Source organism: Equus przewalskii, chromosome 19 (assembly GCF_037783145.1).
Source record: "Equus przewalskii isolate Varuska chromosome 19, EquPr2, whole genome shotgun sequence".
Lineage (NCBI taxonomy): Eukaryota > Metazoa > Chordata > Mammalia > Perissodactyla > Equidae > Equus > Equus przewalskii.
This window is the reverse complement of record NC_091849.1, coordinates 27,354,935-27,476,070: the sequence shown is the minus strand read 5'-3', so window position 1 is coordinate 27,476,070 and position 121,136 is coordinate 27,354,935. Positions and strand designations below refer to the sequence as shown.

At 40.9% G+C, this 121,136-nt stretch overlaps 7 protein-coding genes and 1 long non-coding RNA gene across 22 annotated transcripts; 1 reads left to right on the top strand and 7 right to left on the bottom strand.

Moving 5' to 3' along the window:
* Positions 1-3,370: 3,370 nt before the first annotated feature.
* On the bottom strand, positions 3,371-9,709 carry LOC139077184 (zinc finger protein 892-like; the record flags this gene model as incomplete). Its single annotated transcript, XM_070583898.1, is given in 2 exon segments — positions 3,371-9,199; positions 9,202-9,709. Coding segments are annotated over 2 exon segments (906 nt in total), but the record flags the coding sequence as incomplete, so codon positions are not given.
* LOC139077433 (zinc finger protein 24-like) lies at positions 3,371-14,959 on the bottom strand. The gene is made up of 3 exons (XM_070585347.1): positions 13,989-14,959; positions 13,042-13,189; positions 3,371-10,239 (listed from the first exon to the last, which is right to left on the bottom strand). Exons 1-2 carry the CDS (start codon positions 14,400-14,402, stop codon positions 13,100-13,102), a joined length of 504 nt encoding a protein of 167 aa, XP_070441448.1. The 5' UTR covers positions 14,403-14,959; the 3' UTR covers positions 3,371-10,239; positions 13,042-13,099.
* A 3,755-nt stretch (positions 14,960-18,714) lies between these two features.
* On the bottom strand, positions 18,715-26,374 carry LOC103566011 (zinc finger and SCAN domain-containing protein 23-like). Of its 2 annotated transcripts, none has more exons than XM_070585291.1 (5): positions 25,848-26,374; positions 24,401-24,881; positions 24,003-24,132; positions 20,940-21,027; positions 18,715-19,110 (listed from the first exon to the last, which is right to left on the bottom strand). In XM_070585291.1, the coding sequence occupies exons 2-5, from the start codon at positions 24,800-24,802 to the stop codon at positions 19,047-19,049; spliced, it is 684 nt and encodes a 227-aa protein (XP_070441392.1). In that variant the 5' UTR covers positions 24,803-24,881; positions 25,848-26,374; the 3' UTR covers positions 18,715-19,046. The 2 variants fall into 2 exon arrangements, with proteins under 2 accessions (XP_070441392.1, XP_008540448.2); XM_008542226.2 differs by having other exon boundaries at positions 20,863-21,027; positions 25,848-26,370.
* An 8,439-nt stretch (positions 26,375-34,813) lies between these two features.
* On the bottom strand, positions 34,814-53,469 carry LOC139077432 (zinc finger protein with KRAB and SCAN domains 8-like). Of its 8 annotated transcripts, none has more exons than XM_070585277.1 (7): positions 52,870-53,469; positions 52,516-52,652; positions 51,870-52,014; positions 50,549-50,697; positions 46,659-47,753; positions 44,950-45,063; positions 34,814-36,493 (listed from the first exon to the last, which is right to left on the bottom strand). In XM_070585277.1, exon 5 carries the CDS (start codon positions 47,693-47,695, stop codon positions 46,871-46,873), a length of 825 nt encoding a protein of 274 aa, XP_070441378.1. In that variant the 5' UTR covers positions 47,696-47,753; positions 50,549-50,697; positions 51,870-52,014; positions 52,516-52,652; positions 52,870-53,469; the 3' UTR covers positions 34,814-36,493; positions 44,950-45,063; positions 46,659-46,870. The 8 variants fall into 8 exon arrangements, with proteins under 8 accessions (XP_070441378.1, XP_070441380.1, XP_070441377.1 ...); XM_070585279.1 differs by lacking the exon at positions 52,516-52,652 and having other exon boundaries at positions 52,870-53,030; positions 53,235-53,469; XM_070585276.1 differs by lacking the exon at positions 52,516-52,652 and having other exon boundaries at positions 52,835-53,469.
* A 2,908-nt stretch (positions 53,470-56,377) lies between these two features.
* ZKSCAN8 (zinc finger with KRAB and SCAN domains 8) lies at positions 56,378-82,162 on the bottom strand. 2 transcript variants are annotated; one of them, XM_070585139.1, is made up of 6 exons: positions 81,246-82,162; positions 66,476-66,988; positions 65,399-65,540; positions 63,508-63,596; positions 63,072-63,195; positions 56,378-62,400 (listed from the first exon to the last, which is right to left on the bottom strand). In XM_070585139.1, exons 2-6 carry the CDS (start codon positions 66,890-66,892, stop codon positions 61,439-61,441), a joined length of 1,734 nt encoding a protein of 577 aa, XP_070441240.1. In that variant the 5' UTR covers positions 66,893-66,988; positions 81,246-82,162; the 3' UTR covers positions 56,378-61,438. The 2 variants fall into 2 exon arrangements, with proteins under 2 accessions (XP_070441240.1, XP_070441239.1); XM_070585138.1 differs by lacking the exon at positions 81,246-82,162 and adding an exon at positions 73,196-73,550.
* Positions 73,429-103,256, top strand: LOC103541584 (uncharacterized). Of its 2 annotated transcripts, XR_011529969.1 has the most exons (5): positions 73,482-73,751; positions 80,992-81,164; positions 81,664-82,397; positions 100,730-100,848; positions 102,635-103,256. It is a non-coding gene; the product is annotated as an uncharacterized lncRNA (long non-coding RNA). The 2 variants fall into 2 exon arrangements; XR_011529968.1 differs by having other exon boundaries at positions 73,429-73,751; positions 80,992-82,397.
* ZSCAN16 (zinc finger and SCAN domain containing 16) lies at positions 88,162-110,979 on the bottom strand. Of its 4 annotated transcripts, XM_070585254.1 has the most exons (5): positions 97,185-97,204; positions 96,145-96,639; positions 95,037-95,175; positions 94,572-94,623; positions 88,162-88,814 (listed from the first exon to the last, which is right to left on the bottom strand). In XM_070585254.1, the coding sequence occupies exons 2-5, from the start codon at positions 96,529-96,531 to the stop codon at positions 88,811-88,813; spliced, it is 582 nt and encodes a 193-aa protein (XP_070441355.1). In that variant the 5' UTR covers positions 96,532-96,639; positions 97,185-97,204; the 3' UTR covers positions 88,162-88,810. The 4 variants fall into 4 exon arrangements, with proteins under 4 accessions (XP_070441355.1, XP_070441354.1, XP_008506647.1 ...); XM_070585253.1 differs by lacking the exons at positions 94,572-94,623; positions 97,185-97,204 and adding an exon at positions 110,895-110,979 and having other exon boundaries at positions 96,145-96,563; XM_008508425.2 differs by lacking the exon at positions 94,572-94,623 and having other exon boundaries at positions 96,145-97,101; positions 97,185-97,254.
* Positions 102,151-114,287, bottom strand: LOC103541583 (zinc finger and SCAN domain-containing protein 31-like). 2 transcript variants are annotated; one of them, XM_070585184.1, is made up of 4 exons: positions 114,059-114,287; positions 111,174-111,633; positions 110,895-111,042; positions 102,151-103,602 (listed from the first exon to the last, which is right to left on the bottom strand). In XM_070585184.1, exons 2-4 carry the CDS (start codon positions 111,570-111,572, stop codon positions 102,674-102,676), a joined length of 1,476 nt encoding a protein of 491 aa, XP_070441285.1. In that variant the 5' UTR covers positions 111,573-111,633; positions 114,059-114,287; the 3' UTR covers positions 102,151-102,673. The 2 variants fall into 2 exon arrangements, with proteins under 2 accessions (XP_070441285.1, XP_070441284.1); XM_070585183.1 differs by lacking the exon at positions 114,059-114,287 and adding an exon at positions 113,609-113,890.
* Between the last annotated feature and the right edge of the window lie 6,849 nt (positions 114,288-121,136).

Here is a 121,136-nt window from a genome sequence, read left to right as displayed (position 1 = left end):
TAGGTGACTGTTTTCTTGAAGGATGTTACTGATTAAGTTCAAATTAAATAAGGATAAAAGGGCCAGCCCGGTGGCGCAGAGGTTAAGTGCGCACGTTATGCTTCTGGGCGGCCCGGAGTCAGCTAGTTCGGATCCCGGGTGCGGACATTGGCACTGCTGGGCACACCATGCTGTGGTAGGCGTCCCACAGACGGACTAGAGGAGAGGAGGATGGGCCGTGAGGACGGGCACGGGTGTTAGCTCAGGGCCAGTCTTCCTCAGCAAAAAAGGATTGCCAGCAGTTAGTTCAGGGCAGTTAGTTCCTCAAAAATAAATAAATAAATAGGGATAAAATTCGTATTTAACACTGATCCTTAGAAGGAAAATTATCTTGCTCACCGTGTAAGCAAAACTCTGCCCTACCAACATTGTGCAATGGAATTATGTTTCTGATTCTTTATTTTAAGACCACTGTAAGAAAATTAACACACTGATGAAAATAAAATAGGATAAATCAAAGAAATCTGAAGAAGCTACTTTTTCCCCTACTAGACATCCCCAGTAAATAAGCAGTGAATGTATTTTAAAATTCTCTCTCTTACATATTGAAGTCTTTATGGATAAAATGGTATAATGCCTGGATTTTGCTTTAAAATACAGGACGAAAAAGGTTGGGATACATATAAAATGAGATTGGTAAAAATATTGCTAATTCTTGCAGTTGGGTGATGGATACATGAGACTACATCATATCAATTTATTTACTTTTTGTACGTTTAAAGATTTCCATAATAAAAAGTTACAAAATGTTTCACTTATCTTCATTGCATAAATATGCCAGAGGTTATGGTCAAGGATAGTATAAGGAGGTAAGCAAAGACATATGTAATAACTCTGCTGACAAGAAAAGCTGAGGGAGAGGTTCAATACCCTATTTGCAGGAAATTCCTTATCGGTAACTAAAGGCATGAGATAGAACTACGAAACTGGGAAACATCGCGGTCCATGGGTTCACAGCTGCGTGGGAAGTGCCCACCCGCCCACTGGCCCCAAGCCTTTACCCCTTGACCGAGAACTTGAACACTCCTCGTCAGCGACGTCCGCACACTCGAAGCTTTAACTTTATTCCCCGGAAAGCGCAGACGGTGGAGTACAGGTTGGAGACGGGGGCGGGGGGGAGGGGGGCGCGGGGCGGAGGGTAGCTCTCTGTAGGTTTACATAATTCCTGGTTTCTGTTTTCTAAAATCTTTCACAGCAGGGTAGTAATAATAACGGCAGACACCTACATAGCGCGGACTCTGCCGAGCTCTCTCCAAAGCGCTTTACACGCACGATTCGTGGCACCTCAGACCGGCGCTTGTAAGGTGGGCGCTCTCACCTTTCCTCCAGCCCAGGCGCACACCTCAAAGAGCGGCCGAGCTGTGGTTTAAAAGGGATAATCTGCGTCCACGGTCCATGCTCTTAACTACCACGCAGCATTTCAAACGCGGAAATTTCCGAGTATTTTTCCCTAAAGTTCAATGGAGACGCAATCGAGTTTGATTGAGTGGTTTGTTTTAGGCTTGAGGGGGAAGGTGGAGGGCGAAACCTGTGGTGTCGAAAGACAAAACGAAAGAGAGCTCCGCGAAGACCAGAAGCCACTCTTAGGACCCAATTTTCCAAACACCAACCCAAAAGCCATGAAACAAAATCTGCTCGGTGCGCAGGTGAAGGCCTCTCTCGATTTTTCTGGTGGCTGTCAAAGGTTCGGTTCTCTGGATGGGGAAGCTGTGGTTGTACCCAGCTCTATAAAGTGCTAGCGGTGTCTCTCTTCTTCCCCTAGTCACAATCTCTGCGTCCATTCAAATGAGCTGCCTAGAGCTGAACCTTTCTCACCTGAGGGAGAATCTTAGCGAATGTTTCAAAACTGCCCCTGTTTGCAGCCGCTAGGGAGCTGGGGACCAGGTCCGCTCCACCCTTTCCTAGAGAATTATGTGTCCCCAGACGCACGGAACAGAAAGTCCAGGAGGATAACTGGTGGTATGTTGGGGATTTCGGTGGTGGAGACATGCCTGACGCCTTTCTCGACCCCGCTGAGATGCGCACTTGGGTTTCTGAGACGGTCAGTCTATGGTGTGAGATCCCAGGAAAGCTGCCCAATCCTCCCTTTTGCTGCATACCCCTCCTATTCTTTCTGTAGGTAAACTGTTAATAGAGGAACTTAGAATTTCGAAACATTCAAATCTAGGTTTTGGGAGGTGAGGGTGTGGGGTGGGAGACCTTAGGGTGGACAGTGACCAGGCAGAGGTTTTCCCATGTTAAGATCTGGATCCTAGGAGGGCCATAATTTTCACCCACCCAAGTACCTTTCTGACATTCTCAAGACCACACTAGACAATTGGCTCTCCTCTTCTGTTTCTGGGAGACCAGATACAGGAAAAATCTGGTGGAGAGCTAGTGGCTGCCACGTTGTCTTACCCTGGAATGCAAACTAGCCGGATGCAGGAGGAGCTTCCTAGAAATTGGTCCAGTGTTGGAACATTCCCTGGGTGCTGATTGGACCTTGAGATTAAGACCCCCATCTCTCTGCCAAGTGAGGCCAGCTTGGTAGTTGCAGGAATTGCTTTTCCAGACTTGCTAATGAATCAAAGCTCACTTGCTGTTTTGCCTTTTGTTCTTTATTTTTGAAAAAGTTGTTTTCTATTTTAAAAGAAATTACATTCCTAAAATTCTACCTTTAACATTACTTTTTCTTTGCTGAGGAAGATTTGCCCTGCGCTAACATTGTGCCAATCCTCCTCGATTTTTTTGCATGTGGGACACGTCCACAGTGCAGCTGGTGAGTGGAGTACATCTGCACCCCGATTCAAATTGCTGCCAAAGGGGAGCGCGTGGAACTTTAACCACTCAGCCCCAGGGCCAGACCCTAACATTACTTTTAAGAGAGTACAAACCCTCATATCTCTAAAGTTAAAGAATAGAATCCCAAGATATCCTCTTTCCATTTTCTGGAAGTGATAGTTGTCCTTGTTGAGGGACTTCGGATTATAAGATTTTACTGACTGTGGGTCAGGCTGTGCCTTATCAAGGGCTTGTGTAGGTTGATAACCCAGTGCTGAAGGCTAGAGACCGGCATTTCTAATGAGATAAAAATACCTTATATGAAATTACATTAGGGGCTGTCTGAGTGGCTAAGTGGTTAGGTTCACGCTCTGCTTTGGTGGCCCAGGGTTTTGCTGGTTCAAATCCTGGGCATGGACATGGCGCTGCTCATCAGGCCATGCTGGGGCAGTGTCCCACATGCCTCAGCTGGAGGGACCCACAACTAAAGATACAGAACTATGTACCGGGGAGCTTTAGGAGAAACAGGAAAAATCTTGGGGGGAAAAAAAAAAGAAATTACATTAAACTGATGCTGCTCCATTCATTTTATTCAGCGTTTGAAGACAATTCTCAGAGAAATGTCTGCTTCCCAATGAATTATGGGAAAAACAGGCCAAACACTCTCTTTCTCCTTCCCCAGAGGATGCTTCAGTGACTGATCTTCAGACATTTTACACTATTTTTGTCTTTCCCAATTTTATTCAAAATGTCCTTCTTCCTTTGGGGCTTGCATTCAGGTCTTTCAGACTGTGGATGGCAATTCCTCTTTAAAGGCAGAAACTAACTTACCTTTTCCTCACTTCCAGAGTTCTGACAAAGCAATTGCTCAGTTGTAGATATTCTTAAGTGTTAATTTCTCCTAACTGGCTTGAGATAAGCAGGTGATTAAACGAGAACACAAGCTGGTCCATCAAAGAAAAGTGACCTGACCATCCAAGTTGCATTAGAGGTTAATGATTCTCTCAATTAACATTACCCACTCTTAACATCATATTCAACAGTGAAAAGCTGAAAACTTTTACTTTAAGATCAGGAATAAGACAAGGATGTCTACTCTTGCCACTTTTATTCAACATGGTATTAAAACTCCTAGCCAGAGCAACTAGGCAAGAAAAAGAAATAATAGGCATCCAAATTGGAAAAGAAGAAGTAAAAACTGTCACTATAGGCAGATGACATGATATTGTATATAGACAACCCTAAAGACTCCACCAAAACCTGTCAGAACTAATAAACAAATTTTGTAAAGTTGCAGGATACAAAATCAATATACAAACCAGTTGCATTTCTCTGCACTAATGACCGATTATCAGAAAGAGAAATTAACAATCCCATTTACAACTGAATCAAAAAGATCAAAATACCTAGGAATAAATCTGCCCAAGGAGGTGAAGGACCTATACACTGAAAATGAAAAGACACTGATGAAACTGAAAAAGACACAAATAAATGGAAAGATATTCTGTGCTTGTGGATTGTAAGAATTAATATTGTTAAAAGGACCATACAACCCAGAGCAATCTACAGATTGAATGCAATTCCTATCAAATTCCAATAGCATTTTTCAAAGAAATAGAACAAACAACCCCAAAATTTGTATGGACCACAAAAGACCTCAAATAGCCAAAGCAATCTTGACAAAGAAGAATGAAGCTGGAGGCATCATGCTTCCTGATTTCAATCTGTATTACAAAGCTATAGTAATCAAAACAGTATGGCATAAAAACAGACATATATTAATAGACAGAAGTTCCCAAATAAACCCATGCATATATGGTCAATTAATTTACGACAAAGGAGCCAAGAATATACAATGGGGAAAAGACAGTCTCTTCAGTAAATCGTGTTGGGAAAACTGGACAGCCACATGCAAAAGAATGACACTTGGACCACTATCTTACACCATATACAAAAATTAACTCAAAATGGATTAAAGACTTGAATCTAAGACCTGAAACCATAAAACTCCTAGAAGAAAACATAGGGGGTAAGCTCCGTAACATTGGTCTTGGCAATGATTTTTCTGATTTGATACCAAAAGCAAAGGCAACAAAAGCAAAAAATAAACAAGTGGGACTACATCAAACTACAAAGTTTCTGCACAGTAAAGGAAACTCAACAAAATGAAAAGGCAACCTACCAAATGAGAGAAAATATTTTCAAATCACATATCTGATTACAAGTTAATATTCAAAATACATAAAGCACTCATACAACTCAATAGCAAACAAAACCCAATCTGATTAAAAGATAGGCAGAGGATCTGAATACACATTTTTCCAAAGACAACATACAGATGGCCAATAGGTACATAAAAAGTTGCTCAACATCACTAATCATTGGGGAAATGAAATTAAAACCACAATGAGATATCACCTCACACCTGTTTGAATGGCTATCACTAAAAAGACAAGAAATAACAAGTGTTGACTAGGATGTGGAAAAAAGGGAATCCTTGTGCCCTGTTGGCGGGAATGTAAATTGGTGCAGCCACTATGGAAAACAGTATGGAGGTTTCTTAAAAAAGTAAAAACAGAACTACCATATGATCCAGCAATTCCACTTCTGGGTATTTATCCAAAGAGAATGAAAACATTAACTTGAAAAGATGTCTTCACCCCCATGGTCATTGCAACATTATTTACAACAGCCAAGACCTGGAAGCAACCTAAATGTCCATTGATGGCTGAATGGATAAAGAAAATTTAGTGTTTGTGTGTGTGTGTATATATATATATATATATATACACACACACAATGAAATATCATTCTGCCATAAAAAAGAAGGAAATCTTGCCATTTGCAACAACACTGATGGACCTTGAGGGCCTTATGCTGTGAAATAGGTCAACCAGAGAAAGACAAATACTGTATGATCTCACTTAAATGTGGACTCTAAAACAACAACAAACTGAACTCAGATACAGAGAACAGATTGGCAGTTGTGAGATGGGGGGATATATAGATATATTGAGATATATTGACATATTATATTAGCTTCAGGTGTACAACATGATATGGTATTTGTATATACTGCAAAATGATCACAATAAATCCAGTTAGTACCATCACCACATACAGTTATAAATTTTTTTCTTTTGATGAGAACATTTAAGATCTACTCTCTTAGCAACTCTCAAATATACCATACAGTATTAACTGTAGTCACCATGCTGTACATTACATCCTCATGACTTATTTATTTTACAACTGGAAGTTTGTACTTTTTGACTACTTCACCCACTTGGCCCTCTCTTGGAAAGAAGAAATCTGAAGAGAAAAACCTTTCTTAAATGTGAACCACTCTCTGGGTTTGTTTTCGTTGGAGGTATTGCTTTTATTTTCAACCTTTACTTAGAAAAATTTGTAAGAACAGTATTATAAACACATATACCTTTCACCCAGATTCACCTATTATTAATGCTTGCCAGTTTTGTTTTCTCCTCCACATATATTTTACTACTGCTACTATTATTTGCAAAACCGCTAAACCACTTGAAAGTGTGTTGCAGTACCATGATCCTTCACCCCTAAATATTTCAGCACATATCTTCCAAACACAAGGACATCCTTTTTGTGACCACGGTACAGTTATTGACTCAGGAAATTGAGCACTGATGCAATACTATTAATTGAATGTATAGACCATGTTTAAATTATGCCAATTGTCCCAATAATGTCCTTTATATAAATCTTATTCCAATCTAGGATCCAACCTAGGCTCACACATTGAATTTAGTTGTATTTCTTTGATCTCCTTTAATCTAAAATAATTCCTCACTCTTTGTTTGCTTTTCATAATGTTGCTATTTTTGAGGAGCATAGGCCAGTTGTTCTATTGAACTACTCCCCGCCCCCCTCCCCAAATCTGGGTTTGTCTGAGGTTTCCTCATGATTAGATTCAGGTTCTGTATTTTTGCCAGGAATACCACAGAAGTGATGGTGTGTCCTTCTCAGTGAAGCAATCCTATCAGGAGCCATACGATATCAATGTTCGTTCCACAACTAGTTATGTTGTTTGATTACCTGGTTAGGGTGTTGTCTACCAGATTTCTCCACAGCAAAGGTATCATTTCCCCTGGGTTATGTTTTGAAGTTAGACCTATAGTTCTTAGGCAGGATGGTCAGGAAGTACTTAATCACCAGCAGCTCCAGGATCAGCTCCTTGATGCGTGTCTCTGGCCTCAGCCACTGATAATTCAGAGCTGCTCAAGGCCCAGGAATCTCCTCTCCTTCATGCAATATTTATAGAGCAACTAACACATGTCAGGTACTGACTGAAGAGCTGAGATATATCAGTACATAAAATCAAGATTCCTGCTCTTGACCATTCTTAGCTAAAGTAGCAGGGCTCCCTCTGCTGGGTCTCATCAGTGACTCCCCTGGGGCATAAGACTAACAGGTAACATAGAGAAAACTAACAAAGACAGACTTTGTAAAGGATCAAACCCAGTTTACCTTCCCACATAGTTTTATAATGTTTGTATTACTGTCCAGGATTATTCTCAAATCATGGTTAACAAAAAATGATGTATTTCTTGGAGAGAAATGTGTAGAGTGTAGGTGGGTTGAAATCCAATTCAAAATAACAGCTTTTATCAAGCAAGGACAATGATACTAAGTAAAGAGATACATTCAAAATCATTATATGCAAATCAAAATGGATCCCTAAAAACATGTACAAGTAACCCACAGGAAGGCAGGAAAAAGAAATCAGAGAAGCAAAACACAGAGAACAAACAAATAAAAGATAGACTTAAGCCTTAAAATACCAATAATTACTTTAAATGGAAATTGTCTAACTGCACCAGTTAAAAGACAAAGATTGGCAGTGTGAACTAAAAAACATCACTCAAGTATATGCTGTCTACAAGAAACTTCAAATTTAACGATATAAGATTGAAAGTATAAGGATGGAAAAAGATACATCATGCAAACATCAGTCACAGGAAAGGAGGAGCAGGGTCTATTCTTTCGCTGGCTGTCTAGATTTAAGAAAGTGCTGAAGAAAATGTTAATAACGAAGATTAAACTTAAAAGTGTGTCACATCTATAGCTGTTACATCGTGGATAGGACAAAAAAGTGAGGAAATATTCTTCTAGTATTTGAAAACTATTATCAGCTTTAGCAAAGATGTCCCTCACGTCATTGACTGAGGACACAGGTAGTGCTGAAGCTGAAAGAGCTTTCAGTTGCGTAAATATAATTTGTAGGTGAAAATGCTAGAATGAAAGGATTGGTTTTCCCTCCTCCCTTTCGTTCTTCTCCTTTGTCAGCTCAAGGAGCTGTGTTCACAATGAGAAACCTAAGCCCTGCGCTTTAGCTATGATGGCCCCACTAGATTCTGAGCTACTGGAGGCCAAAACCTCTATGCCCTCCACATTACTTAGAATATAACCCACCCTTTATTTACCAGGATATGCTAATTATGGGGTGGGGATCAGAAAGCTTCTGCAGGCCACCCACTTGTGGTCAGAGGCTTGGTTAAGCAGGGAGGGAAACAGAGACAACTCACCTCACACATTCTAAGCTCTTAGATATTCCACCGTCCTCGACTGGTTCTCAGAGAAGTAATTTCAACATCAGGCCATGCTAAAGCTAGTTAGAAATCAAAACATTCTGCAAAAAACAAAACACAAAACTTGAATTCAGTAGAAAAATATATTTTTTTACAGCTGCCCTTGTGTACTTTTTCATTGCATTAACCGACACTTCATTGCCTTTAATAAAGCTAATTACAGGCAAATTCCTTGTTGATGTTTATTTTTCTAAATTTGAAACTTTTCCAGCATTTATGACCTTTATAAAAACTTTTCAATGTGGCATCTCTGATGTTCTTTAAATAACGAAATTCAAGAAACATTTTATCTCAGCAAAAACAAAATCTTGGGTTTTACTTGAAGTTATCACCAAACACCTGGGCAAGGTGTCCAGTTGTAGTAGATTCTCTGGTGCTTAATCAGGGCTGAGCTTCCACTGCACGTTCCACCCCATCCGCTCTACTGCCAGGGCTTAGCACAATGTGGCCTTTCTGATGTTGGATCAGTGTGGTTCTCTGCCTATAGGCCTTCCCACACTCTTCAGAGTGATAGGGTTTTTCCTCAGAGTGGTCTCTCTTATGCTTATTGAGATCTGACTTCCAGCTGAAGGCTCGTCCACATTCAGAACGCTGAAAAGCTTTTTCTCCTGTGTGGATTCTGAGATGGTGACTAAGACCTGTCCTTCGACTGAAGGCTTCACAGCACTTGTCACATTTATAGGACTTCTCCCCGGTGTGACTTCTCTGATGTATGATAAGGGTTGAGCTCACGCTAAAGGTTTTTCCACACTCGGCACATTCATAGGGCTTTTCCCCGAGTGGATTCTGTGATGTATTATGAGTTCTGAGCTCCGGCTAAAGGCTCGTCCACATACAGGACATTCAGAAGTTTTCTCTCCAGTGTGGATTCTCTGGTGTTGGTTAAGTCCTGCATACCGAGTGAATGCTTTTCCACACACTTTACATTCATATGGTTTTTCTTCACTGTGAATTCGCTGATGCTCAATAAGATGTGAACACTGCCTAAAGGCCTTCCCACACTCATTGCACTCATAAGGTTTCTCTTTGTTGTGGAATCGCTGATGTTCAACGAGGTCTGAGTTGTGGTGGAAGGCTTTCCCACAGTCCAGACATTCAAAAGGTTTCCCTTCAGTGTGGAGACTTTGATGCTTTGTAAGAACTGACCTCCGACTAAAACATCGGCCAGATTTACTACATTGATGGGGCTTTTCTCCAGTGTGGATTTTCAGATGTTGGAAGAGGCCTGCCTTCTTTTTTTTTTTAAAAGATTTTATTTTTTCCTTTTTCTCCCCAAAGCCCCCCAGTACATAGTTGTATATTCTTCATTGTGGCTCCTTCTAGTTGTGGCATGTGGAACGCTGCCTCAGCGTGGTTTGATGAACAGTGCCATGTCTGCGCCCAGGATTCGAACCAACGAAACATGGGGCCGCCTGGACGCCTGCCTTCTGACTGAAGCATTTGCTACACTCTTTACATTGATAGGGCTTTTCCTTGCTGTGAAGCCCCTGATGCTGGGTAAGTTCTGCACGTCTGATAAAGGCCTTTCCACATTCTGTGCGTGAGTACAGTTTCTCCCCAGTGTGGGTCCTCCTATGCATCTGAAGGCCTCTGACAGACATGAAGGTCTTCCTACATTCATCACATTTCTATCTTTTCTCACCTGTGGCATCCCCATCTTGCATTTCTAAACTTCCAGTAGGCCCACCATCTCCTCTGTATTTGGTGGGCCGAGACATAGTTTCATGATGTCCATCAGACCCCTCCCTACGTGGTTCTGTTTCTTCACAAAGTTCCTGCTTTGTGTCTAATGTCATGTTCTCAGTCCTCACACCACCATCTGAAAGAACAGACCATACAATTTGAGGGGAAAATACAACTCAAAAATAATTTAAAAGACAGCTGGAAAGGCTAATTTTTATTTTAGGGTAATTTTAAGAGAGGATAGTATATCTTCTCTTTATTTAGTGTTAGGGGTTCAGAGAAACGTCAGTTAAGGTAGAAGGAATGGTAGTAACAGAGGTGTGGAACTGAGAAAGAATAAAGCATGGCGAGTTATCAATAGAGTACTAAAGTTGACAGGATGTCACTTCTGCGATTACATAATATTCTAAGTTCCATCTCACTAATGGACTCTCTACGGACACCTTCCTTGCTGGCTTGCTGACTGTGATGAAGAAAGCCACAGAATGAAGCCTATGTGGCAAGGAACCAAAGGTGGCCTCTGGCTAGCATCCAGCAAAGAACTGAGGCCCTCTGTCTAACACCTTGTAAAGAACTGAGTCCTGCTAACATCCATATGAGCCTGGAAGTGAATCCTTCCCCAGTTACAACTCAGATGAGACCCCAGCCCTGGAGCTTTGATTGCAACCTTGTGAGAGACCCTGAAGTAGAGGGCTCCGCTAAGCCAACCCAGACTCCTGATCCACAGAAACTATGAGATAATAAATGTGTGTGGTTTTAAGCCACTAATTTTGTGATAATTTGTTAAGCAGCAATTGATAAAGCATATACCACTAGTACAAAAATACAAAGCTTCTTAACTGTATAAACTACTACAATTAAAAAGAGAAGATGAGGGAAAACAAACCACACATTGAAAAGCTTCAATATGAACTCATGTTTTTTAGGAAAAAAATGTACATCTAGCTCTGCCAATGAAATGTCCTAGAAGCAGTGTTACCCTAGTGATAAAAAACACCCCTAGCACCCAGACTTTATTCTTCATTAAAAGGAACCAAGGTTCAGAAATGCTTGATACCAGATCTGGGGTATAAGGAAGGTACAAGGGGAGCCCAGAACAATTTATTTTGTTCAAAAAGAAAGCATTGCCTAAAACAAATATAATGTTATGTTGATTATACCTCGCTAAAAATAATTTATTTTTAAAAAAGAGAAAACATTCAAAATTAAAAGGGTCATGGCAATCAAGAGATATGAGTAACACTGAAGACATCCACACAAGCCAAAGATGTGCCAATCTGAGCATTCAAAAGAGTAATAACGGTGGTGGTTTGAGACACATCGATTCAACGAAAATTCCTAAAAAGTTAATGATACTACACAAAGTCCTAAAATCTCATGACGCCATTTGAGGTGCCTATTAAATCACTCTTTGAATTTGAAAATTGCTAAATAAAGGGGAAAAAGTGAGCATCACTCATGACTGCCTAGTAGGAAGTGACCAAATAGACATATCTGATGAGGGAAAGCTTCATGATAAAGAATACCAGTTAATAACATATAAGGAATGACAATTATAAAATCATTCTGCAGCCCTTAATAAAATGGTTGACCCATATAAGGATTATCAAATATTTTGTATTTTATTGATAGGAAACTGGCCATTCACAAAGTACCAAAGTGATACCATATAGTTAGTTACAAGGAGAAAAAACAGCCGTTCAATTGAGGGATCCCACTGTTACCATTCTAAGCCGGTGATTTCATAGTGGGTCAGCCAGTATTAACGTCTCCTATTACCTAATATTAATTCTAGCCAAAAATGTTTAACTTGAATCCTTCAAGCCTTTAGATCTAAATTCCAGTTTATAGGAAATACAGGGTATATGGGCAGCAAAGTAAATGATACAATGAGGAAGCAACCAGAAAACTCCAGAGGATGGGAAACTGGCCTGGGCTGGTCAAAACGTCTGGGCTATGGGGAAAAATGGGTGAGGAGGACTGTTCTAAAGTAAAAAAGAATTAAGAGGCATAACAACCAGACGTAGAATGTGGGCCTAGAGTCTATCCTGGTTTGGACAAATCAGCTTTAAAGACATATTGGGAAAAATGGGTCAATTTGAATTTGGATTGAGTTTAGATAACATTAAAATGTATTGATGGGGAATAGGAAAGATTATCAACAGAACAAAACAGGTTATAAAACAGCATATAGAGCATGAACTCTTTTTGGTAAAAGGTGTGTATACACGTACATATACGTATATAAATACATATGCACATAAAAAAGATATACATAAATAAAATAAAAAGTCATCAGTCGTAATCTCTGGGTGATAGAATATCATGCTTTATCTTCTTATTTTGTGACTGTATCTTCTAACTTCCTACAATGCATATATAATTCTTTGGTAACAATAAAAGGTAACTTTAAAAAAAAAATCAATACAATTTTACAGTATTAATATTCTACAGGGTCTACTGAAGAATGTATGCATCAAAATACTTAAGAATAGGGGCCAGCCCTGTGTCCGAGTGGTTAAGTTCACGTGCTCCGCTTGGGCGGCCCAGGGTTTCCCTGGTTCGGATCCTGCGTGCGGACATGGCACCACTCATTAGGCCATCCTGAGGCGGCGTCCCACATGCCACAACTACAAGGACCCACAACTAAAATATGTAACTATGTACTGGAGGAATTGGGGAGAAAAAAAAACACTTGAAAATAATATTTGCTACTAAACTATATGCAGAAAATTCAGCTATGGATATTTAAAACTGACCATACTACTGACGCTATGCTGAGATGACTTATCACCTTTTAATCATTATTAGCTAGAATGTTACCTTTGTCATGACCTTTAATAACCCTCATCACAAGAAATTAACATGTCAAACTCCACAAAAAAACCAACTCAAAGTTCATTTCAGTCCAAATTCCCTAGAGAAATTCTTGCCTCACCTCTTTCCTCTGATGGTTGGGGCTCAGGTCCTTTGCTCTTGAGCTGGATCGCTCGGAGTTAAACCCAGGTGTATGAAGATTCTTCATCTAGTGTCTGAAGGGTCATTGTTTGCAAAAGGATTTTCTGTTCCAGAGCACAAGCTGAAACCTGGAGACAAGCAGAACTCAATAAGCCTGCAAGGATATCATGAATTTAACAGGGACTAAACCTCAGGGAGAAGTCCACAAGAAATATCCCCCAAGACTAGGAAGAAGTAGAGAGAAACCAGAGCCTCATTTACTTGCTGGGGCACTTAGAAGCAGCCAGAAAGGTAAGCAAAACAAAGTTTGATCAGATCTTGTTTCTGTCACTTCACTTACTAGCCATGTTTCCTTGACCAAGTTACACAACCTGTCTGAACTTAGTTTCCATGTGTGATAATGACCTACTTCTTAGTTGCTGTAAATGTTGAGTGACCTGTAAAACAAGGAGCACAATGCTCATGGAATGCCTTCAGTAACTTTTTTTTTTTAAAGATTGGCACCTGAGCTAACATCTGTTGCCAATCCTTTTTTTCTTCTTCTTCTCCCCAAAGCCCCGCTATATACATAGTTGTATATTACAGTTGTAGGTTCTTCCAGACCTGCCATGTGGGATGCCACCTCAGCATGGCCTGATGAGCGGTGCATAGGTCCGTGCCCAAGATCCGAAGCAGTGGAACTCTGGGCCACCAGAGTGGAGAGTGAGAACTTAACCAAGTGGCCACGGGCCCGGCCCCTGCCTTCAGTATCTTTACTCACCATCCCTGAATCTACTGGTTCCCACCCCTCCCCTCCTTAGAGCGCTAGCTTAGCAAGAAGCTCTGTTCCCTGCTGAATGCTGGGCTTTCCCATTGTTCTCTGAGCCTCCACACTTCAGAAAGCTTTACTTTCAGCTTTCCCACAACCATATCAGACTACTCTCCTACATGTACATTTCTCTTTCTTTCCAGATCCTCCAGCATGGTCACTGCCTCCTCCCCACTCTCTGGATGATGCTCCTGCACCCAGGCCTGGAGCTCCTCAGGCAAGATGGACAGGAACTGCTCCAGCACCAGCAACTCCAGGATCTGCTCCTTGGTCTGTGTCTCTGGCCTAAGCCATTGATGGCAGAGGTCCCGGAGCCTGCTCAGGGCCAGACGGGATCCAGGGGAATCCTGGTAGCAGAACTGTCTGAACTGCTTCCTGAAGATCTCCCAGCCAGGGAGCTGGTTCTCTGGAAAGCTGAGACCCTGATTCCTGGGGTGGTCATCCTCCAACTTCACCTTCCCCATCACAGGCCCCTGCTGACCCCATGGGGCTTTGAACAGCAGGCTGGCAGGCTTTCTTGTGTCTACAGCCATCCGACCTGGCTTCTGCTAGAGTTTCAACTGGAGGCTTCTGAGGGCACCCTGGGGAATAAGAATTAAGGGATAAGAGGATAAATGGGAAATACCGTGCAGAACCCACACAAGAAAGAAGACCTGTAACTAGTGTAACCAATTTTATTCATTCATTTAATCCACGGATACTTACTAGAGACCTACCTTGTAGAAACTGTTCTAAGTGTTTGAAATACATTAGTCAACAAAGCAAAGATCCCTGCCATCATGGAGCGTCCATTCCAGATGGGGTAATCAATAAACACAATAAATATAAAAAGTATCTAGTATGTTAGATGGTGGTAAGTAAAAATACCTTATGGAGTTGGGGAGGGGGAACACGAGCTTAATGGAAGGGTTTAAGCTTCCCTGACTTGGGTTTAATGGAAGACTCCGCCAAATCCGACATTAAGTACGGGTATGTGGTACCTAGCCTAAAGCAAAGCTTTCAAGACTTATCTGTTGGCACAGAGTTTTCCCATACTTGAATACATACGACCCAATTTGGGGGAGATAAAAAAGTCACGAATCACAGTCCGTAGAGCATTCACCTGTTTTCATGTTAATTTGGCAAAACTGAGAGAGAAATCCCATTCAGAGTCACACAGCGCCAGCGGCCCGGGTTCCGTCCGAGCTTCGGAAGGAGGGCTCCCAACCCGGGTAAACGGTCCCGTCTGGTGGCCTTGCAGCCGGCCCTTCCCAAGCATCCGAGAGAGACGCCTGCCCCCAGGCACGCAGACCCGTGCCACTCAGGATGCCGAGCGTCCCCCAGCCTGACCCGGGGCCGGTGCTGGCTCCCCGACGCGGCTCAGCACGTCAGGAGCTTCGCAGGACCCCGACTCCCGGACTGCGAAAGTCGAAGCCGAGACCTAGGCGAGAAAGACCCACGGGGTCGCAGACCAGCGGCCGCAGGAACCAGCCGCTCAGGCGCGCGCCCAGCATCCGGCGCCTCCCGGAGACCACGCCCCCGAGCGCGCGGCCGCGCCCCGCCTCCGCCCACGTGCCTGGCGCCTGCGGGTAACCCTGCCGGCAGTTACGCTGCGATTTAAATTCGAGCAGTTTGGAACGAAAGGCCATGGAAGCAGCAACCCAGCTGATGGATAAGCTAAAGTCGGTTCCTGGATCTCTGCAGTTAACAAAAAGGTCTCGGACTCTCGCGTCTTGCAAACTCGGCAGGATCTCTTAACTGAAAATCTAGTGGAAGAATTCTTGATGATAAAGACAAAAACTGATTGCTCTTTTCCATAAGGGGGGCTCCCGTGAGGCAGGCCGTTCGCGGTCAGCATCACTAACCTGTTTGTCTCTTCTCTGCCCTTTTCCTGGGCGCTGTCGTCTCCTCTGCCCTGCGTCCGGAACCCTCTCCCTTTAAGGAAGGAACACTATAGCTAGACTTTGGGATGTCGTCAGTGTAACTTCTCTCAGATTGTTTGCTTGTAATGTTTCAAATAGTGCAAGAAAGGCTTGTTTTCCCCTCCCCTCTTTAACCCTTTCCACCATAAGTTTAGAGGGCTTTAACGAGAGAAGGTTAGGTCTTCAGGTTTCTATTTCCTTTGTTTATTGAGCCCAATGCTTCCACTATATTCTAAGCTTTAAGTGTCAGAAGCAAGGATCTTGTATACTCTCTGGTAAATTATTGTAAAATTTTTTTTTCTTTTTACAATTGGAAGTGTGTTTTCATATGTTTGTTTAACCTCTCAGACCTCTCTTTTCTCTAGGTCCCACCTAATGAAATTCCATTATTTAGCCTGGAGAATGCTAACCAGCTAATTAACAAATGGCAGAGATAAAGGCATTTCCTGTATTAGATATTGCCGCAATAACGCTGTGTAACAAACCACAGTAAATTTCATGGGCTTCCAAGTATTTTTTCTCTTGCTCACAGATCTGCTGCTGATCTAGGATGGATCAGGATAGGCTGGGTAGTCTGTGGTAAGGCTTCAGGTAGACAGGGCTTGACTCTGGGCTACAAGGTAGGCTCTTTTCTGCCCTGCTTGTGTTCTGAGCACCAAGATAAAGCCACAGCATCAACTTAGGGCAAACTTCTCTTGGTGGAGCACAAGATCCAAGGTGTATCAGTCAAGGTTTGATCAGAGAAGCAGAACCACTAGGCGATAAATATGGTAAAGGGTTTATTACAGGGATTTGGCCTTACACTACTCCGGGAGTTGGTTAAACAGTCTGTGAGCCTCTTTTGATGTGTGTGGTCCTGGAGTCTGAAGTCAACAGAGTAGGCAGTCAGGAGGGGAAGATGGATGTGAAGTGGGAGAAACAAGGACAAGCTGCAAGCTAGAAGACATATCAGTCTCTCATCACATCCAGTTCTCCAACTTTGATAATGGGGGTGTCTGCCAGGAAAATTTGGGGCTCTTGATGGAATTAAACAACTGCCTGGCCCATGAATCAGAGAAACTGAAGCTGGAAGATGCGGCAGATGAAGCAGTAGATAGACAGTGTAAGCTGTAACGATGCTTCATGTCCTGCACTGACCTCCTGAGCCTAAAGGAATACGGCAACTGCTTCGTTTCTGCCTTCCAAATCTCCAATGTCTCTTGTGACCCAGACTAATAAAGAGCTATGCAAGGAAAAGAATTCGTGGGAATATAGTTCTGGCTTAGCTAAGATGACACAATATAAATCTAAGCACATTTAAGGCCTTTGCTTATTTCACTAACATTCCATTGGCCAAAGCAAGGTCCATGCCCACTCCCACATCAACCAACCGGGAACTATACTCTTCCCACAGTGGAAGCAAGGAAATGAATATTTGCTGCCCAGTAATCCAAACTATCATTTCCTTTCCTCTTTAGCTAATGAAAAGCAGATATTATTCTGAAGCACAAGGCTAGTTTTAGGAGGATTCATAGGTGTGTCAGCCAAATTCTCTTGTCCAGCATTGAGACCTGTAGGAAGCTATGAGGGGAGGAAGCAGTTCCTGGAACCCAGAGATAAGATATGGCTACTTGACAGACTTAGGAGAGGAATACAGCCAACCTAAAGCAACCTTGGAGGGAGGCAGCTAGAGGAAGACCTGCCTTGACCTCACTCTCTTCCCACTCTCCAATTTCCTGGACCTCCTGTTGGCTGTGGGTCTGTTTCTATGGGGGCTGGTAGTGGTGGAAGGGAAAGGGATAAAAACTTTTAGAGACTGAGTCTGAGGTGCCAGCAGGACATCCTAGTGGACATTTCCACCAGAAATGATACAATAACTGATACAATACCAAAATCCTATTTATCCTTAAAGTCCCACAAATGCCCACCTTCTTTATATACTTTCCCAATTCTCCCAGGCAGAATTGTTTCTTGATTTGTGTTCATCTGTCTTTCTTAATAGATTATAAATTCATCAAGTTTGAATCCATGTTTTATTTACATTTTGTATATACCTTTAAAATGCATGACATATGAATGCCATAACCATTCTTTAAACACATAATATCTTCAGAAATGTGTACTAGCCAAGTCACTATGGAGAGAGCTCTAAGGTTAGGAAAGCCCACAAAGGTCAAATTATTGACATTTACGATATGTTTTTACTATTTTTAAACTAAATCAAGAAATATCCGATTTTTTAAATTTCCTCTTTTTTTACATGTTTTTTACAAACAACCTATCAAAAAGGTCAAGGATGACTTCCCCTTGTTTCTGTTTAGTTTTCTCTGCCATTAAATAAAACGCTCTTCTAAAGTAGTCATTCTTGAGATAAGCAAATTCAAATGTCTCTAGGGCGCAGATAGATAATGAAGCTGGAGGGTGGAGACTGGAATGAACTGGAGAGCGCATCTACAGAGGTCTGGCCCAGTGACACCAGATCTTAATTTTTCAAAATAATATGGAAATCCAGATTTTTACATAAAGTGTCTACATTTTTTAAGTTGGCAACTAATTCAATTCTTAAAAACAATGAATGAGCTACACAAAAGTCTGCCAAATGTAGCTGATCCTTAGGATGCCAGTTTTCATCTCTGGCATAGTTCCCACTTTCAGAAAAGCTCAGCGTATCAACACACCTCTTGGGAGAGTTCATCCAGTTGGTTGAAAATTCCTCAAATGTACAAGTTTTCAAATGTACAAGTATTCTGTGAAAGTCTATATTTTAAATTTCAAGCTACCTAACTTCAGGGAGATTTAATGTTCTATCCACTTTTCTCTTATTTTTGTCATAGATGTTTCTTGACTGTTCCCTCTGGCCTGTAGACTTCAACCGCACCAGTACTTCTTACCTGAGCCTTGAAACAAGGCAAAACAAAATAAGTGCTTTGACGGCAGTAGAGGTGAACAATTAGCACCTCCAGAGTTTTCATGGTTGATATTTATTTGTACTATTCCCATAAAAATATGAATATAGTGAAATACCCAACTTTTATAAACTTTCTAATTTCTCAAGTCCTCCTAATAGTGAAAAGCATATTTTATTCAAAGTCAAAAGAGAAGACAACAGTAAAGTTTCTTAGACTGTCTAGTCCAAAGACTGAAAAGATAAACGAAAACATAATGAGGACACAAGCATCCAGATGACTACTGTGGTCAGTGAGGGAGCTGAGCTTGAAGTATCTAGGGGTTTTTAGCATGAGAAAGGCAGAAGGGTGAAGCATTACAGATGTACCTGATGTCTCTTTAGTCTCACTATCAATATGTGATCAAGTCCACCTGGAGCGCTGGATGGTCAAAGGTATTTCTGGGTTTTTTTTCCCTAGAGGTAAACAGGAGGAGAGATGTTTATCACTGAGATTTCAAAAGAAAAAGAGGACATATGAATAAAGAGTAGCGTTGAGGATAACCATATACGTGATAACTTTCCTAAAAACTATGCTTCTTCCATAAGTTGACAGCGTGAGCAGTAAGGCCTAAAATTTCATGTTCTGCCCTGACATCTTTGAGCCTCACAGGGATCCAAAGGCTCAACCATGAGTTCCTCTGCTCTTGTCAGATATGCCTCCCACCCAGCGGGAAAACGACCCTCACCTGGCTAGCTCCCCATCAGCTGGACTAGCTGCACTCCTGGCCCTCAACCTTACAGGTCTGACCTCCTTGCCTGCCCAGGAAATTATTCAAACAAACCAATTACATCCTCCTGAGGAAACTAGGGATCACCTCATCATCTCATTACTAAAAAGCCTGAATCTCAAAACCCCTATTTATTCACTGTGCTCCTGAGTGGCCCTATGTGGTGTGCTGTCCTCCTCCCCTGGCTGTGAGTATAAGTGACTAATAAACTGTTGTCAATCCCATGTGTCCGGTGTTGAGTGTCATGTGTTCGGCCATCCTCAGAATCCTAGGGTAGGACTCCCTCCCTCACCAATAGGGTGAAAGGGAGGTGAACAAACAGCAAGCTGCGTCACTGAGCAGTCATTTTTAAACTTAACTTACCAGCTTACCCCTCATATAATTTTTAAAATAGCATCACTTTTCCCACTCATTCTGATAAGTTCTCCTTTGCGTAGTATGCACAGTAATAGTCTCAGTGGGCCTCTGTTCAAAATCTGAGAGAAACTGTATCATCTGGATATTCAGGGTTTTTGACGACAGTCATTTCAAAAAGCAAAAGTGTGAAGGACCACAAAGGAGAAGGATCAAAAGAAAGGAGAAGAAATAGCAGCATCTACAGCTGAGTCAGGCCAATACGTGAGCAGTTTGCTCCACTGACAATGGACTGGAAGCTCCAGTTCCCAGCTCCTTTCAATCTGATGTTTGAGATCACTCTCCTAGTTTGACAACCTAGAATAACAATGGGAACGGAGATGCCACATCCCTGATTTCTTGAATTTGCTACACAGTGATAGGGTCTGTATTCAGCATAGCTTTCTAAAGAGTTCAGTAGTGCCTGATTTATGATTAACGGCCTTACAATTAGAATAGAGACACAGACTCCTGCCCTCTGTGGATTATCTGATGACGAACAAGGCTTGACCACTGAATGAAGGCTCGTCCACATTCCTCACACTGATGGGGCTTCTCCCCAGTGTGGATCCTCAGGTGCTGAGTAAGCCTGGTGCTCCCTCAGAAAGCTTTCCCTCATTCCTTACATGTATAGGGTTTCTCTCTAGTGTGACTTCTCTGATGTTCCATGAGTCCTGACCTCTGACTAAAGGCCCTCTCACACTGATTACATTTGAAGGGTTTCTCTCCAGTGTGGATTCTCAGATGTCCAATAAGGTGAGAACTTTGACTAAAGGATTTACCACACTCTTTACACCCATAGGGCCTCTTACCAGTATGGATCCTCTGATGAAGAACCAGGCCTGTGTTTTGACTGAAGGCTTTCCCACATTCATTATACTGATAATGTTTATTTTATTATGAATTTCTTGGTGTGAAAGAAGGGCTGCTTTATCACTGACAGCTTTTCCACACTGATTACATTTATAAGGTTTCTCCCCAGTGTGAATTGTCCAGTGCCCGATAAGCCCTGAGCTCTGAGCAAAGCCCTTCCCACACTCCTTACATTTGTGTTGTTTTCCTCTTGTAGGGTTGACCTTTTGCTGTTCTGATTTACTCTCATATTGAAAAGTTTCTCCACACCTTGTATACTGGGACACATCCAAGGAATTCCTTTCTGCAGAAATCTGCTTTGGAGCCAACTCACCAGCCATGTTCCTGGTCTCACCTGCTGTGAGAGAGCATGGCAGTTATTTAAATGTCACATGTCCCACATGAGGTCTTGATGACAGATTAGTAATAATAATTAATAACATTACTGAATGCTTTACTAATATCAGGGGTTGTGCTAAATAATTAAGAACTATCACCCTAATGGTTTTTGCCTATGAGTCATAGAGAACAAAAATAAATAAATAAAAGGATTTGGGCCCCCGCCCAGATCTAAAAACTCAGAATGGCAGGAAAGAAATGAAAACTTCCCAGGAGTCTTCAAGGGTCCCCAATTAACATATCTTCCAGTATTCATCCCTTGTGTAGTCCATTCCCCTCCCACAGAGTATCTAGGCTGGCCTATGACTTGCTTTATCGAACAGAATGTGTTGGAAGTGATGCTGTGTCAGTTCAAGGACTAAGACTTTTAAAAGGTGCTTTTGTGCTTTTAAGATCCCTGAGTTATCCTGTAAGACGTCTGGTTACCCTGCTAGAAAGATTATAGAGGGAGTGAGAGAATGAGAACTGGATGCCCATCCATCTCAGAGTCTCACTAAGCCTAGTTTTCCAGCCCTCTCTTGCTAAGGTATGAGACATGTGAGTAAAGCATCTTGAGCATCATAGGCCAGGCAAGCCCCCAGATAGCTACAGCTCAAACTGATATCATGTGCAGCAGCAGAACCACCCTGCTTATTCTAGTCAACCCACAGAACTGTGAGAGATAATATCATGGTTGTTCCTTTCAGCCACTAAGTTTTGGGGTGGTTTGTTACAATAGAAATAGAGAGATAAAACACCAAGTGATCAGCCAGATTTTGGTGATGCTCACAGCAACACTGTGAGCTGGGTAACAGATATGGAACCTGGAAGTTAGAAATTAAATAACTGGCCTGTGATCACATGGCTAGTAGGTGGTAAAGCCTGGCCTGGAACCCATCTATTTGAATCCAAAGCCTGTCCTCTTTATTTTTACTAAAAAAGATATAGATACTCATGGTAAGAATTTCAACAGTACAAAAGGTATAAAAGCAAAAAAGTCCAAATTCACCTTTCTCCATCACCCTGTATCCTCCTGTTCCTTTCCCAGAGGTAATCGCTGTAGCTTTGTTGCCCATGTAATGAATCTCCTGCTTCAATCCAGTGGCTGTCAACCTCTGACTGTATTTATCAGGAATTTTTTTCTCCCAATATTTTCACACAAGTGATAAAAGATTTTTAACATAAAGACACCCACTGAAGCATTGTTTATAATAAAAAAAATACTGGAAACAGCCTAAATGTACATCAGTAGGAGACTAGTTAATTAATTACAATATACGGATACAACAGAAAACTAAACACCTATCAAAAAGAATGAAGTAACTCTATTGATAAGAATAATATTATTTAGGGGCCGGCCCGGTGGCGCAGTGGTTAAGTTCACATGTTCCGATTCTCGGCAGCCCGGGGTTTGTCCGTTCAGATCTCAGGTGTGGACATGGCGCCACTTGGCAAGCCATGCTGAGGTAGGCATCCCATGTATAAACTAGAGGAAGATGGGCATGAATGTTAGCTCAGGGCCAGTCTTCCTCAGGAAAAAGAGGAGGGTTGGAAGTGGTTAGCTCAGGGCTAATCTTCCTCAAAGAAAAAAAGAAGAAGAATATTATTTCTTCCTTTTGTATGTAGGCCACAAACACCCACTGCAACTGAACAAAGGAACTAAGACTGTGGTATCCAGTGATTTAACTAGAATTTAAGTTGCATGAGGGTAGAGACTTTGACTATCTTGTTCACCACTGTATTCCCAGTGCTTAGATTACTACTGGACACATAGTTGATGCTCAATAAATATTTGTTGCATGAATGAATAATGTCCTGAATATTATCATTAGGTAAAAAAAGCAAAATGCAAAGTGTATGTATAGTATGTGTGCTAAAATGTACCAAGGATTTGTTTTAATCACATATAGTAAGACAGGCAGACATGGAAATGACTATCAAGAAGAAGTTCTTTATATTCACAGATACCTAAGAACAGGAGGCATGACATGCCATGAAGGGCCATGTGAGAAAGCACAAGGCCCATCAGGAGGCAGAAGGGCAAGAGGGGAGAGCATAGTCTAGAGCCTTTATTGGAGTTTTCCCAGGCAGGGAAGAGCAAGACAAGGTAGGTATGCTGAGTAAGCTTAGGATTGGATAGTTTGAATAATTCTGTCAGGCTCTGGGCTATAGAGATGGTCCCTAGCTGTCCAGTACCTGGCCCTAGGGTGATTGAGGGCAGGGGGAATACTGGCATGGTGTGTGAGAGTTTGATAAAGGAGATGGTTAGGGGAGTGGGCTCTGGACTGGTTGGTTTGTATATGAAAGGTGTACTCCCAGGGGAGCCCTCTGCTATCTCTAGGAGTTAGCTAGCCCTGGGAAGCGCAGTCTCTCCAGGATCAAGGTTCCAAATGCCAGAGCATCAAGAATATAGAAAACAAGAAAATATGGTCAATACAGTATGATACCATTTGCCCTAAAAAGGGAAGAGGGACTTCAGTATGTACAGAAAAGTTCTAGAAATATATATTAGAGTATGTTAACAGTGGTTAACTCGGGAATGGCACTTTTATTTTCATTTTAAAACTTTCTATACTACTTGAATTTTTAAATGTAAGCTACCATTATTGTCCCATAATAATAGCACTTTTAATAACTAGTTAAAAAAATATAATACCAGGGCCCATTGCAGTAAATCCATGGTAGATCTGGGCACCTGTATTTTTAAAACAGCTCCCTGTGACTTTTCAGTCAGAGTTGTTAAACCACTATCATAACAGAATTTAAAAAAATATCAGAAATCCCAATTCAAAATTAAGTCAACTCTGGATATGCTCACTTTGTAAATAACCTTTTGGTGTTAAATTTAGTCTGCTATCCCCAGATAGCACTTTTCTCGCCAGAAATACTGCTTTCTAGCAGACACTGCAGACTCTGTTTCCGAAAGACCACAAGGACTCACGTGTTAAGGCCCACCATTCTCTTGCAGAGGACTATGCTTCCAAGGATCACACTTTAGTTGGACAGTCAGTGACTGATCGGCAAGGCTTACAGGTCCTATTGCCTTCCACAGCACTTCTTGTTTGTAGTGTGCATTGGCTTGTACCTAAGGACACACAAGTAGAGCTGGGTTTATGAAAGGATCAGAAATATGGCATGAGCTAAAACGTCAAAAGAAAATTTCCTATGGGCACAGGAAGCAGAATGAAGAAATCAACTCACAAAAGAAATAAGCAGCGTAGCTTCAAAGAAAAAACAGAAAGACAATACTTCAGCTCAACAAATAATGGTCATAAAATCCTCTTGCTTACACTCTCTTTGCTGGCAGACCCTTGGTGCTCTCATAAAGGAACAATGGATTACCCTTTTCCCACCTGTTGTCCTTTATCTCCAAGTGCTGTCTCCAGATTCTCCAGCACAGTCACCACATCATCTCCGCTCCGGTGATGATATCCCCACACCCTGGCCTGGAGCTCCGTGGGCAGGATGATCAGGAGCTGCTCCTTGGTGTGCATCTCAGGCTGTAGCCACTTTCGGCAGAGCTTCCGAAGCTGGTTCAGAGCCTCTCGAGGTCCAGGGGCCTCCTGGTAACAGAAGTGTCTGAAGTGCTGGTGGACAAGTTCCTGATAAGGGTCCACATTCCCTGGAAGTCCAGTCTTCTGTTCCCAAGCATGGTCCTCCTCTTCCTCCACTCTCACTATACTCAGACCCGCCTCCTCCTCTGGAGTGTGGACTACAGGAGTCAAGGTTGCATCTTCTCTCAACTTGGTGGACATCTTGCATTCACTGGCTGGGGATAGGATTCACTTGTCTTATATCCCAGGAGTCTTGAAGAATCTTAGGATCAGAGCACTCCTGTGGGAGGAGAACCCACTACTGAAACAGCAAAATAACCAGAGCAGTCAAGAACCTGTATTACCGGTAATGAAGACTCAGCACCATGGTGATAATATTCCTAAGTAGTGTAGTAGCAATGTGGTAACATCCACAGCAAGTAAGGATCATTGAGAAAGTGGACTTGGCTGCCAATATATAGAAAATGCTACATAAATAGCAGCATTAGAACTTCTGTTGCTGTGGAAAATAAGGCCACACCCTCAGGATTTAAAAACTTTTGAGTTTTTAAGAACTGCATTACAGGAAGAAAGAAGAGAAAAGCACATGAGCCAGAGGCTGGGGGCCACCATAGCCCACTTTCCAAGGCTTTCTTTTACGTATATGCATAACCTAGCACCCCTTCACAGAACTCCTTCAGCAGGACAGGATGGGTTTTGGGGCACTCCAGTAGAGAAAAAGAAGGCTTCATGATCCTTAGCAAGGTAAGGGAAGGCAGATCTTGTCACCTTAGTAAACTTACTATGATAACATACACATCAGCAGTCATAGAATTCTCCAGTGAAACCTTTATGACTTTTAAAGGAATCATACTATTTATCCAGGGGATAATACACTAAAGATCCATAAAGTGGTCATTGTGTTCATTCAGGGAGTAAAGTATTAAGCACCTGTCATTTGAGACATTTCCCGCCCCCCCCCCCATTGTTGTGTAGTGCTGTCGTGACAGGAAAGAACTAGAATTGTCAAGCAAAATCCGAGTCTAGTTTATTTTATACTATGACAAAATAACAGTGATAAATCCAAAACGAAGAGAGGGCCAAATCATCACTGCAGCTCGTTATCAATCATTGCGTGCACGTGTTGGGGGGAGGATAGGACACCCAAGCCGCAGAGACCCTTCCCTCCCCACCCCAACTCTGCCGGGACAGACAACAGAGATGGCGCGTTACGCAGCCTGCCTGGGAAGAAGCCCGAACCGCTCACCCGGAGCTCTGGGGATGGCTGGTGTTCCCTGAAGACGACCTCTGGTGGTAATAACAAAGTGAAAAGCTGAAGCCACCATGGCCTGGAGTCAAGCACGAGCCCACGACGCGCAGAGCCAAAGACCCCTGGACCCTGAGTTACTTCCTGTGTCCGCCTAGGAATCCGGAGGCTCGGTCCTCTCTATGATCCTCGGTACTACGGCCCTGGCTTTGTTTTCCCCTCTGGGTGCATCCAGGGCAGGCAGAGCACCTCGTGCTGTGGCGTTTGGTTCTTTATTCCTCTCTCTGCCTCTACGTTCCCTTGAGGAACTCTGAGCCTCTCCGTAAAGTTGAATTCACCCCCCAGCTTGCTAAGACTCACAGTGCTCTAGGCATTAGCTCTGAGCCCTTTGTGTAGTGTATTTATTGTTGATGAGTGGAACCTCTTTTTACATTCTAGATATGAGCTCTTTGTTATATGAACACCGAATATGATGGGTGTTCCCTTTTCACTCTCTTAATGATGTCTTTTGCTGTAGTAGCTTTTTTTTTTTTTTTTACTAGTAGACCTAATTTTTTAAGAGCAGTTTTAGGCTTACCAAAAAAAGTGGAAAAAACTCCCACACGTTGTAATTGGAATCAGAATCACAGTGTCTTTCAACAAACTGGTACAATTCATCTAAATTATCAAATTTGTGGGCATAGAGTTGTTTGTAATATTCCTTTATTATCCTTTTAATGTCTATGGAGTCCATAGTGATGGCCCTCTTTGATTTCTGATACTAGTGAAATAGGTAAAGAGTTAGCCATTGATGATTAGGTAGCTAGGAACTAAAGGTTTTTTCCCTTTTTGCAATTACTGATTACAGCTTTTAGCTGTTTAACCCATCCATTTTTAACTGTGCTGTTTAGGCACTATGCTATCTGACTCCCACTGGGTTCCTATAGATAAGATCTCTGGCACCTGGGTCACCATGGTAATGGGTGTTTGAGCTGTTTCTCAGGAATCACAACCCCTTTATCCACTCCAGGCTGGTTGAGACTGCCAACTCATCAAGTGGATCCATGCAAATGTCCCACAGGCAACCTTTTGACCTCAAGAAGTTAAAAACTCTACCCACAGATCATGCTTACATGCCATTTTGGGAGCCTGTGTCCTCTGAAGTGGCATGGCGTCTGACTATGCTTGGGCACTTCATCAATTACCTCACCTCTCCTCACCTCCAATCACCTATCTCCACGTTTCAGACCACCTTGCCTCCCAATCCCGTAAATATCCCCGAGTCCCTATTTTTGGGGAAGGAGATTTGAGACTCACACTCCCGCTTCCCCACATGGCTGCCTTGTGATTAAACTCTCTCTCTCTGCAATCCTGTCATCTCAGTGTTTGGCTTTCTGGGGGTGAGGCAAAAACAGCCTGGCACCGTAACTCTAGTAATTTGTGTCTTCTCTTTTTTTTCCTAGTTAACCTGGCTCGAGGTTTATCAATTTTACTGATCTTTTCAAAGAAGCAGCTTTTGGTGTCATTGAGTTTATTGGATTCTTGTTTTCAATTTCATTGCCTTCTGCTCTAATTTTTATTAGTTCTTTTCTTTTGCTTACTTTGGATTTCATTTGCTCTTCGTTTGCTGGTTTCCTAAGGTGGAGGCTTACATTACTGATTTGAGATCTTTTTCTTTTCTAATGTATTCATTCAATGCTATAAATTTCCCTCTAAGCAATGTTTTTGCTGCATCCTACAAATTTTGATGTTTTCATTTAGTTCAAAGCATTTAAAAATTTCTTGAGATTTCCTTGACCCTTGTGTTATTTAGAAGTATGTTGTTTAATCTCTAAATATTTTGGGAGTTTCCAGCTATCTTTCTGTTACTAATTTCTGGTTTAAATCCATTGTGGTCTGGAAGCATATTTAGTATGATTTCTATTTTAAATTTGTTAAGGTATGTTTTATGGCCCAGAATGTGGTTTATCTTGGTGAATGTTCCATAGGAGCTTGAGAGATACGTGTATTCTGCTGTTGTTGGATGAAATATTCTATAGATATCAACTACAACCAGCTGATTGATGGTGTTATTGAGTTCAACTATGTCTTTACTGGTTTTCTGCCAGCTGGACTGTCAATTACCAATACAGGGATGTTAAGGTCTCCAACTCCAGTAGTGCGTTATCTATTTCTCCTTGCAGTTCTATCAGTTTTTGCCTCATGTTTTTTGACACTCTCGTTAGGTGCATACGCATCAAAGATTGTTAAGTGTTCTTGACTTCCTTATCATTATGTAAAGCCCCTCTTCATCCCTGATAGTTTTTCTTGCTCTGAAGCTGACTTTGCCTGAAATTCATTAGTTACTCCAGCTTTCTTTTGATGAATGTTAGCATGAAACATCTTTCTATATCTCCTTCCTTTTAATCTATGTCTTTAAAGAGGGCTTCTTGTAGAGAACATACAGTTCAGTCTTGTTTTTGTTTGTTTGTTTTAATTCATTCTAACAGTCTCTGTCTTTTAATTGGTATATTTAGACCACTGATGTTTAAAGTGATTATTGATACAACTGGATTAATGCCTACCATATTTTCATTACTATTTTCTATTCATGGCTCTTGTTGTTTGTTTGTATTTTTATCTTCCACTCTTTTTCTTTCTTTTTGTGGTTTTAATTGAGCATTTTATATGATTACATTCCTCCTCTCTTAGCATATTAATTATGTTTTTTCTTTTTTCAGGTCTCACAGTTCTTGGACATTCTGTTCTATCCTTTTCTTTTTTTCACCTTGCATTTCAGTTTTGGAAGTTTCTGTTGACATTTCTTGAAGCTCATTGGTTCTATCTTTGGCCTTGTCCAGTCTACCGATGAGCCCATGAAAAGCATTCTTCATTTCTGTCAAAGTGTTTTTGATTTCTATCATTTCCTTTTCATTATTTCTTAGAGTTTCCATCTCGCTGCTTACATTACCAGTCTGTTCTTGCATGTTGTCCACTTTTCCCATTAGAGCCCTTAGCATATTAACTATAGTTATTTTAAAGTTCCAGTCTGCTAATTCCAACATCTCTGCCATATCTGAGTCTGGTTTTGATTATTGCTCTGCCTCTTCTAACTGTGGCTTTTGTCTTTTAATATGCCTTGTAATTTTCTTTTTTGAAAGCCAGATATACTATACTGGGTACAAGGAACTGAGGTAAATAGGCCTTTAGTGTGGGGTTTTATGTTTTTGTAGGTTAGAATTAGGCTGTATTTATTATTTGCTGTAGCTGTAGGTGTCAGAGGCTAAAATTTGCACTGGTGTCCTTGTTTCTGTCTTACCCTTTTGAGTTTCCTTATAGACTTCTTAAATAGCTCTAAGATGTGTAATTCTTCCAGTTATGTTCCCCTCTTGTTATAGAGGATCCCTGTTGATGTGGTGGTAAGGTATGGGGAGAGGAGAAGTGTTCTACAGTCCTATGTCTTGGTTTCAGTCTTTCAGTGAGCCCGTAGCCTTGGACTGTGACCTTCACAAGTTCTTAGTTTTTATTCTTCTTTCACTCCTTAGGTGAGAGAGGAAGTCTAGAGAAGGCTGGACTTGGTATTTCTATTCCCCCACATGAAAGGATAAGAGGGGACTAGAATTGAGTGTTTCCTTCCCCTTTGTGAAATGAATAGATTTTAATATTTTTTATTGAGATATAAATCACTTGCCATAAAATTCACCCTTTTAAAGTGTAATAGTCAGTGTTTTTTTTGTATCTTTAGAAATTTGTACTATCATCACCATTATCTAATTCTAGAACATTTTATCAGCCCAAAATAAAGAATAAAACACCATTAGCAGTCACTTCCCATTCCCCTAGTCCTTGCGAACCACTAATCCATTTTCTGTCTCAATGGATTTGCCTATTTTGGACATTTCATAAAAATGGAATCATACACTGTATGGCCTTTTTTGTCTGGCTTCTTTCACTTAAAATGTTTTCAAGGTCCATCCATGTTATAGCAAATATAAATACTCCATTCCTTTTTATGGCTGAATAATATTCCATTGTAAGATTATATCACATTTTATTTATTCTTTCATCCATTGATGGAAATTTGGATTGTTTCCACATTTTGGCTATTGTGAATAGTACTGCTATGACTGTTTATGTACAAGTTTTTATTTGAATGCCTGTTTTCAACTTTTTTTGATATACACAGGAGCGGCATTGCTGGATTTTATGGCAACTCTATGTTTACGTTTTTGAGGAACTGCCAAACTGTTTTCCAAAGTGGCTATGCCATTTTATATTCCCACCAGCAAAGTAGGAGGGCTCCAAATTCTCCATATCCTTGTTAACGCTTGCTACTTTCTGATTTTTTGATTATAGCCATCTTAGTGTGTTTGACATGGTATCTCATGGTTTTGATTTGCATTTTCCTAATGTAAAATGATGCTGAACATCTTTTCTTGCGCTTATTGTCCATTTGTTTATCTTCTTGGAAGAAATGTCTATTCAAATTCTTTGCCCATTTTTTTTTTTTTTAAAGATTTTATTTTTTCCTTTTTCTCCCCAAAGCCCCCCGGTACATAGTTGTATATTCTTCATTGTGGGTCCTTCTAGTTGTGGCATGTGGGACGCTGCCTCAGCGTGGTTTGATGAGCAGTGCCATGTCCGTGCCCAGGATTTGAACCAACGAAACACTGGGCCGCCTGCAGCGGAGCGCACAGACTTAACCACTCGGCCACGGGGCCAGCCCCTCTTTGCCCATTTTTTAAAAATTTTATCTTTTTCTCCCCAAAGCCCCTGGTACATAGTTGTGTATTTCTAGTTGTGGGTCCTTCCAGTTGTGGCATGTGGAATGCCACCTCAGCATGGCTTGATGAACGGTGCCATGTCCGCGCCCAGGATTCGAACCAGTGAAACCCTAGGCTGCAGGAGCGGAGCACACAAACTTAACCACTTGGCCACGGGGCCGGCCCCTGCCCATTTTTAAGTTGGGTTGTTTGTCTTTTTGTTGCTGAGTTGTTATTCTGGATGCTAGACCCTTATCAGATACATGATTTGCAAATATTTTCTCCCATTCCATGGGAGAAAATTTCACTTTGTTGATGGTGTTCTTTGAAGCACAAAAGTTTTTAATTTGGATGAAGTTCAATTTCTCTATGTTTAATTTGGTTTCTTGAGCTTCTAATATTATCTAAGAAATCATTGCCCACTCCAAGGTCACAAATATTTACACCCGTTTTCTCCCAAATGTTTTAAAATTCAACTCTTACCCTTAGGTCTTTGATCCACTTTGAGTTAGTTTTTTCCTATGGTGTTAGGTAGGGGTTCAAATTCATTCTTTTGCATATAGCTACCCAGTTGTCCCAGGACCATTTCTTGAAAAGACTACCTTCCCCCATTGAATCATCTTGACACCTTGTCAAAAAACGATTGACTGTCGGGGCTAGCCTTGTGGCGCAGAGGTTAAGTTAGCACATTCTGCTTCGGTGGCTTGGGGTTTGCCAGTTTGGATCCTGAGTGCAGACCTACGGCCACCTATCAAGCCATGCTGTGGCAGGTGTCCCACACATAAAGTAGAGAAAGATGGGCACAGATGTCAGCTCAGGGCCAGTCTTCCTCAGCAAAAAGAGGAGGACTGGCAGCAGATGTTAGCTCAGGGCTAATCTTCCTAAAAAATAAATAAATAAAAAACAATTGACTATAAATGTGTAAGTTAATTTCTAGACATTCATTTCTATTTCACTGAGCCACATGTTTATCTTTATGCCAGCACTATAGTTGTGATTACTGAAGCCTTGTAGTGTTAAAAAAGAATATTCAATGATGCTTGTTAAAGGTGGTAAGGCAGATTGTATTCAGGACCACTGCAATGGGATTTTACAGTGGTGGAGGAAGATTGGGCTCAACTTGGAATAGCAAGGGCAAGTGGGAATTTATAGCCAGGAAGCAGGGTGGGGGCCAGTGGAAGGAAAATTACTATGAGGAAACAGAGAGAAGGAGGGTTCTGGCTAAACTGACCTATCAGGATTCTTGCTGAAGACAGGCCAGGGTGATCAGACATCACTTGGGAGATGATGAAGGATGAGAAACCTGATCAGGTGTTGAGAGTGATCAGACATTGAGGGTGGGAGGTTCTGGTTACACTGACTTTGCAGAGTTCTTGCTAAAGCTAGATTTGTCAAGCAAGTGCACAGATGTGCCTAGGAGAATGTTCAGGAGGCTGACTAAAATTTGCCCAAGCAAAGAATCTTTTTCAGTAGGAAGTTTTGAAATCAAGAAGTGTGATTCCTCTGACTTTTTTCTTATTTTTCAAGATTGCTATGGCTAATCTTGGTCTCTTACATTTCCATATGAAATTTTAAGATCAGTTTTTCAATTTTTGGGGAACAAAAAGGCAGCTGGAATTTTGAAGGAGATTGAACTGAACCTTTACATCAATTTGGGAATATTGCAATCTTAACAATATTAAATCTTGCAATCCATTCACATGAGATGTGTTACCATTTATTTAGGCATTCCCCAATTTCTCTTAGCAATGTTTTGTAGTTTTTAGTTGTAAGGGTAAATATAAACCTAAAAATAAAATATTTAATATTTCCCAGTGCAAAAAAGAGATCCACCCCCCCTTATCTTAGAGCATTTTATTTAGAAAACTTGTAGAATTGTAAAATCTTTCTCTGTCTCTTAGAGGGATGTAAATCATTTTAAAAGCTAAATAAGACTCTCCTAGTTTAACACCCAGGAATGTTTTTCTTAATGGCCTGGGCTCCACCTCTTTGAAATGTAAACATTAGGAAGACAGCACCCCTATCTCATTTCCCTTTCCAAACCCTCACCCTTCCCCACTTGGTGGTAGTTAACTAGATGCCTGGCTCCACATTATAAGTACTTGCTTGTTATAAACATGAGAAGTTTTCTTTTTCATTTGGATAAAGGCAATTAGCTAACACGGATGACCACTCAATTGTCAAATAAAGGCTTGTCAAATAAAGACAAGCCTGGAGAGTGGGATCTTCCAGGGAACCATCAGACAGGTCAAATAATGACAATTTGGGAATGGTGCTTTGAAGGCACTCCAACACTGTTGTGTCCCTCCGGTGGCTGCAGGGTTGCTGGTTTTCATCATGATTGCAGGCTGTAGGTTTTCAGGCTACTGTGGAGCTGAGTGCGGAGAGCGAGGAATGGAAATAGCACAAGTTAAAACACCACAAAGCTCACTATTCTTACTGAGATTTAGTCATTTTTTTCTTGAATAAACATGCGCTGGATTACTGTAAGCTTTTTCTTAATTTCCACAGTTCACAAAAAGTTGATTCTGACATTTTGCCAGTATTCTTGTTGGTTTTATGAAGATTTTCAGAGGTACTAACTCCACCATTTCCACTGATATCACTCACATGATCTGGAAAAATGAAGACTCAAATTATGCATACCAGGAATGAAGAAGAGGAATCAGTACTAATTCTACACATATTGAAAAGATAATACATGGATATTATGAAAACTAGCATGGCAATAAATTTGACAACTTAGGTTAAATGGAAACATTCTTTGAAAGACAAAAACTACCAAGGCTCCTTCAAGAAGAAATAAATTACTTTTGTAAAAAATTAAAGTAATAAAGAGTAAAAATCAAGGAAATAGGAAACAAAAAATAGACAATACAAAAAAGTGAACACTAGTTCTTTAAGAAGATCTATAAAGTGGATAAAGTTGCAAATAGAATTAAGGTTGCTAATCAGCTGACCTTAATAGAGGTAGATTATCTTGTATTATTTGTATGAGCCCAGTATAATCACAAGGGTCCTTAACAGTGGAAGAGGGAGGCCAAAGAAGATGTTGGATATGATGTGAGGACTCAACCTGATGCTGGCTTGAAGATGGAGACATGGGGCCAAAAGCCAAGGAATATATGTGACCCCTAGAAGCTGTAAAAGGCCAGGAAATAAATTCTCTCCGTGAGCTCCACAAAAGGCACGCAACCACGCTGACAGCTCGATTTCAGCCCTGTGAGACTCATTTTGGATTTTTGACTCCCAGAACTGTAAGACAATAAATTTGTGTTCTTTTAAGCTTCTAAGTTCATGATAATCCGTTACCGCAGCAAAAGGAAACTAACATAGCTAAGTATTCCTCAATACTGAGGTAGACTCCTCCTGAGTACTTTACCCAATGCTTTGTGAATTAGAGCATTTTTCAGTCTTGTTGGCAGGATCAGGTACTATTCTCAGTCTTGTGTAATGCTGTGTACTGTTTCCTTTAATTCTTTTGGGTGGTTCTTTCTCTGAGCCAGGGTAGTTTCTTCATGTGATGCCCTGATACTTACTCCTGAAGACTGGAGAGGGACTCTACAGTCTCTGGGGTTCTCCGTACAGCACTTTCTATCATTCTGCCCTGTGAACTATAGCCACCTTGGTCTTTTCAGACTCTCAACTGTATCCTCATCTCAGACAATCTGCCAGTTCCACCTAGGTTCCCTCTCCCTGTGTAACAGTCAAAATCCCCTCATGGCAGTAAGCTGGGGCAATTACAGTATTCATTTCACTTGTTTCCTGCTTTCAGGGATTGCTATCCTACATCACTTGATTTCTAATGTCTTAAAAATGGTTATTCATTAATTTTGTCCAGGTTTTTAGCTTTTATATGGTGGGAGAGAAAATTCAGTCTTTGTTATTCCATCTTTGTCAGAAGTACAATTCAATATATTTTCTAGTTTCCATTGTGATTTCTTTGAGCCTGGATTATTTAGAAGGTCATTCATTGACCAGGTCTAGGAAGGGGGCAGATCTTATGGTAAACTATTACAGGTCCCTTTTCAGCCTGAACTGATACCAACCCATGAACAGAACTCCTCAGTCATTCAACAAGCATGTTGGAGGGTCTTCTCTGTGTCAGTCACTATTCTATATGTTAGACACACAAAGGTAAACAAAGTAAATACGGTCTGTTGTTCAATATACCACAAGTTCACTAGGCCTACTCACATTTCTCTCTTTTCTTTTTTTTACAAACGGACAGAAAATTCTGTGAAATGGCTTACCAAACGTAGATATTTATTTGCAGCCTTTCCCAGATCTACTAACACTATAAAAAGTAAAAGCGAGTAAATCTCACAGAAGTGGTATACTTGTTGGGTCCCAGGAATCAATGTGAAAATTATTCTTAGAAAAAACTACTTTAATTAGCATCATGAATTCCAAACAAAAACCAATAAATGTAATAAATAATGTTTGGATTATCCAAGGTTTGATTAGTTATAAAGGCTTCCCCCTACTCTCTACCTTCACTACAGAAAATGAAAAACCATGCCAAAGAGAGTTAAACGTCCATAGACATCTGGATCTGTTTTAATTCAACTTTGCCCAGGAAGTGACAAGACAAAGTCTCTTTCTAATAAAATGTGTCCTTAGTTCCATAAAATAATACCAGTTAAAGTGATTATATGCAATTGGGTTTTTTCTTAATGGTGATGCTTGATATTGAAAAAGTCCTATACTACCTCTACCACACATCTGACTATTGAGGTTCATTTTTGTTGTGCATCCTCTGATGTTTGGTAAGAGAGTTGTTCATCAAAAGGTTTTCCCACACGTGTCCCAGTCATAAGACTTCTCTCATAAGACTCTCTGATGTTTGATAAGATCTGAACTTTGACTGAAAGCTTCCCCACAGTGGTCACACATACACAGTTTTGTTCCAGTGTGGATTTTCTGATGTATAAGATTGAGCATTTAGTGAAGGCCTTCCTATGTTTTTACATTTATGGGGTTTCTTTCCAGTGTGGGTTTTTTGGTAATTACTAAGTGCTGGCTTCCAAATGAAGGTCTTGCCCCACTCACCACATTCACAATGGTACTTTTCAGCATGGGTTCTTTGGTTGGTGACCAGAGTTGAAACACAATGAACCCTTTACTATACTCTTCACACCCTTGGGTCTTCTTCAGTGCAGATTCTCTAATGTTTAACAAAGCTATCACAGAACTTCAATGCTTTGCCACATTCATGACATAGATAAGGCTCCTGTCCAAAATGAATTTGCTTATGTTTAATGAGACTTGAGCTCACATACAGTCTTCTGATACTGAAGATATCCACAAGGATTCTCTGATGTCTGACAAGATCATTCCAGTACCTGAAGATTTTGCCACATTCTTTACTCTCACGGGAGTCTTCTCCAGGATGGCTCCTCTGTTGTTTAATGGGACTTAGGTATACACTGAAGGTCTTTCCAGGCTCGATACTCATTGGGCTTTCCTCCAGGTTGGATATGCTGGTGTTTATTTAGGGCTGCTGGTGGGTCAGGGTTTGTTTTATAAGGGAGGGATATTTTTGGAACAATGACTTTTCCACTCACTTTACATTGGGGGGCTGCTGCTTTTATTACAGTTGAAATTGAAAATCATGTGCAAGCTGAATGAAGTATTTCCCACTCCCAGAGCACTGACAGGACTGAACTTCAGGGCGAATTTTCCCAGGTGTCTTAGGTCTCTCCCTCAGAGTGATCCTCTCCTTGGCTTGAGGCAATATAGGTTGTGCTTCATCAAAGCAGCTCCTCCCTCACTTGGGCAAACTATTCAGAAGCCCGTGGACTTGTCCAGTGTGGAGCCCCTGAGGAATGTTCCCATTTAGTCCTTAAGGCATCATCCTCTGTGCTGGACTTCTGGAAAACTCTGCTTTGACATGGACTCCTTGTTTAAGGTCTGAATCACCATCTGAAAGAACAAGTTGATTATGCAATTAGCATCTTCTCCCCAGGGGCAGAAAGAGGGAGTCCAAGTATGAGAGTAGCCTACAGAAACTACCTAAAACACAGTTTTTTATATATAAAAGGTCTAAGAAAGAATATATACTTGCTTTTCATTAATTTCTGCTCTTATCTTTAGCATTTTCTTCCTTCTGCTTTTTTGGGTTTATTTTCCTGTTCTTAGTTTTATGTTCTTAAAATTAACATTTAGAGCATCATTTTTTTCCAGCTTTGCTTCTTTTCTAAACATAGTCTATACTTTTTTCTTTTTTTTTTTTTTTTTTAAGATTTTATTTTTTCCTTTTTCTCCCCAAAGCCCCCCCGGTACATAGTTGTGTATTCTTCGTTGTGGGTTCCTCTAGTTGTGGCATGTGGGACGCTGCCTCAGCGTGGTCTGACAAGCAGTGCCATGTCCGCGCCCAGGATTCGAACTGACGAAACACTGGGCCGCCTGCAGCGGAGCGCACGAACTTAACCACTCGGCCACGGGGCCAGCCCCCATAGTCTATACTTTTAAATGAAATAACTTACCTACGGAGCCTGAAAAAGTACCTGGAACAGAATAGGTCTCAAAAAATAGAAGCTACTACTATTATTAGTATTATCACTAATGTGCAGCAGGAGAAGTAAAAGAGGAGGAAGGCACTGAGGAGGAGACTTGATATTTCTTCAAGATCTCCTGTGAGTGTAACAACACATAAAACAGCAGATTAAATAAGAGGGTCATCACATCAACAAGGCATTTTACTATCTATTTGGAGAAATTATAAAAATCTCAAAGCTAGAAGGGATATCAGAGAATATCTGGCCTGTTTCTCTTGTTTTTAAGGATGTAGAAACAGGCCCAGCTAGGTGGCATTGACCTAGGTAACATGGATACTTAGAGGTAAAGACAGGCTGAGACCAAGGGCTCTTGAATCATACCTTTAAAGTTTCTATCAGCATAATACACTGGCTCTTAAAGCCTACTGTGGTGCATAAACAACCTTCGGATTACAACTTTCATAATACAGCACAGTGGTTAAGAGAACAGGTTGTTGTGTTAGACTTCTGGTTTCAATTCCTGAATCTAACATTTCCTAGCTGTGTGATCTTGGGCAAGTTATTTAATGTCTCTGTTCCTCAATTTCTTCAGCTATAAAATGGGAGTATAGTAGTATGTATCTCATATCATTATTTTTTATTGAGAAAAAAAATATATATAAGGCACTCATAAAAAGCCCTGGCATAGAAAGCATTCCATAAATATTGGCTATCATGGTAGATACACTATATCAATGGTAGATTATACTAATTTTTTTAGTCATTCACTGTATTTTTTGGTAAGAATTATTTTTCCCCACCCTATAGATGATAGTAAGCTTGGTCATTTGACTTGTGTTGGCTAATGAAATGTAAGTGGAAATGCCATATGCTCCTCTCCAGTAGATGCTTTAAAAGTCATCATGTGTTACTACCATTGTTTTTCTTTTACCATAACAGGAGCATATTCAAGGTAGGCATACTCCTCTAGCCTGTATCCTAGAATGGAAAGAATGTGCTGTTGAGCTGAAACTGATCCATAACTGACATGCAACATAAACAAGAATAAATCTTGTACTGTAAGCCACTGAGAGTTTGGGTGGGGGGAGGGGGCTGTTGTTTACATAATAAAAAGCTAGTTGATCGTAATTAGCCTAAAATGACTTCTACAATCTCACACCATTTCAGTGCACTAGGGGCTGCAGAGAATCCATAAGGAATCATACATAATCCCTGCAATCAAAGAACTTGTAATCAAATAAGCAGGATGAGAGGCAAACAAATACAAAGCAAAATGTCAGGTAAGTGTCCTAAGAAAGAAACAACGTGCTATGGGAGGTGGAAGAAGGGAAAAATTGGAAGTGGTAATGGGGAACAGAAGTATATTTGTACATTTGTTTAGCAGATATCAAATGGAGCTCAACCTAAGACTTTTTAATAAATTGGGGAGTCACCAAGTGAGACTTGTTCTAAACATCTTTCAGTCTAATGTGGTCTCTTTTAAGCTTTTTGATAAAGAATTTTGGAATCCCAACTCAGCACCCAAACTGATTGAGAAGATCCAATATTTCTCTCCTGAGGAATAATTGCTTTACTTATACATTCCTCTACTATTCGTGCCCATGCTAGAATGGGTTGGCCTTATGTCTGGGCAAGAATAAAGTTCCGCTACCTATTCATCCATCCACCCCCTAAATCATTACAAAAAGGACCAAAGGTGGCTACATAGAATAGGTGATCATAGGTTCCTGTCAGAGAATTCAGTCAAGAATCTCAACCCAATACTTACCTAATGCTTGCTTAAGGCATTTGAAATTTGAGAGAAGCTACTTGATAATCATTTAACTTTCTATACATTTAGATTCTCTAAGTCTAACCCTTTTATAATTAAGCATGATTATCATATAAAGCAAAACCCTGAATACTGTCTTAGCCACATGCAGAAATGCTTCACTGAGTTAGAAACTTCATGGGAGAATGAACTAAAACTACACTCAACAGCATGGAATGATCTCACAAACATAATGTTGAAAGAAATAAGCCAGGTACCAAAGAGTACAATGTGTATGAAGTTCAAAAACAGGCAAAACTCATCCATGGTATTTAGGAGTCATAACAATGGTGGCCTTTGGAGAAGTAAGAATGGGACAGAGCATAGGCATAAAAGGAGTGTTCTAGAATGCTGGGAATATTCTTTCTTGAGCTGGGTATGGGTTACTCAGGCATGTTCACTTAGTTTAAACTCAAAACTGCTTATAATTTCTGCACTCACAAATACTTATGATTTGTGCACTTTTTATAATTTAATAATAAACTACACAAAAAAGATTTTATGAAATTGTTTCAAGGGTTCACTATGATGCATTTTAAGTGTTTCTCTATTTAAAACTATAGTTGAAGATAACGTACTATTATTCAATATCCTTTACACAGGCACTCAAGCAACATATATTTAGTTGAATTTAGTTCCAGGAAAAAGGTCATCTCTGCAGTCAAATATAACTGCTTTCTTTTGTTAGGCAAATGGAAAACAGTATAAACCAACATATTTTCCATTCTGTCTTAATGGCCAGAAAACTTCAACTTCAGTACTCAACTATTAATTAATTTATCTCAGAGAGGAGAGAAATTTACCATCTGTAGTAGGTTGAATAGTGACCCCTCAAAAAGGAATGTCTACGTCCTAATCCTCAGAACATGTGAATGTGACCTTATTTGAGAAAAGGGTCCCTGCAGATGTAATTAATGATCTCAAGATGAGATCATCTTGGATTATCCAGGTGGGCCTTAAATCCAACAAGTGTCCTTTTAAGTGATAGAAGAGAAGACAGAAAGAGGAAAGTGAAGGCCCACATGAAGACAGTTTTAAGTGATATAACTACAAGATAAGGAATTTCTGGAAGCTCAAAGAAGTCAGAAAGGGTTCTCCCCTGCAGTCTTTGGAGGGAATGTGGCCCTCCTAACACCTTGATTTTGGATTTCTGGCCTTCATAACTGTGTAAGAATAAATTTCTCTTATTTCATGCCAGCAAGTTTGTAGTAATTTGTTATGGCAGCCCCAAGAAACTAATAGATATAATCTATTATATACTAATAGATAATATAATCTATTAGATTATATCTATCTAAGTAGATATAATTTGGATCTGTTTTTATTCCCAAGTGTCCCATTTTCATTGTGAAAGTATGTGTTCCCTAAATCCTTTTTGGAACTGAATATAGTATAAATCTTAAATAAACAAAAAATAAATGTTATGCTTAAGATATACTCAAAAATGAATAATCTATTTAGAAAATCACATAAGTACACAGTAACAGAGTACCAATTGAGTCCCTGAATTCTGAAAAGAGCTTACACAGAATTAAAGCTGTATGGAAAAATACCACAAGATTGCTTGAAAGAATCTAGTATCATAGGCTGAAAGAACAGCACACACAAAGACACACTGAGAAAACTATTATGTACTGGAGATAGAAGCAAAGGAACTAAACTGTGAGAAGCTTGAAAAACTCCATAAATACACATCACAAAACCCATTGGTTAAATGAGTCAATCCTGTTTATTCATGGATTCCATATTTGTGAACTCATGTACTTGCTAACATTACTTGTTACCCCTAATTGACACTTGTGGCACTTTTGCAGTCATTCCTGGGTATGCACAGAGTGGCAAAAATTTGAGTTGCTGCTGTTTCTAGCTGAGATCAAACAAGATGACACTCTACCTTTGTTTCAGCTCTCATACTGCAAACAAGTGTCCTTTTTGTGGCCTAATTAGTGCTGCATTTTTTGTAGGTGATTTTGCTGTTTAAAATCCCCCCAAGCATAGTGCTGAAGTGCTGTTTAGTTTTCCTAAGCATAAGAAGGCTGTGATGTGCCTTCCAGAGAAAATACATGTGCTAGATAAGCTTCATTCATACATGAGTTATAGTGCTGTTGCCTGAGTTCAATAGTAATAAATCAATAATACAGTAAATCCAGAAAAAGGAAGAGGAAATTTAATGATCTGTACAGGAGGCTGCTCCAGAAAGTGCTACAGTAACATCTATAGTGTTTGATGAAGAGATGGAAAATAGGGAAAAGCAGCTAAACTTGTGTATTTATGAGATGACAACCGATACGAAAAAAAAAAGCATAGCAGAGAGCACTGCTGTGAGCCTGAAAGCTAAAGAAATTTACCATCTTGTTAACCAGGGTCAGGAAATGATAAACCCTTCTCAGCTAGTGCTGGCTAGCTAGCTCACACACTGATAGAGTTTGGAAAATGTTAAATTTGCAGGCAAGGCAGGTTCTACCACCAGGAGGCTGTGGTAGAATTTTTAAAATACCTGTTCAGTGTTATACAAGAAATGGGTTATACTGAAGAGCTGGTTTTCAATGTTGATAAGATTGGCTTGTTTTATAAAGACCTTGGCAAATGAACCTACGCAATGCAATACCATTTCAATTGACAAAAATGTGACCAGACGCTCATAGGAATCTAACCCTATATTTCCTCAAGGAGTTCAGTATTCATTAATTCAGTGTTTGTGGCAACTTTATAGAACACAACTACTGTGAAAAATGAAAATCAACTGTATATTACCAAAACCAGATCCAGGAGAAGGGTGAAGGGTCTGAAAGTAACAAATGGGAAAATGATTTCTTTTGAGCCAATGGGACTGGCAGCCCTCAGAACCTACTTCTCCTCCACTGAAAGTACACACCGAGAAGTAAATGGTCAGCATAGAGTTGGAATCTCTAAGTCTGAAAAACATTGGAGATATGGGAGAATGCTCATCTCAAGATGGGTCAGTGGAGAGGGGAACCTACAGCTGAGGTAAGAGCATTTCTTCCAGACAAATATTCCAGCTACCATCACTTCTTTTTATTATGACACTGGAGGTCATCTAGTAAAATAAGGCAAGAAAAAAAAAAAGACGTAAGGATTGGAAAGTAAGAAATAAAACATTATTTGCAAATGTTATGTATAAAAACCAAAAGAATCCACATATAAAATTATTAGAATGCTGGATAAAAACTCAATATATAAAAATCAATTGAAAGTCTCTGTTAACAGAAAGAGGAATTGAAAAAAAAATGATGCCACTAACAATTGCAGGGAAAAAGTATCAAATGTCTAGGAATAAATCTAACAAAGGTCTTCAAGGCCTCTGCAAAAAAAAACACAATAAAATATTATTGGGAAAAACTAAGACCCTAAAGAAATGTTCATGGATTGGAAGACTCATGTATATATATTGAGTCTCCCGAGATTAGTCTATAGATTCAATACAGTCCCAATCAAAATCCCAACAGATTTTTTGGGGAGAGAGTGGATAGCTGATTCTAAAATTTATACGTAAATGCAAAGGGTCAAGAACATCCAAGACACTTGTGAAGTAGGATAAGATGGTATCAAGAGCTAAGCTGAGCTGGAGAGAGTTGAGCTGCCAGGTGTTGCAGTGGTCAGTTAACATAGGCAAAAATGAGAGTAACAGCCAAGTCTTTTAAAAAAATTTTTATTTTTCTGAGAGGAAGATTGGCCCTGAGCTAACATCTGTTGCCAATCTTTCTCTTTTTGCTTGAGGAAGACTGCCACTGAGCTACCATCTGTGCCAATCTTCCTCTATTTTATGTGGAATTCTGCCACAGTGTGGCTTGACGAGAAGTCTTTAAACATTTACTGCAATAGCCTTATCAAGAAGCTCAACAGGAGAAAGTGCTGGCTCCTGCTGTGTTCCATTCTTATCCATGGAACATGCCAGGCGAGGGTCAAGTGAATCAGCACAAATGTGGGGACTGTTGCATTGCCAAGTGAGCAGCACACAAAAGGCTGCAGTCATTTAATGGACCCAGGAGGCAGGGGGAGGAAGAGGGGAAAAGGCTAAGAGTGGAAAAGTACTGAGTACTAAGTTAGAGTAGAGAAAACTGTCTTCAAGGTTCTCCCACACCAATAAGGGGGTCTTGGCAGAGTTGCTTGGGCAAGGCCCCTAATAAACAGGCCTCCAAATGGAGGTGCCTGGGCTAGGAATGCAGATATGCCTGAGAGTATAACTGGCCAGGCAGTCTGAGTCCTTGACTGCAACTCCCTTCAGAGACTGCATGCTTTGGCTGTGCCTCAGGTCTAGTGCGGGAGGCTAGCTTTCCCCCATGAGGGATAAAGCCTCTGCAATTACCTGTGGTCAGGTCTGAAAAATCACACACAGAAATTTAGAGCTGGACTCCTCAGGTAGGATGATTTGTTCCACTGGCTATCTAAACATAATGTAAAGGTACAATAATTAGGAAAATGTGGTACTGATGCAGGGATAGCCAAATAAACCAATGGAACATAATAGAGAAACTAGAAACAAATCTATGCACATGTGGACAATTAATATACGACAAATTAGCATTGCAGAACAGTGGCGAAAGAGAGTCTTACCTACAAATGATGTAGGATAAACTGGATATCCACATGGGAAAAGGCACAAAAACCAATTTCAAATGCATTATAGATATAAATGGAAAAGCAAAATTACAGAACTTTTTAAGACCAAACAGAAAGTATTTGGGGGCTGGCCTCGTGGTGCAGCGGTTAAGTGCGCATGTTTTGCTTTGGGAGCCTGGGGTTCGCCAGTTCAGATCCCGGGTGCGGACACGGCATCACTTGGCAAGCCATGCTGTGGCAGGCGTCCCACATATAAAGTAGAGGAAGATGGGCACGGATGTTAGCTCAGGGTCAGTCTTCCCCAGCAAAAAGAGGAGGATTGGCAGCAGATGTTAGCTCAGGGCTAATGTTCCTCAAAGAAAAAAGTATCTTCATGATCTTAAGGCAGAGAAAGAAATCTTCAAAGACAAACAAAACAAAACAAAAACACACATGAAAGAAAAAGATTAACAAACTGGACTATATTAAACTTAAAAATTAATGCTCATCAAAAGACACCATTAAGAGAATAAAAAGGCAAGCCATAGAGTTGGAGAGGATATTTGCATTCTCTGTGTGAAGAGCTCATATTGAGAACATGTACATAATTCCTGCAACATGTATAAGAATCAAATAGCAACTTTCCATAAAGAGCACCAAACCACCAGTAAGCACACAGGAAGCTAGCCTACTCTTTGTTCAAGAGATGTTACCTCATCTCTCAAGGACACCAGGTGCATAAACAACACTAAGAAGTGGCCTGGGTAAGAAAGTGGCCAGGGCCTTGCAGTGCTGGCACACCCAGCAAGATGTGTAGGAGTGCAACTGGTCCAAGGAGGACTGTCTCTCCCAACAATGGTATACTGAGTTACAATGTGAAATGCATTTCCTAGTGCATAAAGTGGTTGAAAAACATTAGCCTAGAGAAGATGTTTCATACTTCCTAGAATAGAAATCCAGGCATTTCATGGTCTGGCCCCTGGCTCTCTCTGTTTCATCTGTCACTACTTCCATAATGCATTCAATAAACAGTCAGTGAAAACTTCCTTCTTTTCCCCCCAGATGCACTGTGCTTTTTAACATACTATTCCCACTGTACCTTCCTTCATTCTTTTTCATATGGCAGCAGAACTCATTCTTTCTCCAGGATTTCATCCTTCTCCAAAGGCTTTCCAACACTCTTGTGAGTAGTTATTACACCTTGAGTGCAAAGCACTTTGTGCAAACCCAGTGGCTTTATCACTGTAATTGTTGTTTTCTTTCTACTCCCTTCTCCCTGTCGCCAAATAGACTGTAAGCCCCTGTACAGCAGAGTGCTTTTTTCCTTTATCTTTGTATTCCTAACATCAGGCACAAGATCCAGCCTAAAACAGATAATCATTAACACCTTAATTTGAGCTCACAAGGAATAACATGTTACATGTATCCTGATCTTATAACACTAAATTCTTCAGTAAAAGGGACTTCTTTTGCCAGACCATCTGCTCCTTCAAAGTCTTCAGAATACTCACCAGTTACTGCTTAAGATTCAACTGTGCTGGTTTGGGGTGGCATATGGCATCTCTTCAGTGCTGATCCCAGAAGGGTGTTCTCCACCCAGAAGACTCTGTTTGCAAACCTCCATCCTAAGAAAAAACCAAGACAGCTGAGGCCAAAGAAGTAAAAACTGAAAACACTGGTGATAACAACAAAGACACAGGATGACAGGGAACTCTCTCCAGGGCAGAGTAAGGAGAAACCACAGTCTCCTTCAATTGCCAAACGCAGGAAGAAGCAGGGCAAAGAAATTCACACTTTCAACCCAGTATAGTAAAGACAACTGCCTGGTGCTTTGCTGAGGCCCTTCACTTCTGCCTCTAAGTATGTGCCTTAGTTTCTCCAATATGCCCCATGCCCTAAGTGAGGTTCTATCCACACAGTTTGAGCTCCAGAACCATGTCCTTCTCTGCCTTCAGCCCCCATGTCCAGGCCTAGAGTTACTCGCGCAGGGTGGTAAGCACTACTTCAGTACCAGAGACTTCATAATGTGCTCTTTCACATGCATCTGTGACCTCAGTGCTTGATGGCACAAGTGGGCTCAGAGCTTCATGGAATCCCGTGTGTCTTGCAGCTGACTTGCCTGATTTGCTGATGAGAATCCATGGAAACTGTGCATCTCTTTGCAATAGAGTCCTACTCTGAGGAGTGAACACTATTTTACCTTCTCAGAGACTATTCCCTTCTACCTGTCCACAGCATGGACCAAAGCAATCTGCAATTTCTATCAATTTGGTGTTCGTCTTGACCCTCACAAGATTAAGTTTCAAGGATCAAAAGAATTTCAGGCCTGTTACCCAGGAGTGAGAAATCCCTATTAATATAGTAAAATAATAAAAAAGTAATTTTAAAGTCTAAATCTTTTTCCTGAGTTTCATATGTACATATACAGGGTTTGTGTTTTAGGCCTAGGGATTCGGGCTAGGAAGTTAGGGTATAGTCTGGTGAATAGTTCTCCTGGGATTTCCACCAACATAGGAAAGACATTTTCCAAATTGAACTCAACTTTCTACCACCTCCCGAATCTGAGCTCTCCTGATTGATATCAGTTATCAAGTTTCACACAGTCACTCAGGTCCTTGAAAGTCATCCTAAAACCAACGCCAACTGCAACTCAACAGTAGTTCCCTAAGCTTGTCCTATTCTCATACGTCTCAGTCTTTCTTTGCATATGCCACATTACACTCTGAGAAACACTAAATGCAAAGGGTAGGAGGACCTGACTCTAAGAGGTTTTTCGTTATTTTGTTTTGGTTCAGGAAGCTCAGTTAAGGTCAGGGTTTATTGGATCAGTAAGTCAAAAGGCTAGGGCTTTGTTAACTAAGCAAGAATAATCTTGAAGAACAACCTACTGGGATTGCTACCTAAAAAGAGATAGTCTACCTTCTGCCAGGAGGTCACTAACCCAGCTAGACAACCCTGAGAGCATAATGGGATATCAAAGGCAAAGAAAGGAAAACCAATAGGTTAGTATGTCCAGATTCAATGAGGATATGTTGTCCCTGTCTCACCAACATTACTTCCAATTTCAAAATTTAATGTCTCACTTGTAATACTGGTAGCAACAACAATAACAATAACAGGTTCATACATAAAAATAAAAACCATGCTTGAAATACTGAAGTTTGCTCTTACTAAACCAAAACAAACTACATTATGGCATATGGTTTTTAAATGGCTTTACCTTATGAGTTGTAAACTGCATTCTCAGAAGTAGATGTGATTTTAGAGCTTTAGTTGGTAATTATTATGATGGAGTCATTTTTCACTGACTTCTCACTTCTTTAATATTTCAAGGGACCAAGCGTCAATTAAAACATTAACTTTAACCATACCCTTCTTTTGGTGGTAACTTCTGATACAAAAAAAGTCCTTTGAATATCTTCACCACATAAATCACTTTTGACACTTCCCTTTGGTATGTATTTTCTGGTGTTTGGCAAGATTAGAGCTCCCACGGAAAGCTTTCCCACACTCGTCACACTCGTAGGGTTTCTCTCCAGTATGGATTCTCTGGTGATGAATAAGGGTTGAGATCTGGCTGAATGCCTTCCTGCATTGTCCACACTCATAGGGCCTTTCTCCAGAGTGAATCCTCTGATGATTTATAAGGGCTGAGTTCACATAGAAGGCCTTTCCACACTCCTTACACTCATACGGCTTCTCTCCTGTGTGGATTCTTTGATGTTTGATGAGTGCTGAGCTCACACTGAAAGCTTTTCCACACTCATTACACTCATAAGGTCTCTCACCAGAGTGGATTCTCTGATGTTTGATAAGGTCTGAGCTCACACTAAATGCTTTGCCACATTCAATACATTCGTAGGGTTTCTCTCCATTGTGGATTCTCTGATGTATAATCAGGTGTGCCCTCACACTGAAGGCTTTCCTACACTCGTTACAAGTATAGGGTTTCTCACCAGTGTGGATTCTTTCATGCACTGTGAGGGTTGAGCGCACACTGAAGGCTTTTCCACAGTGATCACACTCATAGGGTTTCTCTCCAGTGTGGATTCTCCGATGACGAACAAGGCCTGAGCTCTGGGCAAACTTCTTTCCACAATCACTGCATTTATACCGTCTTTCCTCTGTGGGCCCGTCCTCGTGCCTTTCTAATTGGTCTTCATACAGAGGGACTTTTTCATACTCAGGAATCTCTCCATTAATCTCCCCTAAAGTATCCCCATTATATATGCTGGGGACCTTCTGGTGTGGGTCCATTCTTACAAAAATCTTCCCTTCAGAATCAATACCTTGTTCATACCTCTGGCCTTGATGCCTGAAATAATAAACAGACCTTTCAAATCTAAATCTTTCCTGCTGCTAAAGCAATATATTTTGAAAACAGACTTAAGTAGGACTCTTGAATATGTTTGACAACCCCAGGGCACACCAATCATATGGCAGCCAGATCAAATGTTTTTATTCAGTCTGTACCACAACATAGTAACATCACAGAACTACTGGAATGAACACCTGACTCAAATGACTATTTAAATCTACTCTTTATAAAGCACAGAGTCTGGGATATAAGTGAATTTAAAATAATATATAGTTCCTACTTAAAAATATTTTTTATCATATTTAATTAAATTAGGAAACAAGACAGGAATTGAAGAGATTTGCAGACAGCAGAGCAGATGAAGGAGTAAAGGAATAGAGAAGGCAGAAAGAATCAGAAATTCAACTGATAACGAGTAAGTTTGGAAAAATGACAATAACATCTTTGACAGGTGTGTTTTACCACTTACAAGAGTCCACAATATGCGGGTTGGAAGAGAGACATGGGAATAACAGAAGCTCTGCCTATTGCTACCATTACTATTACTGCAGCAGCTGTTGCTATGATAGACAGTATCTTAGCAACAGCGATGCTTTGTCTTCTCTGGAACTGTGATAGAACAGACCCTTTAACTCCAAAGAAAGGGGCTCCACCAGCCCCTTTCATCTTTATAGTTCAAACCAACATGTGGAGAACTTGGTTGATTGCTGCCACTCTCATATTCCTTGGGAACAAATCCAATTTTATCCAGACTTGATAAAACTTTTGCTCTAAACTCAAATTACACAAATTATCCCCTCTCTGCTTTTTCCCATCTTATAAATTGTTTTAGGTCTCAATAGTGATAAGTCAAGTTGACAATATGCACCCTTGATACGAGGAAATGAGAATGGCACTTCACCTCTGTGGTCTTCCTCCACTTAACCTATAACCTCAGTATCATAATGAGAAAAAGATCAGTCAAACTGCAAATGAGTGACATTCTACAAAACACCTGACAAGTACTCCTAAAAACTGTAAAGGTCATCAAAAACCAGGAAAGCCTGAGAAACTGTCACAGCCAAGAGGAACCTACGGAGACATGACAATTTAATATGGTATCTTGGATGGGATCCTGAAATAGAAAAAGGACATTAGATAAAAACTAAGAAAATGTGAATGAAGTAGACTTTAATAATAATAGTCAAAAGTAATTCCAGAGTTGTGATAAATGTACTATACTAATGTAAGATACTAATAATACGGGAAACTGGGTGTGGGGTATATAGGAACTCTTCGTACTATCTTCACATTTTTTCTGTGAATCTAAAATGCCCAGAGTCCAGAAACTATTCTAAACATTTTATTTAAAAATTTGTCTCTATTTTTGAATAGGTAAAATACAATTCAAAAGTCAAAATCATCTAAAAAGATACATGTAGAGAAGTCTTGTTTCCACCCTGATCCCCCTCAGTTTGCCACCTCCATAGGTAATCACTTTTATTAGTTTCTTGTGTCTTTCCAATATTTCTTTATATGAACATGTATTTCTTAAGCCTCTGATTTGTGAGGGGAGGAAGGGATTCCCCAGAAATCGGTCACAGGTTTGTTGTCACAGACACTATATCCTCCACGGCTTAGGAGCTGTACTATTTCTAAGCCATGCTCTTCTGTCAAGTTTCTCTGAAGAGTAGCTCCTTAGCAACACTGAAAAAGGCTCACTCAGTGCACAGGTCACATGTACATGAACCTTTGCCCAGAGTCCAGAAACACGGTTACCATGGAAGCACGTGGTGTAAGCTGCTCTGCCCTTAGCAAAACATGGGGAACCCCTAGTCCTACCCAAATCCTTCTTGATCTGCAGCTTGCTCACACTAGAATTAGCCTTTCCCACTCCTGCTTCAATGTTCCTTCTTTTCCCATAATACATTCCCCTCAGAGCCCCAAACTGCTGATATTGACTTCAAGCAACTACAAAGGATAAATATTTATTTTTTTCTGAATAAATTATTTTAAGGCTACAGGTACACATAAAGTACTTTTGTGAGCTGTCATCAGAAACCTTTAACTTTTTAACTTCAAAGAAAAGCTATCAAGAAGAAAGAAACGATTGCTCTTATCTTTTAAACAGAAGAAAAAAGCTGGGTGGGGGTGGAAAAATGCAATACAGATATCAAAAGAAAGGAGCTTTCCCGAGCATAGTATTCAGCTAAGCTGATCTTTTCTTTGAGGCACAATGAAACTATTTCAAGAACATCTAGATAAAATTGCGTGTCCCTCAGCTACCAAGGTCATAATAGAGCACAAAGGAGAGTTGAGGACACAGGGCCAAGAGAAAACAGGGTCTCCTCCTTTCCCCTACTCTCCTTCCCCGCCTCTGGAAATCGGCCCTGTCAGAACAGGCAGGCAGGTCACTGTGATTATGTCTCCTCCGAGCCCCGAAGACGCTGCTGGGGACTGCGGGCCTCAGCCCAAGATCCGGGCTTGGTAGGGCTCTGGCCGCAGAGCCCCTGCGCCCCCGCCATCCTTGCTCCCAGGGCCTCTGGGGAGTCGGCCTTGGCAGTGCGGCAAGGGAGGGGAGGCAAGAGGGGAAGGAGCAGAAGAGGCAGGGGTAGAAGGCAAGGAAAAGACAGTAAAAGAAGAAAGTGAGGAGCGTGAAAAGAGGGGCGGGGTGAGGGGAGGCACAGGGGTCAGAGGGCAGGGTCGGGGGACAGGCTTGAGGCGACATGGCGCAGCAGGTAGTTCCCCCTCCTCTGCGGTGCTCGCCCCAGAGGTCACTCAAAACCAGAGAGGTAGGATAACAGAAGACTCACCTGGAGATGTGCAGTTACACAACCTGACGACCGACTCAGGCCACCACTGGCCTGGAGAGGTCGCCTTCCGCGGAACCCCGCCCCTGGGCACCTGGGGGCCGCTCTAGGATCGCGGAGGCTTCCTTCTCGGTGGTTCGAGAGTTGATGCCCTGAAAGGAGCAGGAGAGGAAAGGATTCTATTCACTCCGAAGAAGACATTGTATACTTTTTATCTCCTTTAATCCTGCAAAGTAGACATTATAGTCCTCCTCTCATATATAAGAAAACTGAGAAGCAGATAAATTTTACAAGGTCAGAGAACTAATAAAACAGCACAGATGAAATTTGAACCTACATCTGTCACAGTCCCAACTCCTTCCACTTGCCTCCTAGATGAACCACCATATGGCTCCTTGGGGCTTAGCACTCAGAAACTAATCCCTAAATTAATTTGTAAATTTAACACTATTCCGATAAAAATACTAACTTTTTTATAAGTAGATTTTAAACTTCACATAGAAAAATAAACAAGCAAGACTTCCTGGGAAAACTCTGAAAAAGAAGGGCAATGAAGGGGCAATTGTCCTAAAGGATTTTAGACATATTATAAAGCCTCAATAATTAAACAGTGTAGTACTGATGAGTGAGATAGACAAATGTACAGAATAGAAAGTCCAGAAATAGATGCAATCAGAGGCAGAAATTTAGCATATAACAAAGGTGGCAAATCAGTAAGAAAAAGATGAGTAGACTTTTCAATAAATGTAGGAAGAGAACTGGGTAATCATCTGGAAAATCTTAAATTGGATTCCTACCTCACTCTATGCATGGGTAAATATTCCAAATAAATCAAAATTATAAATGTTACAAATGAAACTATAAAAGTACCAGAGGAAAACCTGGGAGAAGTGTTTTATAACCTCAGAAGGTTATAACCTCAGGAAGGCCTTTCTAATTATGAGCCAAAATCCAGAGGCCATAAATGAAAAGACTGATAAATCTAATCTCTATGCAAAGAATCAAATTTCCTGCACAGTAAACAAACAAAACCACCTTAAGCAAAGTCAAAGACAAATAAAAAATGGAAAACATATTTACAACTTATATCTGAGACAACTAGGCAGCAAAGATGGACCTCCTAAACAATAACATTGTGGAAACGGCAGAGCTGAGCTGGCTTCCCTCTTGTTCCATCCTCACTTTGAATCAGATTCTGCTAAGCATTCACAACAATACACTTATTCTGATTCCGTTAAATAGAAGATTTAAAAAAAAGGGTCTCCTCAGGCCTCTTACTTCTAGAACCTTCAGAAGACCACAGAATGTCAATTTTAACACTTACAACTCTTCTTTAGGGGGAAGGATCCCTATAATTGATATTTCAGTGGTGTATTACGGAGTAGGAGCTAGAGAGACAGTGATTCTCCTGCTCCCAGAGCTGGCATTTCTTGCTAGATTACTTCTTAACTGCATGCAAGAGCTGGAATCTGGAAAATTAAATACATGAAATTGTGAATAAATCACCATATAAACAAATAAATCAGCAGAGCAGGCCAGTCCCAGGGAAATAAGGAGAGGAAGAATTAATTACAACAAATAATCTAGGTAGGACTTCTTATGTATCAAGTACTGTTCATGTAATCTTGATAACATCTCTACGCAGGTGCTTTTATCATCCTCACAGATGAGGAAATGGAGGGACAGAGAAATTAAGTTTTTTAACCTAAAAATAAAGAGCTAAAAATGAGAGGCAGAGAGGCGTTTATTTTGGGATCAAAGAATTGCAGTTCAAGGTACACAGATCCGGGTAACAACTCAAATAATGTCCCGCTAGGGAGTAAGAGGCAGAGGCTTTTAAAGGCAAAAGAGGGAGGTTTGCATTACAAACAATATTAATTGGGGTTGGCGGCAGAAAGCTAATCTTGGCAAAACATAATTGATTGCTAAGGCTAGGTAGAGGGAGGCAAAAGTTCGTCACTGTGACCAACCGCAGGTTTCTTGCAGTGTTAACTCTGTTAAAAAGTTCATGTTCTGCTCCGTGAGGACGTCTATAAGACCCATTTCCTTAATAGCTTCCTGGCTCCATTTTAAAGCCCTTAGACAAAAGCCCGTTAGACTTAAATGCCTAAACAAGAGAACAGAAGAGAAGAATCCCTAAGAGACTAAAAGCTTTAAGATGACTTGAAAAATACCTCTCTCTTCCCTTCCTGCTATCTGGGTTCATCCAACTCACTCTTCGGGTCGTCCAGGTAGCCACTTTCCCAACAACTCCCTACCCCCCACCGCACGCTGCTCCCACTCCCAGACCTAGCGCTCCTCAGGAAGAATGATAGGGAATTGACCTCAGCCATTGTCAACCGAGCTGCTGGAGCCAGCTCAGAGCGAGTTTTCTGCTAACAGAATCCTTGGAACCAGCAAAACCAGATCCTCTAAAATGCAGCCGTGCAGCTTTCCAAATGCAGTAAGATTCCTCTTGAGGGCCTCTTCTTCGAGAACATTTCTTCTGTAAAAGAAATTATTTTACTCAAAGAAAAAGCAAAGACTGCCATAGTTGTTACGCTAATTACTGAGGGTTACGGCAGAAAAAAGAGCAATATCAAATAAAGGGCTAATTTGCTAAGAAGGGCTGTCAGATCACAGACTGGGATGGCAGGTGTGGCCCTGCGCCACAGGAATCTCCCCGCCAGTGCTTCTGTGCATTACTGACCAAGGGCCTGGACACGGTCGTCAGTAGAGAACGGCATCACCGTTGCTGGAAAGTGGTTCTGCCCTGGCGTGGATGGAAAAGTGACTGCTAAAGGGGAAGAGCAATAAATTATTGCCAAGCTGAAATAAAGAGGTGTATTCTGCAATCAAAAGGTAATGTAATGGGCACAAGAAGAATTGGAAGAGGAAGTCTCTCTTAAACTTAGAGCCCCTAACAATTTCCAGTCATTTGCAGTTTCTTCTTTTTGTTTGGAAAGGAGAACTGAGGGTCTGATGCGCAGTGATACCAAATATATCAGGGGTCCACGTTGTTGTCAGGCCTCAAAACTCTGAAGACCGTAAAGACCAAAGTTATAATCCCGAGAGGGAAGCAGTCCCAAATGTGGACTCCAGCAGCACTGAATGGCGTGAAATACCCTTCCTAGGAATGTTGCATTTAGCCATAATCCTCACGGTCCCAAGATGGGCAGCCTCACTAGCTTCCCGTCAGCACTCCACCCGGGCCTGCCTCGCGAGAGAGGATCTGAGAGGTTGCAGCTGAACAACGCCCACCGCGCCACCGCCCAAACGCAGAGCAGTCGGCCCTAGACCGAGAACAGCAATCAGCTCCTTCCGCTCCCTACGGGGCGGAAGTCCCTCTCAGCACTTCCGGGGCGGGCCCAGGAGCCCGGAAATCTCCAGGCGGGGCCTGGTTTCGCTCCCGGCTGGCTGTCTCGAGCTCAGGCCCAGGTCCTGGTCGATCCTTCTGGGACCGCCTCTACCCCAGGCCCATCCGCAAGACTTGGCTTTCCTACCTCACCCTTCACCGAAAGTGATTTTTGCTTCCTGATTTTACCCAGGGTAGGACCACCCTTGAATCTTGGAATTTAAAGACACTGCTTATGGGAAAAGGCAACATCTCCAATGTGGGCCCTACAGGACCCCTAAAACCAGCAGGCGGGACCGCAAGAGCCCTGGTCTTCACTATTAGTGATCTGAAAGCCAATGCTGCATATTCTCTGCTTTCGTGAGGATTAGGGACCAGGCCCATGAAAGCAGGGCTTTCAAAACATTACTGTGATACTGCAAAAATCCCTCAAACTACTCATTTATGAAAGAATTTAACTCAAGATACCAGTCAGTATTGTCAAAATTGATTTCAGTGGAGCTATTTGAAAATGGAGCTGGCCTCTCTGGAGAAACTGCTTTGCTGTCTTGAACCTTGGACTGGGCCAAAACTACAATTGTTTTACAAGCAATTGTTTGAGAGGTCAGCAGGAGAACAGACATCCTGATCACAAAGACTGATTGTGAACTTTTTGAAGATACAATCAAAATTCAATTTTTACCCAAGATTAGCTGTCTGCCTCCAGCTCCAATTAAAATGCTTTACCACCCCGGACTTTGAGTGTCCTCCCTAGCAGGACTGGACTCTATTTGGGTTTCTACCTGAATCTGTGCTCCTGAAATCTCAATTCTTTGTTCCTTGATAAACACTTTGCTTCTTAAACTGGTTTCTGTTTTTGCAGGATGACAGTATACTGGTTCGGACATACAAGCTGATAAAAGGAGTAATTCTTAAAATGAAACATTACAGGTAGAGGCACTAAGTATGACTCCATCCCGTGGCAGAGTATAAATTAAGAACATACAATAACAAGGTTCAGACTTGAGGGCATACCCAGCCAAAAAAGAAATGGGCAGAGTCTCAGAAAACCTGGATTCTCTTTCCACCTGTACCACTAACTTAATGGGTGACCCAGTGCAATGGGTGGACTCTCTGGACCTCTATTTAGAGAACAGGTTGGAAAATGATCTCAAAAGTCACTTCCCAACCTAGCATTCTACAGACTATGAATACTTAAACACAACAGAGCAATGTAGTTACTTCTTTGGTGTGTTACACATTGAACTGATTTTCTAACTCTGGGATTGATCCTTTTTAAACTTGTTGAAGGAAGTACCATAGAGCTACAAAAGGAGACATATTTTTGAAAGGTCTTCTTTTAAGCCATTTAATTTAGGAAATCACATCTCCCCCTACATATCTGCCTTCCTAAGTAGGATTAACAGTCTGTTAAAAACTTGCTAAGTGGGAATGTGTTTTACTTGACAAACTCTGACAACATTCTGGCTTGTGGTTTCCTTGGAGAGTTGGTAATTAATCCTGTTCAGTGGCTGATTTTCCAGACATTGCCAGATTTCTCCAGTTGAGAACCACTGGTCTAACTTCAGATACAAAAGCCAAGGGACTGTTGAGGGTTATGTCTTGTCCCCAAAGGTAAATCTTTGATGATTTACAGGCCCCCTGCTAAAGAGATAGCCCCCAGTGTTTTATCTTTGATTTTATATAATGCACCAAGATGTGGAAGACTAAAACTAGACTTTACTCCTCTGACACCTTCCACTTGGTATAAGGATTGAGGCAGATCTGATACTGAAAGCAACCTTAGAACATCATCATCAGCAATTTTATTGTTTACCATCACCCCAACATGTATGTTGCTGTGAACTCCAAACATTAAAGCTTTTTTTAAATAATCTTATAAACTACAAAATATATACACACTTAAGATTCTCTTAAAGCTTGGCATAGCTAATTTTTGTAATTGTAATGTTAATATTTGATCTCTATTCTTTTTCTTAGATATCCAGACCAGGGTTCCTCAACCTCAGCACTATTAAACATATGGAGCCAGACAATTTTTTTGTTGTGGGGGCTGTCCTGTGTGTGCAGTTTTTAGCAGCATCCTTAGCCTCTATCCACTAAATGACAGTAGCATCCCAGCCATCCACTGATGGTACAACCAAAAATGTCTCCAGACATTGCCAGATTTCTCCAGTTGAGAACCACTGGTCTAACTTCAGATACAAAACCCTATCCTCAAGCACTTTTGCAATGATAACTTTAACACAGTAATCTTTAGAGTTTCCTATTTTCTTTCTTTTTTAACCAATAAATAAGTCTGGGCAAACAAATGGAGAGCTTCGTATTTCAGCTTTCACACATAATCTCCTAAAGTTGGATTTTTTGGTCTTAGTCTTAGGTATAGGCAGTTACTGATGTACTACGGAAATACATCTGCACACAAAGTGGTAAGAAAAGTACATCCTTGAAAACGGCTTAAAAATTTCTTTAGGTAACACCATAAATAATCCACACAATAATTCGACAAGCATTTATTAAACGCCTACTGTGTGCTCAGCACTGTTCTAGGCACTAGGGGGTGCAGAGATACAAATGTCAAAGTTATTATTCCTGCCCTCAAGGAGCTTACAATTTAATTTGGAAATAAATACAAAGGTGAAACCACAATACAGAGTGCTAGAAAATAATTACAAAGCAACATATTAGTAAGTGCATGGACCACAATATAAACTCAAAGGATAAGTGCTGAGGCAGCACGGAATAAGGGAGGTCTCAGTATGAGGTGAAGTCAGTCAGGGAGAGCTCACTCAGAAGATATAAAGGAAGCAAGGCTTTGAAGGGAGTGATCAACTGAGCTGGGGCCAAAGAGCAATCTAAGCAAAAGGAATAGCATGAGAAAGGCACAGAGGCAGGGTTTATAAGACAAGAGTGGAAGGCCACAGGAAGTTTGAACGTGACAAATCAAGGTGAATATGCTGGAGAATAATGGGGCTGAGGCAGATTAAGCATGGAGGGCAAGGTAATGAAGAACACTGAACACCACTGCTCTCATAGGAAATTATGTGCTAGGTGTTCTTGAGTGAAAAAGACCTAACGAAAATGGATTTTGAGGAGGACCATCTTGGAAGCATACAAAATGAGGATCTTGAGAGCAAGGAAACTGGTAAGAAAGAATTACAATAACCTGGGCCTCAGATGATACAGAGCTGCAGAGGGCTACGAGAGGATGGCAGTAATGTAAAAGATCCAACCTCAAAGAGAAAACTGACTAAAAATTTGAATGACTTAGCAAGATTTTGGATTTGGAGAGTGGAGAGCAAAAAAAGACTTACCCAAGACTAGGATAAGAAATATGAAGAGTAGTGAGTCTATTCAGGGTAAAGAAGTTAAGTAACGATGCTTATTTAAAAGGAAAATGGGAGCTTGGGGACAAGAGAGATGAGTTCTGTTTACAAATACCAAATTGTGTAGGGACCTGTGGAAAAGTCCACAAGTTAAGAGATGACCCACAAGGTAGGAAATATTAAGTTACTGAAATATAGGAGGTAAGTGCAAACAATCAAAATAGATAACTAAGAATGAGTATAGAAGTAGTGAATAAAATTAAGACATGGGGATTATTTTCAGTAGAGAGAAGGAGAAAAAAGACCAATAAATAAAAGCTAGAAATTGGAGAAATATGACCAAAAAGGATCCCACAAGCCAGAGAAGAGAATTCCTGAGATGCAGGGGAACTTCAACAGTATGAAATATAGACCAAGAAGGATAAGAGCTCCAGAAAAGGTATTAATATTTATCCACCAGTGATTATGAAAACATTTCAGTGGAATACTGAGTACAAAAACTAGTAAAGAGAAGTTTTAAAAACAGATGAATGAGGAAACGGGGTTGAACAATGGATGACATGTTTGAAAAATCATGACTGATAGAAGAAAAATAAAATGGTTGTTGGAAATGGGCAGTGAAGTTGAAGGATTTCTACATTTTATGTTGTAGATGAAGATACTATTGTCATCCTAACTGTCCATCTGCCTGGCCTTGTACACGGATATCTCATTTCCCTCCATCATTCTACTTTCCCTGGGGCAGTTTAGAGAGAAATGTATTTGAAACTGTAAGTTATTATTGCTTCATCCTCCCAGTTACCCTTTTAAACATGTTTTACTTGCACAATTTAGCTTTCTAGTACTACAAAGCATCAAAAGTATCAACACTTAAAGATGATATAATTACAAACCAAAATGGCATTTTTCAACCAATTTTCCAGTAATTGTAATGGACTTACAACTATACTGCACATTCCCTTCCCCTATACCTCCTATGACCAGGGATACATAATTTTTAAATGGCTGACCAGCGTTAGGGTGTCCATTAGAGATATGGTAGCACGGTGGTCAGGAGCACAGGCTCGAGAATCAGACTGTACAGGTTAGAATCCCAGCTCTATCACTTACCAGCTATGTGATGTTGGGCAACTCATTCAACTGTTTAAGCCTCATCTCATCTATAAAACAGGGAATATAATAATTATATCTATCATAAGCATGAGAAATGCTTAACATGGTTTGGCACATAGTAAGTGCTCAATAAATGTCAGCTATTATTGTCTAGAGACTTAGAACCAAGTGCAAAGCGAAGTGTTCCATACGGGAATCAACCAATACATTCTAGCATTGTCACCTTGCTCAACCGAGAAAATCTTTGAAACCTAAGATGCCTCTCTCCTAGGACTATGTTGGATGGCAGCAGAGTTACAGAAGAACCACTTCATCATATCAGGTCCTATAATGAGAAGCTGAGGATGCGAGAAGAAAGTACTGGTGAACAGTGCATTTCAGATTAATAGCATAAAAAGAGAATCTGCAGGATAAAGGAACTTAGTGCATGTCCCTCACAGTTAGGAGCTCAAAATAAGGTCCTATAGACTGACCAACAATATTCTAATGCTATGAGTAAGAAGTGGAGAACAAGAATGGACTTCTACGTATGCCCCAAAGAAACAACAGCCTTTTTCTACTGTCTCATACTACTTGGTTATTTCTACAGGTGTGATGAATCAACCTTGATAGTTTTTTCAAGTCGTGTCTTTTCTCACATTCATCCCAATATAACATTAATCTTTCTGGTTATATTTTCTTTTCTCTGAATTTCTGCCAGATGCATAGTAATTCTGAGATTTAAGTAAGCTGGCTACACATTACTCTGAGTAAAGAGATGTTAACTGGTACATCTATAGTTATTTCAGTATGTTGCTCTGCTAAGAGCTTTCAATGAAATAGAAGGCAAACGTTCTTCTACGCTATATGAGAGGGGTGTGTGTGTGTGTACAAGCACATGCATACACACATTTTCTCCTCCTGACAATGTACTCATCCTATGTAATATCTGTACATAGGCAGCACTGGCCTCAGGCAGAATTAGTATCTTGCACAGAGTTATGGTAAGGCACAACTTAAACAGAGAGCATGGATCTAGAGACAACCAGGTATATTAGTTTCTGGTTTCTTGAAATTTCAACTACAAGGGAATTAGGAATGGTAATCTATAGGCAAAAACCCCCCGCAAAACACAAAGAAAAGAGAGAAGGGACGATAAAATAAAGCATAATGGAAAGCACTGTTTTGAAAAAGTTAACCAAGGAAACCAGGACGACAAATGACAAGTAGGTACCAATGGCTCAATGAAATAGGTGTAATAACCTTGATGATGTTAGTGGTGAAGGTGGACCATGAGGGGGTGGGTAGACAAAGGATGTTACAGGGAAGGAATTTATGATCCAAAAGGTGGACCTCTATGATGTACGATTTTATGACTGATTTTTAAAAATAGCAATCATAAAATAACGTGATTAATGAGTGTGGTCCCTGTTGAGGATAGCCACAGGGTGAAGTTGAGTAACTTCTCTTGGAGTTTTCATCAGAATGTAGGTCATATTCTTCTGAATAGTATTAATGGAATCAATTCCAATTTTGAAAGCCAATTTTGGAAATAGCCATAAGTTACTCAATTCCAAATCTGGTGAGTAAGTGGGTAATCAAATGGTCGAAAATGAGATGTGACTCAAGAGTAATAGAGAGTTTCCTTGTATGGTTTATTAAATGGGAATTTGGGGAGTGTTCCAAATATGTGGAGGAGTGGTAGCACTATTGGAATAACAGCACTACTGGAATAACTAGAATGCTCAATTTAAAGGACAATCCACGTTTGGATGCCTAAGTTCTGGTGTGTTACTTTAAACTAGCCTCATTACTTAACATAATATCCCTTGGTATAGTGAAAGCCTCAAAGATGAAATACAGTGCTTGATGATGATGAGTTTAATATTGTGCCTTTGCTGGATTACAGATGGAGTACACCAGAATTCAGAAGAATGAGGAATTTTAAGGTGAAGTATTTGACAGATTGTCACTGTGGATATATAAAACAAATGGCAAGAAACAGATGGAGAATGATGAGTGAGGTGCTGAGGCCATCTAAGGAGGTGGATCCAGGGTAATGACAAGAGTGACAGACCATCTGGTCAGGGGGTTTGTGCAGACTGATAGGAACCTGAGAAAGCAGTACTGTAATGGGCCTAAAGGGACAAGTGTACATTCTTTGTAAGGATTTTACTATCTTCCTCAAGCACCTCTGTCTCCTCTTTCTCCCAGGTGATGCCCTAACTAGGATAGTGTAAACACCTACTTGTACCACAGTGTACAGTGGGAAGGTAGGAAGGAGAGCCAGAAGCCACCAAAAGGTACAACCATCGAAGCTCAAGAGCCACTGGGCTGAGTCTCCACTCACCTCTTTCTCTGCAACATCCCACAACCATCACTAATGCGTCCACTTCCTTTGCTGACACAGGTACTGGGACTGGGGGTTGTGAAGGATACGTATGGATGCTCAATGACTCAGTGGAGTCAGTGAAGGTGATATATGAAGAAAAATGCTGGAGTGCTGTTAAAAATATAGCATTCTGAGTTTGCATGGGAACATGGATTTCCACTGACTAGCAGGAACATTGGAATAAAATAGAATGCGCACTTAAGCATAAATACACTAAGTGTCTGTAAAAATTTCCCTAGAACTAGCATCTTAGAAAGCTAAATACAAATATAAGTCTTATACAGAGGCTGCTCTGCACTCTAAAGCAGCTTCTTAGATCAGATTAGGAGCACAAGTGCACCTTCAGGGGAATAAATGGGAGATCACAGAGATGGGAAAAAGCAGAGGAACTAGGAGCAGCCTCTCTCAAACCTACAGCTACTCACCCAAAAAACAAAATTAAGTGCCTCGAGCCACGACAAGCAACTTGCTCTAATGCTATTTTAAGTTTCTAAAGGATGCACTAGGCCATCGGGAGCTCCACTCCATCAGATACTTTGCAAGAATGTCAAGCTAATCAACCTGCATCAAGGCACTGGGCCCAAACTACTGAAGAGCTATTCTAACTTTGCCACCACTATTGATTCTGACCCTAGGTAAGGTTACAATGATGACAAACTTTCTGCCTTTTTACCACACTGAAAGACCTCTTACTGGCATGTGGTTTCTCTAATGCTGAATAATGCCCAAACTATGACTGAAGTTTCTTCCTAAACTCCTATGGATTCAGGTTTTTCTCCACTGTGGATTCTCTGATGTCGAATGAGACTCGACCTCTGAATAAAGGCTTTCCCACACTCATTACATTGATAGGGCTTCTCCCCTGTGTGAATTCTCAGATGCTGAATGAGGCCAGTGTTCCCATTGAAAGCTTTCCCACATTCTTTACATTTATAGGGTCTTTCTCCAGTGTGGATTCTCTGATGTTCAATAAGGCCTGACTTCTGACTGAAGGCCCTCCCACACTCATTGCATTTGTACGGTTTCTCCCCAGTGTGGCTTCTCTGATGGCCAATAAGATGTGAGCTTCGCCTGAAGGTTTTCCCACACTCATCACACTCATAGGGCTTCTCCCCAGTGTGGATTCTCTGATGTCCAATGAGGTGTGAGCTATGACTGAAAGCTTTCCCACACTCATTACATTCATAGGGTCTCTCCCCACTGTGGATTCTCTGGTGCAGAATAAGGCCCGCACTCTGACTGAAAGCCTTCCCACACTGATTGCACTGATACGGCTTCTCCCCAGTATGGATTCTCTGGTGCAGGATCAGGCCTGTGTTTTGACTGAAGGCTTTACCACACTCCTTACAGTGGTAGCGTTTTACTTTGTTGTGGATATCCTGATGGGAAAGAAGGGCTGACCTGTAACTGAAGGCTTTACCACACACATTACACTGATAGGGTTTCTCCCCAGTGTGGATTCTCCAGTGGCGAACAAGGCCTGAACTCTGAGCAAAGCTCTTCCCACATTCATCACATTTATGTCGTCTCTCTTGGGTGGGATTTCCCCGCTGCCTCTCTAATCTGCCCAGAAGGTCTCGAGCTTCTCCATGCTCAAGACCCCCGATAACATCCCCGTTGCATTTGGCAGCTGTTTCTCCATGTGGTTGGATTCCAGTAGATATTACCTGTTTCGAAGCTAATTCCCTGTTCTCATTCCTGGTCTCACCACCTGAAATAAAAATGTAATAAATAAACATCAAGTCAATGTCACTTGCTATTCTCTATGTTAGGAGAAAGGAATCCAAGATAGGGGAAAAGGAAAACACACATGGATAGCTATAAGTAAATGTGAATCTTCCATCTGTCTTCAAAATGCCTTCATAATATGGGGAGATGTGAGCAGGGTCAAACAGAAGTATGACAGGCCACCTGGGGAAGAAGTGCTATGAAAAAAGAGGGTTGTTGGAAGGAGTATTAAAGTAGGGAAGGTACCAACTGAGGAGAAGTGGAAGTTGGGGAGTGGGAAGGAATATAGAACTACTAAAAGATCTAAGGAGTGGGATAGAAATGGAAGAAAGCCTCAGGCCGAAGTGAGAGAAATCTATGTAAAGATCCTATGGGAACTGGGAGCAGAAGAAATGAGTGAACTCAGAGAGCACTAAAAGATTTCAATTTTCAACTGGCAAAGAGACCAATACCCAGTTACAAACTGTAAGGTAAATCTTGGATGGGAGAATAAAAGTTTCATTTTAGACCTCAAGAAGTCTCAACATTGTATCTCTCTATTAGATGCTGAGTTTAAACTCAAATATGTCTTTCAGAAAGCTCAGAGCTACCATACACATAAAATACAAATGAACAAAAAACTTAAATGATAATAATAACCAGAGCTCTCCTTACCCAGGGAGAACATGTTTCTGTAATTCTCTGGCCTGTTATCTCTACTCAGATCCTTCTGTGATGGATCAAGAAGCCACTCCTCTCGAATTAGGGACACAGCCATGTCTTCAATCTTCTCCAAAGTCTGAAACAAAACAAGATCCCCATTTGGGGACTGGGACTGTTCCACAGCTCAAACCCAGAGTGTCAGAGAGATCCACCACGGTTGGACAATTGGAGAGGATCAAGAGGTGGGAATGTATTGTGTAAAGGGATCTGAATAGCTGGGAAGAAAAGATTTATTGGGGGAAAATCAAGTATCGATCTGTCTCTATGCAAAAGAATCTGGGGCAAGTTCTTGCGTCAGTACTGCTACAGACAGTCCAAACATGGGGTAGATGCCACAAACACTGCCAAATAGAGCTATGGGACTTCCGTGAGAAGGAGCACGACTCACCTGGAATCCTGCTGTAAGAAGTGTAGCTGTCATCTCCTGGTCTCCAGGACTTCCCTTCTGGGGAGGGGCAGGACTCTGAGTAGATATGGCTGAGAGAGGAGGAAAGGAGCTATGAATGATACCAGCCTTGTCCTGCGATTGGGGGAGCTAGGAGTAACCCATTCCACAATTATTTGTATTTCAGAAGATATGCATACCAGAGATTTTGCATATGAAATGCTGATATCGTGGGTTCTGGATCCATACCTATGGTTGCCCACAAAACACAAGCATTTTGACGCCCCACTCAGCCTCAAGCTACATGTCAAAAACAGAAAGTGTGCTGGTCTCCTAACAGGGATCGCCTTACAATTTCTTCTCCACCACCAAAGCTATATTCTATCCTTGTGCCTGTATACAGTATTTCTTTAGGTCTTGATCTCTTGGCAAACTGAATATGAGAACCAGTCTCTCTCTATTAATTCTATTACCTTTCTGAAATGTCTACCACGACTGCCAGTATCTTCTTCCCATAAATACCAGAGTGTGCAACAACAGAATCAACATAGACCACTGTGTCTTGGGCAACACGCTTTAGAACTTTAATAATTATACTATTAATTGAAAATGTTTCTATGCTTCTTTAGAAATATTAAAAATCCATTTATATAGAACTACTAAAAAAACAAGAAATGCAAGGCAAGTACAAGATGAGAGTAGAACATCTTGTTCTGTAAGAAAGTAAGGAAGCTCTCAAAAAATGACAGGGAAATGTCAAAAGGGCACAGGAGCCAGACTGAAGGGGCCTCCTCTGGCCAAATCTGAGACAATTTAAGCATAAAAATAAAGACAGTAATAGAATATTTATGGAGTAAGAATTATGAGACCATACTGATAAATTAGAAAAATAATAAAATGAGAAGGGAACACTCTCCATTACAATAAGGAAATAAACGTAGAAAGAGAAAATGATCACTTTGTAACAGTCTTAGTAATCACTGATTCAGTCAAAAAGCATCAGTGAATACTAAAACTAGTGTTTTAGCAACAAAAGTCTGATGAGGACCAGGATATTTACATAGACCCAAGAGTGTCTTCCCCACAAATTAGTTATTAATTACAAAGGGGAAAATAGTAACTTTACAACGATTAACCTAGCAAGAATAACTTTAAACAAATTATCAAAGATAACAATGCCAATAACGGGACAAATTCCTGTTGTATCCCTGAGAATACATCATCACTTGCGGGGCATTCTTGTCAAATACACACAACTTGAATCAAATATGAGGAACCATCACACAATACCCAACTTGCAGCCACTTCACAAAATAACTGACCTGTACTCTTCAAAAATGTCAAGATCATGAAAGGCAAAGAAAAGCTGAGGAACTATTCTAAATTAAATGAGACTAAAGAAATATGACAACCAATTGCAAAGTGTGATCTTGGAATGGACTCTGAAAGAACAATATTGGGACAACTGGGAAAATGTGAATATGAACTTTGGACTAGATTAGTAGTGTTGTATTTCCTAATTGTGATGAATTTATTGCAGTTATGTAAGAAAATGCCCTTGTTTGAGGAAATACAAACTGAAATATTTACAAATAAAGTGGCTTGATGATACCAGCAAAACCTCAAAAATGCCTACATTGTAAATACATTGGGGTAACAGAAATGTGTGAATACCTAAAAATCCCCAAATTCTTTAATTTGTTCGTTAGTTTACCACTGGAACTGAGAGTCTGTATTTGAAGCCTAGATAAATATTTAAACCAGGTCATATGACTGGTCTGTAAATAGAACTGATTCTAGTTCTTGGTTCTCCAGGAACTAGACAGGTGTTCCAAATGTACTTTCTTTCCTTTCTACTTCCCCCTACCCTCATCAATAAAATCTGGCCCCTCACCTCTCTCTTGTGGCCCTTGGAGCACTGGAGATTTCTGCTGGGTTGCCACAGGTTGGAGCTGAGTATCTGGAGACTTTGGTGCAGATTCTGAATGCACCAACTCCTCCCACATTACCCTATGTCCATGTGCACGCGCCGGGACCTGGAAACAATGGGACAGTTGCATTACAAGGCACCCCTTTGAGAAATGAAGTGAACAATGTAAGATGACCAAGAGCACATCTACAGGGATACATGCTTGGGGAAGGGAGAAGCAGAGTCTCATTTACTTCCTAGGGGCAGTAAGGAACACAAATATGTTGATTACCATAGAAAGGCATCATTTTTGCTCAGTACTGACGGGAAAGATTTCTGCTAATGCCCTCCCTGATGCACACAACATCAATATTTTGCACTCTCAGGGCTGGCCCGGTGGCACAGCGGTTAAGTTCGCACGTTCCGCTTCTCAGTGGCCCGGGGTTCGCAGGTTCGGATCCTGGGTGCAGACATGGCACCGCTTGGCACGCCATGCTGTGGTAGGAGTCCCAGATATAAAGTAGAGGAAGATGGGCACAGATGTTAGCTCAGGGCCAGGCTTCCTCAGCAAAAAGAGAACTGGCAGTCGTTAGCTCAGGGCTAATCTTCCTCAAAAAAAAAAAAATAAGTAAAAGTAAAGAAAAAAATATTTTGCACTCTCAAGGCAGGAGGAGGAGAATGATAAACAGAAACTTAAAGCAGTGCTATTCAGTGGAAAAAATTTTTGATAAAGAACTAGGAAACCTGAGTTCTGGTCTCAGATCTACCTTTAGTTATTTGGGTGCCCCTGAAAAAGTAACTTAAGTTCTCTGTGCATCAGTTTCCCTTCTGGCAAACAGGAACAATAAGTTGTAGAGATGTTCTGAGGATAACATACGGATTTACATCCTTTACAAAACTAAAAAGAACTCTACAAATACAAGCCATACTATACTACAACTGTTTTCATTCTCCTATAACAGAAACTCGTGCTCAGCATTTACTTCCATGGTGGTGCCAATGTCCCCCCACCCAGCTTCCAGGACTCCCACAGTCACAGCATGCACACCTCCTTCTACTTACTGGCCGTCCTAGTATATCAATCTGCCTTTCCAAATCCTCCAATAGCGTGACCACCTCCTCTCCGTTCTCGAGCTGATGTTCCTTAACCAGAGTCTGGAGATCCTCAGGCAGGATGGTCAAGAACTGCTCCAGCACTAGCAGCTCCAAGATCTGCTCCTTGGTATTCAAATCTGGCCTCAGCCACTGATGGCAAAGTGCCCGGAGTTGAATAAGAGCTTCTCGGGGTCCTAGTGTCTCTTGGTAGCATAACTTTCTGAAGCGCAGGCGGAACAGCTCTTGGCCAGGAGGGTTATTTTCATGTAGACTTGATTCCTGGTCCCAACCATGATCTTCCTCCACCTTAACAATTACAAGGTCCTCTTCAGGAGCCTGGTCTGGAGGGGATGGGGCTAAAGACTTTCTTGATTCTGCAGCCATTTAGGGCCGGAAAAGCTCAGGAGGCTCGTTTCCACTACCTTCTTATAATCTTCTTAAGAGAAGACCCTTCCGAGGGTCTCTTCTTTAAAGATACTCCTTGGGGAAAATAACAAATAGTGTTAAGGCAAGTCAAAGGTCATAATAATTTACTAAGATATCTTATCAGGCTCCCTACCATGATGTGGACTTCATGGCTCAGGCATTTAAGTGATCCTCTTCACTGTTTCAGAAGTAACTCCTTACCTTCTAAGCCTTCTGCCACACCAAACCTTTCTGAGGAATAACCCCTTCCTTCTGCTTTCTCTCTTTAAGGACGTGGAATAGGGCTAAACAAAGTCAGGAAACCATGTAGATTGGGTCTAATTAAGAAAGCATGCATTTAACCTCAGCTGGCCCTCAGTGCTGCTTATTTAACTCTTTTCAGCGTTTGCTACACCAGCTGTACTGTTTCTTCACACTTCAGCTCTCAACTTGACCCTCACTTTCAACAAAAGAGACCAATTTCCATATAATTTAGCTCAAGGTATCATCAAGAACTGTCCTAACACATTCCTCTTCTCCACCTAACATTCATTCCTATCTGTGCTCCTCATCTTCCCTCCTGTCTCAAGGTGAACTTCTATGGACCCTCTTATCTTAAAGCTCTACAACTCTCTTTGCAGCATTGGTTTTCCATCTCCAAGGAACCTGGATGCCCTATCAACACCTATAACACAAAAGTCTAGTCTAACACACTAATGACCTTCCAGAATGTTTTATAAATAAAATCATACAGTATGTAGCCTTTTGAATCTGGCATCTTTCACTTAGCTAAGTACATTTTGAGATCATCAATGTTGTCGCATGTATCAGTAGTTTATTCCTTATATGGATGTACGTTTCCTTATCCATTCCTCAGGTGAAAAGATTTCTTAGTTGTTTCATTTTTGATGATTACAAATAAAGCCACTACGAACATCTGCATATGACTTTCTTGTGAACAGTTTTTGTTTCACACGGGTAAATATCCAGAAGTGAAATTACTGGGTCATATGGTAAGTGCATGTATAACTTTGTAAGAAACTGCTGAACTGTTTTCCAAAGTGGCTATAAAACTTTCTATTCCACTAGCAAATATGTGAGAATTGCTGTTGTTCCATATCCTCATCAACATTTTTTTTTCTAAATTTTAGATATTCTAATAGGTGTGTAGCGGTATCTCACTATGGTTTTAATTTGCATTTCCCTACTAATAATGTTGAACATCCTTTCATGTGCTTATCTGCCATCCATATCTTCTTTGGTGAAGTATCCATTCAAAATTTTTGCCTATTTTTTTAATCAGGGTTTTTTTTAATTATTATTGAGTTTTAAGAGTTCCTTACATACTTTGGATACAAGTCCTTTACGAGATATGTGATTTGCAAATATTTCCTCCTTTTCATTCTTTTAACAGTGCCTTTCAAAGAACAGAAATCCCTAATTATTTTGAAGTTTGTGATTTTTTTCTTTAAGGGATTGTGCTTTTGGTGCCATATCTAAGAAATCTTTGCTTAATCCAAGACCACGAAGATTTTCTCCTGTTTTCTTCTCAAAGTTTTATGGTTTTAGGTTTTACCTTTAGTTTTATGATCCATTTTGAACTAATTTTTGTATAGAGCTTGAGGTACGGAGGGAGGTTCATTTTGTTACATACAGATACAAAGTTGTTCCAGCACCATTTGCAGAAATGACTATCCTTTACCCATTGAACTGTCTTTGTATCTTTTGTCAATCAATTGACCATATGTGTGTGGGTCTATTTCTGGAATCTCCATTCTGTTCCATTGACCTATATGTTTACCCTTTTATTAATATAAAACTGCCTTGATTATTGTGGCTTTTAAAATCTTGAAATCTGGTACTAAGAGTCCTGCAACTTTGTTGTTCATTTTCAAAATTGTTTTGGCTTTTCCACTTCCATTGCATTTTGATATAAATTTTAGAATTGGCTTCTTCATTCCTACAAAAAAATCCTGGAATTGGATTTATGTGGAATCTACAGCTCAGTTAAGGGACAACTGATATCTTAACAATATTGAGTTTTCCATCCCATAAACACGATACATCTCTCCATTTATTCGTCTTCTCCGACTTCTTTCATTAGTGCCCAAACTACCTATTCTAAAAGGACAAGATAAAATGCTTTCTCCTTTAAAATCCTTTTTTGATGACTCCAATCGGAAGTGACTTCCCTCTTACACTATAGTTCTTAAATGTGTACTACTTTAATGTTACTTTTCCCATAACTGTGTATTATTAGTTGGAAAAGAGTTCTGACTTCCTAACTTAACTGTACGTTCCCCTTGAGTAGAGGTCTATATCTTCTATCTTATTGACAGAATTGAAGAACATCAGAGGGCCATTATTTACAATACTTAACAGAGAATGTATCTATGTTTGTCGAAGAGTGAGGTTTAGATACAAGACCTGAGGTCCACAGAGTTCGATTACAGAGTTCCATTTCTTTATGGGATTTCCGTCCATGGCTTTTGTCTTTGGTATCGGACCTCTCTCTCACTGCAGCTGCAGTGTTAAGCGGTCTTCCAGCTTTTGGTTATGCTTTTCTCCCATTCGTGTTCTGCAAAGCTGCCTGCTGTGGGTTGAAATATGTCCCCAAAAATGACATGTTGAGGTCCTAACCTCTTGTACCCGTTAATGTGACCTTATTTAGAAATAGGGTCTTTGCAGATATAATCAAGTTAAGATGCTGTTATACTGGACTAGGGTGGGCCCTTAATCCAGTATGACTGGCGTACTTTTAAGAAGAGGAGAAGATACACAGAGATCGACACACAGAAAGAGAAGGCCACGTAAAGACACAGACACAGAAGACAGCTATGTGACTACAGAGACAGAGAGGGAGTTAGGCAGCTATAAGCCAAGGAATGCCAAGGATTACCAGTAACAACCAAGAAGCTAGGAGAGCGTGGCCCTGCCAACACCTTAATTTGGACTTTTGGCCTCCATAGTTGTGAGAGAATAAATTTGTTGTGTTAAGCCATCCAATTTGTGGTACTTTGTTACAGTAGTCCTATGAGACTAATATACTGCCAGAGACTGTTTTAACAAATATGTAATATCACTCACCTCCTAAAAATCTTTCAACAGGAAACCCAACTCTTCAACATGGTATGCAAGGCCCTTTATGATATGTAAACCTGCCTAACTTTATCTGCTATAAACTCACCTTCATAAAGCATATAGCATTCAAACTCATTTCCAAATGTGTTTTCCTCACACCTACATTCTGCTGCAGAGCTCTTTACTGTAGCTCAGTGGTTCTCAATAGGGAGTAATTTTGCCCCCCTCTCTCAGAGACATTTGGCAATGTCTGGAAACATCTGCCACAACTGAGGAGAGGGGGTGCCACTAGTATCTAGAGTAGAGGCCAGAGATGCTACTAAACCTTTTACAATGCATAACATAGCCCCCCCAAAACAAAGAGTGATTTGGCCCAAAGTGTCAATGCCAAGGAATCCTGGTCTAGCTGAAACCATTCAACTCTAACTTAAAAATCTCAGCTTACCTATTACCTTTTTCATGAGGTCTTCTCTGTCATCCCCACCCAACACCTGCCCCTCCCCAAGCAGATTAAAGTGCTCATTCTTGCCAAGGTATTTTCTACACCATCCAAATACAGGATTTATCACATTGTGTACAGTACTGTAAATGTCTGCCGTGGCCATGGTTTTCCTGCAAATGTTTGTGGCAGTGACCTTTTCCTTTGTATCTCTTTTTAGGCAGGGAAGCTATATATTTGTATGCCAAAAAGATCACAATGGCAGCTTTGTAGACCATGGGTTGGAGAAAAATGTAATTGAAGGCAGCACTGTAGAGAACGAAGAAGAGCATAACAAAAGGTAGCATGTCCAAAAGTAGTTGGCAAGAGATGCTAACACCAAGGTAAAACCATAGACCTATAGTCCACAAAGGAAAAGAAAAGATAGGCAATCAGAAGGAAAATCAGATTACACATAGTGCCTGACATGCATCTGCAAAGCAGTGCCTCTATCTTTCAGAGTTTTTTGGGGCGAAGGCAGGGTGGAGTTGGTTCACAGTCTCTTCCATCTAATGAAAACACAGAACTTCTCCCCAGAAAAAAGCCCACAGGCACGAAAGTTTACATTCAATTTCAGTAGAGTTTATAGACCTGACACCCATCCAAGAATTCCAGGAAGGTTAAGAACCCCTACTTAGAGAGTGTGGACAGAAAAGGAAGGGAATTTGAAAACTGTCTTTAAAATTAGACAAGGCTGGGAACAGTATGGGGAGTAAAATACAGACAGGAAAAACCAAGAAGCACAAGCTAAGATTAAATATGGTGATTCACATCACAGGGTTTAATTCATGGGTGATGACTTTACAGAGAAGTGGGGGGATTTCCTGGAATAGTGAAATTTTGAGGGGAGAATGAATTTGGGCAAGAGGTTGAGATTTTGTGGAGGGTATGAGACAAGGGGTAATCAATTTTGTTTTGAACAGACAAGATTAACATTCATAGTTTTAAAATAATTTATTTTGAAAATCAATTAAAATTTAATAAATTCCTAAATTTTCTTACAATAGCTATTTATGGTTTAAAAGCTTAAAAGGTCATTACTATGGGACAAATTCTAAGCTCTAATTGTCTAGAATGTGATGCTGCACAGTCATTGTTTTACCCTGTTTTCTTATGAATTTCCTCAAAGCCAAGGTTCGTCTTTATCTGCTGAACAACTGGCCATCTTCTGTCTTATAATCAATCCTCGTCAATACGAGCTATAAAATACTTCAATGCTAAGTGTGCACCATTCAAGAACTTTATATTGCTGACATATTAAAACATTAAATCAATATATTAATATCATCATAATAAATGATATTAAATAACGTCTCAACAGCGAAACTGATGGAAGTCATCTAATTATCAGGTTCATATTTTATACCAAATCAGCCAACAGATCTCCTCCATTCCCCATCTTGATTATTCTTTTTAGTAGCTAATTTTCCATGTTTTATTTTCTTCCCTGGCCAATCACACAGTTTTGGACAACTGCAACCTATAACAAACCAAGTACAAAGATATATACTACAAATTAGTCCACTATGTATCCTCCTCTCAAATAGTTTTGTGTATACACTTGTGTATTAAGTAGGTAAGCATACTGGATAAAAACTGTTTTTTACATCCTCTTTTAATACCTAGTCAAGTTTACTGATTTAGTAAGCTCAAGCAGTCAATCTTTAAAGCTTCTTGCCATCTCAAATGCGATAATCCTGTGGACTACTAAAGGCACAACTCAGCTTTTAACAACATTATTTTTTCAACAGATGAAGAAAGAATGTTTTTTCTTCCTTCAGACTAAGTTTAATTTGGGATGTTTGGGAACTGAAAACAAAACAAACAAAACAAGAAAGATATTTTCCAGGCTTTAAAGATCAAGAAAAGGTAGGTGAAGCAAATACTGTGCTTTATCGTTATCTCAAACCTCTAAGCTGAACGTTTTAACATCTACCACATTTTACACTTAACCACAAGAAAAATTCAAAATATGTGTGTATTTGCTAAAACAATGATTACTGCATAAATATACTTAACTGAACTAATCAAACAACAGAAATATCCAGTGTTTTTAGAGGTGGTGGTGGCCGTCTTCATGTTGCCTGACAAAAATTACTCATGAGTGACCTGAGTTTTGGAAATGGGGCCCCTCCTAAAGAGTTCCCAGGCATCTATTTCAGTTAGCTTTAATAAACGAAGTAAGCTGAATAAGGTTGAATTCTGTATTACCTTGAGGTGGTCAAAAATGTTTCTTTTGTACAATTATCCAGTCAACACACCACCATTTTCTGTATACACTACAAAGCGTAGAATAACTTAAGAGCAAAGATACGTTTCCGTGGATAAGTGGGGCTTCCAAAAGCAAAACAGATCTTTCTTTTTTAAAAAAAGTGACAATTTTACTGTGAAAAATGCAAAATTGCTAAGTAAAAACAACTGAGATGGTGGAAATAGTTGGGTAAAAGATAACGTGGGGGCGTTTTACTATCTTAACATAAATAAGTTCAACTGCAAATAACACTATAAAACGATTAGCCATGAAGAAAGAGAACGCCAATAAAAGGTTCCCTAGCAAAAAGTTTGGGGTCGCGGACTCGGCCTGCGCCGGCAGCTAAAGCGGCCAGGGACTCCGACCTCGGCTCGGGCCCCTCTCCAGACCCCTCAGGCCTGTCCTCGGCTGCGGCCTGGTCTGGCCACAAAGCGCTCCCCTTCCCCCGGCCCAGAGCCCCAAGCGTACTCACCGTGAGTTCCAGGGGCTGCCCAGGGTGGGGAAGGGAGACTGGCAAGGGTGGGCGCACCTGAGGAAGGGCGGGGAGAAAACGGGTCGAAAGCTGTAATCGGGCCAGGCCCCTCCAGCCCCTATACTTCCAAACCTGCGGCGGCACAACACCGGCCAACACGCATCTTGCCCCACAGGCACTTCCGGAAGCTCTCTAGGAATCCTGGAGGTCTGAAAGCTCTATGGTCGGCCGACAGCGGGGACGGAGGGGCTACGCCCCTCTTAGGCGGTAGGCGGTGCGCCGGATTCCTCCAGTGTGTGCGCGCCGCAGGGTTGCACGACTACAGGGCACCATGAACGTCCTGAGGAATAACGGACCTTTGTGTCATCTCTGCCCCGCGCAGGGGGCCCGCTCTGCGCGCTCGCTGGCGCTGGCGAGGGTAACGGTCCCCACGGGCCGGTCGGCAGGCGTGCGGAGCCCAGGACTGGGAACAGGAGGAAGCTGGGAAGGCGGTGGAGAAGGGTGCACTTTTAAGGATTCTTGTGATGCTAATTATCTGGACCTCGCGTTTGGCCAGGTTAGATACCCCTGTACTTTTCTGTTCTCTCTTCATAAATATTTCCAGTCCTCCAACATAGACTGCAAATTTCTTGAGGAATTCCTGTTAATCGTAGTTCATGGTTTTTAAAAGCTTCTATGGCACCTAGTAATAGTACACTTTATACTGTTAAGTATTCAAAAAAAAATTGTAATTGAATATAAATTCTTTTCGAATCCTTACATATTTTCCACCGTGTCCTATCTTAACGAATTGCAATCTCATAAAAACCTGCGTTTTCAGCTTAGCTTTCTTTTTGCTTGAGGAAGATTAGCCCTGAGCTAACATCTGTGCCAATCTTCCTATGTTTTGTGTGTGGGTCATTGCTGCGGCGTGACTGACAAGTGTAGTAAGTCCGCACCCGGGAACCGAACCCGCGAACCGGGACTCTGAAGCCGAGCGCGCAGAACTTAACCACTAGGCAACCGCTGCCTCTCGACTCTAGTTTTAATACCACAAAATTTGGGAAACAAATCTATGTTCATTCTTTATACCCGTTGTATTAAAGTTTTAACTTTCAGACTAAATAGGATTTCAGGGGTGGTGGTTGTGGGAAATGTCTTTTATTTTTGTTGTTGTTTTGATCCCACGTTTTTATTCCTTCAGCACTTTTACTAACCACCCATTTATTCTGAGTACTCAGGTGCCCCTCCAATCTTCACCGTAATTTCCCCTCTTTATCTGTTCCTTCTAATAGCCACCAACAATATTTTATCCAGTCCCCAACCCTAACCCAAAAATATTTTGCCCACCCACCAAGATCAAATCTGAGTGGTTTTGATTTGTTTTTAAGTGTTTTGTCATCTAATCATCACAACAAAATAAGTAAATAACAACATCAAGAAGTTACAGATTCTTTCAAGATTCTTTCAAAGCGCTTATTTTTGCTCTTTATTTCATAGCTCCTGCCTCTTTGCTGGGATGGTTACTGGAGGTAACTGGGAACAGACTAGAACTCTGCTCTTGGTTTCTTTTTTTACTTAAGAAAATAATTTTTTAAAACCAAAGTTGTACGTATAGGTAGTTTAGAAGTAAAATAGTGTTATGAGCTAGGCAAAGATTTCTCAAAAGGCACTAATAATACAAAATTGATAAATTTGACTTCATCAAAATTTAAATCTTCTGCTCAACAAAAAGGACCATTAAGAAAGTGAGAGGAGATGCTACAGACTGGAAAACATTTGCAATATATATTTCTAACAACTGGTATCCAGAATATATAAAGAACTTTCACACCTTGATCATAAGAAGACAAACCAACATAAATAGGCAAGTGATTTGAACACATACTTTACAAAAGAAGATAAATGAATGGCCAGCAAGTACATGAAAAGGTAGTCAATATCAATATACATCAGGAAAATATAAAATTAAAATGATAATGAGTTATCACTACACATCCATTAGAATGGCTAAAATTAAGGTGACTGACAATACCAAGTGCTAATGAGGATATGAAGCAACTAGAACTCTTATACACCACTAGTGGGAATGTAAAATGGCATAATTTGAAAAACATAATGACCCAGCAGTCTCACTCCTAGGTATTTACCTAAGAGATGTGAAAACATAAGTCTACAAAAAGAATGTTCACGTCAGCTTTATTCATAATAGGCCAAAACTGGAAAATGTTCATCCACAGAAGAATAGAGAATCAAATAGTGTTGTGTTCATACAGTGGAATACTAATCAGAAGTAAAAAGGAGCTACTGACAAATGAACAATGTGGACGAATCTCCAAAATATTATGCTGAATAAAAGTAGCCTTATGATAACATACGTTCAAGAGCAAGTAAAATTAATCTGTGGTGACAGAAGACAAGAAGTATTTACCCTTGATTGAGGTTGTGGTTACGTGGTTGCATACATATGTAAAAATTCATTGAGCTGCACATCTGATTTGTGCATTTTATTAATAAAAATAAAATTTAAAAATGATTAAAATTAAATATTACTCTCAGATTTATGGTGTGAAAGACAGCACGCCTCACTCCTCTCATCCCCATCAAAATCTATTTCCCAGAGACAACTACATTAACTCTTTCCTTTTTTGTTATTAACCTCTATATTTATAAATAACATGCTAACACTGCCATTTCTTGATTTTTCATGTATAGGTAATATGCATTTTCTGTTGACTTCTTACTATGGAAAATAAGCACTTAACCCTTTTAAACCACTACTTGGATTAGCCACACCAGGTATTAGAGGACACATTTTAAACTTCCTAGAGTTGCTAGGTCCCACAACAATAGCAGCCCCATCAAAGTACAAAAAGAAGTTAGACTCTGGTTACGTGTACTTTCCCTATTTGTATAAGCAGGGGACACATTTCTAATAAGACTCCAAATATTTTCCACACCTAGGGCCTCAAAGGTGTTCCCAGATTCTCCTAAGTTGCTCTGCATTTTAGCTTCAGAAGGACTGCTTCATATATATTATATGACTATCACAGTAATTCTCCAATATTTTGGTCATGACTCCTTTTATGCTCTTAAAAAGTAGTAAGGACTTCAGAGAGCTTATGTTTATGTGGGTCATATCTATTGAGATTTTCTGTGTTTCACATTAAAACGGAGGAATTAAAAATATTTATTCCTTAAAATAACAATAACAACCTATTACATGTTTAAGTAACATATTTTATGAAATTTAACTATATTTTCCAAAACACAGTAAGTTAGTGAAAGGGGTGGAATTATTTCTCCTTTTTGCAAATCTTTAATGTCTGTCTTAATAGAAGGTGGCTGGATTCTCATATCTGCTTCTTTCTTCAGTATCACACTTTTGCTCACACTTTCCCCTCTTCTAGAAGTGTAGTTCCTCCTACTCTCTCCATTTACCTAAACCCTGTACATCTTCAAGGTCTTGCTCAAATTTTGCTTTAATCAGAAAGCCTTCTCTAAGAATCTAAAAGTGGGGTGTGTAAAAATGAGAAAATGGGAGAAAGGGTGGTAGAGAGGCAAGAACATGGCTTGTTTCAAGTTCAAGTTGGAAGAGTAATATATATATATCTACTTCCTCCCCCTCCCAAGAACCTACTTAAATGACTGAAAAACTAAAAACTAAAAAAACAAGGACATACATAAATAACAGTGCTAGAAAACAAAGAGGGGACCAGAAATTTCAAGGAATTTCTGGAAAAGAATAAATAATTGGGATAGGATTGTTGGAGAAGCAGAGATAATTGCCATGCAAGACACCAAGGCCAAGTGTCCATCTCCAGAGGAAGCCTGGAGAAGTTCTAACCTCGGAATCAGCAGTTGCACAGGGTAAGGGTGGGTCATTCATTTAAGAACTGCATTTGGGACAGTTGGATATCTTCCCTTTCTCACTGGTATCTCTGGGGCCCCCGTCCTCTAGCTATGGCTTGATACCTGCTTTCTAAAACAAATGGGAGGGCTCTTATTAAGAAAACTGAGGCCTAAGAAAGAAGCATAGCAAAATTTGAGATGACTCTAGACCTCTACAATAGAACAAGGAGGAGGAAAAATACAGACAGCACTGCCTAGGAGTGAAGTGCATTGAAGCTCTCCACCCCAGAGAAGGCGGTTCTCATTTTTGGTAATTGTGTAGGTCCCCAAGCCTGTCTGCTTGCTCCCTGTTCACTCCCTCTAAAGGAAGGCCTGTCTGCAGAAGCAGCCTCCTACGTCTTCAGTGGAAACTCACACTACCTAAGTTAACCAGCACAGGACTCCATTTCTAAATATAAACAGGCACCAAACATCAGAAAACATTTAATGAAAATCAAGAGCAGAGCATGAAAGAAAAGGGTTAAGAGTAACAAAGAGATCTGACTCTCAGAAGAAACAGACAATTCAGGGAACAGAAGAAAACTTTAAATACATGAGCTGGGGAATGAATGCTGAAGACTTGCTTGGCAGATTGCTTCTAGGCAAATGAGTATATAAGTATTTAATCCATGCTGCCCTAAACAGAAATGATGGATTAATATACACAAGGAAATAAAAGACACACATAGGCTAAAATATTCTATGGATCTCTATTGATCAGAAACAGAATAAAAGTGCAAAACAGTGAGCAGGGCCAAAGTTGCAGACTTGATGGATAGGCCTGCTGGGCTAAGGATGCCAAGGGCACAGGCCCAGCTTTGCAGCTAGGAGCTGACTCCAGTCATCTACTTGATTTGAGATTGGTGTTGCCGTATCCCTGATATTACTGCAGAGTGGTGACTCTAAACTGCTATTATGAGATCTGGCTTTGATCTAGGGAGTCCCATGGTCCAGATGGAAGCAGCTTTAAATCAAATCCAGGGTGGGAGGTGGTAGTGAGTAGAGAGAGGAAGGGAAGGTACATAGGTGTATACATTGACGCAAAGTCATAAAAGTTTGAGATAGGGATTGACCAAAAGGAGAGAGAAGCTGGAAACAGAGAATAGCCTATTCCATTGATAACAGCTCCAAGTGGAAGGTGGGGGAAGACTGGATCCAAGGATGTTGTTTGGGGAAGTATTATATAGGGTCGATGAGCCAGGGAGTTAGGCAAACACGAGTGACAAAAGGCATGGGAAAGAATCTCAGGAAAGTAATGCAAAGAACCAAAAGAAAAGACAGAAGAAAGATAGGGTGACAGCAGGTGGGATGGCGGGGCACCTGGTGGGATTCATTGTGGAGTGAGTAGGGAGTGGTTAAAGGCCAGGAAGGGATGAGAAGAAATGCGAAGATTCTTATAAGTCCAACTAAACTATACAACAAGAAGCAGAAGCTCTGAGGATGATGCTTCCCAAACACGGCAATGGCACCTTGGCTGACTCAGGGGAACTGGAATTCTGATGAGAGCTGTGTAATCCCATGCCAATTTGGTCCAAGTGGATATAACAGAATATTCTGTTTGATTTCAGCATTAAAAATATACACTAAGGACTATAAGAAGAGGGCCTATGTTAGCAGGGAAAATGAGAGGATTTCTCTTATAATCACTTTCAAGTGGGATTTTTTGGATAGGATGGTTCTGAGAAGAGCTCTGAAATAAGGAATAAAATAATCAAATTAATTATAATTGACAAACAGAAAAGCACATGGGGAGGTACAGTTAAGTAACATTATTTCTTCTGTAGGTTTTGTAGATACCCCTTATCAGACTAAGAAATCTCCTTCAATTACCTAATTTGCTAATTTAAAAAATTATGAATGGATATTAAATTTTATCAAACACTTTTTCTAAAGTTATTGAATGATTGTACCGTTTTTCTCCTTTAACATGTTAGTGTGAATTACACTGATTTGCTAATGTTAATCCATGCTTGCAATCCAACTTGGTCATCATGAATGTCACCCTTCCAATATTTTGGAAGGATTCAATTTAATATTTGGTTTAGGACTTTTGTAACCGTGTTCATGAATGAGACTGTCAAAGTCAGGTTTTGAATCGAAGATAAGCAAGCCTCATAAAATGAGTGGAGTGTAACCTTATCTTTGTTGTCTGGAAAGGATTATATAAGATAGGAATTATTTATTCCTTGAATGTTTGGTAGAACTCTAGTGAAACCATCTGGACCTGAGATTTTCCTTTTCCTTCTTAAATTCAACTCTCTATGCAATTGCCATTGGATGTTATTAACAATATCACCAATTTCCAAGTTACACAGTCTTGAGAGGCCTCCTTGATTTACCCTGATGAAATTTGGAGATAAAGGAGAAATCATCAGAGCCAGCAGATTTCTCCTTTAAAATGCTGCTCTTTTCCATTAATATAACCAGCATCCTTGGTTTTAATTACCTCATGCCTACATGATTGCAGCCTTGAGACAGTCTTCCTAACTCTAGTCCATCCCAGATATGGTTAATAGATTCATGTTCTTTAAATATCATTACCCTTCCCCCAGTCACTGACCCTGAGTAGCTCGTTATTGCTTACTAAAACAAATGTAAACTTCTCTGTTTGCCTTTTATTTTTTAACAATTAAAACATGATAAACATTAGAATCTAGATGTATATAAAGTCAAATCTGACATCTCCTCTACCCTCAAATGTTATTACCTAGAGTGTTGGGAAACAATTCTCCAAGAATCTCTCACATTTCTCCAAGTCTTCTGTCAGATTTTCTTTCAGATTATCTTTTCAAATATGTTTGTATCTCCTTTTGGAGCAGATTTGTTTCCCTACCAGGATAATTAAGATAATGTCTCACTCTGGAGAAAGGTTGGGCAAAGATTTAGTTTTCCTAAGCTTGGGGTTCCTCTGCTAGGATGCAAATCCATTGTATGAGCAGCATCCACCTGGGGCCAACCACATCACCCCTGTGGGCTTGAGGACAAGGGGAACATGAAGCTCATGATGCCTCTGCCATTAAATAAAGTGCTTTGTCTCTAACACAGGAATCTAGTGACTTCTGCCAGTATCCATGAAACTGTGGCAAGTTAAATTTTTAGCTTGTAAATAGAATAAAATCTTCACAATTCTTAATATGGGGCAATCATTGTTAAGTTTGGAGTGTATCTTTTTCCTTTACATGCACAAGTGACACACATAATTACTCACATCTTTATATACAACAATTTTCTTCCAAGAAAAATGGAATATATGTTGTCCTGACAGTGCTTTTTTCAATGATAATTTATCATTTTAATGGCTGAATAGTATTCCATAATGGGATATGGCATATGTAATTATTCCCCTATTGTTAGACATTTGTTTTTTTTTCTTTCCACTATTAGCAATCCTGTCTGCCTTTTATTGTCTAGAATGAACCTCTCTTTCCCATAATCACTGTCACATTTCTCCAGTACTTGCAAGTCAAAGGACTTGTCTCATTGCTCCCTACTCAATATAAACACTGGTCTATTACTCTACTAAAGGTCTCTCTCTTCTCAGGATTTTATCATTCTGTTTGGCACTCATCACATTCTGTCATTACTTGCTATTGTTACATTTGCTCTTCAAACAGACTATAAGCTTCCTTAGCTTAGGTGTCTAATATTTATTCTGAGATCTCCCTCCCACTTCCAGTACTTGGTGGCCCTTGAAATATGCAGATGTGCCATATATTTCTGACAGGAAAAGTGGTTTGACTTGTTTTGCCAACTAGCTAAATTTAGTCAGTTTGGTTCACCTTCCCACTCCCGTTCTTTTTTTTTTTTTTTTTGAGGAAGACTAGCCCTGAGCTAACTACTGCCAGTCCTCTTCTTTTTTTGCTGAGGAAGCTTGGCCCTGAGCTTGAGCTCACATCCATGCCCATCTTCCTCTACTTTCTATGTAGGACGCCTACCACAGCATGGCTTGCCAAGCGGTGCCATGTCTGCCCCGGGATCCAGACCAGTGAACCCCTGGCGGCTGAGAAGCAGAATGTGCGAACTTAACTGCTGCGCCACCAGGCCTGCTCCTCTGTTCTATTTTTAATTCCTTCCCCTAGATCTGTCTTCATTCATCCAAGTAAGTACTTATCAAGAGCCTACCCCTTTTAGGTGCCAAGTGAGGAGAAACTGCTGCGATGAGTACCTCTCTGAAACTCACAGTGATCGTCGATCTTTAGCATTCTTCTTGGTTTCTCCCCCACTCAAGTCCTGCACTTTTCTTCACACGAGCTCCAGAAAAGTGACAGTAAATGAGTCCCATCTGACATGAATGAGAGAGACAGCAGATTCTGGGGAGCGGAGGGAAAAGTCTAAAGACTGCTTTTCTACATGCACTCTCACTTAACCGTCACAACCACTCCATGAAATAGGCACTATGTTATTATCCTGATTTAACGCAAACGAGGAAACCGAGGCTTATAGAGGTTAAAAAAATTGCCCTTGGTCCTAACTGGAGAGCGGTGGAGCCAGAATTTGAATCCCGGTTTAAAGGATTCTAGCGCCAGTACTCTTCGCCCATTTCATTTTCCCCAAGGATCAGAGAAGTTTAAACAGAGGCCAATTTTCGTCTTTCTTAGGCCACGAAGTCCTGGCAGATCGAAGCGAGCAGGTACAGTCGGTGAACCTGAGACGTGAGCGGAGGGACGCTCCTCGCGCCCTTCCCCAGCACGCCCCTGGCCGGAGCCTGAGGCGCCGCCCGCCCGGCCGGACTGCAGCGGCAGAAGCCTCCTTTGCCCGCCCGCGGCCGCTCGGGTCTCTGCTGAGGCGGCGGCTCCGTACAGCCCCTCCTCCACCCGGAGGCCCCTAAGGTCTCGGCCCACTCCGTGCCTGGGGCCGCCGGACCCGCGCTCTGGGAAGCCGCAGACTGCGGTTGACAGCTGTGCGGAGGGCCCGGATAGGAAGCTGCAGGCCGCGGCAGAAGCCTGTTCCCAAAGTCACTTTCGGGCCTCTCGTGGAATCCTGGAGGTTTCCGCAGCTCCTCGGTTGGTGCGCTTTGCGAGAATGCCCCTGTAGCGGTCCACCGCGTCCGAACCGCTCCCGGACAGTGCGTTCCCGGACGCCCCCAAACAGGTCTCCTCTTCCTCCACGTGGGGGCGCTGCGCCTCTTTCCAGGCGGGAACCCAGTGTTTCTGGACCAGGGAAAGACCGGCGCCCTTTTTCAGAGCTCTCGCGGCTCCTAATCACTTCCGGTTGCTAACGGTTCCAGAGCGCCCCGGGCTGGGGAAGGGGTTTGCGGCCCGGTGCTAGAGCGGCGGTGTGCGCTGGGCCCGGAGTCAGGAGCCGGAGGCGGTCGGGAGAGAAGGGCTGGCGGGTGAGTGTCAGAGTGAGGGCGCCAGGTGTGGTGGTCTCCGCCGGTGTGACAGGCGGGACCGTCCTGGGTGGGATTGGGGTTAGCTATTTAGGGAGCAGTTCAGAATTGTAGTAATTGTTAACATTACGGGTCTTATTTTGAAACACAACAGCCACAACGCAGTGAATTCATGAAGATCAAATACCAGTTAACTGATTTAAACAGCTTTGAGGGAAAGAAAATGCTGAACATGATGCTAACGAAAAGACCTGACACCGCTAATGGTCGCGGCTGATACTTAGTGTGTGCCAAGCACCTCCCGGACCTTATGTTATGCCACGTTCCCCTTAATCCAGATCTTGAGACACAGTGACCTACTTTCAGTTCCCGTAACACATCAGATTCATTCCTCCTTTAAAGACTGCACTAGCTGTTGCCTTTGCATGCCCTTCTGCAGAACTTCCCAAAGCTGAACATTTATATTTCAGTTAGAACGTCAGCTCCCCAGAAAAGCCTTTTCTGACTACTTGTGGTAGTCATTCGGTCACTGTTTCATTTCAACTCATTGTTTATATTCTACATACCACTTACTCCTATTTGCTATTCGTCTTGTTTGTTTGTCTTCCTTTATAATGTAGGCTTATAAGAGCAGGGATCTTATCTTGTTCCCTGCGGTATTCCCAGTACCTAGACGAAGGGCTTGGCACATAGCAGCACTCAATAAATACTTGTTGAATGAATGAATAAGAACTAGGTAAAAAGTCGCTGGAATCATAGAACTTAGCCTCACAGAACTGAGCTGGTTTGGAACATAGAGAATGGCTTAGAAGAGAATGGCACAGAGAAAGGATGAGAAGATCTTGATCAGTGCTGTCCAATAAATAGGAACATAATGTGATCAACTTAAGTAATTTTAAGTTTTCTAGTAGCCACATTAAAAAGATGAAATTAATTTTAATAATATATTTTACTTAAATCAGCATATGCAAAATATTATTTTAACATCTAATCAATATAAAATTAATGAAATATTTTGCATTCCTTTTTTCATACTAAGTCTTTGAAAGCCAGTGTTTATACTTATTGCATGTCTCAATTCAGATACTAAATTTTCATTGAAAATACTTTAGATTGAGATTACATAAAATATGAAATGGAAAAAGTAGATTTATATATCCACATTACTCTGAACATACTTAAAGGTTTCCCAATAATTGAATTGAGTATCAGTTTTTTAATTTAATTAAAATTAAATAAAATTAAAAATATAGTTCTTCAACTGCATAGCCACATTTCAGGTGCTCAACAGCCACATGTAACTGGTGGCTACTGTATTGGACAGTGCAGATCTAGATCAAGGATAGTGTCTATTCATGGTTGGGTCTAAGGGCAAAGGAGAGGGTAGCACCAGAAGTATGGCATGGTGGGGCTGGCCCCGTGGCCGAGTGGTTAGGTCCGCGCGCTCTGCTTCGGTGGCCCAGGGTTCGGATCCTGGGCGCCGACATGGCACTGCTCGGTAGGCCATGTTGAGGTGGCATCCCACATGCTACAACTAGAGGGACCCACAACTAAAATATACAACTATGTGCTGGGGGCATTTGGGGAGAAAAAAGCAGAAAAAAAAAAAGAAGATTGGCAACAGTTGTTAGCTCAGGTGCCAATCTTTAAAAAAAAAAAGTACAGCACGGAGGGAAGAGGGAGGTGTAAAGGCAGCGTGAGCTCTTTATGCAAGTCGTTTCTGAGGACAGATTTCTCGGGGCCTCAAAGTAAACGAGGTGTGGCTTCCTACAGTAGACTGCCTTCTCTAGCGTGATTGCTGCATAGACTTCAGGTACTCTGGAGATCATTTTGTGGGCTAGGAAAAGGGACTAGCAGTGCTGGTCATACGTGCCATTTCTCAGTAGAATCTTATTGTATATATTGTGGAACAGTCATGGAAATCAGAATCAGATAATTTTCCTATAGAGCAGTGGTTCTTAACTGGGAGTGATTTTGCTCCTCAGGGGACATTTTCCTCCCCCCCCAACACACACACTTGTGACAAGTTTTTGCTTGTCACAATGGAGGATGGTAGTGGCATCTAGAGGGTAGAGGCCAGGGTTACTGCTAAACATCCTGCAACAGAAGACAGCCCCTCACAACAAGGAATTGTCTGGCTAAAAATGTCATTAGAACTAAGGTTGAGAAACCGTGCTCTAGAGGATTTAAGAAAGACTGAGATAGCTATTAGAACCTCAGTTTAACTTCTTGTGATATTACTAAGAGGAGAACAAGTTGTTTTGAAGCATTTCAAAGTTTCTAGTTGTGTTTTCACTGTTGATGGAGTTTTTGATTAGACTATAAAGAAATAATTTCGGGCACAGGATGAGAATGTAGGCCCATTCATTAAAGATAAGAAAAATAATATGTGCTGTGCACATAAGACTCAATACATCTGGGGATAAGGAGCTGATCTGTTCACCTTTGTATGGCTTGTATCATATGACCCAACTGTCTCAAATATGACGGATGTAATATAATATCAGAATTACTTGTCACTTTCTTCTCTTTCCCTATCACCATCTCTTATTTTATCTTTGTTCCTTTCCCTATATCCTTGTTCCTTTCTATTATTCTCTTTTCTTTCCATCCTTTTCTCTTCTGTTTTCTCCCTCTTCACCAATACGCACACATAACTCCTACAACCCCTCCTCCCCAACACTCATCTGTTTCCTCCCTTTATAGCTGTTGGCTCCTCATTCCAAATTACCAGGTCATCACCATTGCCTGTGTCTGAGAGCTGCCCCTTTCAATCACTATTGTCCCCTGAGGAGCAAAATCACTCCCAGTTAAGAACCACTGCTCTATAGGAAAATTATCTGATTCTGATTTCCATGACTGTTCCACAATATATACATATATATTTGTTCCTGAAAAGTACAAACTACAAGTTCTTGCCTTCCTCCAAAAAGAGGGAGGAGCAACACATATGTTTCTGACATAACTGTTTGTGAAACTGCCTTCCATTTTCAGGGTTCTTTTAGAGCGGGTGCTGTCAATCCCAGGATGTCTCTCTGCTAGGACCCTGTGGTTCTGATTACAATGTCTAACGTAGTACATCTTCTCTTCCAATAACTGGCTGTGATGGAACTCGGAGCTCTTCTTTCTAACTGATTGCATCTTCACCATTTTTTTTCTACGGGTTTCTACGGACTTCCTGGTACATTGCCTGCTTCTTCATAGTACTAGCAACTACTTAGATCTTCTTTAATCTCATGCTTCCTTTGCCTTATGCCTGCAGTTATCCCGGGTCCCTCTGGACTTTCTTGTCTATACCACTCCAGGCTATCTCTGGCCCCATATCTTTCTGTACCTCCCTGACTCTTATCATTGCCCCTCTGGTCAACATCAGATGGTGGACACTATAATGGAAATTTGGAATCAACACTAAACCTAAAAAGGGTAGCATCGTCTCTATGCTCCAAACTACTCTTCACTCAGCATTGGAGGGTATACAGCTAAGACTAGAACAATTCTGTGTATAAAACAGGTATTCAAAACTACTACCTGAATAGAATATTCTGTCATACAGAGGATGATAGAAGAAAATCAGTCTGTCATGTCTTTACCAATTTTAGGAAACCTGATATTGTGCTAGCCTCTCTAAATTCAAGGAAGGATAAGAGCAGAAACGTGAGTTTCCCGTTTAAAGATTGTGAACAGCTTCTACGCATGACAGTGTTTCTCAGCAAGACTAAAGATAAAGGGGGAAAAACTATCATTCAGTAAGCACCTAACTTTATTTTTTTAAATAAGGATGTTTCTAATACTGAAGATTTAATACTTTACTTTTCTCTTCATGACCATTAAAAAATCTTTTGGGGGGCCGGCCCTGTGGCGTAGTGGTTAAGTTTGGTGTGCTTTGCTTCAGTGGCCTGGGTGCGGACCTACAGTACTTGTCAGCCATGGTGTGGTGGCAACCCACATATAAAGTGGAAGAAGACTGGCACAGACATTAGCTCAGGGCTAAACTTCCTCAGCAAAAAGAGACAAAAAAAAAAATCTTTGGCTTCAAATGCTGTGAAATATTGTTCAGATAATTATAAATCATAAAAACAAGTATGTGTGAAACTTATTTTAAAAATTTGTATCAGTTGATGTACACGTTAAAAGTAAACACATTTTATTTTTTAAGGAGCATTATGTTCAAAAGACATCAAAGCTCAGTTTATGGTGTTATGAAAAATGATTTAAGATTCATCTTCCAATAGTAGTAGACACAAAAATGATTCTGCTGGTTTTCCTAATCTCAAACAATGTGAAAGCAAGTATGTGCAATTAATGTCTTCAATAAGAGATTAGATCACTTCCTGATTGTTTTGGTGATGGCTATTCCTAGAACCAGTGGTTCATGGCAGTCTGATGGTGGCATAAATTTGAATGTGTTGGGCCTTTGGCCACAATTCCTGTCATGCTATAAAATTCTCTAACTAGGGATGTAAAATCGTTGCAAATACAGGAAATGCTACGGGATATAAAACTGTTGCAAATACATGAAACGCTGGTACATTCCGAAGCCAAAAAGAAAAAAATTGGATTGTTCACTATCTTAAAGTATTGGTGCCCTGAGAGTCCCAGTGTCTCATTAGTATAGGGTATCTGACAGGGGATGCTCCCTTGTAAAGGTAATTCCACTCTTTTTATACAGATGAGCTAGTAATTTAAGCTTTCAATTTAGATTATTAGGTTATTGTATTTACTTCATAATCATCTTCCTCCAATTATAATATGCTTCTTTTTTAAGGCTGAAAAAGTACCATAAAGTTATTATTACTAAATTATTTTCTTTTAGGGTGTTTGTATTCTATCTCCTCTTGTTATTGCACCCTCCTCAGGTGTCTCTTGTTACCTTCCTGAACTCAGAATCACACAGTATCAAAGGTGGAAGGTACTGTGCCAGTGATCAATTTGGACAGCAATGTCCTTTATAACTTAATGCAATGGTAAAAATGGTCTATAATCTGTGCTGTCCAATACAGTAGCTACTAGCTACATGTGGCTATGGAGCACTTGAAACATGACTTATGTCACTAAGGAAGTGAATTTTCCATTTTATTTGAGTTAATTTAAGTTTAAGTTTATATAGCCACATGTGGGGACTGGCTACCATATTGGACAGTGCAGTTCTAGACCGACCTCTCCCCGTCTCCCTCAGTTTACAATGACCTGAAATTCAGAAGAGATTTATCCACAGTTACAAATCCATAACACACTCTATTACCCCCCTTCCCAGCAGCTCCTACTTATCATTTACTGCTTTCCTTTCCACTTTAGTGTTTTCCTTAGCCTCCTGCCTTTTCTGATGGTTTCCTCTTTTTTATCATTGGCAAACAAAAAATTCCACAAAATGATATACCCCCTACTTTAAATAAAAAAAGGATAAATATTTAGGCCATTATATCAGTAATGATGGAAAACAAAGTGTTGTTCTAGCTCTTAATTTTCATCCACTTTAACTTAAAACAACACAGCTGGTGGGCCTCTATTATATCATCTGCACTTTACAGAAGGGGAAAATGAAGGCAGAAAAAAATTTCAATGTCTTGCCTCAAGTCATACACTGAATGGTCAAGTAAAAAGGAGCCAGAGCTGAGAGGTAGAATCCATTATCTTTCAATGAGGAAACATGGTTATCTTGGGCTGCAAGGGAGCAGTGTTGTCAATGGACAAGGCTTTCTGAAATAACTCAATTCTTCCCAGGAAACTGAACTAATTTAGAAATAAAATGAAATTTTACTCAGGAAGATTCTCTGGTGCCAGAGAAATTTTTAATGTTGATTGAAGCTTTGCATACATTCAGGATACTCATAAGGTCTCTAAGGTAGATTCTCTTATAACTAATTAGGCCTGAGCATCTAAAGAACTTATTTCCACCATATTAGTAGAGCTTATTTGCTGTATGAATTCTTTGATGTCTAATAAGGGCTGAACTTACTCGGAAGGGCCTCCCACACTCATTACATTCATAGGGTTTTTCACCTGTGTGGATTCTCTGATGCTGAATAAGACCTGTGCGCCCACTAAAATCTTTCCCACATTCTTTACATTTAAAAGGTTTCACTCCAGTGTGTACTCTATGATGTCCAATGAGATGTGAGCGTTGAATGAAGGCTTTTCCACATTCATCACATTTATAAGGCTTCTCTCCAGTGTGAGTTCTCCTGTGTTTACTAAGGTCTGAGCTATGACTGAAACTTTTCCCACAGTCATCACATTTATAGCGTCTTCTTTCCCTCTGTTGCCACTCTAATCTGCCCTCACTTTCAACAGCATCTTTGGATTCAGGATACTGAGAAATGTCTTTGTTGAGTCTGTCATTTATCTTCCCAAGGAATTCCATGTCTTTGAGCATATCTTCCTTTTGGGACAACTCTTCATTCTTAGTCTTGGTTTCATCACCTGTAACAAACAAACAGAATACAAACAGGTCCTATTCTAGGTTTGAGAAGCAAAAAGCCTCTGGAAGAAAGAACATGTAAATGTTATAAATGTTATAAAAAAATGAAAAGTCACATACAATGCACAAATCAGATATTTGGCACCATGGAAATATATATTGATAATACAGGGAAGAAATTAAGAAGAGGCTGATAAGGAAGATAGCAGCAGGATACATTATTTGGGAATATAATAAGAGAGAAAAAGGCAAAAAATGTGGATCCAGTGTTACCTGGCAATCCTGTGCAAAAGGCAGAGTGGTAAATGGTAAATGGGCACTATAGATATGCCAAGGATAATTAAGAGGGATAAACAGGGAGATTAGAGAACAGAGATGAGGAGGAAGGAAAAAGTTTGGAGGGAACATGCAGGGGCCTGAAACAGGTGGTAAGTGGGAGTAAAATTGAGTAAAAGTGACTGGAGAAGATAATGGGATCAGGGAACCTGAGAGGAATGCAATGAGTAGGAACCATCAAAGGAGGGAAGCATGTATGAAGAATGATAATTAGTTAAAAGAAGAGTGAGAACATGCAGGGCAGGATAAATAGAGGAAGGAAGATAAGCCAGAAGTGTCAGTGGATGGTCTGGTGTATGTGCTGAGTTGAATCCTTTTTTCTGGAACTGATGCCTCGCTATCTCTCCTGTCTAAATCCTACAAACTTTATCGTGCATCAGAATCACCTGAATGGCTTATTAAAACACAAATAGCTGGGGTGCTCACCCCCAGAGACTCTGAATTGGTAAGGCTGGAGTAGAGCCCAAGAATTCGCATTTATAACAAGTTTCCTGGTGTGATAGATACTGCTGGTCCAGGGACGACACTTTGAGAACCACTGGCCTAGCTGTTATTCAAGATTGATCTCAAATGCTGTCTCCTCTAGAAAGTCTTCCCTCATCTCCCAAACTGGATGTGCGCTCTCCCTCTTCTTGATCCCCATGTCCTCAACCCCATGCATAGCATACAACTTGGCACATAGCAAGTACTCATAGATTTGTTGAATTGAATTCTATAAGAAAATAGCTGTTTTGGTGATTTGGAGGGATAAAAGGTGTCACCTATTTGGCATGCTGAAACCACCATCTCCACAGACCTAGGAATGCCAACTGTGCAATAATCATTTAATTACAGATAGTTTTCAGTGGTTCACTTGGCATGATGGAAGAAGCAACAAGAGCCACCAGAACATTTCAGTGCCTGGGCTAGGTATGGAAAACACTGGCTCTGGCCTATCTGAGTGCTATGAATTTCACTCTTCATTGTCATCACCATATCCCCTTCCTACCAAATCTTCCTGAATTACCTTCCTCCTTACAAACATTTTTTAACAGGCAACAGACTTTCTCAAAGTTTGGCTATTTGCTCTAAGATGATATTGTTTTGGAATCTACATGCCACATTATCTCTGGCTAGAAATTATAAGGTCTAGAGCCAGAACATCCAGATTCTAGTCCTGGCTCTGCTGATAGTTTTTAAATTTTGGCAGATGATAACCATTTTGGTTTCCTTATCACCACAGTGCCCTCCTCCGTGCCTGTTGTTTGATCAGATGAGGGAATGTATGATAAAGCATTTGTAAAAGTATAGTGTGACCCAAGTATTGCTAAGTTAGTAGGGTAGTAATCATCAAGCAAATTATGGAAATCAGAGGCACCCCATACCATTACGAAGTGTTCTCAAACATCAACCTAATTGGCTCAACAGCTTCTTTTACATACTGGAGTCACTGCTGGTTGGCTTTCCTGTGGCTTATTGATGAAAGTGAATATTAAAAAAAACACAAAACACAAAGAGTTGTCACCAATGGTCACTTCACTGCCTTCACAGTCCTTAAGATGAGTCTCTCTCCCACAACTTCAGGAGAAAGCTGGAGAAAAATCTCTCACCAGGACATTAAAAGACTTTTTTTTTTTTTTAAATACAGAGTCAGTTTTCCTTGGTCAGCAATTCAAATTATAACCCTCTCCCTTAGATCTGTGATTGAACAATGTAAAGAGTATTATATGGAAACTGTCAAATGTGACCTTTTCTCATCTCAGGGACTGCAGTCTACTTCTTGGCCAACTGGGGTTTCAGGGCCTTGTTGATGTGTCTCTTCCAAGTGCCAGCTAGTGCCAGGCTAATAGGATTGCAAGAGACCTTGTTTCAGAACCAACAAAATTAGGAATATTTGGTTCTAGCATCTTCTGCCAGAGCTGTTCTTCCAATGTTATTTTGGCACATGTAATACCAAGAGTCCTTATCAGTTACAATTCCAGATAAGTCCAGTCCTGCTGGTCACTGAGATGAGGATAAGTCCACAAAGACCATTTGATTACTGTGTGTATGACTTGCTTGACAGTCTAAGGGGAGAAAGGACAAAGTTAAATAACGAGTGAAGTGAAATTGGAACAGAGTTAAGGAGACTATAACTCATTGCTAGTGGAGAGAGTCAGTGTTGTGGGTTAGTAGATTAGCATGTCCAAAAAGTTCCCTTTGAAATACTTCAGAATGTTACACAGAATTGCAAGATACTCAGCTCTCCAAGTTCTTCTGTCATATGTAAAGATAATTCTGTATTAAGTGACTACTATTACAATTCCCAGTTATATTTATAGAGACGAGTCCCGTTACCCTAGCCAACAGCTAATACTATACAATCTTGCTGGTATGGATACAATGAATTTTTTTAAACAAATACTGCATAAAAAAGAGACTAACAATAAATTTATTTTTAAAAGATACTGGCTTTTTGGTACATTATCCTGATGGCTATTGAGAACTGTTTTGGACTAGCAGGCAGGAGCGCCAGGTTTTGATTGTAATCTCACCTCTGCCTCTAACTTCTATGGAAACTTGGACAAGGCACAACCACTGTGGGTATGCTTCCTCAACTGTAAAATGAGGATTTAGACCAGATATTACATGCTTTTAATAAAGTTGAGAGGCACTTTTTGAAATGTATGTATTGTGATTTATGCAGGGGTTTTTTTTGGGGGGTGGGTATTGTTTTGGTGGGTTTTGTTTGTGTTTTGCTTGTCTATTTCTTGTGGTGGTGGGGACACAGATAAAAATTATGTAAAGTTGCTGGTGGTGTACCTTAGAAAAAAAGTCCTATTTATACTGTTCAATGTAGACAAAATGGACTTCCCTAAGAATTCTCAGGCCTCACAGGATAGCTAGATTTCATTAAGCATCTTTCAGTAGATTAGGTTAAGAAAAGACTATTTATATTTTAACTGTATGGTATTCCCTTGAAAAGTTAGCAGCACATGTGTAAGCCTGTACAATTTTAGGTATAGGAGGAGTGCATTTTTCTGGACTTAGGCTAACAGGAAACAGAGTGAAAATAGTCCAGAAGTGTTTATAAAAAAACAAGGAAAGACCATCTAGAATTTAAAGTTTTGCCCAAACCATTAGTCATAATCAGTACTTTTCTGTGTTCTACATGGTAAAATTAATTTAGCATGTTGACATGTTAAATTATTATTGTGACCTATTTTACGAGCCTATGTCCTGTCTCCTCCCAAAGGTGGAGAGAGAAGTTTCTTATTTTATGCCTCCTCACAGAAAAGAGGTGAAGATTGTACATAGTTAAGCTTACTAAAGCTTATTAAAATGGTCTGCATCTTTTAGCTTCTGCCTCAAAATATTCTTGCTAAGACTACCATTAACTTCTAAATGCCAAATTCAGTGGACTCTTATCCGTCTTTATCTTGTGTCCTATTAGCATTGGCTACAGCTGACTTCTCCCTTGTCTTCAGTGACACCACCTTCTTTGGCCTCACTTAGCTGTATGATAGTCCCTGCTCTATATCCTTCCAGAATCCTCTTCCTCCACCCAAACTTCAAATGGTAGCATGCCTCAAATTTTGCATGTGGCTCCCTTCTCAGTTTACTTTATACATTCTTTTTGGTCAACTCATCTACACCCATGTCTTTTACCATCTACCCAGCGATGACTCCCAAATTTTAGAACCATATTTTAAACTGCATCGCCTGCTAGATTTTATTTACTTAGATGTTTCACAGGCACTGCAAATCCACATGTATAAAAATTGAGTTCACTCTAACTCTTCTTCACACAGATACATCCTTCTTCTCATATTCCTCTCAATTACTGACACTATTATCTACCAAGTTGCCCAAGCCATAAACTCAGATTATATTAAAAATACAGCCCCCCGTCCCGCAATATCCCATCAGATCTGTTCACTGTACTTACTAAATATCTCTTGAATTTTCCCCTTCCTTTCTCTCCAGTCTTATTCTCACTCTGGTTCACCAACCTCTATATTTGAGAGTGGTCTCCTCCCCAAGTCCCTTGTGTTTATCTTTTCTCCCTACTATAGTTGTGTGCTCATGCACTTACAAACTTTGGAAAATAGAGAAGAAGAAAATAAGTCATCTGTGATTTCATTATTTTGAAATAACCTTTGTCTACATTTGGAGATAACCCTTCCAGTCTTTTCTTTTAAAAAAATGGAATCATGGACAGTGATTTTTAAAAACACAAATCTGTGCCACCCAGTCCTCTATGTAAAATAATGTGACACCTCCATCTGATAGCATGAAGTTCTGGTATTTAAGAATCTTCACACTAGCGTTTGACTTTCCCTCCCACAAAATTTCTCCATGTCAAAATTAAACTCAGAGCACTTGCTGTTCTTAGAATATGTTATGCTTTTCTTTTACTGTTCTCTCTGCCTGGAATGTTCCCCCTTCCTACGCTTACCGTCTCAGCTCAAGCAAACCTACTCTGTGATACCTTTTCAGGCCAGACACAGGGATAGCTATCTTTTTCTCTGTGGCTCACAGTATATTGTAACTGCCCACTTCTCTGCTTCTTGAAGAACTTAAGTGTCTTATCTTTGTGTTTCTTACCTCTAGCATGGTGCCTGGCGTATAGCTGCTACTCAACAGATGTTTAGTGAAAGAGGAATGAATGAACAGAACAGGGGGTCTCAATCTCACCTCTAAAGCCAACCAATAACCAACCCTTCACTTTAAAGCACTAAAAGACTCCTTTAAATTACACATAATTGAATGCTAGGCTTTCCAGATGTAAGCTAGGAATCTCTTAGCTTAAAATAATTTTTCAGATTAGACAAATCATCTGGCAGGGATCTTAGAGAATGAGAGAACCATAATGGTAAAATTTATAGTAGTGAGAATGGAATCCAGAATAGGCCAGAGTATAACATACTGCTCAGGGGAGGCATTATGGACATGAGAGCCTCTAGAGAAAGGACAGCGAGCACTGAAAAGAGTAGAGTTTGGGTAAATTAGGATTTAAAGTTTGTCTGCTTTTTAGTGTAGCCTGGGGATACACTAGACACCCTGGTTTTTAATTAGAGAGCTGATTAGTGGGATAGGGGAGCAAACCACAACCAAAACCCAGTTAACCTGACATGCAGAGAAACCAAAAAAAAAAAAAAAGCCTGCTATACTTAGTGATTCCTGCTCTCTCTTCCTTACTTCTTTCACCATGGGGGATATTATGCACTGAATTATGGACCCCAAAATTCATATGTTATAGCTGTAACCTCCCAATATGTGACGATATTTGGAAAACGGGCCTTTAAATAGGCAATTAAGGATAAAAGAGGTCATAAGGTTGGGGCCCTAATCCAATAGGACTGGCGTTCATATAAGAGGAAGAGATACCAGGACTTCACGTGCATAGAGAAAAGGCCATGTGAAGACACAGTGAGTCTGCAAGCCAAGGAGAGAGGCCTCACCAGAAACCAACCCTATTGGCACCTTTGATCTTGTACTTTCCAGGCTCCAGAACTGTGAGAAAATAAATTTCTGTTGTTTAAGGCACTCTGTGGTATTCTGTTCTGGCAGCCCTAACAGACTAATACAGGGTATCATACAAATTCTCCTGCTCAAAATGGAAATTTAAGGGAATTTGACACTAGAATCATCAGATAGCAACAGACAGAGGTATAAGGTATTATTAACTTGAATGACTAAATCCTACCCCCACCTGTTGGGCCAAACAGCAGCTTTTAAGTCTAATGAAAAACTAAAATATAATTCTTTCCATGATGGGCCAAGGGTAGGAAGGGGAATAAAATCTTCCACAGTGAAGTGGAGGACAAGCAGGAAAACTTGAGAAGGAGAAGATAAAAGTGAGAAAGCTCCTCTCTAACCTGAGGAATCACCTCTTCCCTCATACACACAGAACTCTTGCTCCTTACCATTCCTTTGGGGCACCCCAGATTCTTGCTCCTGCTGGGTCTTCTTGGGATGGAGCTGGACAGTCAGTGACTCATGTGGCCTTCCCAAGGGGGCCAACTTGTCCAAAAGTGTGTCCTGTCTTTCTGAATTGGCTGGGACCTGGGAACAATGAAGTATGATTGGGCTTGCAAGGTAGATTTTATGAAAGAACTTCAGAGGAAAGATCAAAAGAAGCATCTGCCAGAGACCAGGGACATAGAAAAAGGGTCAAAATTTCATTTGCTTGCAAATGGCTATAATGACTTAAAAAGAAGAGACAGAGGCTAATCTCTACAGTTCAGGACACTGGAGAGTGAAATTCAGTGTCTCTTCTCACAGTGATCTGCAGAGGTCCAAGATCATAGTCTTGGGACTTAAAAGGTATCTTAAAAATCATCTAGCCCAACTTCCTCCAAATGGGGGCATTTCTTCTCTGTGTTGTCCAATATGATAGTCACTAGCAAAATGTGGTTATTGAGCACTTGAAATATGGCTATCACAAACTGAGATACATGAAGCGTAAAATACACACCAAATTTTGAAAACTGAATACAAAGAAAAGAATGTAAAATACTTCATTTTTTATATTGATTAAATATTTTGGGTTAAATAAAATATGTTTAATTTCACTTTTTAAAAAAATGTGGCTACTGGAAAATTTTAATTACATATACATGACTCACATTAGATTTCTATTGGACAGTGTTGTTCTGTAATATCCTTGACATCTACTTGAACCCCAACTTGAATACTCCTATGGAAAGGGAGTTTTTTAAAATAAAGTAGCCTATTTTATTTATAGGTAGCTATGAATGTTAGAAAATTCTTTGTTTTCCTCTGATACCTATTTGCATTCCTGTAACTTCTCACTGATTCTAGTCTTCCAAACTGACACAGAATCAGTCTAGTGTCTCTCTTTACTCAGCCACACTTTAATTATTTGACCCTGGCAGTCAGGTGCCTCCCTAAGCCTTGTTCCTCTCCAGGGTAACATATTAAACACCTTCTGGTGTTCTTTCATACGTCTTTTGCTTTGGCCTGGTTCAGATACCCTGATCTCTCACAACCAAATGACTGCCCCCTTCCCACCTGCTTTCGAGGTTCATCAAGCTCTCTCTCCAGATCCTCCAGCACAGTCACCGCCTCCTCTCCAGTCTCTGGATGGTGCGCCTGCACCCATGCTTGCAGTTCCCTAGGAAGAATGCTCAGGAATTGTTCCAGCACCAGCAGGTCTAAAATCTGCTCCTTGGTGTGGTATTCTGGCCTCAGCCACTGGCGGCAAAGCTCCTGGAGCCGAGTGAGAGCTTCACGGGGGCCAGGTGCATCCTGATAGCAGAGCTTCCTGAAGTGCTGCCTGAAGAGCTCCCTTCTGTGAGGACTGTACTTTTGTGAGATGGAGTGCTGTCCCCAGTAAGGGTCTTCTGCCTTGACTATTAGAAGTCCTTTTTGTTCCTCAGGTTCCAGGGCTGTGGCCATTCTGGGCAGTTTTTCAGGCGATTAATCTCTATCTGGGATTGATTCAAGGAGAATTTCTTAGAATCTTGTCTCAGAGAAAAAGTTGTTACCATAGAGAAATAAAAGCTGCTGTGAACATAAACACACACTAATGAAGGCAGGCAATCAGAGTTGAACAGAAAAAATAGTCTCATAGGAGGCTGTCAAGAACGCTGAAGCAGGGACACGGGTGTGAATCTGTGTTCTACTGTGTAATTTGGAGCAAGTTACTTATCTAGACTAGAGCTACAGATCCTCATCAGTAAAATTATCATGTTTCTCATAGGATTGATGTGTGGATTAAATGAGAACGTATGCAAAGTCCCTGGCGTGGCAGCTGGCACTAGTAAGCACTATATAAACGCTAAGTATTAACAGCTTTGTTAAAAGGCTCTTTCATTCCGCATTCTGAGACGCGAGGGTCCGTCCGATTCAGTGGTTGTGGGGTACGTGCGCCAACCCAGGAAGGGGGTTAGATGGCTATCTCCGCAGAGCAAATCGCTTTCACTCCATCCTCTCCCGGAAGGTCGGCCCCAGATCTCTCTTGTAAATCTGTCGGAGGCGGGGAGGGGTTGCTGCTGACAACTATGCCCTGCCCCCTCCTCTGCTCCACCCAGCATGGGGGAGAGACTCACCTCACAAGCGGAGAGGAACAGGTGCGAAAGCTAGAGTCCTTTGGGCAGCACCAAACAAAAGGCTCGACTCAAACCGACCAATCGGCGCCCTGCCCCTGTCAGCCGGGCACTTCCGGGCCACTCTAGGAAGCCTCGCCTCGGTGGCGGCGGCCGGGCTTCCCTCAGCCCTAGCGGGTGGAGGACCTGGTTCCTGTGCGTTTAACTGATGGGGTTGCGGGGCCCGCAAGCACCGCTTCTTTGCTCTTTTTAGAAAACTTTTTCCATCTCAAGACTTTTTTTCGGTTTAATTATTAAGTAATATGAATAATGTATTCACATGGTTCAGTATTTAAAAAGAAGAAATGTCCCCATCTGGTTTTGATAACCAATGTTTTTCGTGACATATCTAAGTATATATGGTTCTGTAAATATATCACGCAGATATTTATTACCCTCGCTTTTTTCTCCCCTACACAAATGGTAACATTTCTGCACCTTGCTTTTTTCCCTCCTACCAATTGATTTTGGAGATTGTACATAAAGGGCTTCCTCGATCTTGCTCTTTTTTCTTTTTTTAAACAATTGCTTAGTATCCACTTGTTTATATGTGCCATCATTTATTAATAATTACCCCATTGATGGTCATGTAGGTTGTTTCCAGTCTTTCCTTTTTCAAAAGCTGCTGAAATAAATTACTGTGAACATACATCATTTCTCATGTGTAAGGATATATCCATAGGATGTATTCCTAGAAATAATATTACTAGACAGAGTAGGGGCATTTGTACTTTTGTTAGTGCCAAATTACCAGTCATAGAACTTACTCGCGATATTGCTTACCTATACTTGTCAACACAATGTTATAAAATATTTTGATCTTTGCCAATCTGATGGGTGGGAAATGCTTATTTTTTTCTCCTGCTCTCCCTTTCTGACACAAATATTGATTATTCTCTTACTATGCCAGCCACTGTTCTGGAAGCTGGAACTATAGTTTAAAGCAAAATAATGCCCTTGCCTTCGTGGAATTTATAATTTAGCATGTGTGTGTGTGTGTGAGGTGGGGAGGCAGGCAATAAACAAGAAAAATATAGAGTGTATTAAAATTAATGTGTCCATACCCCTTGAGCTAGCAACTTAATTTCTTGGAATTATCCATGTAGAAATACTTATACAAATGTTTGAACATATATACAAACAACACTGTTTATTTAAATTGGGAAATCCAAATGTCCAACATTTCGGAATTTAAATTTCTATATGTCCAATCATTTTATTTTTTACAATTGTTGCCTATCTTTTTTTTTTTTTTAATGCTTTATCTCCCCAAATCCCCCCTGGTACATAGTTGTATATCTTTGTTGCAGGTCCTTCTAGTTGTGGCATGTGGGACACTGCCTCAACATGGCCTGAGGAGTGGTGCCATGTCCGCATCCAGGATCCAAACCAGCGAAACCCTGGGCCTCCGCAGTGGAGTGCGAGAACTTAACCACTCGGCCACGGGGCTGCCCCAATCATTTTAAAAACTAGAAACTAAAAGATGCCAAAGGCATATTGAGTACAAAAAGTAAATTACAAAACAGTATGATATGATGGTTTTTGTAAAACAATTATCTTAAATATGTTCTCAATGATTATCACTTGGGGTAAACTTACAGAGAACTTGTAATTTATACATCATATATTTCCGTAAAATTTTAATTTTTTACAAAAATTTGCTACTGGTGTAAACAGGAAAAGATAATTGTTTTAAAACCCCATTTATTCTTCACAACCTACAAACAGTTTTCGTTTGGTGGATGTCATCAATATCCCTTTTCCCTGTCTGAAATTCTTTGCCTGACAAATCATCTTGTCAAAGGGTATAACTCCTTTAGGATGAAAATCAGATCCAACTTCTCTGTGCTTCTGAAGGGCAATTATAAATGATCAAGTAAACCTGGTGGAACATTTAGGTAGTGTAGAAATAAATAACTTCCAAGTAAGCTTTAGAAAACTCTCCTCTCTGGGGAGAAAAATTTAGAAAAAGGATAAGCTCTGTCTGCTCTTCTTTCCAACAGAAGTAAATGATCAAAAGCCAGAGCCCCTTCCTTTCACTGTGACATAACGTGTCCCTCATAGCCAACTGAGCAAATTAAAAATCCAGATAATGCTTAACTATTTCCTGCTGCTCGTTTAGTGCATCGTTCACAGTCAGCATGTTTCTCCCTCCTTATCTAAAGTCTTGTTACATCAAATTCTCTTATCAGCTTTTCAGACAAACCCTGCTACAGCCCAGAAAATTCTTCAGGTATGCCCCTGGCTTCAGTTGCTCATCAACTTCAGAGAATCAACTCACCAGAGCCTTGGAGCACCTGGTGGTGGTAACTTGAGTGATTGCACACCAGACAAAATGAGGCTTCCAGCCACTGTCACAGATCCTGTTATAATCCTAGCCCTGCTCTGGGCTTAGGTATGTCCTTCCTCTACTTGGGTAGAGCCTCTCTGACCTCTTCACTAAGGCATAAGCAGTCTGGTGTATGACAAGCAGGGCCCTCTTCTTCTGCCCTGCTGTCTATATTTTCCAAAACTACCCAAAAAAACCCCCCAAAAACCACTAGTGGACTGTTTTAAAAATAACAGTACTTGGTAGGTGTATTTTCTCACTTCCTCTCATTAGTTAAAAAGAAAGAAAATAAATGAACTAAGCATTCAACTCAAGAAATTCGAAAAAGAATGAGAAAAAAACCCCAAAGGGAAAGATTAGAAAACAAATAAAGATAAAAGCAGAAGTAAGTGAATTAGAAAATAGAAAAATAATCACATTAATAAATAAATCCAAGAATGAAATCTTTGTATGCAAGCCCATAAAAACAACAAATAAAACAATAAACCTATGGTAAACCTAGTTGAGAGAAATATTAAAAATTATAAATGATAATAGCAGATGAAAAGATGCTATCAAAATTTTTTTAAATCTCAATGAAATTGGTGATTTTCTGGGGAAAAAAACCATTAGTTCCAAAATTCATTCAAGAGGTAGAAAAATCTATATAAACCAATCCTAAAGGAAACAACTGAAAAAGTTATCAAAGAATCATCTCCAGAAAGACTTGGATAATTCTGTAGCATTTTCATTTTTTATGAGTACTTACTACATGTGTACGATGGATTCTTTCTAACTTTTCCATCTCAAATGTACAGAGATGTAGAAAGGGGAGAATCACTCCACTTTCATCATCTAAATTAACAGTCACTGTTGACATTTTGTTGTCATTTACTTCCAATGTTTAATATTTTTAATCTATTTTACACAGTTGTGATTGTATTCTAAAAGCACTTTAATAGGCTGTTTAACATTTTAATGAAAACTTTTCATTTTGTTATAAGCTTTTTATAAGAATAATTATATCTACACACTGAGATAATCGTATGTTATCTTACAGAAGAGTTGGAAAGTTTACGTGAGCTAAATAAGGTGCTTGCTACTACTGTTATAGTTTGCAAACAGCTTTTCCTTTTGCATATATCCTTCATTTAATTTATAATGGGTATTACTATCTCACAACATACTGTTTCCTCTTTAGGGGGAATAGACAAGCCAGATGCCTCCCATACGAAGGCCAAGAATATATTATTGCTCCTCCAGAGAATGCTGCTTGGTTGGTTTTGCTAAGAAGGTGGAGTCCAGGCTGATCAGAGTTCAGTAAGTTGGGGCCTAGAGTGGTAAAGAGAGGTGTCCTGTGTCTCAAAATTCAGAGACCCATGCAGGGCCAGGATCCTCAGTGGTACAAAGCAATAGTAGTGAACTCAGATTTGGATTAGGATCTTTTATATTAGGCATTTGGCCTACATGGCATAGAAATAAAGAGTTGATTATTACTCTGAAGTCACTGAGGTCAATGATCAAAAGAACAAGTGCTCCAGCCTCCATAAACCCTCAACCTCCCCCTCAAGTTTCTTTAAAGGTTGCTTTTTCACTTAATGTTTTCACTAACTTTGCTTCCATTTCCTTTGCAGTTTGTTTTTCTGGCATCTCCAACCTTTCCTCTTTCCCCCTAACTCCTCTTTGCCTTTCTTCCCTTTTTCTTAACTGCTTTTTCTTTTCCCCTCTCCTCCCGCTCCCATTCTGGCCTCATCTTGCTGCTTTCCCACAACTCTCCTATTACTAACTGCTTCAAATTTCAGTGGTTCTCTTGCCCAGTTGAACCTCTGCTTTTAGCCCTAGGTTTTTTCACTGTAACACTGAATGTTGACTCACTTCAAGTGTGTTTTGTTTTTCATCTCACTTGAAGAACTAGTCTCTAAGGATTTGGCTAGAAGCTATTACAGTAGATTTTCAAGAGATTACTTATAAATTCTGTTTAAGGAGAATTTTAAAGTGGCTTTCTTCTACCTTCAGCTGCTCAAAGAATACATTTTTAAATTTATTTTTTAATATAAATCTTCAAACTTTTGTTAGCAGAAAACCATTTGGTCATAAAAAAATCTTATTTGGGAGGTCATATATAAAACTAACTAAAGTGAAGTTGTTTTGGTGGTGAGGGACCTAGAGCCCTGAAGCCCCTCTAAGAAACCCTTAGGGCAGGGGCAGGGTTCACACAGGTGAAATGAATGGGGGGGGTGATATAAGACAATAGGGAGCTGTGTGGCAGTGGGGACCATGTCCAACTGGAGAGTACTGATAATCAGCTCATGTCAACTGTTGCCATGTGGGGAATGTGGTGCCTAATATTGCCACATCATGCACTTTTGTAAAAGAATCTGGAAAGTCAGATTTCATGTGAAATCTCCAGATTCTTAAACAGTTGTGATAATTTTATATTACCAAAAAAACCCATGTGGAAAAAATGCATGTACAGGCCAAACACAGCCCATCCAGCCTGTTTGCCATCTCTGATTTAAGTTGTGAAAGGTCACTGGGAACTTGCATGATAAATCTTACTCCACTCCCACTGAAGCATCCTACCCACACAAATCATAATTCATTCCAATACTACAAAATGGCTTTTGTATTTCACAATGTTTTTAGTGTAGATAATTGATAGGTTAATGCATTTCATCAAGTTAACCAAAAATTCAGGTTTTTCTTTTCCCGTGCAGGTCAGATATTAACTCTAAATTCCCACTCTAGACAAGACTATTATCCCAACTCCAAAGAAAATAGAGGAGGAGAAAAAGGGAAGGGGAAGAGGAACAATAGTAATCTCTAAAATCTCCAGTAATATATCTAATAGAACATTTAGATTTCCTGAGCCACTTGCTTCAGAGAAGAAAGTTTGAGAATAAGGAATGAGCCTTTCCAAAGTCCCAGTTCAGCAGATGGTGTGCCTAGGGGCAGAACATCACAAAGTACTGTTTGGCAAGCCATATATCTCAGCTCCATATGTATTTTCAAATGACTGCTGAAATTACAATAGTGAATGCAGAGTTCCCTAGATCATTGTAATGGCAGCATCCTTTTCTAGTTTTGCTTTTCTGATGTTCCACAGGAATGAGCATAGATAAAAAATTCTGCACCACTCTTGACATCACCAGGGCTTCCCTCCAGTGTGGATTCGCTGATGTACAATGAGGTGTGAGCTCCGCCGGAAAGTCTTTCCACACACACTGCATTTATAGGGCTTCTCTCCAGTGTGGATTCTTCGGTGTCCCAGAAGATGTGAGCTGTTACTGAAAGCTTTTCCACACTCATTACACTCATAGGGCTTTTCTCCACTGTGGATTCGCTGGTGTCCAACAAGAGCTGAACTATGACTGAAGGACTTTCCACACTCATCACATTCATATGGTTTCTCCCCACTATGGATTCTTTGGTGATGGAAGAGGCCTGAGCTCTGGCTGAAGCTTTTCCCACACTCACTACACTGGTATGGCTTCTCTCCAGTATGGACTCTCTGATGTTGTATCAGATATGAGCTCAGACAGAAAGCTTTCCCACAGAATTTACACTGGTATGGTTTCTCTCCTGTGTGGGTCCTCTGGTGTCGAATAAGGCCTGAGCTGTAATGAAAAGCTTTCCCACACTCATTACATTGGAAAGGTTTTTCTCCAGTGTGGGTCCTTTGATGCTGAACAAGGTGTGAACTGTAATAAAAGGCTTTCTCACACTTATCACACTGATATGGTTTTAATCGGCTATGTATTTTCTGATGGTCAATAAGTTGTGAGCTCTGAGTGAAAGTTTTGCTGCATATATTACACGAATAGGGTCTCTTTGCAGTGTGGATTCTTTTATGTCTTATGAGGCTTGAGTTTTGAGTGAATCTTTTCCCACATTCATCACACTTATATCTTCTCTCCCTTGAAGTGTTTCTCTGATATCTTTCATGTTTTGGGGTTTTTCCACGTTTAGGAACCTCTTCATTGATTTGGCCAGATACCTTTTCTTGGGATTCCACAGATACAGTAAGTTCCTGCTTTTGAATCGATTCTCCTTCCTCAATTCTGATCACATCATCTGACATAAAAAGTATAGAATTCAAATGTCATTGAAACATATAGGGAAAAAAATTAAACAAATATACTAGATGTACACAGCTTAAATATACCACCAAATTGGTTTTACAACATTTAAGGAGGAAATTGGGAGATGGCAAATGAAGAGAGGACTAGCAGTGGCTGGACTTGGAGGATGTGAATCAAGAAAGGAGTGGAGAAAAGTCAGGGAGGAGTAACAGTGATCATAGTAAACAGAAGAAGGAAAGCTCTCAAACAAGAATGAGTTCACCAGGGAAGGCTAAAAGTTGAGTAGAGAGGGATGAAAGAACAGAAATTGTGGGAGGAGCAAAAAGAGAAAGGAAGCTGACAGTGGCAGGAACCAAGCTGGAGCCATGAAATAACTCTGTACAGGTTGCTCTGAAGGCCTCTGGGAATATCGAAAAATGGGAGATCAGAGCACAAAGAAATATCCCATTTCCAAATATGGAGAACAAAGAGATTAGAGTTTAGACATATGGAGCAAAAGAGAATGTTATCCTGTGGGGACAGACAAAAACTGCTTTGGCCCCCAAAGACTTTCATTACTCTTTTTGCAAAGGAGAACACTGGGAATCTCTCAAGACTAAAGCTATACTCTGTGGGTTATTCGAGACTTCTCAAGCAGTCATTGACACAGAGAAGATAAATAGACCCTAGACTCCTTTCTGTCCTTACCCAAGGAAACGATGTTCCTATAATTCCTCTGCCTGTCTTTCCTACAGAGGTTCCTCTGAGCAGAAGCCCAACACCCCCATTCCTCCAGAGTGGGAAATGGGACTATTTCCTCAATGGTCAATAATTTCTGAAAAAAATTTCAGGAATTTTTTGAGTGGGAGCGAGGTTGTCCCACTCAAGGGATATTCTCCCTGAAGTAATCCCATTTTAGGACCCAGAGAGAAGGGCAGAATTTGTAACCATGTAGAATAATGATAGGGAAAAGTGATATGCTTTGTGTGGATAAGAGACATTAAATGGAAAAAAAAAAAAAAAAAGGAAAAGATAACTATGGAGACAATTGAAGAACCAGGATGCCGAATGAGTCAGACTAACTCTAGGCAGAGGCACTGGATTGACTGTTCCAAAATGAGTTGGCTAAAGAGACCCTGGAATGAGGCAAGAGAAGCCATGGTCAAAGAGCCGATTCGCGATCTCTGAGAGTGTGGATGAGGGACAAAGCTCACTGGCAACTTGTCTGAGAAAAGTCACAGCCACCTCTGAGTCTTGGGGTTCCTATTCTGTGAAGGGCAGAAACCCAGAGATAAACCAGAGCTGAGAAAGAATGTTGGCAAGAGTAAGATGAGCCTCTCCTCAGGCGCTCCTTTTAGGACAGGGGCCTGCAGTGATTTCCAGCTTGCCACACTGGTTTAAAAGCTCTCATTGTGAGTGGTTATATAAGGTTATCTTAAAGTTTTTGGGCAGTTTAAAACTTTATGTTATAGCTACCCCAGATATATCTGTGTGCAGAATTTAAAGGAAAATTACACAAAGATACACATTTATGCAAGACCATAGTCTTTTAGAGCCATTAACAAATAAAAAGTGCCTAATAAGGATGGAATCCAAAACAGCATTATACCTATAATAGAACTAAAATCCGTATCAGCCTGAGAAGGAAATTTATGGATTATTATAAAAAAAGAAGCACAGTATAGAAACTCCATTTCTAGCTGACTAAAAAAGTTGGGGAAAATGATGTACTTCTACTTAGGATGGCATACTGAGTTCATACTTCATCTCCAAATACGTAGAGTGATAGATAAAAAATAAAAATTAATTGAAAAACACATCTGTGCTAAAAAATAAGATAAACATCCCTGTGGAACAGAAAGGAAACAAAAATAGAGAATGTGGCTACAGTTGAAGATGTGGGCGTGCTGGGCTCCAGGGAGTGATTGAGATCTTAGCCCCAGAGGGAAATGGGAGACTAAAAGTGCTCTATGAGAGGGGGGGCTGATTGATGCCAGAGGCTGGACGGGACATGCAGGCACACACATACACAAGCACCCAGACATATGCAGAGAAAGATACAACCCTGTGAGCGAGAATTATGTCAAGCCTCCTAGAAGCCTGTGACTACATTGGTGACATCTGCTATCACATGAAACAAGAGACCTAAGACTTGGTTCTGGGGAGCCAGGTGAGAGTAACAACAGCATTCCTAAACAAGGAAGGAGAGAATATAAAACAGATCAGAAAGAACTCAAAATGAGTCTAGAAATGAAAATTTCAAAACTTATGAATGTATTGCTATGAAAGATGGTTAACAAAATCACCAATTTAAACATAAATTCAATCCAGATAAAATTACTTTCATCAAAAAACCTGGGGCTGGCCCTGTGGCCAAATGGTTGAGTTCCCATGATCCACTTCGGCATCCCGGGGTTTTACCGGTTCAGATCCTGGGCGCGGACATGGCACTGCTCGTCGGGCCATGCTGAGGTGGCATCCCACATAGCACAACTAGAAGGACCCACAACTAAAATACACAACTATGTACCGGGAGCTTTGGGGAGAAAAAGGAAAAATAAAACCCTAAAAAAAAAAGCACCTGAAAAAATTAGCAGATTAAAGATACCTAAAAGAGATAAATAATGACATACCATCCATGGCAAATAAACAAAGAATTGTGAAATAAAATAAGGAAAAATGAAATAAGCATAGGTGATATAAAAACTGTAGAGAAATTTTAGAAATCGATAAACTGGAGACAGAAGGATAATAACCTGAAAGATAATTGAAGAGGAATCCACTAGGATGTACCACAGAGACAGAAAGACATAAGATATATGAAAAAGCAGTTAAGTGAAATGAATAAATTAATAAGTAGGTTCTAATAGTGTCTTCTGGGAGTTCCAGAAGAAAATAACATAAGGAATAAAAAAGAAGCACTATTTAAAGAACTGATGGCTGAGAATTTCCTAGAATTGAAGAAAAACATGGGTTCTTGGAGCAAACGTGAACTTATAGACTAAACAAGATGAACAAAAATAAAACCATATCAGAATACTTCTTTCTTTTTGGTAGGGAAGATTGGCTCTGAGCTAACATCTGTTGCCAATCTTCCTCTCTTTGCTTGAGAAGACTGTTGCTGAGCTAACATCTGTGCCAATCTTTCTCTGTTTTATGTGGGATGCTACCACAGCATGGCTTGGTAAGTGGTGGTAGGTCCTTGCCCAGGATTGGAACCTACGAACCCTGGGCCACCTAAGTGGAGCATGGGAACTTAACCACTATGCTACCAGGTTGGCCCCCAGAATACACTTTTTAGTGAAACCTCATAAAGGTTAAGAGTAAATCTAAAAGTTACTAAAGAGTAAAGATGGAATTCCTAAAAAAAAGGTATTTAGATTGACAGTCTTTTTTTTTAATTATTCTCCCCAAAGCCCCCCAGTACATAGTTGTAGATTCTAGTTGTGAGTGCCTCTGGTTGTGCTATGTGGGACGCCGCCTCAGTGTGGCCGGATGAGCAGTACCATGTCCGTGCCCAGGATCTAAACCGGCGAAACCCTGGGCCGCCAAAGTGGAGCGAGTGAACTTGGCCACGGGGCTGGCCCCAAGACTGATAGTAGTCTTTTAATAGCAAACAATAGAAGCTAGAAGACAGTGAAGTAGTATCTTCAAAATGCTGAAGAAAAAAAAAAATTGTCAATTAGAATTTTATCCCAGCTAAACCATGATTAAAAAGGGAGGATAAAATAAGGGTAGACATGTAAAGACTAAGTCTACCACCCAAAGAACCTCACTAAAGTATGAATTTCATCAGAGTGAAAACCCAGAGGAAAGGTGTTGGCATACAAAAATGGTGGCTCAGAAATGGGCAAAATTTGTCAGAAAATTTAATTAACAATTTATGATTAAAGAAAAAGAATCTATTTCATATTTTAAAAAGAAACTGGTTCCTATGAGTGACCAATTATAATCTAGGGGGCCTGGGTTTGATCAAAAGTCTAGTTCCCCAGTTATAGGGGAAGAATTTCAAAAAGACCATGAAAATAATGGAATTTAAATTCTTCTGATATTGCCTTCTTTAGCAAAATAAAGGTTCAAGTCACTGTGCTCTCAGGGTGTAATTAATCCCAAGGGAGGTTTTTAAGGGTAGTTTAATAGATGTAGACCAATATTTGACTTTGCTGCTACTAGACCTCTTTACAGGGACTTAAAAGAGGGGGTTTATTCAAGAAATCAAGCTCCTTAGTGGAACTTAGAATCAAGGTCATTGCAACCATGTATTATCTAGTGACTAGATGATCAGATGCCCACCCTATACTCAATTTCTACAGTAGCTCTATTGAAGCATACAATTCTGTATTGTTTGTCCTAAAAATAATTATTGTGACTTCACATGCCATTTGTAGACTGTACCTACCATACCTATAGCTTAAATTACCAAATTTTAAATCTGCCCAAGGACTTAAAGCTCTGAATACCTATCTCTATCTTTAATTTCCCCATGGAATAAAATCTAAACTCATTTGGTGAGTATACAAGCCCTTCATGATCCACTGGATTCTTGACTCTAGTTACACGTTAGAATCACCTGGAGAGTTTAAAAAGCAAACAAACAAAAAAAGCCCATGCCTGGGCCCTGCCCCAGTCCAACTGAAACCAAAGTTCTGAAAGTTCGGCCCAGGCACTGATATATCTTATAAGTCATCCAGATGCAAAATGAGGGTTAAAAACTCTGATGGGAGAATATCCTTGCCTATCTTTCCAGTTTCATTTCCCATAACCTTCCACCTTCCTCACATTTTTATACTTCATCAGTACTAAGGACTTAAGAACACGGGCTCTGGAGACTGACTATTTAAATCCCACATGTATCATTTACTAGCATGGCAATCTGGTGCTATTGTAGGGTACAAGCCGATAGTTCTACCTACCTAAAAGCCTCCAAGGGCAGCAGTGATTTGCATGTCAGAGGGAGTACTAATGTTCAAAATGACTTAAGTCTTCATGAAAAGGATAGACTGTGTTGAATTTACCCTAAGAATGTTATACATATCAGTAAGATGTCCATTAATTGGCTAATGGAAATAATAAAGTTTTAACTATCAAACGACAATCTCCAGTTGTTTAGGGAAACCTTAGCATGCGAAGCACCTTATTTCCTGACAATGTTGTTTCTAGATAATTTGGAAAACATGAATTTCCAAATGATAGCAGGATGCACAAACATACTCTTATAGGTAAGAAGTATCCTAGTCATTAAAAATCCTCCCTAAGTAAAACGAAGACCACAACAAAGAAAGTATAACTATTTGCTTTAGATGACACTATTTCTAACTGACATTCTTCATTCTCCCTTGGGAAAAGTGGGCATCACTTCCACTCATCAGGCATAGTAAGATTCCAACCCTGAACCCTAGATCTCTTGTTCAAGACAGGAGAGGAGTCAGAAAGAGCAACTCTGTCATCTTTGAAGTAACTTCTAGAGCCTTAAAATAAGCGATCTAGCTCTCTTGCAAGCCTCCCTTCCTCTCTGTCATCATTCAAAACTGCCCTACTTTTGGTCATCATAGTGTTGGGCTGGAGCTATAGCAATGGTCTTCAAAGTGGTCCTCTTTCTCCTGTCTCTCCAATCCAGATTACATCTGGTTTACGATGCACATGTTAGTTACTACTCAAAAACCAAAAAAAAAAAAAAAAAAAAAAGGAAAAAGAAAAAGAAAAACGTTCTTAGGCTCTCTGCAATTTTGTTCCAGACCACCTTGTTAGCATTATTCCTCTACCAGACACTCAGTCGGGTAGACCCACCCACATCCTCCTATCATGATCTGTACTTTTCCACATTATTCCTGTTTGGACTTCATCGTTCACCTTTATTGAGCATTTCCTACATATAAGTTGCTGAGGATACACAGAAGGAGCTTCAGACAAGTGGTAATATAGTATGCCAAATGTTATGATAGATATGCACAAGGTGCATCACCTAACTCAAACATGTGGGAGGGTATCAAGAAAGGCTTCCTGAAGGAGGAGACAGCTTGAGTCTTGAAGAATAGCTATAAGTTGGTTTGGTAGAAGAGTGGAGAAGGTGTGGTGACAGGTGGTGTGTTATGAGTACAACAGGGTCACAATGTGTGTGTGTGTCTATACAGCAGTGGGGTAGGGGTGGTTGGGAGAATGTTGAGCATTATTAGCAAAGAACAAATATATCATGGGTTGATAGGACAGGGAAGGAAAGAAGCATTGGGGAAAAAAAATGGGTTGAATGACTAGAAATTCCAATGTAAGCAAAGTATAGAATAGTGGGAGAGAGCTAGAAGACAGGGGAGTGTGAGGAACATACTTCCTGATGCTCTCCGCCCGGTGAAATGCAACCCATTCTTTACCACCCAGTTCAAATTCCAGCCACTCTGCTACCACCAGGGCCTGAAGAGACAGATTTCTCCCTCCTCAGACCATGATCTCTGATATGGTACACGATCATTCACTGTTTCAAACCAACAGCTATCTTTTTATGAGTACTCAACTGTAAGGGATCTCAGGGATCCTCACAGAATCCAGAGCCAGGCCTTACACAGTGAAACTTAAAAATTTACTGGCTTCTTAACAGGACCCACAAAGCTCGCATGTTCTGGCCTCTGACCACCGTCTTTCTCCTACCCTGCCTATCTCTCCATGCTCCAGCCATCTTGGTCTTCTTTCAAACCCATGAATTTCTTTCCCACTTATTTATTTTTTTTTGAGGAAGATGAGCCCTGAGCTAACATCCACCACCAGTCTTCCTCTTTTTGCTGAGGAAGATTGGTCCTGAGCTAACATCTGTGGCCATCTTCCTCTATTTTATATGGGGGATGCCTGCCACAGCATGGCTTGCTAAGCAGTGGCTAGGTCTGTGTCCAGGATCTGAACCAGCAAACCCCAGGCTGCCAGAGTGGAGCGTGCGAACTTAACCACTATGCCACCAGGCCAGCCCCTTTGCCACTTGTTTTTGCTCTTTTGGCCTGTAATGCTTTTCCCTCTAGTATTCACTTGGCTAATTTCTACTCCACTTTTAGGATTCAGTTCCCACGTTACTTCCTCAAAAAGCCCTTCTCTGACTATCCTCTCACCCCATATACAATCTGTCATGGTATATTTATTTGTGTATTTATTTGTTTAATGCCTCTGCCACCAGACAGCTCCACGAAAGCAAGGATCATGTCTGCTGTATTCACTATACTTAGTGCTTTGCAGTGCCTGGCACATAAGTACTCAATATATATGTACTGAATGATTAATGATTCTCAGGTCTCCAGGGAAGCCATATGACCAAGTGTCAACACTAACCACAATCCTGTTGGTGTTGAGGGTCCTGACATTCACCCTTACGCTGGATTTCCATGGGTTGAGGCTGGAGATATGTTGCTTCCTTAGCTGGATCCAGAGGCACCGATGTCTCAGAAAGTACTTCATGTGCACAGGCCTGGGTTGAAACCTGAGGACAAGCAGGCTCATTTGGGCATCTGAAGGGACCACAGTGTACATGATTCCCAGAGAGCCCACAAAGGATCAGCCTACATGCCCACTCCCAACCATCCTCCCATTGAGCATAGGGACCTTTCTTACCTTCTGGCCTGGTTCATCCAGCTCCCTCTCCAGATCTTCCAGCATAGCCACTGCCTCCTCCCCGCTCTCTGGTTGATGCTCTTGCATCCAGGCCTGGAGCTCCTCAGGCAGGATGGTCAAGAACTGCTCCAGCACCAGCAAGTCCAACATCTGCTCCTTGGTGTGTATCTCAGGCCTCAACCACTCACAGCAGAACACCCAGAGTTGGCTAAAGGCCTCACGGGGCCCGGGAGTCCCCTTGTAGCAGAACTGTCGGAAGCGCTGGCGGGATAACTCCTGGTTGTTTGGGCTGCTCCCTTGTGGGCCAGATCCCTGACCCCTGACAGGGCTTTTTTTGTTGCTTACTTCTAAGAGCCTTTTTGGCTCTTCAGGAGCCCGTGGAAGGAAGACAGCAGCCATTCCAGCTCCAATCAGCAGAGAAGAGGATGTCTGCTACAAGTGTTATCTTTAGGGCACCCTCCTAAGGTTACAGAAACCATAGTTAAAAAGATATATATAACGAAGGCTGATTAAATACTCGAGCTCACTCACTAAGTCTAATGTTTCTGTTTTAGAAGAGGAAGCTCAAGCCAAAATTAAAAAGAATTCAATAAAGAAAATTTAAAAAGTAAAAGTTTAAGGCAATTCAAACCTTTTTCCAAGTAGGAGAAGGAATGTTTGTCAAGAAACATCATTTTTGACAAGACTGAGAATATTGTTGGATGCTTGCTTCCCCCAAATAACACCAGAACAATCAGTTGCTGAGCCCAAGCTGAGTTTATTCTTATGAGCCACAGAGTGCACTACCTTGACAGAGTTCTTAGTAGTATCTCCCAGGGAAGGCAAAGTCAGAATATTTATGAGGTTTGGGGGCTTTAAGGCAGTTCTTTCAAAGCAGAATAAGGATTGGACAAGGATCATGATCAATAGTTCAGGATTGATGGACTCAGCAAGGTAAGGTTTTGAGTTGAGGGTTTCAAAAATCTGGATCCTATCCATTGATAGTCGAAGAGTTTGATGTGCACCTAAATGCACTGAGGGGTAAGATCTTGAAACAAATATAATTATTTGCAACTTTTATCTTCCAGGGCAAGAATTTCCTGGAATAGTAAAGTCATGCTGATAAAGACAGTGGAATACTAGTGCCACATTTAGGGAGGACAAGTGAATAGTAAAAACATCTTAATGAAGGTAGTAGGCTATGTGGGTATTGATGGATTCAGTTTTCCATGTAACAGCAGACTGAAGCAGGGCCTATCAGTTTAAGGAAAGACCAACTGATTAGCATGGTGGGCAGTGATTTAAGGGCTTAGCTGTGGATTTCAGAAGACCTGGCCTTGAATCCTGTTATGTTCTCTTACGTGTGGTGGCTTAATCTCTCTAAACTTCTATTTCCTCCTCTGTAAAATATCTTATAGTTTTTTTTTAACGTTTTATTTTGAAATAATCTTAAACTCACAGAAAATTTCCAAGAAAGGTACAGAACAGTCTCTATACCCTTCACCCAGCTTCCCCTCACATTAACATCTTACATAACCACAGCACGATTACAAAACCAGAAAAACAATATTGTTATAATGCAATTAAACTACTGGCATTTATTATGGAGGGCTGTTTTGGGAATAACTACAGAAAGCATTAAATTCAGTGCCTAGTACTTAGTAACACCGCAGTAAAAGGCTGCAGTTACCGCTGTGACCTGGTCATCTAGGCGCCAGCTCGAGAGCCAACGCCCAGCGCTCAGGCACACTGGCTCGTTTTCTGGGCACAGAATTTAGAACCACGCAGAGAGGCCCTCTAGTGCCTTCTCTGCGCCTAGCATGTTACTCACTGGGCATCTCTCAAAAACACCTTCACTTCCCCAGCCCTAAATATTCATTCAGGGGATTCTACAGTGGGCTTGGAGAAAGACTATTTTAGGAATCACTCAAGATAAAGGACATGGGGCCGCTTCTACATGTTGTCTTCCACTAGTTTGGATCTTCGAAGGAATAAGACAACATAGTGAGTTACCCTGCTGGACTTCCAACACCTTTCCCTTTTACCCTGTAACATAAACCGAACTGGCACATCATCCAGGACCCACCACAACGAGCCCAAGACTCGGGAAGGTTTGGCTGTGTGTGTCCCTTAAGCCACAAGGACCTGACAGATCACAAAGGTTTCTGGGAGCTGCCGGCCGCGTTGGACAAACGGGTGGTCCGCACAGACCCACCCGGGTCAGCACCCGTGGCCCAAGAGTCCGGGTCTTCGAAACGTCCTGGCGCGCCAGTCGGAGCTGGGGCGGCGAGGGGGCCCCGCGGAGCCCGGCACGGTCGCCGCCCAGTCCCGCTCCTGAGGGCTCCCCGCCGGCGCTTCCAGCACGGGCCGAACAAGGAGGTGGCGCCTCCCACCCGCGTCTAGCCCACTACGGGGTCCCAGGCAGCGGCGCCCCGCTCTCTTCCCGCCGGTCTTACCCAGGCCCGGGGGAGGCGGCCGCCCGACCCCGACCGGCCCCTTGGCGCCCCAGCCCGGCCGCCGGCGGAAGTGCGTCCGCGGACCCGCCCGGGCCCCGCGCCGGAGCTTCCGGCGGTTTCGGACAGATCCGCGCGGTTTAGCGTGTCCAGGAGAGCTGCGCCTGCCGCCGACTCTGCAAGCCGGGACGCCCAGGCCTATGCGGTTTTGATTTATAGCTCGTCTCCTCTTAAAAAGAGAAGCCGAGCGCCGGCTCCGCCGCGTTGAGTCCCTCCGCCCTCCTCGGCGCGGGGCGGCGGGCCGCGTCCTTCCCAGATGCGCCTCCCCTCCGAGCGTCCCTTCCCCCGGCCCGTTCACCGACCCCAAGTCATCTCTCCCTCCCTGCCAACCCTCCTCCTTGGCCAGCATCCTCGTCCTGCCATCGCAGCCTTCCGCAACGTGAATATATTTACCAGGCATGCACATCGCTCAACCGGAGTATGTCCGCAGGGTTCCCATCAGTATAGTCGTGCAGTCCTGATCATAAATGACCCACAAGGAGAGGAAGGGAAAGGAGGATTAAGGCACGCTCTGATGAACGCTGGGCTGTGTATTCCACTTACAACCCGGAAACACGCAAAAAGCTTAAGTGACCTGCCCAAGTCCGCACAGCCCAGGGACAGGATGCACCCCACGCAGGTGTGATCAACACCTACCCCGGGAATCCCTACAGCGTAGCCACGCTCAGCGCCACACAGCCGGAGACCACCAGTGCTCAAGTTAAAATGGCAGTTTCCGGGCTTATTGTGTTGTATTGACATTTTAAAATGAAACTGCTACATGCCTCTTTTAAATGTATTCCATTGATTTTAAATACCGCCCAGCAGGTGTGTTGCTAGGAGCTGCTCACAACTAGCGTGTGTGCTAGGAATAGAGGGAAAGTATTGAGATGGTTCTTGGCCTAAGGAGCCTACAGTCCAGTTGAGGAAACGGGAGCGAGTGTTTAGAAGCTTGTGGTATGCAGTTGGGTAAACTTGTATTGGAATCCTGAGTTCTTCAATTATTAGCTAAACTTTTCTAAAGAAATTTCCTTTACAAATTGGAGATAATATCAGCACTTTATAGCAGTATCGTGATGAATTAGGAAATATCACATAGCTGTTAGAACACAACACTTAGTAATTTGATATTTTCAAGTTATACAATAAAAATTACGATAGAAATTGATGAGGACTTTTAGGCTGGTTAATTTTAAAACTACAAATGAGAAGCAGGCTCAGAGGAGTGGAATTTGCTTGTCCTTTTGTTGGGAAACATTTACATTTCTAAGGGAAAACTCTACCTGTGAAGATGCCTCCCTCTCTGTGCCAGGAATAAGAGGGATGGCCTTATCTCTAGAAACTATTAATCAATGCCAGAGGCAAGAATTTAAGTTGTTTACTGTCTGGCAACCTCATGTAAGTGAGCCCCCCCCCTCCCCCAAATCCTCCTTTGTCTTTAGCTGAGGATAATATTTAAGCGGTGACTTCTGCCATTTACTCAATCCGGTTTGATTCTTATCTAAAAGTTGTGGGACCGCCAAATGGCCGGACCCTACAGGCACTGATACCATTTTAACTTTTTTACATATTCTTTCCTTTGTCTTGTAAAGAGATAACTCACACACCTATGCCTTAAATTTAGCCTTACTCTCCACCCAACTTCGCAGAAGAAGCGGCAGCAGCAACATGTCGGCAGCAGCTCTGCCTGCCCACGGGTTCTGTCCCCATGCCAGCGGCAGCAGCAGCAGCTCCCCATGCCAGCAGCATCTCTGACTGCCCATGGGGTCCTGTCCCCATGGCAGCAGCAGAAGCTCTGACTGCCCATGGGTCCTGTCCCCATGCTATTCTATTCTCTAAATAAAAGAGCTCTACTGCCAGATCTTAAGAGTCTAAGAAATCTTTCTTTTGACTCATCGGCTCACCGACCCCGCATCAGAAATCACTTGGTAACTTGATTTCTTACCTCTAGGCAAGAATGCTTATTGCATTGTTCCAGGCATTGAATGAGCTCAGTGTGGCTACAGACTCTACATTTTTGTATTCCTCCTCTATTGGATCTTACACAGAGGGGCACTTCATTTATTACTGTACTAACTGCTGAGCGAGAGGTATAGAGAACGAGTGTTTCAAAAGTTTCATGGCAAACAGCACAAAGGTTTTGTTTGTTTTCTTTAAGAAAACTGGAATCCCATGTAGAGAACAAAAGTCTTCTGGAAAAATTTATAAGCTGCAGCTTATAAAGGAAGCTTCCGTTCTGGGGACTTTTTAAGTTGGCAGGTGGAGTGGGAAACGGGGAACCACCGATATGCTTTGCTGACTTATGGAATGTAGGGCAGCAGAATCTACCACCCCAAAATGTGTCTCTTTGCTATGAGGATTATTTTAGGCTGGTTACTTTTTAAGAAACAGCAGGCATGAGAGAAGCTCTGAAAACCAAGGGCTGCTTACCTTTTGTGAGAAATATTTACATGTATAAGGGAAATCTCCATCTGTAAGGATGTCTCCAAGGCTGTACCAGAAAGAGCGGCAGGACTCAATCTCTGGAAACTCATTATTGGAGAAGGCAACACTTAAATCTGCATAACAATTTTATCTTTGTTTACTGTGCTTTTCCTGGTAACCTCCCATAGCTGACTCCCCACCCCCAACATCTTCTTTTGTCTTTCGCTGTAGGTGGTATTGAAGGTGATGGTTTCTGAAATCTCAGAGAGTTACTCAGTTTTCCTGGATTTCTTCCATGTATATAGGATGTATACACATTATTAAACTTTTGTTTTTCTCCTGTTAATCTTTCTTATGTCAATTTAATTATTAGGCCAGCCAAAGAACCTAGAAGGGAAGAAGGAAAGATTTTTCTGCCTCAGCAAGGACTTGCAGAGAACCTAAAAAGGGGAATAAATAAATATGACTTAGAAGTTGAAGAGGCAAACATAGATGGACTGTGACAAAGCAGATTACCTTTGTAGGAGCAGAGATACTATATGGAAAAGGTGGTTGTGACCAGACTGAAATTAGACTGAGGGGAGACCGGTGAGGCTGGTGCTGAGGCTCTTGCAGAGTTGAAGTGTGTGAGCATGAGCACCTGCCCTGATGGGGCAGGAGCCCAGGTTAGAGAAGGAAAGATAGTACCTCTCCTTCCCTGGCTTTCTCTCTTCCAGCTCCTCTTAATCCTCTGTGCCTTACTCAGCCCCTTGCTCCAAAACAGATGCCCCCTTTAGCTGGCGTTTGACTGGTTTTTCTTTGTTCTTTTTAAAATGTGTTTTCTTTCTTACCTGGTAAACAGGCTTTCTTTCCCTGGGGCAGATGTATTTATTATTTCTGGAATATTATCAGCATCTAGATGGCAGGGCTCTGCCTTATCTTTCTTTGTATTATCTGCTGAATCTGTATGTAAATGTTTAATGAATATATTTTTAGTTGGTTGATTGATATTGTCAGGGAGGAGGAAATCTCTCCTTCTACCCTTCTTGTGTTCTAATGGCCAGACTAATAATAAAATTGAAGCAACACCGGATTAACAGGAGAAAACCCCAATTTAATATGTACATATTCGAGATTATAGAGAAATGATGCTCTGAGAGTGAACAAAACAGGCAGTATATATATCTTTTACATAAAGAAACAATATATTTGTGAGGAATGACAGGACAAAGAAGCTTAAGTTTGAGGCACATAATTAGTGAGGAATTTGAACAGAGTTTAGGTGTGAGGTAGTGCGTTAACCTGGTTTGTTTCTACAAGCTTTTTGGCCCTGAATTCCCTAGCTCTGGTGATAAGGATGCAGGGAGAGCGTCTTTCACATGGGAGATTTATTTCCTGCTTTCAGGGGGAACAGAGGAGAGTCAGGATGCCCTTTTTGCTTCTCAAGTAACTTTAGTTCAAAATCATCAATCTGCCATTGTGGGATAATTTGGGGTAGCCTGCCCTGGGCCCCAACAATAGTAAAGCCTGAGAACTTTAAGGAACTTGTGGCAGAAAAAGGGATCATCTGCATAGCTTGGACAAAAGCATTACCTAAGCCTTATTGAGAACAAGACTTTATTTTGTGGTGTTATAATGAAGTCTTCGATAAAACAAGGATTTGTGTTGGGGCTGCCTTGTGGTTAAACTCTCTCTCTGCTGCCATCTCATGGTCTCAGAGTTTGGCTTTCCAGGTGACAGGCAAAAACGAAGCTGGTTTGGTAACATTCTGCTTCATGACAATTGTATCAGGGAAATGTCATGTTTTTCCTGCTTTAGGAATTCTCCCAAAAGATTCAGAGGAATCTGTCTGAACCATAGCACTGTTCAAGATCAGGATGGCTAAGGAAATAAAGGATTTAGTCAACTTGATTCCTTAGGCACAGTCTCCAAAAGACAAATAACCTCTCTTAGTAAAAGAATAAGACCAAACTAGGGTGCAAGAATCCTGGCAGCAATGGAATAAGGCTGTGGACTAGCAGTTTTGCCAGTGCTTTAGGTAGTTCCATTATCAGGAAACAAATGCCTAGGCCCCACAAATCTCTGAGCCACCTCCAGGTGCTTTGATGTTAGTGTCTGAGGTCCAAGATAGACATCAGGCACCAGATTCTAGAACTGCTGGTGCTGAAGTAGTTCTTGACCATCTTACCCAAAGAGCTCTAGGCCTGTGTGTGGGAGAAGCCTCCATAATGTGGAGAGGAAGTGACCACACTAGGAAGTTTTAGAGAAAGAATTTGATGATCTAGGACAGCAGGTGAGAAGGAGAGTTATAATCTGGGTAGCACAGTTGAGAATGGCAAGGAGGAGACATGGATGTACAATTACACTAAGTAGATTGTTGCTGAACTAAAGTCTTCCTGTAGTTCCATGTTTGTCCCTCTCTTACTCCTTGCTACATTCTTTCCTAGACTTGAGGAATAGATGAATTTCTAGTTCCTAAGTCTCCTGTTATATGCCCATTAGTCATACTGCTTGTGATGTATTTTCTGAAGTTTTAGTTCTAATTCCCAGTGTGTTTCCCTCACTGGCTCAACCGTATCTAATTTTCTCCAGGTTCTAGCTTGTTGCTGGAATGTTCTGGTTTAGGGTGTCTCAAGAGGTAGCAGTCAAGATGTTGGCTAGGCTGCAGTCATCTGAAGAAAGATGAAGATCTGCTTTCAAGTTGGCTCGCTCCTGTGGCTACGGACAGGATGCCTCAGTTCCTTGACACGTGGACCTCTCCACAGGGCTGCCTGAGTGTCCTCATGCTACCAAACCAAAATGAATTCACTCCCTGGTGAGTTAAAATCAGACTCTCCACCAGAAGTACTGTCACACATAACAAAGTATTCTTACAGCAAATAGGAGACCACGCAGAATCATTTCCAAAGTTGTGGCACTCCCCAAACAAAAGGAGGCAGGTCCTTTTATTTTGGGTGGGGAATGAATATTTAAAAAGGAAGTTTTATCATCACGGGTAGAGGCAGGTATTATCGGGCACAGGCACAGTCTGAAACCATGCTGTCACATACATCACACGCTATTCTAATAAGCCCTAGGCTCCTCCTAGGGCAGAGCTCATAGTCTTTAGATGTAAAAAAAGGGCATTTTCTGGTCATCTTCAGGTCAACTGTACAGCCACTGCCATTACAGTGGGGCTTGATCTGGTTCAGGCCAGTTGACGCTGGTACCTCTTCCCGACATAGCTCTGAAAAACAACCTTGACGGAGTGTTAGACACCTTTAAATTTTGTTCAGGCTGCTTAGGAAATGCACTGGTGACACTCGCAGCACAGTTGCTGGTTTCTTCCAAAATGAGTGATCCAGGAAAGAGACCAAGTTGGCTGTAATGCTTTTTATGACCTAGTTTCATACCATCACTCCCGCCATATTCTATTTTTTAGAAGGGTGTCACTAGGTCCAGCCAACACTCAAGGGGAGGGAAATTAGGCCCCACCTGTGGATGGAGTTGTGTCAAAGAATTTGTGCTTATATTTTAAACCACCACAGGCAAGTTACTTATCTTCTATGTGCTTCAGTCTCTTCACCTGTGAAAGGGGGATGAAAATAGCATCTTACAGGAATGAGTTGTGAGGTTAAGTGAGGATGATATCTTTGAAAAGTGTTTTATACTGTGGGGACCTGAAATTGGCCACCCCAAGATATATCTCTTTGGCGTCAGGATTATTTGAGGCTGATTGCTTTTGATAAACTGGGACAGGGAAGGAGGCTCTGAGGAATGGAACTTGCCCTTCCTTAGGACACATTTACATTTGTAAGGTAAATCTCTATCTGTAAAAGCTGCCTCCCTCTCTGTACCAGGAAGAAGATAGGAGATGACCTTCTCTCTAAAAACTTAATCAATACCAAAGGCAAGGACTTAAAATCTGCATTTTATTGTGCTAGTCTGGTAACCTCCTGTAACTAACTTCCCTCCCCCTCCCAACGCTGGCATTTCTTTAAGGATTAAGCATCTTTCTTTAGGCTAGGAACTGATTGCTGAGCTCACCTGTGACCGCCCAGCTTCACCTGTGACCGCCCAGCTCCAGACAATCGACTTGCCTCCGGCTACGCCCTCCGAGACAGCAGACCGCTACCTGCTGTGTCCATCAAGTGCTGTGCTGACGGGGCAATCTTGTGACTATTGTGGGAGGGACATTTCAGTCACATGTGAAACACCCCGTTTGGGGGTATCTAACCACTATGTGCACCCCACTTCTTCGGTGCCCTTTCTTCCTTCGGGAAGAAAGGCCCCGGGCCATGGTTCCTCATAAAGCTTTGTTTAATTTTCTCTTGCTATTCTGTCTCATGTGAATTTAATTCGTTCTCCGGCCAGACGAACCCCCATTTGGGGAGAGGAAATGTCCTCCTCCCCTACAATACCCATTATAACTCTCTAATGTTCTGTTGTAATTTTCCCTGTAATTACTGCTGAAGCTCTACTGTTCTTATCTGTCTCCTGGACCTCTCTGTTTTAGTGTTCTCTCCCTTGAACTGACCCTGGTATCTGTGCTTGATTTAGGTTAACTCATTGTATGTAATCCTGGGACATACTTAAGTTATCCTTTGCCCTTTCTATTAGGTGTCTCTCTCAGAAAATAAGTCATATCTGTGCAGTCTGTTTATTTCAAGTGACAAAAGTAATACTGAGAATACGAAGTTTGCACCAAATAAACATTTAAAGAAATACATCCACATAGGCAGTGCCAGCCACATAATTTTCAGGGCTAGTGCAAAATGAAAATGTAGGGCCTCTTGTTCAAAAAGCAAGGAAAACATATTATTAAAGATATTAAAATAGAACACCTTTTTATTCCCCCCCAAGGTCTTTCTCTTGACTTGTCTTTGTGTTTTTGTTATTTAATGTCATTTAAGTAAAGAAAAATTAAAATGTTAAATTATTAGTATGAAATTTACTGTTCACTTTTATATTATGCGGTCAGTTTTTAATGAAAATATAAAAGTGTTTAACTTGTATGTAGAATCACTAAAATTATACACAATTCATATTTTGTAGCTCCTATGTGCACATGTATTTTAGATCAGTGGAAAAACTATACAAAACTGACTCA

Excerpts from the sequence above, each read along its gene's own strand:
- LOC139077433 (XM_070585347.1), bottom strand. The coding sequence starts at position 14,402 with ATGGCTGTAGACACAAGAAAGCCTGCCAGCCTGCTGTTCAAAGCCCCA. Across the intron at positions 13,190-13,988 it reads AAAGAAAGAGAAATGTACAT|GTTTCAGCTTGTGCTCTGGA; the intron begins GTAGGAGAGTAG and ends GCTTGTCTCCAG.
- LOC103566011 (XM_008542226.2), bottom strand. The coding sequence starts at position 24,802 with ATGTCCACCAAGTTGAGAGAAGATGCAACCTTGACTCCTGTAGTCCAC. Across the intron at positions 24,133-24,400 it reads TTGGAGATAAAGGACAACAG|GTACAAGCCAATGCACACTA; the intron begins GTGGGAAAAGGG and ends GTGTGTCCTTAG. Across the intron at positions 21,028-24,002 it reads TAGTCCTCTGCAAGAGAATG|CAGGTGAGACCAGGAACATG; the intron begins GTGGGCCTTAAC and ends GCTCTCTCACAG.
- LOC139077432 (XM_070585275.1), bottom strand. The coding sequence starts at position 47,695 with ATGGACCCACACCAGAAGGTCCCCAGCATATATAATGGGGATACTTTA.
- ZKSCAN8 (XM_070585139.1), bottom strand. The coding sequence starts at position 66,892 with ATGGCTGCAGAATCAAGAAAGTCTTTAGCCCCATCCCCTCCAGACCAG. Across the intron at positions 65,541-66,475 it reads TTGATATACTAGGACGGCCA|GTCCCGGCGCGTGCACATGG; the intron begins GTAAGTAGAAGG and ends CATTGTTTCCAG. Across the intron at positions 62,401-63,071 it reads CAGAAACATGTTCTCCCTGG|GTGGTGAGACCAGGAATGAG; the intron begins GTAAGGAGAGCT and ends TTTTTATTTCAG.
- ZSCAN16 (XM_070585253.1), bottom strand. The coding sequence starts at position 96,531 with ATGGCCACAGCCCTGGAACCTGAGGAACAAAAAGGACTTCTAATAGTC. Across the intron at positions 95,176-96,144 it reads TTGATGAACCTCGAAAGCAG|GTCCCAGCCAATTCAGAAAG; the intron begins GTGGGAAGGGGG and ends CATTGTTCCCAG. Across the intron at positions 88,815-95,036 it reads TGGGGTGCCCCAAAGGAATG|GTGATGAAACCAAGACTAAG; the intron begins GTAAGGAGCAAG and ends TGTTTGTTACAG.
- LOC103541583 (XM_070585184.1), bottom strand. The coding sequence starts at position 111,572 with ATGGCTGCTGTCTTCCTTCCACGGGCTCCTGAAGAGCCAAAAAGGCTC. Across the intron at positions 111,043-111,173 it reads TGGATGAACCAGGCCAGAAG|GTTTCAACCCAGGCCTGTGC; the intron begins GTAAGAAAGGTC and ends GCTTGTCCTCAG. Across the intron at positions 103,603-110,894 it reads TCAACACCAACAGGATTGTG|ATGATGTGATCAGAATTGAG; the intron begins GTTAGTGTTGAC and ends TTTTTATGTCAG.